This window comes from Paralichthys olivaceus, chromosome 1, assembly GCF_024713975.1.
Source record: "Paralichthys olivaceus isolate ysfri-2021 chromosome 1, ASM2471397v2, whole genome shotgun sequence".
NCBI classification, from domain to species: Eukaryota; Metazoa; Chordata; class Actinopteri; order Pleuronectiformes; family Paralichthyidae; genus Paralichthys; species Paralichthys olivaceus.
Window position 1 is genome coordinate 1253788 of NC_091093.1, and position 106609 is coordinate 1360396.

The window sequence follows — 106609 nt, forward strand, 5'->3', positions numbered from 1 at the left end:
CTCAGAGAAGCTATAAGAATATGGTCAAGATTGTGGCATTCCCTCAAACCATGTAAACATTGAGGTTCAGCGAAAGTGGATCATTAGCCAAAGGAGACAAAGTTGTCATAACTCCACTGTGCATTGTCCAATTGGCCCCAAATGAAATCCTATGATCAGAAATTAGCCTGAACACCTCCATTTGTCAGGGTCATAGCGCCACCTACTGAACAACGTGAAAATTAAGTTGTTTTTAACTCCACTCTGCATTGTCCAATAAACACAAAAATGTCAACCTAAGATCAAAGTCCAGACCAGCGCCACCTGCTGGGGACTCACTATGAAACCATACCTGCCTTCACATTTCTGTGGATGACCCCTAGAAAGACCCCTGATGTGAGACCCCAACCATATGCCAAGAGATACCATAAAGTTAAGGCTGCAAGAGACCATAGAGTTAAAGTCTCTGAGCAATAATCGTAAAGTGAAGTTACCCATTTAGATAAACAATTTGGTCAGTCTTCCACATACTTGCTCAAGTCAAAGTCAATTCTGCTATGTACAGGACATAGATGGAACTGAAATGCCATTTCTCTCTGATCCCCAGTGTAAACAAATATGTTGACAGAACATATAAGAATGCAACATATTAAGTTATTAGACATACAACATTGTATGCAGTCAAAAGACACACGGTGAAAAACTGATTTAGTCTGATAAAATCAGAGATAACAGAGATAACAGAGAGATGGCGTTAGCAGGATGCATATGTTTTTGCCATTTGCTGACAGCTGCGAAGAGGTGTACGGGATATTAAGAGGAAGAGGAGGAACGAGAGGAAAAAGATCTGTCCGGGCAAGACGGGGGAGAGCTATTAGAGCAGCAGCTGAAAAGGAAGAAGATGGGAGTGAAATAACTACAGGTTTGTATCTATAAAACAAATTTATATTATATTTCTATGTGATCTGCAAGTGAATAACTGCCTTTAAAAATGTAGCAACACCTCTGATAACTATATACATAATATGTAGGGATGAGGGCTGCAATGATTCTCAAACTGAGACCAAAGTTGCAGTCCAAACGTCCACTGTTTCACCGCTCCCTGCCTAACCCCTTATGATGCCAAAGTTGCAGGTGGAGTCTTGTGAGCTCTCATTATGTTATGCCTAGGCCACACTGGTGGTGGCTGTGCCTCGGTTCCACTGCATGTCGCAGCTGTCTGTTGTTTTCACTGGCAGCATAACCAATAGACAAAATAGTATAGTACCATACAATATTTTGTTATTGTTCTAGAAATGTAAAAAATTATGAAGCTTACAACCTGTAATCACTGTCATTATCACATAGCCAACAAATGTCAATCATCTTTTTTTGTACTTTTTCCTGCCTCTTGTTGAGGAAAATTTGTCTCAACATCTGCACAGACCATGACTACTACATATTCATTTATTGAGTTCTGAAGAAACTTCTTAGATGAGACGTGAAACATCTTGACGACACATCCTTTTGTCTACGTACACTTGTACATCTTCCAAAGGTTATTGCATGGCTCAAGTAAATGTTGTCAGGGATGTCAATCTCTAGGTACCTCACAATTTGATTATTAAACTATTATTGATGCATCTCGATGTACAAAAGAATTTTATTTCTATACATCATACATTTTTTATCACTGTTTGACTATTAAAAGTGTGCTTCTTCACCAGCTTCATGATTTGTGCTTTTAAAAGGTATTTTACTGTTACTGTTATGACAGACTTACTGTACAAAATAAGGTTTTCAATTAAAAAATCACAAAACAGTCAGTCTATAAAGGTGATCAGTGCTCTCCACATTGATTTGACATACATTCAGTTTAGACCTGTGTGCTGCCTTTATTGTATCAGTGTAGACATGCCTGGCCCCTGATAACCACATGCCAGGGTTACCTAACCCTATGCTTGTTTTGCGTGTAGCAGATGAACTATGTGCACATGGTGCGTAATACATGCCTCAAACTCTGAAGCAAATCAACAAACACAAAGTAAACATAGAGTTTAAGAGTTAAAAAAAATCAGCTTGAGAAAAATATAATTATAAGCGCTTAAGAGTGGGTCCCTGAGTTATGCAGGTGCTCAAGATGGATGTGGCTGGAGCCTCGGGGCTAGTGGGGACAGCACCTGGCCACGCGTGTCCACAGTTTATCGTTCCCACCGAAAAACGCACGCAACACAGCCACTTCGACTGGTTGTTGACCGCCCTTCCTAGTGACATCAGGGTTAGGAAGTGCTTGGGCCCGCTCAGTGATGCTTTGCAGCAGTAGTTTGACTTGTATTTCATTGCAGACAGTGTGAACATTAGATATTTTATGTTTTGTCTGCTCTACTTCATTTTATCTGGACATTTTGTCCTTCAGGCCTGCAACACATTTAAAAAAAAAGGTGGGATGGGCAATTTAGGGCTATGTTAAAGGAACATTCAGCAACAAGTCCAAAAGTCAGGGTCTGTCATGTTATGGGGTAGTGTCAGTGCCCTTGGCAAAGGTAGCTTACACTTCTGTGATGGCACCATTAATGCAAAAAAGTATATCGAGATTTTGGAGCAGCATAGGTTGCCTTCAAGACGACATCTTTTCCAGAGACATCTATGCATATGTAACCCTTCTGAGAGGAAAAGAGAATAGTACTGAAAAATAGTAACTAGGTTTGTTATGAAGGTTCAGACTGGAGCCACACAAACCACCAGGACACAGAAGTTGCTTGTATTTAATCTCTGTTTATTAGTTTGTCGTTTGAATTGAGGGGGGTGGTGTCACCGAGTGCCATGGTTCTAAACAAAGAAAGAAAGAAAGGAAACAAAGTAATTCATGCCTGATAAATATGACGAAATACTATTAAATTAGAATAGGCTACAATCAATCAATCTTTTAAGTTCATCATCCATTAACACATCAAACCAAAAGATTCTCGTTAAACTTAGGCATGTTAAAATACTTGAAACTTAGACATTGACCTTAACCTTAATGCATTGAAATAAGTTTAGATTTACTTACAATGAGATGAAGTCAAACACGCATGGCAAACTCAGGTGAGCACCACCAGCACACACACAGAGTCTGGAGACAAAGGAAAAGGGGGAAGGCCTCAACTGGGCCTCTATTTGTAAAGTGGGAGGAACAGTGGGAGGTGCTCACATCTCCATCTTTAGAGTTTCCTCTTTGGAGATCTCAGCCTTGGACTTTGTGACAGCCGCCCCCGTATTTGTGCAGCAAATACGTACATTTTCTTCAATCTGTGATCCCGGGAAGTGGGATCAATCTAGCAACAGGTCGTACGTATTCTCTTCCCTGCATCCTGACCTTGGCGCTGCGAACCTTACCATCCTGTCCAGGGTACACTTCAGTTATTCTTCCTACGGGCCATGATGCTCGAGGGTATTGGGGGTCAACAATCAGTACGACCTGACCTAAATCCAGGTTGTCCTTGTCCGACTTCCATTTTTGTCTGGTCTGTAATGTAGGGAGATAGTAGTGAATGAATGTTGTCCAGAAACGATCTGCCAAGATCTGGCTGTGACGCCATGTCCTTCGGCCAAGGAGTTCACTTGAGCAGTAGATTGCCTGAGGAAGAGAGGAGTCAAGCCGCCCCATGAGCAACATATTTGGTGTTACTGGATCTGGATCGGCAAGGTCAGAGGAGACGTATCCAAGGGGCTTTGAATTAAGGATGCCTTCAACTTCAACCAGTACTGTGTGCAGGACTGTGTCTGTTGTTGTTTGCTTCCCCAATGCAACATAGAGGGCTGTTTTAACTGATCTTATTTCACGTTCCCAGCTCCCACCAAAATGTGGGGCAGATGGAGGATTGAATTGGAATCTCACCTGTGTGTGGGCTAATTTCTGCCTCAAATCCGACGCCATAGCCTGGAAAGCATTTCTTAGCTCTGACTCTCCTGCTCTGAAATTTGTTCCACAATCAGAGAGGAGTTCAAAGGGTTTTCCCCTGCGTGAGACAAATCTTCTGAAGGCCATCAGAAATGTATCTGCATCCATACTGTTAAGTAGCTCAAGATGTACACAGCGTGTTGTTAAACATTTAAAGAGTATGCCCCACCTTTTTTCTGTGCGGCGGCCGATTTTTACTGTGAAAGGCCCAAAACAGTCCATGCCTGTGGACCAGAATGGGGGCTTTGACAATCGAAGGCGGGCTGGAGGAAGATCGGCCATTTTGGGAATAACTGGTTTGGCTCTCCATTTCTGACAGTCTTGACATTGATGTTGATGCTGGCGAATGGCTTGACGACCACGCAGAATCCAGTACCTCCGTCTCATTTCTCCCAGGACGCGCTCAGGGCCTGGGTGCAGTAGTTTTTCATCATAATGCTTAATAATGAGTCTTGTGACATAATGTCTGGGATCTAAGACAATTGGGTGAATGGTGTCGTGGTCAAGGGTTTCTGCTCTTCGGAGTCGGCCTCCCACTCGGATTAGGCCGAGTTCACGGTCATATTCAGGAGACAGGGGGAGTAGTTTGCTATTCCTTGGAATAGATTTCCCACCTTTAAGGGCGTTTATCTCCTCGGGGAAACACTCTGATTGAGCTCTTTGCAGAAGGTGCTTCTCTGAGTCGATGTAACACTGGGCTATGTTTGAACTGTGATCCGCCGCCCCATAAAGCATAGTCTTTGTTTCCTCTATTAAGTCATCCCAGCTGCCATACTTCTTAAAATCAGGAAGGTTTATGCCAGTTGACATCATTGTTCCACAGAACATTGACTTCCTTATTTCCTCAACTGGTTCTGGTTCAGCTGGTACAAGTGGACTGGTTGGCCAGCAGTCAGCAGTTAAGATGAGGAATGGTGGGCCTTGACTCCATCTGTGTTGCTGAGAGAGCTCCAGGAGGGTTTTACCCCGTGTTACATCATCAGCTGGGTTATTCTTTGAGTCAACATACCTCCAGCTCCTGGTGTCAGTCAGGGTCTGAATCTCAGCTATTCTGGTCCCAACACCTTGTAACGGCAGGAGTCAGAGGTCAACCAGGACAAGACTGTTGTTGAATCAGTCCAGAGTGTCACAGACTGTTGGGGAATAGTGAGCTCAGCACTGAGAAGATGAGCCAGCTGGGCACCTGCTAGAGCTGCACACAGTTCAAGACGAGGGATGGAAAGCTGGCGTTTAGGGGCTATGCGAGACCTGGCCATGATGAAGCTGACATGAATGTTCTCAACATTGTCCTCAACCCGAAGGTAGGCAACTGCGCCATAGACGCGCTCTGAAGCGTCGCAGAACACATGCATTTGGGAATCTGATGTGGCCGAGTTGATGCAGGTGGGTAGATAACAGCGGGGGAAGTGAATGTCAGGGAGATTATTCAGTTCCAGCTCCCATGCTTGCCATTGCTTCAACAGGCTTTCTGTTTTGATGATGTTATCCCATCCTCTTTCCTGTTTCCATAGGTCTTGAACCAGGATCTTTGCTCGGGTTATGAAGGGAGTCAGATAGCCCAGAGGATCATATTGACTTGCCAGCACTCTGTATATATTCCTCATTGTAGGTTGATGGTAGGTGATTGATTTAGTTTTGTAGCTCAGCATGTCTGTCAGGCAGTTCCATTGGAGACCTAATGTCAGTTCTTTGGGGTCTCCATCTCCTGAGAGCCACAACTCGCTTGTTTTGGACTTTGCATCTGGTGGAAGATGGTGTATGACAGCTGGATCATTACTAGCCCATTGTCCGATGTCAAAGCCACCAGTTGCCAGCAGAGGGCGCATCTTTTCAATGAGCGACTTGGCTTGGTGAGAGGATGGGAAACTTTGGAGGCAGTTATCAACATAAAAACATTGTTGGACAGAGTGGAGAACCTCCTCATTTCCATTACAGTGATCTTGGACATGTCTGTTGACCGCATAGATGGCGCAGCATGGACTACAGGTTGTTCCAAAGGGCAACACTTGCCATTCATACACACTTGGCTCCTGATCCAGCTGCATCCCTCTCCATATGAAACGCAATAAAGACTTGTCTTCATTCAAAAGGCGCACCTGGTGGAACATACCTTTAATATCTCCACAGATTGCGATGGGATGTAGGCGAAATCTGAGGAGAACTCCCAGCAGAGAGGGGCCGAGTGTTGGACCAGGCAGAAGACATCTGTTCAAAGTTTGTCCCATATACTCAAAGGAGCAGTCAAATACAACCCTGTGTTTGTTGTTGTGTTCAACAATGTGATGTGGGAAATACCAGATCTCTTTAGGTTGGTCTATCTGTTCACTGGGGATTTGACAAACATAGCCAGACTGCACCAGCTTATCCAGTTCCTCTTGGTATTTCTCAGACAGTTTGGGATCCTTGGACAGGCGTCTTTCTGTGGCGCAGAGACGGGGCAGGACAGCTTCCTTTGGAGCTCTAAGGACAGGCATAGTAGGGGCTCTAAGCAATGGAGTGGCATAGCGCATTACACCATCTATGTTTACTCTCACCGTCTTAGAGTTGAGAAGATCAAGGGCCAATTTATCCTGTTTTGATCTTGTGGCTGTCTTCTCATTCACATAGGGCAAGGTGTCAATCTGCCACAACCTTTCCACATTCCTGAGTAGTTCACTTTTGAAGCAGGTAAGAGCAAAGGAAACATTTGGCTGGGTTTGTATTACATTAGCTGGCCCTTGGAGAGCCCATCCAAGCCGGGTGTGCACTGCCAGTGGACCACCAGGGGGCCCCATCCGTATCTCCTCTGTGGCCGTGATTAGATGGGCATAGTCTGAGCCAATGAGAACCAGGGGACATGCATGGTCAATGGGCTGTAATGGGATACCATCGAGATGGTGATATTGCTCTTGTAGCTGCTTCAGGGGGTATGTGTGTTGAGATAGCCCAAGGTTCTCTGCCGTGAAAGCTTGATTAATAACATGTCTTTCATTCGGCTGGTTAAGAGGGGAAATTTCGAAGGACACAGATGCCCCATCCAATTGCACTATATCATGTCTTACTGTGCATAGGGAGAGGGTTTCAGGCTGAGTGGCGAGGCCCAAATGTTGGACAGCTTGGGGGAGCAGAATGGACCTATCTGCACCATCATCAAGAACTGCGTGCGTTTTAAGGGTTTTATCCCCGTTGTGTATGAGTACATTCACAACCTTCAGCATTACTTTACAAGAGCGATTAGGTTGGTCAACATAGAAGAGCTCAGAGGGGGAAGATGCAAACATCACTGTGGCCGATTTAGATATATGGAGATCATGGAGAATGGTTAAGTGAATCTCTTTACATACATTACACGGCCTCTTCAAGGTGCATTTATCCATTTTGTGTGTTCTCCCGCATTTAGTGCATCTCCCTTTCTCACTGATCCATTTCTCAATGTCGGTCATTGTGAGTTTCTTAAACTCTGCACATGAGCCAAGGAAGTGGTCTCGAATGTTACAGTAGGGACAGTAAGGTTTAGGTTTAATAGTAGAATTGGCAGTTACCTTCTCCTTGGAGTGTGCTCTCGATGTGCCATTCTCATCAGATGTTGACAACAAGTAGACAGAGGAGACTGGTCTGGAAGGCTGACGTTTTCCAGTCTGCTGTTTTTCTTGTTTGTGAAACTCCACAGCTCTCTCTGATATGCGTTTGGCCCTTGATTTCAACTGTAGCCAGGTTGAGAGGTCAAGGAGGGAATAAGTTCTGGTTGCCTGTCCAGTGAGAATGCCTCGGTTAATACAGTGCTCAATGAATCCATCTCTGTACTGTACAGGGAGTTTACTGAGGAGTTTATCCACATGGGAGCCACATCTTAATTCAGATCCTGTAGGGCCCTCCAGTGTCAGCAACATTCCCACCAGAGCATGGATAGAGAGAGAGAAATCATCAAAGGCCTCAACATCACCAATACGAATAACAGGAGAATTCAATATTGAACCAATCTCACCCTGAACTAATAGCCTTGGTTGACCATACTTCTCCTGCAGCGCTTGAAGGGCAGTAGAATATGGTCTCATATCATGCATGCAAGATCTGGCCAATTTGTGGGCTCCTGGGTGTTTAAGATGTTCCAAGAGGACCTGGTATTTGAATTGCTCAGTAAGATGGGTGTGGTTGTCAAGGAGGTTATCTAAGGCCATTTTTAACAGAGCAAAATCACTTTCTCTACCACTCTTGAACACAGGGAGTGAGGGCTTTGGTATCCCATAGGCTGAGGCCAGGACCAGATCCATAACATTGGGGGGTTGCGAGTGCACAGAACGTGGAGGCAGAGATGATATCTGCATAGGTGGTAAACTCCCTGCGAAGGTGGTTTGCACAGGGCCAAGCATGGATGCAGATTGATTGGGGGCTTGGACTGAGCTTAAAGCTACAGGTGCATGCCTAGATGGGATTTGAATAGGGGCTTGGACTATGCCTACAGTTACAGGTACATGGTGGGTAGAGAGGGACGGTAGTATGGCGTCAGCAGGCAGAGGGGGGATATATGACTGGACAGTAGAGGTGGGAACCTGGACAGGGGATAGGATTTGCTGCGCGGGCTGAAGCATAGGATGAATCTGAGGGGCAATGGAATAGCCAATTTGTGATAGTGGGGGTGTTGAACCAGCTTGAGACTCGGCATATCTCATGTTTACAGGGGCAGGAGTAAATATTCTGGAGGGAGAGAGATCATAAAGGGAAGTGGAAGCTACATGGTCATGAAGAGATGATGATGTTGGTGCAGAAGCTGGAGCAGGGTGATCATCCAAGAGGTTTTCTCTAATAAAACTTGAAACAAGCTGGGCTGCCTCAAGCTCTTGCTCCTTAATGCGGATGCGTCGATTCGTTGCAACCTTTCTGACAATTTTCTCTCTCTTCTGTTGGGCTTCCTGTTGTCTTTGCTGAGCATCTCTGGCTTCCTTGTCTATCAATGCACATTCTGTATCAAGCTCCTCATCCTCCCTTTGTTGTCTTTTCAACTCCTCCAGCTCATCTCTCCTCTTCTTTTCCTCAAGGAGGCTGGCTTGGAGATCACTTAAGACTGAAGTACTGCTGCCTCTGGAAAACCTACTAATTCGAGAGGCTGAGGGGAGACTGGAAACTGACTTGGAGCCAGTCTTACTATAAGCACCACTGCGTGGGCCATGGGACTTTATAGATGTTTGTTGTGGCAGTACATGGACTCCGTAATAGTCAGGGGGGCGTCTATGCCTCCTGGGTCTCTCTTGGCCGCTGGGCTCTGTGAGTGGGTTCTCAGGGATTGTGTAGGATGCTGATGGCAAAGGGGGAATTGATGGTTCAGGTGGAAGGGCAGGCTCTATGTGTTGAGTGGATGAGGATGGCCGAGGTGATGTTTGAGACATTACAGGGGGAGCCTTATCCATGTTAGGCTGGGTTATGTCTTGTCCACCTTGGTGTTCATCCGTGAATTCAGGAGAAGCCTGCGCTTCATCAGTGATCAGCCCATCAACCGGGTTAATGCCAACAGCCTTTGAATCAGCTGAATCAGCCATTTGAAGTTGCTCTAGTCTGTGGACATGTGGAGTGTGGCTCAGTCTCCGGCTCGAAGGACCAAATTTTGTTATGAAGGTTCAGACTGGAGCCACACAAACCACCAGGACACAGAAGTTGCTTGTATTTAATCTCTGTTTATTAGTTTGTCGTTTGAATTGAGGGGGGTGGTGTCACCGAGTGCCATGGTTCTAAACAAAGAAAGAAAGAAAGGAAACAAAGTAATTCATGCCTGATAAATATGACGAAATACTATTAAATTAGAATAGGCTACAATCAATCAATCTTTTAAGTTCATCATCCATTAACACATCAAACCAAAAGATTCTCGTTAAACTTAGGCATGTTAAAATACTTGAAACTTAGACATTGACCTTAACCTTAATGCATTGAAATAAGTTTAGATTTACTTACAATGAGATGAAGTCAAACACGCATGGCAAACTCAGGTGAGCACCACCAGCACACACACAGAGTCTGGAGACAAAGGAAAAGGGGGAAGGCCTCAACTGGGCCTCTATTTGTAAAGTGGGAGGAACAGTGGGAGGTGCTCACATCTCCATCTTTAGAGTAACCTCTTTGGAGATCTCAGCCTTGGACTTTGTGACAAGGTTCAATAACCAATGAAATCACAAGTTCTAAGATTAACTATGGAGCCCAGGATTGATCAAACGATGACGCAGGAATGAGACAAACTCAGTATACTCTTTAAGAAACAATAACGCTTCCCTATTTATTACACGATGGGAAGGATGAATACAAATCATCATCACACAAATTATCACAACTCTTACCCGGGTAAGTATAGAAAATAAAAAAATAAAATAAAGTTTTGCAGCTGCGTTTTTTCTAAAGTTCAGTTCATCTGTTTTCAGTTACTATTCAGTCAACACCGTGAAGGTGGAAAATCAGTCCCACCGCAGTGTTGCTTGGATGGTGTGTGTGTGTATGTAAAAGGATTCAGGCTCCGTGGCGTAGTATCTCTAAATATCCTCCGGGGTCTGGCTCGCCATCAAACTTCGACTGGCTCCAACATCCAGGTAGGTCCAACTCTCAATGGGTCCATCAAAAAACCTGACCTATAATAAGTAGGTTCAGAGCATTCATCTTAATTTTCTCAAATCTCAAAAAATGAATTATAGTACATAAATCATGTTAAATCCACATAAACTCTTTATGAGTAGAGAATAACTATTTTGACTGAATTACTGTTGCAAGATGGCATCACAATGTTCAGTAATAAAATAAGCAACACTCAAAATATCAGATTATGTTATTGAAATAATCCTCACTCCAAACCAACAGTATCAAAATATTCTGTGCTCTTTACATAGTAATTAGCACATAAAACAATATTAATCACCTAGAAAGAAAAATATGTAATGTGCACAGTTAATAAAATATGGCTAAATGTGCTTAGAATGCACAAATAAGGTGCTAAACACACACACAATACAGCTCAATGTGCAACAAAGGAGCAAACAAAAGTCTCATATTGCACCTTTAAAATGTCAGATCAGCGCTTCAGCATTAATATATGTTTTGTAGTAGTGTGTCTGTCTCGCGCCAATCATATGCTAACAGGTTAACTCGTTGCATTAGCTATTAGCATTTAGCACATCAAGGCGGTCGCTAACCAATGTGTTTCTCTTCCCGAGAGGTTCTTACGACTGTGCTCACACAGGTCCTGGTCGTCCTGGGAGATTTTGTTGGTAGTTTATCTGAGTTTTATCCACTATTATTGTTTTATCTTTCTATGAGTGTCGTGTTCAATGCAGCTTGCTCTCTCTCTTCCCGGCAACTTCAGAGGAAGTGAACCTGCCCCGAACAGGTCAATGGGCGGGGCTTCTTTTCTGATTGGGTGAAAGACCGTCTCCAACCAGTCTCCTTCAAACTAAAACTCTCTATAAATTATTTTAATACAGTTCTATCTCTCCTTTTAGATAAACATCTGTTTTTAATTATTAACCAAAACATAGTATTTAATGAACTGATTTTTCCACCATGAATTTCACTTTTCTTAATTAAACATCTTTGTTTTCAACATACAATGAACTAATTTACTGTTTTTACTACAGATTTTTAACCTGGGTTACACCCTCCCCTCCTGAACTTATGCATGCCTCTGTCCCTGAAACTGCTGTCCGGTAACAGGTTTGAAGGATGAGTTCAGATTAGTCCGTGCTCAGGCCTTGCAACAGAGATTGAGCAACAGATACCAGAGGGCTCTCTCACCAACACCCTGTCACCAGCCTCCAATTTAGAGGCTGTGACATGCCTGTCGAATCTTGACTTTTCTTTGCGGCGTTTTGGGTGTAACTCTCTTCCAGATGAGACATGAGTCTTTGAACGTACTGTGAGTGAAGCTTATACTCACCATCCTTCAAGGGTAACCCAAATTCCAGATGGACAGGTAGTCTCGGTTGACGACCGAACATGAGTTCATAGGGTGTGAACCCTGTTACATCACTCTTCGTACAGTTGTACTACCTTGTGTACTAAGGGTTTTACAAAGTTCCGCCACTGTGACTTGTCTTTATTGTCAAGCATTTCCAACATGCTCAGCAATGTTGTGTTGAAACGTTCGACTAGATTCCCTCTGGGATGATACGGAGTCATACAGATTTTATGGATTCTAGCGAATTTGCAGAGCTCTTTGATTGTCCATGATTCAAAGTCATGTCCTTGGTCGCTATGTAACCACTCAGGGATTCCCTAATGGACCATGGGGCACCTGGCGACGGTCTGAGCTTTCTTATTTGGCGTCGGGATGGCAACTGCATACTTCGTAAAATGATCCGTGATCACCAAAATATCCTTTGTGTTGATTCTGTCAGGCTCTACCTACAAAAAGTCCATACAAACAAGCTCTAAGGGCCTGGTGGATCTTATGTTGACCAGCGGTGCTGCCCTTTCTGGCTGCGCTTTTCTGCGGATGCACCGATCACAGGTCTTAATTTTTCTTTCCACATCAGCCGACATCTTTGGCCTGAAAAATCTGGTCTGCACCAAGTCCAACGTACGTTTGATGCCTAGTCGGCCCATATTCCTAGTCGGCGACTCTATTCTAAGGAACGTGAAGTTAGCGACACCAGCGACCACAGTTAAATGTATTCCCGGGGCCAGAGCGGGCGACGTAGAGTCCTATTTAAAACTGCTGGCTAAGGGTAAGCGTAAGTACAGTAAGATTATTATTCACGTCGGCAGTAATGACCTCCGACTATGTCAGTCGGAGATCACAAAAATCAATATTGATTCGGTGTGTACATATGCAAAGACAATGTCGGACTCCGTAATTTTCTCTGGACCCCTGCCTCATGTTTCCAGTGATGACACGTTTAGCCGCACGTCATCCTTTCACCGCTGGCTGTCGAGGTGGTGTCCAGATAACAACGTGGGCTTCGTTAACAATTGGAGAACTTTTTGGGGGAAACCTGGTCTGATTAGGAGAGACTGTATTCATCCCACTTGGGATGGAGCAGCTCTCATATCTAGAAACATGACAACGTTTGTTAGAAAGTCCACACCGTGACAATCCAGAGCTGAGACCAGGAGGCAGAGTCGCAGTCCTACACGCTTCTCTGCGCTTCTATTCAAACAGTCACCATCACAATGTCCTATAGAAACTGTGTCTGCCACCCGACCACCTAATTTCTTTAAATCAAAAGTACACAGGAGAGGGGTGATACATTCAAACCTAGTCAAAATTAACACAGCCAAAACATTAGCTAAAAACATAACTATAAAATGTGCTTTATTAAATATCAGGTCACTAAATTCAAAATCTTTACTTATAAATGATCTCATTACTGATCATCAAATAGATTTATTATGCTTAACCGAAACTTGGCTACAAGACGGAGAATATGTAGGTTTAAATGAAGCGACGCCCCCAACCCACTCTAATACTCACATTCCTCGGAACACAGGCAGAGGTGGAGGGGTTGCAGCAATCTTTAAATCTGATCTATCTATCAACCCCCGACCAAAAGAGAGTTATAACTCTTTCGAAAATCTTAGAACCAGCCTCATCCACCCAAGCCTGACGTCACATAAACCAATTAATATAGTCATCATATATCGTCCACCCGCCCCTTACTCTGAATTCCTATCTGAATTCTCTGAATTTTTATCAGAACTAGTTCTTAAAACAGATCAGATCATTATAGCCGGTGATTTCAATATTCATGTAGATGTTGCCAATGACAGCCTTAGTTCAGCATTTAAATCAATAATAGACTCGATTGGTTTCACTCAACATGTGAATCAACCGACCCACTGCCTGAATCACACTCTTGATCTTGTCCTGACATATGGCGTTCACATAGAAAATATAAGAATATTCCAACAGAACCCTCTTCTGTCTGACCATTTTTTACTTACATTTGAATTCAGAATTGTTAATTACGTCAATTCTGGACGGAAATTCTATTACAGTCGATGTTTATCCGACAAAACTGTTCACAAATTTAAAGAACTGCTCCCCTCCTCACTTCCCTCTCAGCCATGTCTCAGTACAATACAAGAAGATTATCAAAACCTTACTCCCACACTAATTGATAACTTTGTAAATAGTACTGCAGCCTCACTAAAAACAGCACTTGAAGCTGTCGCCCCATTAAAAAAGAAGAAAGTAAGTCAGAGGAGATTAGCTCCGTGGTATAATTCCCAAACGCGCGCTCTAAAACAGACATCGCAGAAGCTAGAAAGGAAGTGGCGTTCCACCAATCGCCAAGACTTCCACCTAGCCTGGAAGAATAGCCTTATAAATTACAAAAAAGCACTTAGAAATGCCCAAACCTCTTATTATTCATTACTAATAGAAGAAAATAGGAACAACCCCAGGTTCCTCTTCAGCACTGTAGCCAGGCTGACAGAAAGTCACACCTCTACTGACCCATCTATTCCTCTAGATCTGAGAAGCAATGACTTCATGAGCTTCTTCACTAATAAAATTAAAACCATCAGGGATAAAATACACCACCTCCTCCCAGTGAATAACACTGATACATTGTCTGGTCCTGAAACCATAGCACCAGATTTATGTCTAAACAAATTTTACTCTATTGATCTTCCTGAACTGACCTCGTTAGTTTCATCATCTAAACCAACTACTTGTCAGCTGGACTCTGTTCCAACTAGACTTTTTAAAGAAGTCCTCCCCCTAATTGACAGTTCCATTTTAAATCAGATTAATATGTCTTTGCTAACCGGCTACGTACCACAGGCTTTTAAGGTAGTCGTTATTAAACCTCTGCTTAAAAAGCCTACTATTGATCCAGAGGTTTTAGCTAATTATAGACCCATTTCCAAAATCCTAGAAAAAGCTGTTGTTAACCAGCTGTGTGATTACTTAGATAGTAATAGTTTGCTGGAAAAATTTCAGTCAGGATTCAGAATCCATCACAGCACAGAAACAGCACTGTTAAAAGTCACTAATGACCTTTTCATGGCATCATAGGATGAACTTGTCTCTATACTCTTCCTGTTGGATCTGTGCAGCACTACAGATCATAGGATTCTGTTACAGCGACTGGAACATGTAGGGATTAAAGGAACTGCACTAGACTGGTTTAAATCATAATCTTTATCAGATGGATTTCAATTTGTTAATGTTAACAATGCACATGCAAGTTAGTCATGGTGTTCCAGAAGGTTCTGTCCTTGGACTGATACTCTTGACCTTATATATGCTCTCCTTAGGCAACATCATCAGAAAGTAAACATACACTTCCATTGTTACACAGACCCAGCTGTTCATATGAAGCCAGATGAATCTAATCACGTAGTTCAACTTCAGAAATGTCTCAAGAACATCAAGGCCTGATTGACCCAATACTTCTTACTTATAAATTCAGACAAAACTGAGGTCATTGTAATTGGCCCTAAACATCTCAGAGAAACACTGTCTGACCAGATAGTCACCTTGGGTGGTGTTATTTTGTCTCCTAGCTCCACTGTGAGGAACCTTGGAGTTATGTTTGACCAAATTATCCTGTCTCAGAAGGATGCTGAGAAACTAGTCCACACATTTGTTACCTCTAGGTTGGATTACTGTAACTCTTTATTATCAGGATACCACAGTCAATCTGTGAAAAACCTCCAGTTTGTCCAAATACTTCCAGCGCTGGCGCGAGCAGGACGCCTATCCATTAGCTCTGTATGTGTTGTGTCGTCTTTAGCGTTTAAAGTGTGTTTTTTTCAACTTTGATTTTATTTTAACTACACTTGCTGTGTAGAACTTTATATATCCTATGGATACAATGTCTTTTTATCGTCAACATAGGACAACTCGTTTATTCAAAGGAGAAGCTGCTTGCACTACAAACAATGTGATGAGCCGGCATTGTTCACCCCATACCTGAGGAGCTGAGGAGGAGGCGACGAAGCCGCAGAGCCGGGGCGAAGGTGAAGGCTAGGCTAGCGGTTAAGCAGTGGAAGTACAAGCCCTCAGTTCCTTATCATGGGGAATGTTAACTGTCTGACCAACAAGACGGACGAGCTGGCTGCCCTTGTGAGGACCGACAGGACATTCAGGGAGTGCAGTTTACTGTGCTTATATGAACTTGGCTCACCCAGAACACACCGGACACTAATGTGGATGTACCTGGATTCACGATGGTGAAAGCGGACAGGGACTGCAGACTCAGTGGCAAACGCAAAGGTGGACTCAGACCGTATTAGAGAGTTTTCCCATGCCATTGTTGTTTGTGTTTACATCCCTCCACGTGCACATGCCGAGACCACATGTGAAGTCATCCACTTCACCGTATCAAGGCTGCAAACACAGCACCCAGACGCCTTCATCGCAATCTCTGGGGATTTTAACCACATCACACTGGACTCCAAACTACCAGACTTTCACCAGTTTGTAAGCTGCCCCACTAGGAAGAACAGGACTTTAGACCTCCTGTACGCCAACGTGAAGGAAGCTTACACTGCCACTCCTCTGCCCCCACTGGGAAAGTCTGACCATAACCTGGTCCTGCTCACACCACACTACAAGGCAAAGATCCAGAGACAGTTCACAACCACACGCTCCTTCAGGAAAGGGTCTCCTGAGGCAGCTGAGGCTCTGAGGGACTGCTTTGAATCTACTGACTGGAACATCCTGCAGGACCCACATGAGGACATCGAGGGGGGTCACCCACTGTACTACGGACTACCTGAACTTCTCTATGGATGTTACATGCTGTGACTGTGACTTTCATTCATTCATTCATTTCATTCATCTGTTTGCAGCCTAATTTAATTGCACGCAGTCCTTCATCCCCATTTCTCCCAATCTTCTACGGTCACTTTATATTTTTAATATAGTTTCTAGTTGTAAAAAACATTTTTATTTCTATAGTTACCTTCTAGTTTTTATATAGACAATTAGCACGGGTTAACTAAATTTATTTTCTATGCACATTTTCTGCACATATTTAATATTCCTGCATATTTTTAATTCCTCTGTATATATTGAAATCCTATGCAAATGTTTAATTTCTCTGTAAAAGTTTAATTTTGCTTCAATTGTTTAATTTAATTTAATTTAATTTAATTTCCTTAATTCCTCTGTACAAATTTAAATTTACTTTCATCTCAGGCCAATTTTTACGTATAGTTAGTGTGTTATAAGTTAACTCTAATGCATAAGTCAAGTCTAATGTATGTTAAATGAATGTTACTGCCACTGGATGCTGCATGAGTGCTGACAGGAAACATCTATTTGTTTTAAAAGATTTAATACAGCAGCCCCTTCCCTTCCTAACTCTTCTGAGGTCTGTCTTCGAGAACCTCTCCTCCCCCTCTCCATTCCTCAAATTGCTGTGAGGGTTCCCCCGTCCCCCTCCTCCTTACACCTCTTCTGGCTCACAAGCTGACTGTCTTCTTCCTGATGACTCCATCCTTCCTCCTCCCCAGCCTGCATCCTCTACAGCAGTGGTCTCCAACCTTTTAAAGCACAAGATTAATTTTTAATTCAAAACATAAGCCGAGATCTACCACCCCAATATCTTGCTTAAAACCCACTTAGGAGGGTCATATTTATTATTTCAGTATGAATTCATGCATCTTCAGCTCCTGCAAATATTTCACAATAAAAATAAAATTTTAATTAAAAGAATGGATTTGGGCAACAGGAACGCTGCAGTGCTTTTGTTTTGTGTTTGTGACATAAATTCCACAGAAAAACCTTCAAACCCAGGTGAAAGATCATTTTATTCTGCAGTGAAACACAAAGTTGATCTGTCTATGTCTATTTATTTATTTACGTATTTACAACACTTCTTGAACCCGTTTCAAAGTAAAAGCACTCCAGCGTTTCACTTCTGAATCCATCATTTGTTCTAACAGGGCTTTGATTGTTGTCAACAGACCAGAAGATGCAGGACTTCATACAGTAGAGTCCTGATATTTAGTTCAGTGCATAATCCGATTTGTATTGAAGGAAATACAGGTGCTAAACCTGCTGCTCCACCGCCAGTAGCGGACACACAGCTGGTGTTAACAACAGACAACCGACCCACAGCTGATCTGCCGCGCAACCGCAGACTGTCAGTCCAGAGAGTTACAGCGATCGACGGGTTGGCGACCACTGCTCTACAGTGTCCTTCACACCTCACCATGTTAGAAGACAGCTGAAGAAACTCCACTTGAGCAAGGCTGCGGGCCCCAATGGTGTCAGCTCCAAGATGTTCAAAGCCTGTGCCCCCCAGTTCTGTGGAGTGCTTTACCATATCTTCAACATGAGCCTGAGTCTTCAGAGGGTCCCTGTGATGTGGTAGACATCCTGCCTCATTCCTGTGCCAAGGACGCAGCTTCCCAGATGCTGCAAAGGCTGCAGAACAGTGGCACAGACCTCCCAAATCATGAGAACCCTGGAGAGACTCATCCTGGAGCAGCTCAGGCCCATGGTCAGTACACACTTGGATCCCCTCCAGTTCACCGAGGAGTTGACCCGCTGAATCGAGTCTACGCTCACCTGGACAAGCTGGCAAGCACTGTGAGCGTCATGTTTTTTGACTTCTCCTGTGCGTTCAATACCATCAGGCCAGCTCTACTGGGTGAGAAACTGATGATGATGCAGGTGGACGCCCCAGTCGTTTCCTAGATTGTGAACTACCTGACTGGCAGACCACAATATGTGCGCTTGTAGCACTATTTGTCTGACAGAGTGGTCAGTAACACTGGGGCACCACAGTCCTCTTTCCCTTCCTCTTCACCCTCTACACCACAGACTTCAGCTACCAGACAGAGTCCTGCCATCTCCAGAAGTTGTCTGATGACTCTGCAATAGTTAGATGTATCAGCAAGGGTGAGAATGCTGAATACAGGGCTGTGGTGAGTAACTTTGTCACATTGAGTGAGCGGAACTAGTTGCAGCTCAATGTGACAAAGACAAAGGAGCTGGTTGTGGATCTGAGGAGGGTCAGGACACTGTGGTGACCCCTGTTTCCATCCAGGGGTCACCACAGAGCGCCACAGGAAGTAATTCCTGCCTGTGGCCATTCAACTATACAACTTCTCCCAAGTCAACAGACTGGAGTCATTACAATGCATATCCATTTGCATTAAATATTCAATGTACAGTACTCACATATTGTATATATTTCATATTTTATTTTACTTAACATTTAATTTGAAATCTTATATGCTTACATTTCTACAATTATAACAAACAAAAAAATTCCCCCTGGGATAAACAAAGTATTTCTGATTCTTATTCTGATAGATCACTTCTCTCCCAAAAAACAGGCTCTCTTGTGGTTCCAAGAGACTGTAAGAGTTGAACAGGATGTAGAACCTTCAGCTACCAGGCTCCTCTCCTGTGGAACCAGCTCCCACTCTGGGTTTGGGAGGCAGACACCATCTCTGCATTTAAGGTTTAACTTAAAACATTCCTTTTTGATAAAGCCTATAGTTAGCGCTGGATCAGGTGAGTCCTGAACCATCCCTTAGTTATGCAGCTTTAGGTCTAGACTGCTGGAGGAACTCCCATCATACACTGAGCACTTCTGCCCTTCTCTCTGCCCCCCCCCATAACAATAATACTTATAAGTCATTAATTATTATATGAATTGTTGCTACTATCATTAATAATCAATAACAAATTTACACTGTTATTGTTTTCATTATAACTAGTTTAATCAGACAACTCGTCGTTTATTTTAATTTCTCTCTGCTTAAATAGGTTGCCTAATAAGGTGGGTGTGTATAATGGATGATTGTGGAGAATGAGGTATGTCACATGATGTGTGTCACATGATCGGAGCAACGCAGCTCGAGTTGGCTGCCTTAACTAGCTCACAGGTTTCACTCCATTCAGCAATGATACCTGATGGTGCACAAGTGTTCATTCCTCTCGCCTCTCTATCCCCCTCTCCTCCCCCTCCCCACTTTCTCTCTCTCTCTTCTCTCCCCTCTTTTCCCCTCTCCTACCCATTATTCTGCTAGAGATTTCTTCCTGTTAATGAGAGAGTTTTTCCTCTCCACAGTCGCCAAAGTGCTGCTCACTGGGGGCACTGTTTTGTTCCTCTATATTAATAATAGATATAATACAAAAGTTGCAATGCAGAAAATGATATTATTACCCTTGAGATTCAACAAATTAACAACAACATATATAGACTAGTAATAAGCAAAAGTACAAAACAAAAAAGCATCATCATCACCATCATCATACATCTTGTTACACCCTCAGATTTTGAGGTCCCATGGAGGACCATCATGCAACACGTGTCATCAGCTCCTCGAGGGCTCGTTCTCTGTGGTTCTCGTGGACCAGCAGTACCTCTTTGATGGTGTTCTGCTGGAAGCCCATCTCATTAAACTGACTCAGCAAATGAAGGAACTCCTCCGCCTCAAGAAGAAGAGATTATATAATTATTATAAATGTGCAATGTCTTGTTGTCTCTAGATGATTAAAGAAGAGGCTGTGGCTCTTTGAATGTCCCACCTTTGTTTCACAGTTTTGGAACATCTCCAGAGCCTCTTGTACCTGAGCCATGTCATAACCCAGCTGACAAAGGTGGTCACATGCTACCAGATAACTTAAAATCTGCAGACACAAACACAGAAAAGTTTATTCATACAGGACACATCAAGACCTTGTGGGTCAAAAACAAAAGGCTCAAAGTTAAAGGAGAAGTTCGTTTTTTTTCAACCTGGTCCTTATTTCCAGCATACGGTATGTAGATCTACTCACCCATAAAGGTTTGGAGTAACTTGGAGTCCTTCAGACACTTTTCGATCCACACGTGATCAGTGTATATCCATACAACGCAAGGGATTGGGGCATCCACAATACAGCCTCTAAATAACGCATTATCTGCTGCGAAACTCTTTATTTACTATGAATCGCCAGCACTAGTCCCCTGTGAGTCCAAGTTGCTTTGTTTACATCCCAGGCTTTCACTGGGGTGACGTCACCGAGGCGTGCAGCTGCAGGACAGCTGTGTCCTTGAGCTCAGGCGTATTCACCCGGTTTGTTGATTAAACAGGAAGACAACTTGCTCTCGGTTCGCTAAGCTAATGCTAGCTCCGAGGCTGCTCGTTAGCCCGCTGAAGTTAGCTAGCCTTTACCCGGGTGATTACGCCCAAGCACCAGGACACAGCTGCTTTAAAAAAATAGTGTACTGTAAAGCACCTGATAAGTATTCTGCCATGTTGCGCAAAACTAGCAGCAGCAAACTCTATATAAAAAAACACAGCTGATCAATCATCTGCGTAAACAAAGCAACTTGGACTCACAGGGGACTAGTGCTGGCAATTCATAGTAAATAAAGAGTTTCGCAGCAGATAATGCGTTATTTAGAGGCTGTATTGTGGATGCCCCAGTCACTTGCGTTGTATGGATATACGCAGCTCGCCTGTTGATCTAAAAGCATCGGAAGGACCCCAAGTTACTCCAAACCTTTATGGGTGAGTAGATCTACATACCCTATGCTGGAAATAAGGACCAAGTATTTTGATTTAATTTATTTCAAAATTCCTAGTACATTGATGATGATAATTAAATGTATTTACTCCTAATTACTCAGCTTGTGATTTATAAATCAAATCAAAATGAAAAAATAATTTCCCTCTGAAATGTAGTAGCACAGAAGAATAAGATAGCATGGAATTAAAACACTCAGATAAAGTACAAGTTCCTCAAATTTGTATCAAAATTGATATCACAGTACTTAAGTATGTTTTTAATTACTTTCCAAAACAAATCATTTTGGAAATCAAGATGTGTGTTATATTTTAGGTGTCTAATGAAAGCTTAAAGCTGGGCATCTTATCTTATACCTTCTATGTAAAGTGCCTTGCGATAATGGATATTATGATTTGGCTCAATACAAATAAAATTTTATTGAATTGATTTTAATTTCACACCAAATCATTCTCTCATCAGTGTGCACTGTGATGTGCTTGTCTCTAGCTTTTCTGTCTAGTGAAACACAATCTGTGTGAAAACCGAATTACCTTAAGTGTCCTGATCAACACTGAATAACACTTGTCATGACATCATGACATCGTCCAGGTGATGGAGCAGCTTTTAAAGACCAGAATGGAAGGAGGAACACAGGCATTCCTAATTATTGCCAGTTTATTTTAAAACCAGATAACTTGCTTTATTGCTCAATATTTACAATATATGAGGAGAGCATTGCTCTGATTTGCTAATATTTGGCTTTACAATATGGTAAAGACAAATATAACTGGTAGGAAAAAAAAACTTCGAGTCTGGATAATGTGTGTTGAGAATATGCTTCTCCATGCCCTTTTTGGTTGTTTTTAGTAAGTAACATGCAATTTAAGGTGAATGACTTTGAATTTATGTACTTTATTGTAACTTTGATGTAAACATAATAGTTAAGTATGATGTTACTAAGTGTGAATATATACTGTTCCTCAATCATTATATAAACTAAACTGTAGGATTGTTACTTTAATCACTATCTTGAGATCCTAAGTTAATTTTAATGACTTTGTTTGCTTTGAGATTCAAGTAAATGTTAAAATCAGTTCTTTAGATATACTTTAAGGGAAAGTGTTTATTGGTGTTTATTGGAGTTTATTGATGACTAATGCATGTTTTTTCTGTTTATCTATAAGGTTATCAACCTATTCCATTATTCTGTTTATGTTCTTTGAAACCATCAAACCAAAACCATCTTCAAGAAAATAAAATCAAAGAATCAGAAGAATTGAGTTGTCCTTTGCATCCTTCGACAATTGATCAAGCAGTTTTCAAGTTTGGGCAGAGTTGTGGTCACAGAAAGCACACAGAACTTGACAACAACAGAGGATCAATCAGCTCAGGTGAGAGTTGTTAGCTGATTGATCCTCAGGGTTAAAAGGCAGCAGCTGCATCAGGAAGAAGACTCAGGACAGTGACGGACAGAGACTGTGCGGGAAGCGAGACGTCCAACTGAAACAGCTGGGCACTTTAAGTTATATTGTGGAGAGTTTTTGTTTAAGGTTAAATAAAGATGCTAAAAACAGAATGGTTCATCTCTGGCTGCTGTGGTGGGAACCCTGTGGCATGCCCAACTGCCACAGTCAGAAAAATAAGAGGATTTATAGCATTAGTTAGATTTATAGCATTGGTTAGAGTTTGTAGCATGTTGGAAGGTAAATGAACTGAGGAATTGTTGTCAATATTGGAAGAATATCTGAGTAGACACATTGTATGTCAAGCAGTCGTGTTTAAAATAATAGTGCATGATCAGCTGCCAACATGATACAGGATCCGCCAATACAACCACGATAACAAGCCACCACGATCAGGATATACCATCATGATTAGATGCCATCATAGTCCATAATCAATCGTCATGATCCACTCCCGCTATCAGGATCCACCCTCAGCTGCCACCTCGATTATGGTGCACCACTATGATCAGATGCCAGTACAATACAGGATCTGCCATTACTATCACAATCAGGCAGCACAATACAGCATCTGCCATTACAATCCTTATCAGCCAGTACGATAAAGGATCTGCCATAACGATCACAATCTCTGATTCGTGATCCATCATCACAATCTATGATGTGGCCGCAGCTGCGGCCCTGGATCTGGGAACAATAAGGCATAGGGACTCTGGGGAAAAAGTCAAGTCAGTAACATGTTTTAATGAGACATTCATTTATTTGATATGATGGGTCACATATGATGATAAGTAGGGAGAAGAGGAAAGAGAAGCCCCCCCCCCCCAACATTCTAGACCTATAGCAGCATAACTAAGAGCAGGTCGAAGACAAGCCTGGACCAGCTCTTGTCATGCCCTCCTCCTCACCTGCCTACTAGGCTCTCTCTCTCCCTCTCACTATCTCTCTATTGGTGTGTAGGTGCGTGGCTGATTACTCATGTGAACCTGGTGTGCTGGAGTTGGGGCCTTGATTGACCAGCTGCCTATATAAGCTCCACTACTGCTCTCAGTCTGCGCCGGACTATAGACTCAGTTTAAGTTAGTCATAGCTGCTGCTATTCATAACTATTAGATTCTGTAGACGTCCTGTCGATCCCGCATTCTAAACTTTCCTGTCTTCCTGCTCAGGACCCGCAGCTGGATTACAGCCCCGACTCGAGTTCCAGAGTCCTGCCTGCCTGCCTGCCTGTCTGCCTGCCTGCCTGCCTGCCTGCTTAAGCTATTGGACTTTTCTAATAAACCTCAGCGACTTTAAACCTGTCTCAGCCTCTGCCTCTGTGTCCAAGGCCGGTCCTTAACAGTATAGTCCGGCCACAATGGACTTGGCAGAGCAAGCTGAGTCTCTCAGAGAGGCAATGACTCACCAAGAAGCACATCTGGGTCACCACGACAAAGCTCTGAAGGATATCAGAGACAGGTTGGATCAGATCACCACCGCCCTGTCTGCTCTCATCGTTTGGCTGGACACGGATCCTGCCCCCGCTGCTCAGGTCTCTGCTCCAGTTCAACAAGCCCCTCCAGCCGCACAACCTGCCTCTGCTGCCCTGGAACCCCGGATTCCTCCACCAGCTAAGTACTCTGGTGATCCCAACACCTGTCGCCAGTTTCTCACCCAATGCCAGTTAGCCTTCAATGCACAACCCATTAGATATGCTAGTGATAATGCTAAGATCGCTTACCTGGTTAACTTATTAGAGGGCCGTCCGCTCAGCTTATATAATGCCCTCTTCGAGCAAAACTCTCCGCTGGCCGTGTCTGCCGATGCCTTCGCTACTGAGCTCAAGTGGATGTTTGATCACCCGATACGGGGTCAGCAAGCCGGGCAGCAGCTCTCAAGGATCCGCCAGGGAGGTCTGACAGTCCGGGAGTTGGTGATTCACTTCCAAGGTTTGGCGGTGGAGTCGGGCTGGAACGAGGCCGCAGTGATCACGGCGTTCCAGAATGGCTTAAACTGGGACATTGGGAGGGAGATTGCACTCCGGGGAGAGTTCAAAACGTTGAATGAGGCAATTCAACTCGCCATTAAAACCAGCGATCAACTCCTGCTGTGGCGTGCGGACTCCGCTGTTTCCCCGGATTAGTGTCGCTCTGAACAGCTGACTTCCCTCGGGTTCCACCGAGAAATGCCGGAGATTTCCGAACCAGAGCCCATGCAAATAGACGGCCTCCGTCTGTCCTCCGGTGAGAAGAACCGCAGAATGAAGACCCAGTCCTGCCTGTACTGTGGCCGAGCTGGTCATTTCATTGCTAACTGCCCCATCCGCCCGGTAAAAGGTCCGGCTCGGCTGTAATGGGAGAGTTACTGTCGAGTCGTGTTGTGAGTTCCTCTCCCCCTGAACGTCCGCAGCTCGATGCCTCCCTCTTGTGGCGAGGGAGGGCATTCCCATTCACGGCTCTAATTGATTCAGGGGCTGATGAGAGTTTCATTGATAGTAGGGTTTGTCAGCAGTTGGGCATCGAAACGGAGCTCCTCGATGTTCCACTGGATACCAAGGCCCTAAATGGTATGTTACTGGCCAGGGTTGACCGTAGAACCGTCCCCATACCCTTACATCTATCTGGAAATCACCAGGAGAAGATCCGTTTTCATATTATTGACTCTCCTCACGTTCCCCTACTCCTTCGATTTCCCTGGTTGAAACTCCACAACCCACATTTTGATTGGACTACAGGAAAGATCAGTTCCTGGAGTCCATATTGCCACTCTCACTGTCTCCGTTCTGCCCAAAGTCCCACATCTGAGCCACCGCCTGTAGCGGTGCCCCCGGACCTGTCCTCGGTTCCCCAAGTTTACCATGACCTCGCCCCAGTCTTCAGCAAGGAGCAGGCTCTCTCTCTTCCTCCTCATCGGCCGTATGACTGTGCCATTGAGCTTCTGCCTGGGGCCCCTCATCCCAGCAGCCGACTGTACAAACGTAATCGTCCAGAGCAACTGGTCATGGAGAAGTACATTCAGGAGTCCCTGACGGCTGGGATCGTCCGTCCATCATCCTCTCCAGTGGGTGCTGGATTTTTCTTTGTCGGGAAGAAGGACGGCACCTTAAGACCTTGTGTTGACTATAGAGGGCTCAACAACATCACAGTAAAAAACAAGTATCCTCTGCCTCTCATTGACTCTGCCTTTGTCCCTCTTCAAGGAGCCTCCATCTTCACCACCCTGGACCTGCGCAACGCCTACCATCTGGTGCGCATCAGGAAGGGGGATGAATGGAAGACCGCTTTCAATACCCCGTTAGGTCATTTCGAATACCTAGTTATGCCTTTTGGTCTCTCAAATGCCCCAGCAGTCTTCCAAGCCCTAGTGAATGATGTGCTCCGTGACATGCTAGGTCGTTTTGTTTTTGTTTACTCGGATGATATTCTTATCTACTCCCGCTCTCTTCAGGATCATCAGGAGCATGTTCGCACAGTGTTGCAGCAACTCCTGGAGAACAAGCTATTTGTCAAGACCGAGAAATGTGAGTTTCATGCCATCACTACTTCCTTTCTTGGTTTCGTCATCTCTCAGGGGGAGCTCCGGATGGATCCTGCCGAGGTCTCTGCTGTCGCGGACTGGCCAACTCCTACCAATCGCAAGCAGCTGCAGCGCTTCAACGGCTTTGCCAACTTCTATAGGAGGTTTGTGATGAACTACAGCACCATGGCAGCTCCTCTGACAGCACTCACCTCTTCCTCAGTTCCATTCCGCTGGACTCCTGAGGCCGAGGCAGCCTTCTCCAACCTCAAGCGCCTGTTCATCTCCTCTCCCATCCTTGTCTACCCTGACCGATCACTTCAGTTTGTTGTGGAGACGGATGCGTCTGAGACTGGGGTAGGTGCTATACTATCCCAACGCTCTCCCCTAGATAACAAGATGCATCCTTGTGCTTTCTTCTTCCACAAGCTTGATCCCCCAGAGAGAGGAACTATGATGTTGGCAATCGAGAGCTACTTGCTGTGGTGTTGGCATTAGAGGAGTGGCGACACTGGCTCGAGGGTGCAGAGCACCCCTTCATTGTCTGGACGGACCACAGGAACCTGCCTATATCCAGACAGCCAAGCGGCTTAACTCTCGTCAGGCAAGGTGGGCCCTGTTCCTGGGTAGATTCAATTTCACATTGACATATCATCCAGGGTCCAGGAATGTGAAGCCGGACGCCCTGTCCCGCCAGTTCACGGTGGAGGAGCTCCACGCGGAACCAGAGACTATCGTCCCTCAGTCCTGCATCATCGCTGCTCTTACCTGGGAGGTCGAAGCCATGGTCCGTCAGGCTCAGACCACCCAGCCCGATCCAGGTACTGGACCTCCTAACTGTCTCTTTGTCCCAGACTCTGTCCGCTCTCAGGTACTGCAGTGGGCACACTCCTCCCGCCTTACCTGTCATCCGGGGATCCATCGTACCATCTCATTCCTCAAGCGACGCTTCTCGTGGTTGACCATGGACACGGATACTCGCTCATTCATAGCAGCCTGCACCGTCTGTTGCCGGAATCAGACCTCCACCAAGCGCAGTTCTGGTTTGCTCCGCCCTCTACCGATCCCTGGTCGTCCGTGGTCCCACATTGCCCTGGACTTCGTAACCGGTCTTCCCCCGTCTGGAGGTAATACTGTGGTCCTCACTGTCATTGATCGTTTCTCTAAGGCTGCCCATTTCATTGCCCTGCCCAAACTACCCTCTGCTCGGGAGACTGCTGACCTATTGGTGCAGAATGTATTCCGCATCCACGGGCTGCCATCAGACATCGTCTCCGACAGAGGGCCGCAATTTACATCTCAGGTGTGGAAGGCTTTCTGCACAGCCCTTGGAGCGACCGCCAGCCTGATGTTGGGATATCACCCCCAATCCAACGGCCAGTCTGAGCGGGCCAATCAGGAGATGGAGGCGGCACTCCGTTGCGTCTCTGCTGCGGAGCCATCGTCATGGAGTGCTCGGCTGCCCTGGGTGGAGTACGCCCACAACACACTCCCTAACGCCTCCTCAGGTATGTCTCCCTTCCTCTGTTCTCTGGGCTATGAACCCCCACTGTTTCCAGATCAGGAGGCCGAGATCACCGTCCCTTCGGTCCAGGACAATATGCGTCGCTGCCGTAGCACTTGGAGGCGCGCTCGTGCTGCCCTGCTCCGTGCTTCCTCCAGGACTCAGGTCCAGGCCAACCGTCGCCGCACCCCAGCGCCCGCTTATGCTCCAGGGGACAGAGTATGGCTACACTCCAGGGATCTTCCTCTTCAAGTGGACTCTAGGAAGCTTGCCCCTCGGTATGTTGGTCCATTTGAGGTGGAGGCTATTGTGAACCCCTGTGCTGTCCGGCTGAAGCTCCCTGCCTCCTTTCGTCGGGTTCACCCCACTTTTCATGTGTCACAGTTAAAACCTGTTCAGTCCAGTCCCCTATCTCCTCCTGTTGTTGCCCCCCCTCTCCCCGGATGTTGGACGGTGGTCCAGTTTACACAGTGCGTCGCATCCTGGACATGCGGCGTATGGGGCGTGGCTTTCACTATTTGGTGGACTGGGTGGGTTATGGTCCAGAGGAACGCTGTTGGGTTCCCCGGCGGAGCATCTTGGACCCCTCCCTCATCACTGACTTTCGCCGGGATCACCCTGACCGCTTCCTGAGGGCGCCAGGTGGCGCCCGTAGAGGGGGAGGTACTGTCATGCCCTCCTCCTCACCTGCCTACTAGGCTCTCTCTCTCCCTCTCTCTATCTCTCTATTGGTGTGTAGGTGCGTGGCTGATTACTCATGTGAACCTGGTGTGCTGGAGTTGGGGCCTTGATTGACCAGCTGCCTATATAAGCTCCACTACTGCTCTCAGTCTGCGCCGGACTATAGACTCAGTTTAAGTTAGTCATAGCTGCTGCTATTCGTAACTATTAGATTCTGTAGACGTCCTGTCGATCCCACATCCTAACCTTTCCTGTCTTCCTGCTCAGGACCCGCAGCTGGATTACAGCCCCAACTCCAGTTCCAGAGTCCTGCCTGCCTGCCTGCCTGCCTGCCTGCCTGCTTAAGCTATTGGACTTTTCTAATAAACCTCAGCGACTTTAAACCTGTCTCAGCCTCTGCCTCTGTGTCCAAGCCCGGTCCTTAACAGCTCTAACTATAAGCTTTATCATAAAGGAAGGTTTTAAGCCTACTCTTAAATGTAGAGAGGATGTCTGCCTCCTGAACTGAAACTGGGAGATGATTCCACTGGAGAGGAGCTTGATAGCTGAAGGCTCTGGCTCCTACTCTACCTTTAGAGCAGCCTTTCTCAAAGTGTTGTCTGCGGACCACTGGTGGTTCGTGAGTGACCCCTGGTGGTCTGTGAGGTGACAAGTAATATATCATGTTTTAAAATTTAAAATGTCACTGTTTTAATTTCAGTGTTTCTCAAACTGTCTGCGACATATATGTGTTGTTTACAATATCAAATCAACCTGTATGTAAATCTAAAAATATTTGTTTTGTGGCATTGTCTGACTTGAGCAATGCAGTGGACCGGTTTGCGACACCGCAACCATTTTACGTCAAAATAAGTGTGACCTTGCTGTAACTTCGGGAATATGCCTGTGCAAAGCATGGATGTATGGTGCAAAGCTTCAAATTAAAAATGGATCAGGACCGGATCACGTAAAAGAAAAGCAGATGAAAATTCTGACATGACTGGAAACGTCGAGTACCCGGATGATGGTTTAACACCAGCCACGTCGTCAAAGCAGACCCCGCCGCAAACTCGACATGAACATGAAAAATCCACCGCTAAGGTGAAACGAAAAATACCACATGGACTACATACTGTAGCGTTCTGGTATGATGGACGAGAGGAGACGTCAGTTTTCTTTATCTCCACTTTATTTTCTATAACTTATACAGATTACTGTCGGCCGTAACCACGCCAAAAGAACATTCCGAACCTCTCCTTTCCTCTTGCTCCAGTCACACACACCTTGCCCCCAACACTTCATCATTCACGCCCCAACCTGCTGACAACCAGCCAATGGGGAACCAGCCATTCCATCCCACCCCCATCATTGGTCCAAACTGCCACGTGCCCTCCCGTGACACGTCAAATGATGTGGGAAAACACAGAGCTTGAGCAACAACGACACGAAACAGCTGAACACAACAGAATCACAGATAACAGTGCCAACAGTGAACAACATGAAACTATCAGTCCGTTACAATACATTTTGGTGCTATTTTGAGTTAGATGGTCCGTGAGTCTTTTTTTATGGGTTAAGTGGTCCTTGGTCTGAAAAAGTTTGAGAAACACTGCTTTAGAGACTTTAGGGACAAGTAAGCCGGAATTCTGGGAGAGCAGTGCTCTGGTAGGGTGATATGGTACTTTGAGATCTCTAGGTATGATGGTGCCATATTATTAAGGGCCTAGTAGGTGAGGAGGATAATTTTATTTTCTATTCTCATATTCGCATTTTGGACAAGTTGCAGAGTCATTAACGACTTATTGCCGGAGTAATTACAATAATCCAGTCTGGATGAAACAGAGTTTCGTTTTTCTGCATACTTTTGAGACAGGACCTTTCAGATTTTTGATTTTTGATTCAAGATTCAAGATGTTTATTTGTCATATACACAATAACAGACACAGTGGTTTATTATTGGGTAATGAAATTCTTACTTTGCAACTGCCCGACCAAAGAACTGTGCTTACTAATATAAAAGAAAAACAGAAGAAATATATATAAAATATGAAATATAAAATATAAAGTGCATATGCAATGCAAAATATATAAGTAGAATGAAAAATAAACATAATTAAAATAAAGAATAAGATAACAGATGACCGATCAGTGTGAGATATGACGGCAATTCAAACAATGTGCATAGGAAAAAGATGTAATGTGCAATGTCTTGTGCAAAAATTGGAAATAATGAGGTAGATGGTGGTCTGTGGTTCAAAAGCCTGATGGCCTGGGGATAAAAACTGTTTGTCAGTCTAGTTGTCCCTGATCTGTGTGATCTCTGTGCCCTTTTTGTAACCCGGGAGTTGTTCAGTGTCCTGTAGTGGGGGGAGGGCAGCTCCACAGATGAACTGTGGCATTTTAATGACATGCTGGAGAGCCTTTCTGTCCTGGGTTGTGCAGTTGCCGTACCACACAATAATGGAATTTGTCAGGACGCTCTCCACTGTGCACCTGTAGAAGTTACTGAGGAGTTTGGTGGACAGTCCAAATTTCCTCAGCTTCCTCAGGAAGAAGAGTCTCTGTTGAGCCTTCTTGATGGTCTGCTGTGTGTTGTGTGTCCAGGTTAGATCCTCACTGATGTGAGTTCCAAGGAATTTAAATGTTTTCACCCTCTCCACCTGTGTCCCGTCGATGTGCAGCGGGGCATGCTGGTCTCTCCTCCTATTCCTCGGGTCCATAATCATCTCCTTGGTCTTCTCAGCATTCAAGGAGAGATTGTTTTCCCGGCACCAGGAAACCAGCTGAGCCACCTCCTCCCTGTAGGCTGTCTCTTCTACGCCGGTGATCAGCCCAATGACGGTGGTGATTCGTCACCAGCGTCATTGGTTCGTCAGCGAACTTGACGATGGTGGTGTTGCTCTGGGAGGGGGTGCAGTCGTAGGTGAATAGGGTGTACAGGAGTGGACTGAGTACACAGCCTTGGGGGGTCCCTGTGCTCACGTTCTTGGTGCTGGATGTTCTTTTACCGACTCTGACAGCCTGTGGTCTGTTTGTGAGAAAGTCCAGGACCCAGCAGCAGAGGGAGGTTGTCAGTCCAAGAGTGGAGAGCTTCTCAGTCAGTCTGCTGGGGATGACGGTGTTGAAGGCTGAACTGTAATCCACAAACAGCATTCGAACATAGGTGTCCTTGTGTTCCAGGTGTGACTTGACTATCCTCTAAAACCCTTCATTACAACTGAAGTGAGTGCAATTGGGCGATAGTCATTCAGGCATGTTATATTGTTTTTCTTTGGGAGGGGCACTATGGTGGTGGTCTTAGAATATGTGGGCACAGATGACATGGAGACGGGGATGTTGTCAGGGCCGGCTGCCTTTCGGGGGTTAGTCCTCCTGAAGACCTTGCTCACCTTGTTTATGGTCACAGTGGGTGAAGAGCTCTGTGCTGCCTCTGCTGGTAGAATCCCTCTATGTTGGTTGGTGTTGAGGGTGTCGAAGCGTGCATAGAACTCATTCAGCTCATCTGGTGATGTGTTGTGGTTGGCTGTGACCCTGCTGTTCTTCTGCTGGAAATTGGTGATGTGTTGCAGGCCCTGCCACATGCGTCTGGAGTCTGAGGTGTTGTAGTAGCCTTCCAGCTTCAGTCTGTACTTCCTCTTGGCTTCCCTGATGGATCTGCGTAGGTCATATCTGGCCTTTTTGTATCCATTTGCATCACCAGAGGCAAATGCAGTGGAGCGTGCATGAAGCATGGAGCGTACTTCACTGTTAATCCAGGGTTTTTGATTTGGATATATTTTGCAGCACTTGGTGGGGACAATGTCATCAATGCTCGTGCTGATGTAGCAGATGCATATTCCTCTAAAATCCACAGAACAGTCCTCTTTCAAAGCAGCAGTCTTAAACACATCCCAGTTTGTAGAACTGAAGCAGTCCCGGAGCACCAGATCAGTTTCTTCATTCCAAACTTTAACAGTTTTACTCACCGGGGGGGGGCTTGATTGAGAAGGGCCCTGTAGGCTGGGTAGAGGAACACAGAGATGTGATCAGACTGTCCAAAGTGGGGGTGGGGTACCGCCTTGTAGCCATTCCTCATGTTGCTGTAGACATGGTCCAGGATGTTATTGTCCCTTGTCGGAAAGCTCACGTGTTGGTGGTACTTTGGTAGCACAGTCCTGAGGTTGCAGTGGTTGAAGTCCCCGGCCACAACGAACACGGCATCTGGGTGTGCGGTCTCGTGTTTGCCGATGATGTTGTGTAGTAGTCCTAGCGCTGTAGTCCGGTCGGCCCGCGGCGGGATGTAAACAGCCAGCATAAACACAGCACTGAACTCCCTTAGTAGATAAAAGGGTCTACACTTCACCATCAGCACTTCAATGTCCGCACAACAGTGTTTTTCGCCCACCTGCACGTCCGTAAACCATCTGTTGTTAACATAAACACACACACAGCCACCTTTGTTTTTACCGGAAGCAGATGTGCGGTCTCCGCGGTGCGGAGTGGGTCTGTAGTTGGATGGCCGGGTCTGGCAGGCTTGCAGTAATCCAGGTTTCCGTAAAAATCAGGGCACAGCACTCTCTGATCTCACGTTGGGATGTTATCCTGGTTCTCAGCTCATCCATCTTATTCTCGAGAGAGTGGATGTTGGATAGCAGAAGGCTAGGTAGCGGTGGTCTTGTAGCTCTAACCTTTAGCCTAGCATGTAGCCTGCCTCTCTTTCCGTGCCTCCGTCTTGGGTGCGTGGATCGTCGGCCGTTTCGCTTACTCGAGTCTGGTGATGATGCGGCCTGCCGGATGGTGTCGGTGTGGACTGGGCCCGTGGTGAATTTTGGCAATGTCCAGAAGTGTGTCCTTGCTGTATGTGATTGTAGTGTACAAGCACTGAGCATTTGTTACTGTCAGAAGTACTAAAATAAACAGTTAAACACGGTCGGAGTCGGGAGCTTGTCGTAAACACGTTCGCCACGGGGGAACGGGGGATTGGTCTGTAGTTGGCTAAAACCTCTGTGTCCAGTTTTTTGGAGGTGTGACTCCCCGTCAGCCTGGCTACAGTGCTGAAGAGAAACCTGGGGTTGTTTTTATTTTCCTCTATTAATGTGGAGTAGTAAGCAGCTCTTGCTTTGTGGCGGGCCTTCTTATATGCTCTAATACTATCTTTCCAGGCTAGGTGATTTTCAACACAGCTGTTGGAGCGCCACTTCCTTTCTAGTTTTCTTGATGCTTGTTTTAATTGATGTGTATTGGAATTATACCAGGGAGCTAATTTACTTTGTTTTACATGCTTCTTTTTTTAGAGGCACTATGGCGTCTAATGTTAGTCGTAATGAGTTTACAGAGCTATCTAGGTCCATCTAGGTGGAACTATGGTTTTTAAAAAATGTGTTGGTTATATCGACGTATGATACTAAAACACTGAGACCTGGCTGCATCCTGATGAAATATGTCAGTCTAAATTAAACTTTCTTGAGACTCTGGCCGAGGAGGTGGAGTTCTTGCTATTTTTTTTTTTTACATATTAATGACTCCTAAACCTAAAGTAAACTACAGCTCATTTGAAAGTCTTAGTCTGCCACAACCATCCAAGAAATCACAACAGCCCATCATATTTGCTGTAGTTTACCATGCTCCTGAAAATTATTCTGAATTTGTAACAGGATTTTTTTATCAAGTTTAGTCCTAAAAACAGATAACATTATTATTGTCTGTGACTTTAATATTCATGTTGACAATAATAATGATAGCCTTAGTGTTGCATTCATTTCAATGTAAAACTCAATTGGTTTCAGTCATTGTATTCACAAACCCACTCATTGTTGTAACCACACACTTGAGCTTGTACTATCATATGGTGTCAAAATTGAACATCTAATAGAACTTCTACATAATCCAATTCTATCAGACCATAATTGAATAACCTTTTATTTCTCATTATCAGACTACATGCCATCAATGACAAACTCATTTTCTAGATTTCTACCTGATAGTGCTAAATGTAAAGAAATACTTTCAATCATATTTAACTGAGTTTCATGTTCGATCACTGACTCCATAGCGCCCCTAAAAAAGAAGTGTGTAAAACACAGTATATAATCTCCATGGTACAATTCCAACACGTGAATTAAAACAAGCATCAAGAAAATTAGAAAGGAAGTGGCGCTCCAACATCTGTGTTGAAAATCACCTAGCCTGGAAAGATAGTGTAAGAGGATATAAGGAGGCCCTCCACAAAGCAAGAGATGCTTACTACTCCACATTAATAGAAACCCCCCCCCCCCAAAAAAAAACAGGTTTCTTTTCAGCACTGTAGCCAGGCTGACAGAGCGTCACACCTCCATTGAACCAAGTATTCCTTCATCCCTGAATAGCAATGTCTTTATTAACTTCATTGACAATAGAATTCAAACTACTAGAAATGAAATCTTCCATCTCCTGCCTCCAGTTGATTTTATTTTTTGCACTAGTTAATGACATTGTACGTTCTTGTTTATTTGCACTAGTGTATTGGTATTTTGTATTTTTAGTTACTCTTATTTTATTATCTTCTGACACTATTACATGTTGAGCTGCTTGAGGTGCCTGGGATTTAAGATTTTCATTGCCAACATGTACGCTGTATCTGTTGTGCAGATGACAAATAAAACCTTTGAACCTTTGAACTTGATCAGCTGACCACTATAATCTCATTGTCTAAACCCATAATTATTTTCTTACATCCCATTCCTACAAAGTAACTTAAAGAAAATATGTCCCCTAATTATTAGTACTGAATACGATCAATCTATCATTATCATCAGGACATGTACCACAGTCCTTTAAGCTAGCTGTAATAAAACCCCTTCTCAAAAAACCCACCCTGGACCCAGAGGTTTTAGCCAACTACAGACCAATATCCAACATCCCCTTCCTGTCTAAAATCCATGAGAATGCGGTAGCCCATCAGCTGTGTGAGTTTCTCCAGGAATGTAATGCATATGAAGACTTTCAGTCGGGGTTTAGAGCTCATCACAGCACAGAGACAGCCTTGGCAAAAGTCACAAATGACCTTCTAATAGTTCCAGATCAAGGGTTTGTGTCTGTCCTTGTCCTGTTAGACCTGTGCAGCGTTACAGAGACTAGAACAGTTAATTGGAATTTAAGGAACCACCCTAAACTGGCAAGTCCTATCTCAGAAAAGATGCAGAAAACTAGTCCATTCCTTTGATACATCCAGACTTGATTATTTTAATTACTTATTATTAGGATCCAGCAGTAAGCTGTTAAAGACTGTGCAGCTTGTCCAAAATGCTGCAGCACAAGAACCAAGAAGAGAGATTACATTTCTACTGTATTCGCTTCAATACACTTCCGGTTAAATTCAGAAAATAATTTAAAATTCTCCTCCTCATCTACAAGGCTCTTAATTATATGTCACCATCATACCTTAAATAGCTCATAGTACCATATCACCCCACTAGAGCACTGCGCTCCCAGAATTGAGGCTAACTTGTTGTCCCTAAAGTCTCTAAAAGTAGTGTAGGAGCCAGAGCTTTCAGCTATCAAGCTCCTCTCCTGTGGAATCATCTCCCAGTTTCAGTTTGGGGGGCAGACACCCTCTCTACATTTAAGAGTAGGCTTAAAACCTTCATTTATGATAAAGCTTATAGCTGGTCCAGGCCTGTCTTAGACCTGCTCTTAGTTATGCTGCTATAGATCTTGAATGTTGAGGGACACGTGGCACACTCTTTCCTCTTCTTCCTCTTTTTCACATTAATGTCTCATCAATGCATGTTACTGAATTGACTTCTTCTCCTGAGTCCTTTTGCTTTATCGTTTGCAGCTGCGGCCACAATGAGGATCATGATGCTGGACACCAATCAAAGATCGTGGTCGTATTGGTGGAAAGTGTTGGCTGATTGTGATTGTATTGGCAGATCCTATATCATGTTGGCAGCTGATCATGCACTATTATTTTTAACAAGTCTGTTTGATATACAACAGGCCTACTCACATACTCAACCATTGTCTACCAATGACTCTTAGTTTACTTTCCATTATGTTACAAACTGTTTATTCCAATAAATGTTGTAAATAATGATGTTCTCCATGAAACATAGCATCTATTGCACTTCTGTTCGTCCTCGGATAGGGATCTGTGGAGGTGAGGGGGCTGGGACAGCACCTTCACCTGCACCACAGAGGATCAATCAGCGCAGGTGAGAGCTGCCTCATGACAGAAACACACACTAAGACACCCACGGAGGACTGAGAATACTGGACAGACCAGCAGTCACGTAGCTGAAAAGCTAGGTATCCAGCTGAAACAGCAGGACACTTTAAACCAGACAACCCTTCTCTGCAGACTGCGGAGGCATAATATGGATTCCAGGATTCTCTGCAACTTCTACAGGTGCACCATAGAGAGTATCCTGACTGACTGCATCACTGCCTGGTATGGCAGCTGCACGGCCCTGAACCGTAAGGCTCTACAGAGGGTGGTCAAGTCTGGAGGACCACCAGCCATGGAGGACCTCTACTTCCAGTGGTGTAGGAAGAAGGCCAACCAGATCATTAAAGTAGCGGTGTGTAAAATGTCTGAGGTTTTCTAAGGCTCTCTTTGGGATATAATCCTCATATCTAAGTTGTATTAACTCTGCAGTGCGCCTAAAATAAAAACCGTAGTGTTTGTATTTCAATTGAATAAGCCTTATAAATTCGTAATATCTCCATGGCGCGGGTCGAACACAGAAGCGGCATCGCCATGCTAGATCCTCATGTTGCTAACAGATAGCGTAAAGGCAACTGAGGCAACGTTTGCGCATGTTTACTCTTCTTCTGGCTTTTTGGTGGGAGGCTAAAAACGGTTTGGTGCATTGCCATTGCCACCAGCTGGTCTGGACACATAGACTGTGAGCTTGTGTTTGTTTACTGAAGAAGCGTCCTGAAGAACCGTAGAAAAAAATGTAGAAGAAGAATTGGGACCAGGAGGTTGTTATGATAGGTCTGTAGGAAGTTTGTGAGCAGAAAAGACCTAGAATGGAGGAAAATACTTATAAATTGACCATGGACAAACCAAAGGAATGGCACAGACTTCATCTGAGAAGTGAAAGTGAAAGTTAACATGAGGGTCCGTAAAATGGGACCAGAGACAGAGCCGGGGATTAACACTGCGTTGTCTCCAGGATGACAAACTACTGAGAGACAAAGACTTTCTGACGCTGAAGTCTTCGGTTTTCTGTTGAACAGGTAATCTACCACATCAATACAAATTCTATCAGTTGTTGGATAGATTTGTTTTTTTTGTATATTCGAACTGATGCTGTTATCGTAACATTTACAATTATTACTCCTGCCTTAGATCATTGTAGTAGTTTTTGAGTCATCCTAGATGTATTTATTTGGTTTAGAGAACTTCCCACCACCTCAGGATGTAAAAGCATTTATTTCAGGAGAAGAGCACTGTCATGTATCACTTTTGTGATACATGACAGTGTAGCACATTTTCTTACTGTTCTTTTTGATTTTCTGTTTCTGATTTTCTCTCTCTTTTCTGGCTGCCATTTTACTATATCCATTAAAACAAAGTTTTAAATGCTTTTGTTTGTTTTCACAGCTTGCATCTGAAATTGATCACTCACATGCACAGTCAATGTTCAAAGTTGTTTACATTTACCCTGTAAGTCATACTTATATTAGCATTGCTTTTGTAAAACTAGATATAAATGTCAAATATTATAGTTTAGTACAGTATAACTGTTGTCAACAGGGCTGATCCAGACGGGGGGTCACTAGTCGTCCTTGAAAAGCAAAGCTGAATCATGGTAACTTTCAGGCACACAAACCTGTGTAAAAAATCAGTTTATGTATATAATATATATTCAAAATAAATACAGCAAATCTGTTGAATGTCCCTTTTATTATTGCACTTTTCATCATAGTGTAAACTCAATTGAACAAATATTTATAGTGGGAAATATAAGTATATTCATTAAAAACAGTTTCAAAGCAAATGTGTGAAGATAGTCATAGAAAAACAATTAAATTAAAAAGGTACAACAGAAGTTATAATAATAACCAAAATTAAATCCTTATACACCTATATGCAGGTGTGTGCATACTTGTGGTAGTGTATGAAGCCTTCAGAGGGATAAATACAGCAGCTGGGGATGACAAGACGGGTTCCCTGGCCTAAAAAGCCATGTTGCCAACAAATAAAAGGTTAATATGCTGCGGTAACAGTGTTGTCATCCCCACACTCTCTAATGTGGTCTAACACCGTAACATCCTCCTGGTACTGCCTGTGAATATGTAAAAAACCTCTAGACAGTACTGGGAGAAGTACTGTGGTAGACTCACAGTTTTCAGGATCCTGACCACAGCATTTCCTCTGGCTGTCTGAAAGGTCTGTCCCTACAGTTCAGAAGAACACCATGACACTCCAGCAGGAGGTGGGTCACCATGTCTGCAGCTGTCAGCTCCTGTGCTGCTCCACACTCATCTCTTCAATAAGTGTCTGAAAACATAAGGACAAAGGAGAAACAAAGGAGAAACTCAGATAAGGCTTTATTATTAGCTCTATATTATGTTGGTTATATGATGATGCCAGTTATTAGGGGTTGTAGGTCCTAATGTTTTTTATCCCACATATGCAAAACAATAACAAAATATTCCTGTAACTTACAGTATTCATATTATAATTGTTCAGTGGTGTCTCTGAAGTTTTACAGTCAGTGACTGACGTGCACTGCACCGCTAATGTTACAGTAACATTAGTCAGTAAGATCTGAACACAGAGCTGTGGTATAGAAACACTTTGTGTTGTTCTTGTTGATATCAAGCAGACCATGTAGTGATATAATAAAAACACAAACCTGTAGGTTCAATCTGCTCCCAGTGGTTGAGTCTCTCCTCTTCAGTGCTGCAGCTCCAGGATCTCCCCCTCTTTTCTTGCTCACCTCAGTACAGCTCTCAGCTGTTTCAGTGTGTAAATGGAGAAGACACGTGTCTCTTGCTAATGCCATCGAGTCTGTGTGCTAACGTTAGCCCACATTAGCATTGTTAGCCCACATTAACATTCAACTAATTCAGCTACCTAACGTCAGTAATAAAGCACTACCAAAGTGTGGTAACATATTTTCTTCATTTAAACTATTTACTACTGTTTACATACGAAATACACAGGTAACATTAGTAAATACATATCGATCTATAGACTCCTCATCCCTGCAGAGAAGTCAGCTCAGTGAGGTCATCCGGGGTCTTGACTCATGAGGGCCACCGTAGCTCTCCTCACGCTCAGGAAGGGAGGGGGGAGTGAGGATCACCGAGGTTGATACAATGTTACCAGCTTTTACACACTGGGCCTTTAAAAGGTATATAGCCCACCTGTATGGGGGAAATTTGGGGGTTGTTTCAGGCTACCATAGAGGCTTTTGTAAATTCCCTTTAGTGTTTAGTGATTCGAAAACTTCACCCACTCCTTCATCGGCATAGTGGTGAGTAGATAATGCGTGAATTTTCATTTTTTGGTGAACTATGCCCTTAAGGTGTACAAGAGTTTCAATGGACTTTATCTGCCTGGCCTCCTCGTATAATGTCCAGGAGAGGTTGATGTGAGAACAGGATCCCCTGCTGGATTTACTGTGAGCAAGTAGTCGGGTTGATGATGCCTCTAACATGCAAAAAAACAAAAAGAAAATAAATATCTCCTGGTGAAAGTGCAGTGTCACACACTTAAAAGACACTGACCAAGATGTCAAGAGAGTTTGTGGTGATAAAAGCTGACGACTGTGCCAGGGTGCTGAAAACATGATCATGTGGTCTTCGCAGTGGTCAATATGTCACTTCCTGCCTCTGCCTGTTATACCCAGCTCGACCTCTCGCCTGGATAATGCAGAGGATTTATTGGTGTTGTGAATTCGTCTGTGCAGAGAACCTCCTGACTCTGGGTACTCTCAGCCAATTCTCCAGATTTTACCCGGAGGTCATGTCTGAAAACAACTATACTGTAGTGTCACAGCTGCAGAAATGACATGCCTGGATACTGACAGTTTAACACACTGATTTTATAAACGTATGTGTAGAGAACACTGTGCCCACCTGGAGGGAAATGGTGTTTCTACAACAACAAATCCTGGATGACCGTGCTACTGAGCCCTGCTGAATGAAAAGAATCTGATTATTAGAGCAGGTGAAAGAGGAAATGAAGAGGGTAAAGGTAGGTCTAAGGAGGGGCAAGGATGGCTACAGGAGAAAGTTGGAGGAATGGCTCCAAAAGAACAACACAAGAGAGGTGTGAAGAGGCTTGAATACAATCTCTGGCCACAAAAAGAAAGGCCACAATCTCTTTCCCCCACCATCCCCATAAGAGCAGATCAGGTGAAGAGGGAGGTAAACAGGATCAAGGCAAGGAAGGCTATAGGCCCTGATGGGATCAGCTCCAGACTACTTGGGGATTGTGCAGAGCAGCTCTCTAAGGTGGTTCTGCATATCTTCAACCTGAGCCTCAGTCTGGAGACTGAGCCCCAGTACCAAAGACTGCGCACCCCAAGGATTGTATATCAAGCAGTCTTGTTGAAATGATAGTCCACGATCAGCAGCCGCCACGATCAGGATACACCATCACAATCAGATATCCTCAGACTGCTGCACCCACAGTGTAAGATAGAACACTTCCTTCATGCCCACTAACACTGCTGCACTGTTTTCTCATCTATCACAAAAACTTTTCTTTATGAAAATGTAATTTTTCACATTTGTTTCAAATGTACATTATCTGTATAATGTATACCAACTATAGTGTATTATATTATTCCACATGTATGGCTCTATTGAAAAATTCCCCCCATATATATACCTGCATACTGTAGTGGAAAAATAACTAAGAGTGGTGGGAAACTATTTTGTAGTTGAAAAGTAACTTATATATACCTGTAGATATATACCATAGACTTTTATGACCTGAACTGTTTGTGACCTGAAATCTTTATGATCTTTCTAATACCTTTATGACTTTCCCCAGCACTCTGTGATCCCTGTGACTCTATTGATCCCTTCTGTAGAAAGCCCCTAATAAATATACAAATACACTTTTGGTATTCCAGCCTCTTGTATTTTCAGATTTCCATCACCTTTTTGTATTCATATTATGTTGTACTATTGTGAATGTATACCTACTGTATATATTTATATAAACTTTTCATAGGTTCACAACATAAAATATACAGCAATTTACTATACTATGGTGAATGTATATTTATATATATACACTGCTATAACAAGAGAATTTCCCTGGTGTGAGATTAATGGAGTTTTATCTTGTTGTATCTCAACTCTTTGAAGCCATTTTCAAACATGATCTCTGGAGGAACTCGTGGGTCCAGACTTTTTCTACAGGTTCATAACAGGCTTCACACATATTCCTCAGACATGTTCATAACATCAACAAATCCAGATGTTGCAGCAGACAGAGGCAGGACGTAACGTAAAATTTCACATATTTTTGTTTACAGCACATTGACACCTGTGTCTGACTTTATCACCACAAACTCTCTTGACATCGTTGTCTTTTCCTTCTACATGTATGGCACTGCTTTTTTTTTAAATCAATAGATAATTGTTGTTGATAAATGTTTTTTGAGTTCAATGTGGGTCTGTGGTGTGTTAGAAATATCATAAACACCCTTGATTGACACTTGAGACCCCTGAAAGCCTCAACAGCAAAATTCTGGGGGGTCTCTGAAAAAAATATTTCAAAAATATTTGTCACATTTATTCTGTTTTCAGGAATCGGACCCGACAAACATATCGTATCCTTGCAGCATGCTGTATTACTCTGCTGCATGTCCTCCCTCCTCATTCCCCCACTGACCTGTGCTCACTTTACACGTTAGCAATAAAAAACAACACTTTTTAGTAATTATTAGGACCTGAACCATCTAAATCAAAAACCACTGTTTGATTCACTCAGTTTATGAGACATGAATTTAAAGACATTGAAAATGTCCAACATTGTCTGACAAACCTAAAAGCATAACCATCCCATCCAGCTTACTGAGCTGGTTACATATACCCAGTGCCAAATTCTTTTACAGAGCCAAAGAGATATTTTTAATATATTGTTTTAGTTGTCTGGTATTCTATTTATGTTTTATTTATTCAGGATATTTAAAAATAGTCAATTGTAATTCCAATTCAGATATACTGATATACAGTACATAATCATTATGCCGGTGGTACAAAATGGTCTCAAAATGATGACAATAATATCGTTTATCACAATCATTTCTCGGACAATATATCGTCCAACAGTTCTTTTTTACCATGATAGGCATTAGAGTGAAACGTAAAATTTTTACTTTTGGACCCCACAGATATTATGTTATACTGTGGTGTGTGTGTGTGTGTGTGTGTGTGTGTGTGTGTGTGTGTGTGTGTGTGTGTGCATACGAGCACTCACATTGGCCAGTATACTATATTCTCACTAAAGAGATCAGTATCAACGTGCAGACAGCAAAGAAAAGTTCATTCTGTGTGAATGACTCACCTGATCTAGGCTCTGCTGACCTGTCCTCTGCAGGGCAATGATGGCAGTATGGACGGGGTAGCCCTGGGCTGTGATGGTCCCCAGTAGCTCTCTCTCCTCTGTGCTCAGAGCTGACAGTAGCTCTGCTGACAAGTCTGAACCAGATGAGGGGAGACCTCGGAGGTTCAAGGTCACAGGGAGGTTTACACCGGATTCTGGATTGGAAGATTTCTTGGAAACAACACAGTGAAGTTAGTGTTTGCATTTCTAGAGTAGAAAAAACCTGTGACAATAGAAAATGCAGTCCTTGGACCAATATCTTTCACTCTACATATGCTTTATTTAGTCATTCATCAGAAAGCATGACATACTGTCATGGTTTTCTGTTTTAGTTGTGTGTTTCCTGTTTTATTTTGGAATTCTGTTCTATTCAAACCTGCCTCTGTATATGTTTCCCTCCAGTTTAGATTTTTACCTTGATTTTTTTCACCTGTTTGTTTCGTGCCACCTATCCCTGGTTTGTCATTGTGGAGGTGGCTCATTACATTTCATTTACATTACATTACATTACATTTACATTACATTACATTACATTTACATTACATTACATTTCATTTAGATGACGCTTTTATCCAAAGTGACTTACAATAAGTGCATCAACCATGAGGGATCAAACCCAGAACCAGAATCAAGTCAGTACAATTTGCTTGAACAAAGCGAAACTATAAAGTGCTAAATATATGGCATGTAAGGGCCATACAATATATATATTTATTTATTCATTTACTATTTTTTAAGTTGGTTATTAGACATCATCTTCATCACCAAGGTGTAGTTGTAAGAGATGTGTCTTTAGTCTGCGGCGGAAGATGTGAAGACTTTCTGCTGTCCTGGTGTCAATTGGGAGCTCCTTCCACCATTTAGGAGCCAGGACAGCAAACAGTCCTGATTTTGGTTGGTGGTTTGCTCACAGTGAGGGAGCAGCAAGCCGATTGGCAGATGGAGTGGACGCAAGTACTAGTGTTTTGAAGCGGATGCAGGCAGCCACTGGTAACCAGTGAAGGGCGGAGGAGCAGAGTGGTCTTCATGACCACTCAAAGCACAGTACAGTTTTACATTCACACATTCATGCAGTGCATCTATTATTGACTGATGCATCTTGCAGATGGGGACAACTGGGGATCGAACTGCCAACCTTCTGGTTGGTTGCTTAGCCACAGCCAGCCATAGTAGAGTAGTGAGAGTTAATTTAGGTAAATTAAAGACCAGTCAAGCTGCTTCATTCTGGATGAGCTGCAGCGGTCGGATAGGTCGGATAGCACTAGTGGGTAGACCAGCCATGAGGGACTTTGGCTCAGTGAGAACCTGGATTTAAAAGGCAGCAGCAGAGCTGCCAGAGAGAGAGACAGAGGCGCACACAGACACATAGAGAGCCTGGAAGAGGCTGAGCCGAGAAACCTGAAAAGGTTGTGTGGCACAATTTCTGTTCATTTCATTTATGTTTGCTAATGTGCGTGGTGACAATTAAAAAGATGCTGCAGTTTGGTGAAAATGTATGTATTCTAATGTGCTTGAGAACATGCATTTAAAAGAGGTTTAATAGCACCCCCTACTAATTTTAAATGATGGTCTTCTGACTAATTTGTCTTTGAAGAATGAAATTTGGCACACTTGTGTATCATGCCAATACATACAAACAAATCCTCTTGCCACTCTTCACCAAACCCAACAGAAAGACGGCCATTTTGGATTAAACATGCACATTTGGCGTGATTTTTGGTGTTTTCACACATGCTTTGTGGCTGTGCCGTGGAAGCAAATTTCAACGATAAGCCAGAAAATAGGAAGTGCTTACTACATCCATGTATATGATCTAATCTGCCTCAAATTTCACATTTGCCCTGAACCGATTCATATGAAAATATCACGTCATGTTTTACATTTTTGTGTCCTGTAGCCAGCCCATCAAGAGGTCAGGAGATCCTAAAGGAGTTGCCAGACAATAAAACCTGAGTTTTCATCAGGGGGTGTGTCCATGGAGTGGTGGCGAATTCTGATGACTCACCATGACATTTAGAGTATCCGTAAGTAGGGGTGAGCTATATATCAAAATATACTCGAAAACCAGTACACATGTGTATCATGACCAGACGAACAAAAAAGTCTCAAGAAGCATTATGAAAAATGCAACAGGAAGTCAGCCATTTTGGATTTAGTGGCCATTTTGGCCATTTTACAGGTATTATATTTTAACAAACTCCTCCTAGAGCTTTCATCGAATCAACTTGAACTTCAATTAATGTGATCTTAATAAGATGGAAATTAAAACTACATTGACTTTTGAGTTTTCATCACATGGTGTGACCGTGGGGAACAAACTCCTCCTAGAGCTTTCATCAGACCAACTTTAAAATCGGTAAAGAATCATCTCAACAACATGGAAAATAAAACTACCTCAATTTTTTAGTGTGTGTCACACGGTCTGACTGTTGCTAAAAAAGAGGGATTTATTATGTCAATATCGACTCATCGTCACAGCGCCATCTGCTGGCGACAGGAAGTTATATGTTTTATACTGCAGCAGTGCATCGATGCTTTGCAACATACAGATCAAATGAGCTCAGAGAAGCCATTAGATCATGGTCAGGATTGTGACATCACCTCAAATCATATAAACATTGAGGTGCAGCGAAGGTTAATCCTTCATCACAGGAGACAATGTTTTATAACTCCACTGTGCATTGTCCAATAGGTACCAAAATTTAGACCAATGATCACAGTGCCGGCCTGAACAGCTCCATATATATATATGTCAAAACTAATACAGGGTCATAGCCCCACCTACTGATACACTGTGAAACAGGACTTTTTTAAAACTCTACTGTGCATTGCACAATAAGCCCCCAAAATTCTATTACATGATCAGAGACGTGGCCTGAACAGCTCCATATGTCAAAATTAATTCAGGGTCATATCGCCACCTATTGATTTACCATGACACAGGAAGTTGTATTAAACTCCATTGTGCATTGTCAAATCATCACCAAAAATCCTAAGATCAGAGTCCAGGCCTGAACTGCTACATTTGTCAAAACAAAGACAGGGTCATAGTGCCACCTAGTGATTCACTGTGAAACAGGACATTTTTTAAAATTCCACTATAAAACCTATGATTAGAGAAGTGGCCTTAAGAGCTTAAAGGTACAGTGTGTAGAATTTTGTGACATCTAGTGTTTAAATTGCATGTTGCAGCTGAACACCCCTCACTTCACCCTCTCCTTCCAAACATGAAAAAGAACCTGTGGTAGCCTTCAGTTGTCATAAAAACTCAAAAGGTGTTTAGTTTGTCCAATCTGGACTACTGTAAAAAACATGGCGGCCTCTGTAGAGAGGACCCCCTCAATGAAAATATAAAGTATTAAAATATAAAGGGCCTTTTCTGGGGTAAAGAAAACTACAATTCATACAATTTAGATGAAATGAACTAGTGAAAACATCATGAGAGTTATTCTACATTAAATTTCTGCCAATAGATCCCTTTCACCTAAATCTTACACACTGGACCTTTAATGAACTGCTTGAAAATGAAGTTGTTTTTAACTCCACTCTGTGTTGTCCAATCTGCACCAATATTAAAACCTATGATCAGAGATGGGACCTGAACAGTTCCATCTGTCAAAATTAAGTCAGGGTCATAGCGCCATGAAACAGGAAGTTGTATTTAACTCCACTGTACATTGTCCTCAAATTGGTCACGCTTCATCAGAGCCCCAACCTGAACAGATCTATTAGTCTTTATGTAATGATACTGATAGCCCCACCTACTGGCAACAGGAAGTAAACCTTGTTTTACAACTTTAATTTGATTTACATAAAATAACGCATTGCGTTAGTTCATGCAGGACAGGGAGTCATGTGCTCAGCTGTCAGCTACGCTGCTTGGCTAATCCAGGGAACATCCAAAGAATGGAGTCTTCAGTGCCAATCATAACTGTATCCCCATTTGCAACAAATGGGTTAATCATGACAAAGCTTTCCTGACTGAAATGTTCACCTTGTGGTCTGCACTTGATGGCACTGACCGTGATTGGTGGGCATGCGCAAAAAAACACCCAAACCAAATGTTAATTAATGTTAAATTTAGGGCTGATTTCTGTCTGCAAAGAGGCAAGGATCATATCATTCATTTCATTGGTTGACCAGTGGTCAACACGACACCTGGCATTCTATTCGTTGGGAATTTTGACAGGGTTGTAAACACAAAAAAATCCAAGAGCAGTGGATTCACGAGCGCACAGAAAGCAGCCTGAGTGCAGAGAGGGGCTGCAGCTGGAGCGCAGATAATCCATGCGATCAACAATATATATGAGTGCAAGCACACAGTTTGAGCAGAAGCAGAGCAAATTTAAGTGCAAACAAGGGCTATTTGAGTACATGATGAAAAGAAATACACAATCTGATCATAAAGTCATGTGCTCGAACTGAAAGGCCACACTCTTGAATAAAGAAAAAAACTCCATAGTAAAGTAGCACAGGTTCATTGAACAAGCAAGCAATAATCAGTTTCTGGTTATTTGATTTATTGACTGATATGAAAAAAATAATCATGATAAGATTTGTTTTCATATCGCCCAGCCCGATGTATCGCACATGCGTTCTTCTTCTAGCCCTCTCAACATCCACCCCCCCTGATTATTTTAAGAAACCCACCATTCAGCCATTACTGAAAAAGATACATCTTGACCAATTACTCCCGCAGAATTATATGCCCATTTTAAAACCCCCCTTCATATCCAAAATTCTTGAGAAGGTGGTTCTAACGCGAACCCTGGTTCAAGATCATCAACCTGTAAGTCAACAAATGAATTGTATGTCACAAAGAAGGAAGCAGGGGACAATACACTCTTTACCTTTTTTAATGCTACTGCTAATGCTAGCGCATTGCTAGAGCAGTCTCACACGTAATGTTCTGTACTGTCACGTTGTTGTTCCTCACTGTGGTTCTTTCATAACGTTGTACTTTACTACTGTTTGTACGACTACTGTCATCTCCAGCTTTGTTTACATGGTGTAACACAGTTCACAAGGATCACGTTTGTGTTGTGACTGCACAGCGTTCACATTGATTCTGACTTAAATCACACATCTGATCTCTTGTGAACCACCTCCAAGATTTCCACATGCATGAAGAACATCCACTGAAACCAACAGTGGTTGCAGCCAGATGTGTACTGTAAATGTTTCTCAGTGCTCCAACTATACATAATGTGTGTCATCAGTTCTCTGTAACAGGCTAATAATAGATATTAAGGAAATCATTTTCTGTTCTTTTTTTGTCTGAAAAATCAGGTTCAACATCACTTCAAAGTAGAGAAGTGGAGCCTGGCATTCCACAGTGTTGTCCTATGTTTGCCTCAAAGATATGGGATGCCGTTTGTAAAGCAGCTCACGCTGAAAATAACAGCAACATTTTGTCACATTTAGCTTCATGTTTAAAAAACCGGTGTGAATTTTTTAGAGTCACTTTTTTGCACATTTACAACAATATTTGTCAACTTAGAGATATTCAAATATTTAAATCCAAATGTTAAATGTTACACTTGTTGGGACCTGGTATCTGTGAACCATAGTTGGGCCTACATGTGAAGTCAAAAGCCTGACCACATGTCATCTTTGTTCTGGAGACAAAGGACAGCTTCCAGAACTCAGTCTCCCAGGGTGCTTCATCTTCACACATAGGTGGTAAAACTGCTCCTGGAGACAACTCTCAACCACTATTGGTCACTGTGTGCCCCATGACCCATGAGGTCACCAGGCCAATATAAGCCGAGTTTCCCCTCTGCTAGTTCTCTTTCCCTCTTCACTCTTTCCTCTTCACTCTTCGCCCTTCGGCCTCTTCCCCTGCCGACCTCTCCTGGAGGAGTAGGGTCTGGCCCTGCTTTCCCAGCTAGGGACACTTCCTCCATCCACAAGCTCCTCAACTTCTAGCGGGCCTGCCTGGAGCGGACTGCTAAAAAAACCTTCCAAAGGCAGCGACGCGAGAGCCTGCCTAAGAACTTCAGCACAACTGGCCACGACACAAGGTCTGACCAGCAGATGCACAACAGGATCCACAAATCAACAAGACCACTTCACTTCGACTTCGAACAGCACATCCAAAAAGGACCTTTCCCTCTTTTTCATGGACGGGTAACACAACTGGGCTTTATTATTACGCTAGGCTAAGCAAAGGACTGTTTAATCCTATTTCTATTTCATGTGATGTTTACAAGTTTGACTTGTGTTGCTGTGATATTTGGTAATATGTTATCTGAAAGTTAATGTTAGTTCTGTTATGCTGATGACTTCTTTGCATGCATCTAACTACTTTCTTTAACCTGGCACCAACACCTCACACACTCATCTCCACAAACTTAACACCTACATGTGATCTCAGCCACATGGTCTCACCACTCCAGGGGGCCTTTTGTCTTCATAGTGTCCAGCCGCCATTTTGAATCTCAGTCACTCACTCACACACACACACACACACATACATGCATACTCGCATACACACCTGTATATAGTAAGTACACCTTTTGTTAGTTTTTGTGTTAATACTTTTATTATTCTCATAATAAATGTTTTTCTCCAAAACACGTCTTAGTTAATGTTGCATAAGTGTGAATTTTGCCAACCTCTACACTGTCAAGAACTCCATATCCTTCAACTTTGCTAGCTATTGATGTGGTACATTTGGTTATAGTTTTAACTATTTAATTATTAATCAGATTTAATTTCATGAGACTTATTCAATAAATTGGCTATCTTTTCCCTTCCTTTGAAGGGTGGTGCCCCGATTTATCTTTTATTAGTTTAATTATTATTTAATATTAATATTTTTAATATTAATATTTAATATTTCAGTGATAGCCACATTTATTGAATGCCTAAAAGCACACCATTTAATGGTGCCCCGCGTGAAGGAAAGTACATAATCGTACCCCGCGCGAGGGAAAGTACATAATAACAACATTAATACCAACATTTTTGGTGCTCTGTGTAAGGCAAAGTCATTAATAATAACATTATTTTGATGCCACGTGGAGCAGTGCACAACACACTTAAATGTTAAATGTCAAATCTAAATGCTAAATCTAAATCTAAATGTTAAATTTAAATCTAAATCTAAATGTTAAATCTGAACCTAAATCGAAATGTTAAATCGAAATGTTAAATCGAAATGTTAAATCTAAATTTAAATGTTAAATCGAAATGTTAAATCTAAATTTAAATGTTAAATCTAAATTTAAATGTTAAATCTAAATGTTAAATCTGAATCTAAACCTAAATGTTAAATCTAAATCTAAATGTTTCAGGTGAAACCAAATATTTAACCAATATGCAAATTCAAATGCCGGTAACAGGAAGTACCAAAATAAAAGCTTGTGGCTGGCTATATTGGCTACAGGTCATAAGTTCCGCATTTTTCATAAAAGTGACACTAAAAACTCAAAGTACTCTTCAAATAAAGTTTCTCCAAACATGTTTGTTATTTTATGTAGTTATTATCACGATATTCCATGTCCAAGAGTCCATTTCCCCGGATAAGATGGGTTTTATTCGAAATTTGCCACTATAAACACACTCTGACCTCCTCGAGCTTTTATTTTGGTACTTTCTGTTACCGGCATTTGAATTTGCATATTAGTTAAATATTTAGTTTCACCCGAAACATTTAGATTTAGATTTAACATTTAGATTTTAACATTTAGATTTAGATTCAGATTTAACATTTAGTTTTAGATTTAACATTTAGATTTAACATTTAGATTTAGATTTAACATTTAGATTTAGCATTTAGATTTAACATTTAGATTTAGCATTTAGATTTAACATTTAAGTGTAACATTTAACATTTGGATTTAAATATTTAAAAAATCTCTAAATTGACAAATATTGTTGTAAATGTGCAAAAAAGTGACTCTCAAAAATTCACACCTGTTTTTTAAACATGGTTTGAAGCTAAATGTGACAAGATGTTGCTGTTATTTTCAGCGTGAGCTGCTTTACAAACGGCACCCCATACAAAGAATGTCATCTTGCAAGATCCTTTTCTGTTTGTCATGAGTTGACTTGCTCTGCATGTGCCCTGTGTTTGGTTGAACTGGTGTTCAAAGTCTCAGTTCAGTAATTTACACAGATTTTGTTATTCAGGTTGTACTTGCCTGCAATGCACTTCAATGAAAATGCTAATCACCCTAAAGCAACCAGCTCATCAGGGAAGCCGATCTATAAAATAAAATATCGGAAGGCAAAGACGGGGTACTGCAAAGCTAATCAGTGAAAACAGGGCCAACATATGGCAAGATACACAAAATGTTTTGATTACAAAATGTATTTTTATCACAAAGTAAATACAATTTACATAAATAAAATATTTTACAAACATCACTGTACAAATGTTTTACAGGTAACATCCAAGAACTGGAGGTCCTGTTTGACCAAGTCTTTAAAGACCCTGCACCATACAATGATGAGGTTCAGAAGATCTCTGTCTCTCAGTACGAGAGGCTGTGTCAGGCATTTCAGTTGAGGGGCAGCCTGAAGTCATCATCAGGGAACTCCTTGCGTATGGGAAGGACTTCACATAAGGGAATTACAGACCTCACCATTCTCCCAAGATGGACCCAGCAGCAGCGGATGAAGGTCTTGTACGCCTGAAAAACCAGGAGGGGAGGGGGGTTGTTGCACTTTACTGACTGAAAATCAGGACGTCACAGACATGTCTCTTTATTTTTACTTAATGCTTTTAACAATATATATTTTTTTAATTCTTTTAATTATCTACATTTAGATCATAGTCTCACACAACACCACAATGTGAGACTGTTGCAAGGTGCCCTGTTTTGGTTTATTTTCTGTAATAAAGACATTTTCTACTGAAGACGAGTGCCTCAAATGTTTAATTTCATAAATTGAAGCCAACATATCTACAGTGAAGATTATTTGATAATCTACCTTGTGTGTCTCCCTGCAACACATTCTCTGTTGTCATCATGGCACCACAGCTACACCTGTAGAGGAAAAAGCAACAGTACTAGTGAAATAACGGAATGAAAACTTACTGGCATGTGTATGCGATGACGACAATAGGGAAAAGCAAATTACATAACCAAACAATTATACACAATTAAATTTGCCTTATGTTTTCAACCTCATTAAGCAATTGGTATCATATCAAATACAGTGTTTTCTAAACAAGTCTTTTGTTACATGAACTGATCTTTAAAACCAAAATTTTTTAGAAACTGAGTAAACAATTTCTACCAGCAGCAATACTGTAACGTTACCCCGTACTCGGGACTCTACCTGTACTGTAACTTGGACTGTAACCTAGAAGTTACTCCTACATTGGCTGACTGTCCTGCTAAATTTTGAGCAAACAAGAGACAGTGTAACTTACCATTCAAAAACATCTTGTTGTAATCAACTGTGAATGTGTGGTTGGTCATCTACAGCTGTGTCCACACATAACAACGTGACTCTCAGCTGTGGCCTTCACCATTCTTGATTACCGGAGAGTTTGTCAATGCGCCAGAATGAGACCGGTGATAGGCCTGGTCGCATTTCACCTAGAGTACAGTCAGCCAATCAGTAAGCTCTACTGCTCTACCATATGGCTCCAACAGGCTTCAAGTGATAGGCCTAGTTGCTTGTCACTCAGAGTGCAGTCAGCCAATCAGATGAGGGGCTCTTAAATAATTTAAGAGGCAGGCGAAAACAGCCTGTTGTGCCTGCAGTGCCAGAGAGAGGCAGAAGAGAGGACATGGAAATACACATTTCAGCAGTTTTTTCGACTTTAAACCACTGATATATCATCTTAGGGGTACCAATACCTCAAATTAAATCCCAGAAAGGTGTACAATATGGGCCCTTTAGCCCTAGTTTCCTCCTCATTGTTCCAATTCACATCCATCCATCACGCAGCAGTATGCACGAGTGTCAGCACAGTATATATATATTTAGAGCAATCTGACTGATTACTTCATATATCAGTGGATCCTAACCTCCACTCTGGGATATTATTTGAAAATAGAAGTTTGAAAGTAAATAGTTTTTCTTTATTTTTGTGAGTGATCTCCAGTGCGTTCTGTGCGCCTGATGGCACAGTCACGTTCACTGCAGGGATTTTACACACACTCGTCCTTGATGATACAAACACAGTGTTAGAAGATATTATTAAAATGTCTTGGCTCTGCAACTCTGCTGTTTAATGGTATCTGAACATAATTTGCTGTAAGTGGTTTTATATCTTTTGCAGTTAAAGCTTCATATGCAACAGTTGGTTTAAATGTAAATGATGAAGTGGATCAATAATCTGGTTCAGTTCACCTCCTCACATCTGCATCGCCACTTTCCTGTCTCCAAAATATTTGTATGCATGGGTGAAACTTTGCGTGGAAATGCGTACATTTTTCTGTCAAGTTTGTTTTTATAAATCCCAACGTTCAGGCCCTGTTTTGTGCATATGCAACGATTATAAATGAGACCCCTGGTCAGTGGAGGAGGCCCTTTCTTTCCAACTTCCCCTCCCTTCTCTGGCAGTTAATAAGAAACTATTATTTCTCTCCACACACACCGAAGCGGGGAACTGTTGGGTTTCTCTACAATTTTTAATATCTTGTTTTAAGTGCCTCAAGATAATGTTTATATACGCTACATGAATTTAATTGCTAAGTCAGCCCCATTTTACAGCAGGCTGGAGTTGAGTAACCATTGGATGCAGCTTTGCCAGGATCCTGATCCTGTTAATCCTGATGAACCTCTTATAACTTAAAAGGATTCAGGGGGCAGACTTTAGAGTCTATTTTCAGGGTTAAGAACCTTGAAAACATTCTCGGAATGTGTGCTGAAGAAACTTATAAGATGAGGATGAATTTCCTATTCCACTCCTCCCTCTGAGGTTTCTTTGGTAGTTTTTCCTTACTGAGGGTTAGGGACAGTTGATCTTGCACCTTGTTTAGCCCTATGAGACAAATTGTAATGTGTGAATATGGGTTATACAAGTATAATTGTATTGGTTGTGTTCATGTCAATGTGTTCCTGGTTTAAGTAAGTATATTTAAACCATGCTCCAGGACAAATTAACACCCTGAGCTTTAGGCTACATTCATAGTCAGACTGATCTTTAATGCAGTGTGCAGAGCATTAACTGCCTAAGCCACTCTATAATCTTTAGCACTGGCCACGTGGATGAAACAGCATTGTCAAAGCATGGTGACAAAATGTGATTGACAAATTAAAATTCAATTTGTTGATTACCAAACCTTTCATCAAATTATTATTCTGTGTTGTGGGTGATATAGTTAGAAATTTCAAAAGAGAGAGCATGTCAAATGGAAAGTAGATAACATAAATCATTACAAATGTTAAATTCCAAATAGTGAATTACACAAGCAATTAGCATGGAATTTTTTCGATTTAACTGTTTATTTTTTAACTTAAAGTATTTCCCATTATCCTTGCCTTTTTGAGTGTCATGTTTGATATAATGATTTTCTATTCTAATCTGTACAACATCAGTTTGAGCATTTCCATCTAAAATTTCACCTTTGACATTTCATTGTCACTATACATTTTCACATTAAAATTTTACATTTGGAATTGGCTCTTCTATTTCCTTTTTCCTTTAACTTTTATTGTGGCCTGATTAATCCTTCTAGGGTAATAAAATATAGTCTTTTTAATTTGAAAATAATTTTTAATTATGACCAAAACATTGCCCATACACAACTGCCTACAGATATAAAAATATTAATATCTTACCATTGTACTGTAGTTAGTGATGCTGGGCAGCCTTTGGACTGTATTGGCTCTGTTGTAGGGAACTCTGATGGGAATTGCAGAATTGAAAACTCTGGTGTTGGGAGTCTTGGTGTTAAGGATTCTGTGTGAGGACAGACTCTGCTCGTGGTTGTCTTCATTTGGATCAAGTTCTGAGGACATCTCCAACACAGAGAGGGAGCACTGTCGTAGATTCTTCCTGCGCTGGTGTGGCAGGCTGCTCAAACAGGATGGAGGGTTCAGCAGGTCTGCAATAAATGCTTTCTGCTGACCACGCTGGTGTGAAGCAGCTCCATTTGAGTGGACTTTCATTGTCACACATGTTTTTGCATTCTGTGCCATGCTATCCCCTTCATTTTCCGAATCTGAGATGTTAAACCTGGTGCGCATTATATCGGCATTGAGGCTGTGGGAGCGCTGTCGAGGGTTGGGCTCCCAGAAGTCAGAGCTGTGTCGGTTTGCCATGCAGCTCTGCTGAGTGCTGCTAAACATCATCCAGTATGGTGGACAGGATGGCAGCAGTCCTGATGAGGAGGAAGAGAGCTGAGGCTGATGCTGACTGGGGACACCACTCTGCAGCCCTGTTAGCACCCAGTTCTCCAGGCAGAACTCATACTGTTAAATAGAGACACAAAATATTAGTGATAGAGTCACTTAAGTTCCAGGTTTCTGAGGTCCACTATGAAGCTCTCTCTTTATATGTCTATCATTTTTTCTCAACTGTGACACTTTAGCTACATTAACATGAAATTGGTTTGTTTATCTGTTGGTAAAGTACTGGTCTAAAGTCAAATATATTAAAACACATGTTGCAGGGATTACTATGAAACTTCATGTTGTAACCATATTTATATGATAATCATGTAGTTATTTTCTGTGTATGGGTAAATTATTTAATTTATTGTTAACATGCCGACAATTAACGTTGTTGGAATTGGTGCTCTATTTTATGAGCTAGACAGGCATCTACCTGCTGAGAAAATGTTATAATTTTCATCCCACTCTAAACTAACTTGCATCTTCAACCAGCAAAGTGTCCCTAAAAGCAGTGCAGAATTCAATTCTTCTGTCAATGTGCTCCCTGATTTCTACCACACCAATGACTCCTCAATGTTAGACCTCATTGCTCCTCTAAAAATAGATATAACACTAATACAATTAAACAGCCTTGGTTAAATGACAGTATTCAAATATGTAACAGGAGATGCAGAAAAGCAGAGCAAACATGGAAAAAAATCAGGTGTTCAGGTCCCCTTTGTGTCTAGGAAGTTTTTAATCATCTATCATCTGAAGTCACACAATTCCAGATTCCTATGCCAGTGCTGACTGAGATGCAGACTGTGAATAATTTTTACTGCCCTTTGTCAAAGGATTGAAATAATAAGGTCTGGCATTACCAAAAATCTACCAGGATTCACTGTTCTATTCTCCAGCCATCTTTAAATTATTCCAACTATCCTAAGAAATGGATCTTATAGGACCCCATCATAAACTGCTCCACGTCAACTGCCTATGTCCTTGACTATTATAAATGTGCCTGTATCCAGCCGGTCCTGAAACATAAATAAATCCTACCCCCTGATCATTTTCAGCCAAATTTTATTTCTAAGATTATGAAAAAATTGTTTCTATGCAGCACCCTATAAAGTGCAATTCAATACACACCTGAATTGGCCCGAATTACTTGCGATGAACGCCAAGGCCTAATTCAACAAGTTTCCAATTTGAAATCATTTCATTCTGAAAGCATGTACATTCCAACTGCCAGTTTCTTAACAGCCACAAAATGCTCATCCTGGTCAGTCTGTCCAGGAGCTCGTTCCCTTCCCGGATCCCACATATTCGGGAGAAAAGTAATGAATTTCTGACCTCTCTGCTCCCCATTCTGGTCCCTTCGCAACATGAATAGTCTCATTCCACCAGAGTCTCTCTCTCTAATTACTCCCCTGTCAATAATGCAAATAATGATGCGATACGCATCATCCCTCATGACGCTCCTTCATTTCCCATCTATTGGACACAGCATCTTGTGCTCAATATAGGTGCCGATCCCATCTTCACGATCACTGGAGTGATGCCACTTTCTTCTGATGCGCTCCATCTTTGAGTTTTTCTGGCCACTGGCCCCCCCTCCTTCCCAAGTTGCAATTGACTCTGTCCGATATCATTGTGGCAGTAGACCATGCCACGGGGTTCCCACCACGACAGCCAGAGACGAACCAGTCCAACCATTGGGTGTTCAGGAACATCTTTTTATTTAATACAAACAGAACTGACAAAACACTTAACTTAAAGGGTCCAGCACTTTCTGCTGGACCTTTAGCTTTGCCCAGTCTCATCCCCAGTGTGTGTTCCACAAGGCAGCTCTGCTGCTGCCTTTTCAAGCATGAGGATCAATCAGCTAACAGCTCTCACCTGTGCTGACTGATCCTCTGTGGTGCAGGTGAAGGTGCTCTCGCAGCCCCTTCACCTCCAAAATCATCACTTAGCGTGTCATGCTATGTCTGGGGCCAGCACTGGAAATGCGAATGCTCTCTGTTTCTTGGATGTTCCCTGGATTGGCCGAGCTGCATGCTAAAATAAAACATGGAACATGTGCAGAACCCGGTGGGCGTAAGGTGGAGACTGAGATGAATGCCGTATATTTACTGAGACCATGTTTGGACTCGGTGCTCAAAAGGTGGAGGCTGGGGTGGAGGAGGCGTTTGCTAGCGGCAGTGCATGCATGGCAGTGTAGCTTAGCAGGGATCAGTGAGGAGGAGGTTGTATTTAAGGCCTGCTTAATGAGAGGACCGGCTGTGATTGGTAAGTGACTTACCAGCACCCATGCACCTATTGGGAGCTGACATTTATGATAGCTGAGCCCATGACTCAGCAACACAACACAATGCTTAATTTAAATCGCGAATCAAGTCTCTCCTGATTGAACTGCAAATCTTTGTATGTGGGCTTAGACATCCATAAAATGCTGCTGCTTGCCTCATGACAGGAAAGAAGAAGAGGGACCATAATACACCTGTGTTCTGCTCCTTCCACTGGCTTCCTGTGTGTTACAGGATTGATTAAAAGTTACTTTTAAATCTCTGAATGAATGAATTCCTTCATGTTCACACTCCAGTTAGAGAGATGTAGTCAGTCACTCAGCTGCTCCTGGATTTGCCTAAAATGAGGCTCATCACCAGAGGCGATCGAGCCTCTACAGTAGCTGCCCTAAACTTGTGGAACAGCTTACCACTCAATATAGGTATTTTGATATGTTATGTATTGGTGTTTTTTTATTTTACCTTTTACTTTTTAAAGCACTTTGGTCAACCACATTGTTTTAAATGTGCTATATAAATAAACTTAACATTGACATTATTAACACAAAAGTATTATCATTTAAAATAAAAGGTTGGTTGAAACATTTGTAAAACAAACATATACATTGATACATGAGGAAAAAATAGATAGCCATTTCATAAAGAATGATAAAGCTGCATTTTTGATTAACTATATCCTTATGTGGACAGCCAGGCAAAAATGTAAGCACAATTGGGGGGAAAAGAAGGTGAAGTATGTACTTTAGTGAGCAGTGTGTACTAATGTGCTATGTTTACAGATGAGGTAACACAAATATTGTACAGCTGTGTTAATCACACTCACCTCTGTGTCCTGCAGTATGTTGAGATAATCAGTGAAAATGACTTTGACATCTTCTTTGACTTCCTGTGAGACAGCCTGTGGCATTTTTAGAGGGACCCCATCCATTCTGCTCAGTTTACAAAGAGACACAAACACAGAGTTTGATTTTAGATATATAAATCTATACCATTTAAGTAATTTATTCATGATATGCTGCTTATCCTTAGAGGTGACAGTGAGCGAGACGTGGGGTGCAGACTGTTGTGCATGTGTGAAACTGACCAAGTGTGCCCTATCATACGATATGATAGAGAACAACTTCTGCACATCAGGTCGACGGTGGAAAACACTTTTTCACCGCCACCAGCAAACAAAGGGGAATACCACTGGCGGTGTTTGGACTGGTGTTTGGACACGGACTGATGCCTACAACTCAGGTGATCTGGAGGAGTAAAGAAAGCCCAGGTACACGCTCCGGAGTGCTATCAGTAGTGCCAAGAGAGTGTACAGGGACAAAGTGGAGTCTTACTACCAGGGCTCCAACACGAGGAACATGTGGGCTGCACTTAAAACCATCACAGACTACAAGAGAAAGACCAGCGGTGCTGAGGTTATGTCTGTATCTCTCCCAGATGAACTGAATGACTTTCCCCGGCTATGGAGGTACAAGAGTTCCAGGAGGACTGCTGCCCATCTGTAATATCCAGGGCATATGTGTGGAGATCACTCATGTGGATCAACACATGCAAGGCACCTGGACCTGATGGCATCCCTGGCCAAGCTCTCAAGGTGTGTTCAGATCATCATTATCTGTCCCCACATGTTTCAAGGAAACCATCATTGTCCCTGTTCGGAAGTAAAACAAAACCCTCTGCCTGAACGACTACTGTCCAGTAGCACTCTCCTCCACCATCATGAAGTGCTTTGAGCAGTTAGTCAAATCTTTCATCACCTCCTCCCTCCCTGACTCACTGGACCCACTGCGGTTTGCCTAGAGGCCAAAGAGGTCAACTGCGGATGCAGATCTCCCTCACCCTTCATATTCCCCTAGCCCACTTGGACCAGAGGGACGTATATGTGGGAATGCTCTGTTCATTGATTACAGTTCAGCGTTCAATACCAGCGTACCCCTGAAGCTCTTCACCAAAATCAGAGACCTTGGATAGATTGGATACTCAACTTCCTGATGGGCAGACCCCCGGCTGTGCGGATAGGCAGCAACACAGCCTCCACCCTGACTCTCCACACCGGCAACCCCCAGGGCTGCATGCTCAGCCCTCTCCTGTACTCCCTATTCAGGCATGACTGCGAGGCCACCCACAGCTCCAACACCGTCATTCAATTTGCTGATGACACAACCATCATAGGCCTGATCATCCGCGACAATGAGATGGCCTACAGAGAGGAGGTCAGAGCCCTGACATCTTGGTGCCAGGACAACAACCTTTATCTCAACATCAGCAAAACAAAGGAGCTGATCATGGACTACAGGAAGAGACAGGGAGTAAAATACACCTCCCTCTCCATCAACGGGACTATGGTGGAGAGAGTCAGCAGCTTCAGGTTCCTCAGGGTTCACATCAGTAATGACCTGACATGGACTCGCCACACAGACTCCCTCACAAAGACAGCCAGACAGCGGCTAATCTTCCTCCGCAGGTTGCGGAGGGTCAACATGGACCCTGGTATTCTGTGCAACTTTTACAGGTGCACCATTGAGAGAATCCTGACTGGCTGCACCACCGCCTGGTATGGCAGCTGCACTGCCCTGAACCGCAAGGCTCCGCAGAGGGTGGTGAAGTCTGCTCAGTGCATTACCAGGATGGAGCTGCCATCCATGGAGGACCTCTACACTCAGCTGTGCAGGAAGAAGACACCGATCACCCAAACCATAAACTGTTCTGCCTACTGCCATCTGGCCGACGGTACCACGGCATCTGGGCTCGCACCACCAGGCTCAGAGACAGTTTCATCCCCCAGGCCATATGACTTTTAAACTCCTCCCATCTGCCATAATTTGTCTTCTCTGCACCTTATATTTGCACTACTTTTTTTAGGTGTATATTTATTATTTAATTTATTTGAATACTTTAGGTTTATTGTTATTTTAGATATTCTATTTCATTTTTTGTATTCTATTTTCATTTTTTTCCTTGTGTAATATCTGAACATGGCTAGAGGGCAGTCTGGGATTCAAGCATTTCATTGCCAGCAACTGCTAAATGTAATTGTTGTGCATATGACCGTAAAGCCTTGAATCTTGAATCTTGAATGGAAGGCAGACTCTGGGTAAAGTCTTTAGCCAATTCTCTGAATTTTACCTGGTGATCATGTCTGAAAATGACTTAAGTGGTAAGAGCATGACATCAGCACCACCCTCTAGTGTGAATAAAGGTGTGAGAACCCTCAACCCTTGCAGCTTTAATTAACCTAATGATTGCCCTATTTGTGCTTCCTGTAATAATACACACAATGACATTTAATGTTGCCTTTATCCTGTAATTACCACCTGAAACCACAAGGGGCTGCAGCAAGGTTACAATGTAAAACATACTTAAAAGTCCAGTGTGTAAGATTTAGGTGAAAAGGATCTTTTGTCAGAAATTTAATGTAGAATAATCCTCATGATGTTTTCACCAGTTCACTTCATCTAAATTGTATGAATTGTAGTTTTCTTTGCCCCAGAAAAGGCCCTTTATATTTAAATACTTTATATTTACATCAAGGGGGTCCTCTCTATGGAGGCCACCATGTTTTTTACATTAGTCCAGACTGGACAAACTAAACACCTTTTGACTTTTATGACAATTAAAGGCTGCCACAGGTTCTTTTTCATGTTTGGAAGGAGAGGCTGAGGTGAGGGGTGTTCAGCTGCAACATGCAACTTCAACACTAGATATGACAAAATTCTACACACTGTACCTTTAATGATTTTATTTAAACTCCTAGTTGCAATATATAGTTCTGAATTTTTCATTAATCATATTGTTATAATCAGCACAAGATTCTTTCGCTAATTCCATTTCTGCAAAATTCTATGACACTCTTACACTTCAATAATAAACAGGTGATTTCACTAACTGTGTCCAGTTATGGTCATGGTCTACAGGTCAAACTCTTACAGACATAACATTAAAACAGGTAAATGGTTTTGATGTTGATGTATCTTTCTACATGCTACTTGTTTTACCATAAAAAAATAAAATTTACATTATTAGACCAGTTCCAGGCGAAAGATTTGACCTCAGAAAAGCCACAATTTTAGCATTACTTTTTTATTTCATTTTTATTGTAAGGCCTTTAACTAAATTTCTGTAAATCAGGGCAAAAACAACAAATGACTGTTAACTTCGAAACTTTGAAAATAGTGACTACCCTTAATGATTTGACTATCTGTGGCTGCAAAGTCACTGACATGTTTTGTAATTTTCTTACAACTACACCAACGTTTAATGAATTCATTAGCACTATTCTATTTGTTTTTTTTTATATATCTTTTTTTTTTTAAATTTCAATGTATTCACTATACTTTTGTTTCATATTTAAAATTGGTGTTGTTTTGGTTTCATTTCATTTTCCAGTCAAAATCTTTTAACAACTTTCAAAGTTTATTGTTAAATGTTCCACCTGACATTACAAGTGTGAGAAGATTTAAACATCTTCTCACACTTGTAATTACAGATGCTGCTTCAGCTGGAAACATTGAACACTTTATAGGCTAAGCGTCTCCTACATTAAGCTTTAATAAGTAATTCGTAAGATGTTTAAGATTTATTAACGTGATATTTTACACTATTCATATTGCTATTTGTTTGTGAAAAACAACAAACTCAAATGTAAAGTTCACTCTTATTATTAAAAACATAAGTAAATGGTTACATTAGTTTTCCTATTCAAATTCTACATTTTGATATTATAGTATAGAAATGTTGATCTACCTTTGTTTCGTCCAAGCTGTAATGAGACTGCGAATTCTCTCAGATGTTTGTGGGTGTGTGTGAGAAAAGCTTTAGCGAACTGCTGATTAAATTAGAGGAGGTGCTTTATGGAGAACCACCTGGAAAACTAATCTGTTGACCTACAGTAAACCCCATCAGTTTATTTGCACACAGATACGCACACGCAGACAATCATTCTCACGCTTCCTGTTTCAGTGCCTAGTTTATCGCTATTTACCCATCATTTACTCCGTTTAACCGTGGTGCGAGCGAGGGTGCACACTCGTCAGCTCCGCATTTGGTTACACACACACACACACACACACACTTACCAGCCGTTTGGGGACGCTGTTCGTTCATCTAGCTGTCGGTGCACGAAATTCAGGGGATCAAACGGGGCATAAATTCCTGTCCGTTTAAATAGTTTCCTGTTGTGTTTTTTTCCAATGATAATTAGTTAGAGTTGTACTATTTTTGGTAATGCCTCTTTTTCGCAAAAGTCATTTTATATGTTTAAAGAGGAGATATTTTGTTACATATAAAGAAGTCATTGTAACCTGTAATTTTTGTTGTTGCCCATAATAGCATTTAATTGGGTAATTAAGCCCAGTGGGAGGGGCAAAATGTAGCTTCAAGGGGCAAAAGGGAAGCTTCAAGCCCTTGCCAGGGTTCTCTGAGTCTGAGTCGTAGTCTGGTTACAGAGGAGGTAACATCAGAGCTTATGTCTGAGTTGGGGAAGACGTTCTCCTGTGTTCTGTTTTGATTTAAAATTATTTGTATCTTGCAAATATGTCCACTTGCATCTTGAGAGGCTGGCTGTAAATAAATTGAATTTTTCCCACTACGCCTGTGTTTTCACATCTTTTTCAGGGTTTTGTAAAAGAGCCCTGCCACAGTATCCATAAGATGATATATCAGTGGTTTTAAGTTAAAAGACAATATGTATTTCCATGTCCTCTCTTCTGCCTCTCTCTTGAGCACCAGACAGAACAGGCTGTTTTTGTCTGCCTCATTAATTATTTATGATATAATCTTAAATATCTCTGATTGGCTGACTGCACTCTGAGTGACACGCGACCAGGCCTATCACCGGTCTCATTCTGGAGCATTGATGACAAATGGCAATAACCACAGCTGAGGGTCATGTTATTGTGTTTGGATACAGCTGTAGAAGACCAGGTGTAGCTGTGGTAAGGGTGCCACGATGACAACAGAGAATCGATAGATGAACTTCATTGATCCCAGTTAGGAAATTGTCGTGACACAGCAGCAGGTCAGGGACATTCACAAAGAGTAAGAACAAAAAGCTAAATACAAGTGTGGTGTCTGAAATGCTATGTGTAGTCCTCCCCATAAAAGAAATTTATCTTTAGGTTTGAGGTTCACAGGTCTTGAGGAATTTGGAGAAAGCCTGAACGTATGGTAGGGCATTAGGTCACAGTTCTAAGGGGTACACTAAATTTGAGCTAGTGCCTTCTCTTTTCCTGTCACCGGACAAATGAGAAGAGCTGGATGAAAACCAGATGTGTTTCTTTAAATTAATGAAAACAACACTCCTATATAAACGAGGAGTTGAAGTTGCCCCCTTAGAAGAGATTCACATTGGCTCCGAATCTCTCTCCAGGCAGGAGAGATTCACATTGACTTCGGATCTCTCCGTAGGCAGATTGCATTGCTTGTATTGATGCAGAACTTTTTTGTAATAAACATTTTATACAATTAAGACGGTGTCATCGGAGATTCCTTCATCATCTTCACATCATCGCAACCCCAATATACGACACAAGCTTTCCCCACTTGGCTGCTCTGATCACAACCTGGTCTACCTGCACACAGTGTACATACCCATGGTGAATAAACATCCCCCAACCAAGAAGTATGTCAGACAGTGGACTGAGGAGGCCAGCATGGCACTTCAACACTGCTTGGAGTGCACGGACCAGGATGTGTTGTGCAGACCACATGGGACGACATAAATGGCCTCACCCACTGTATAACCGACTACAAAAACTTTTGTATAGAGAACACTGTGCCAACTAGGAGGGTACAGTGTTTCTCTAAAAATAAACCCTGGATGACTCCTGCTTTGAAAGCACTGCTTAACAAGAAGAAGCTGGCTTTTGGATACAAGGAAAAGCTGAAGAGGCTCCTGAAGGAGCTGAAAGTGGAGATCAGGAGGGGAAAGGTCAGCTACAGGAAGAAGTTGGAGGCACGTCTCCAATAAAACAACACCAGAGAGGTGTGGAGAGGCCTTAAAACATAAAACCCGAACAGTAGCAAAGCCGGGTAACTCTGTGCCATGGTCCGGGAAATCCGGGTGCAGCAATGTCTCTGTGAAACACAACAAGCTGCACTCACGGTATTCCCTCTGGGTCTTAATAAGCCCTCTGAGCTCGTCTATCTTATTCCCAAAGGACCTCACGTTTACCATAATGGCCGCTGGAACTGAAGGATTATGTTTCCTCCTCAGTCTGCGCTTAGTTCCAGCTCTGTATCCCTGGCATCTCCTCTGCAGCCCCTACGGGATTTCAGATCTCTTGCTGGGCAGCAACACAGGTTCACTCAGCGCAATCAGCTGGTAGCGTGAGTAAACAATGCTCTCACTACTTTCTGCAGTGCCCATCGTAACAAAAAGTGTGGAAAGAAGCAGAAAAACAACAGAAGAAGTTGCAAACCAACATGTAGCCACTAAATCCACAGGACAATTACTGAGAAAGATTAAAAGAATGAAGTGACAAAAAGATGCAATTCAAGAAAAAATAACAGGGCTGCTGTAACAGGCTGCCACCTAGCACGGCGCCTCAAACTGATCACTCTCTCCTCTTTATTTGCAGTAGCGTCATCTGTGCTCCAGTGTCTGTGGTGAGTAAAGTACTGTATTTTATGTGTGTGTAGTGATGAGCAGGTATTATTGTCTCTGTATCTGGCTGGTTGGCTTAGCTCCGCTAACCTCCATGCAAGATACCAGCAGTAATGGCGATGCTAACGGGAGCAACGTGAGTTATTAAACTGACATGAACCGGTCCACACGGCAGAGAGAGAAGCCTTAGAGTTCATGGTGATAAATCTTTTAAACTGAAGGCGACTGTGTGTTTAGTGAATGAGCTCCACAAAGTAAGATATTTAACGCTATGTAAAGTAAATAAGTTGTTCAGCTCGCCAACTTATTTGGCTTGACTACGTTACTGTGAGTAACTTCAGTAATAATGTTTTATTCATGTACAGTCTATGGTTTTATTATTGTTTCAGAAATAACGTTACTGCAGTGTGAAACTTGTTGAGCTGGACTTTATTTATTACCACATTCATTAATATTACCACAAACCTAGATAATCATACTGCAGGAACAGATTTACTTTGATCAACTGAAACGTGAACTTGTGACTCAGATATCCTGCACTCATGGATGTCCAACATGAGGAGACAGAACTGGACTCCAACAAGACTGAACACTGAGTCATCACTTCAGCACTGACTCCAGGTATAGACCTGTTTTCATAACTTACTAACAATTGAAGCAAAGTATTGCACATGATGCATTACATTATATATGTGTGGCGGTGGGGAATGTTTAGGGCGCCAACTGCTGGACAACAGGGAGGAGTGGCTCAGCCGGTGATCCGACAGCTGGGCAGAATCAGGTAATCAGGGCAATCAATAAAAGCATGCTTGTAACCTGGTTCTGCCTCTTGTAGTAGGCTGGCGTCCTGAGACCTGGAGAGCGGCGGACGTGTGCGTGCGTGAGTGGGTTTAAAGACCCACCAAGATAAAGAGAGATATCGATAGACATATATATGTGTGTGTGGGTTGCCAAGGAAGGCAACATAAATAAAAGACTTTACGCAAGCCATTCTCTCCTCCCGTCATTCCCCGGAGTGGGCCGAGTTTCCCACAAGTGGCGCCTGAACAGGGACACGGAGAGAGGAGAGCATGGGGGGGAGAAGCAGCCTGGAACGCGCCATACAGGGCCTGGCGGCGAGGCAGCAGAGCACCGCGGCGCTCCACCGGCAGCAAACCCAGGCACTTGCCAACATCGCGGCAGAACGGAGGGAGGACCGGGCTCTCCTGCGGGAGCTGCTCCAGCGTCCAGCCACCCCGCCGCCCGAGCCGGGGACTAGCTCCCGGCAGCCGTCGGCGGAGACCTGCGGGTGGCCGGAGGAGGAGAGGAATGAGCTGAGACTCAACAGCGCCCGTCTTGTGAGCCGGATCACAGCGCTGTCGTCAGAGCTGGCGGATGAGCGGAACACCGGGGAGTCTGCCTCCCAGCTGCTGGAGACTGAAACTTCAGAGAGACTGCGTCTGGAGAGGGACATGAAGGACCTGCAGACCAAGTATGAGCGAGCCATCAGAGAGATTGAGTTCACCAAGAAGAGACTGCAGCAGGAGTTTCGACGACAAGCTGGAGGTGGAGCAGCAGACCAAGCGGCAGCTGGAGAGGAGGATCAGCGACCTGCAGGCTGAGAACGAGGAGTCCCAGCGAAACATCCAGCAGCTGAAGGAACAGACCCAGCGACTGACGGCCGAACTGCGGGACACCAAACTTCACCTGGAGGGCCAGCAGAGCCGCAACCACGACCTGGAGAAGCGGAGAAAGTCCGACAGCGAGCCGAGTGGAGCCCGGCAGCAGTGCATCCCGGCGGGTCGCCCCATACCTGCTCCAAGACAGCGAGTTCCCCCAGCACCACCAGGCGGGACAGCCCCGCCCACGGGACCCATGAACAAGAGAGCAGAGGCTGCTCCTCGGGGCCCAGCCTACGCGTCGGGTCGACCGGCACCATGGGGGGCTCCTCAAACGCCGGGGCAGGAGTGCTGGCGGTGCGGCCAGTCGGGCCACTTCCGACGGGAGTGCCCGCTGATGGAGGTGGGGCAGCGGGTCGGGGTGGCCGTGCCGCCAGCCTCTTCCCACGGCCCGGGAGAGACGTACCATATACCGGTATGTATGGGGGGGGGTACACACCAAGCTCTGCTGGACACGGGCTGTAATCAGACGATGATCCACCAGCGCTTGGTTCGAACGGGGGCATTGATGGAGGCATCGTGGGTGAAGGTGAGGTGTGTGCATGGGGATATTCACGAATACCCAGTGGTGACTCTGCTAATTTCATATAAGGGAAAAAAACATAGGGTCGAGGCAGGGGTTAGTCCCCGTCTCACGCACCCCCTGATTTTGGGCACCGATTGGCCGGGGTTCCGGGGACAGGCGAGAGCGGCGGGGGGGGTGCGTTCACGTGCGGTAGGGAAATGTGAGTTGTGTGCGGTGCTCACTGGGGAAACGGAGCCCGAGACTGTCGGGGGGGCGGCGGGAGTAGCGGAGCCTCGCCCGGAGGCTCCTCTAATCCCACCGGTGAGCCCCATGGACGATTTTCCACTCCAACAGTCTCGGGACGAGACCCTCCGCCACGCTTTCGACCAGGTGGTGAGTATTGACGGCTCCGCTGTTTCTCCGAACGCAGCACACTCTCACCCACACTTTTCGATCATTAGGGACAGGTTGTATCGTGTGAGCCGTGACACACAGACAGGAGAAGAAATCACCCAGTTGTTGGTGCCGAAAAGCCGTCGGGAAATGGTTTTCCAGGCGGCTCACTATAACCCCATGTCCGGGCACCTAGGGTGTGAGAAGTCACTGAACCGGATAATGGCCCGCTTTTATTGGCCGGGCATTCGCGCGGACGTGAGTCGGTGGTGCGCGTCTTGTCGCGAATGTCAGCTGGTTAACCCGCCGGCCACACCAAAAGCGCCGTTGCACCCTCTTCCACTGATTGAGGTACCTTTCGAGAGAATTGGCATGGACCTCATCGGGCCATTAGACCGGAGTGCACGGGGACATCGCTTTGTGTTGGTTCTAGTGGATTACGCAATGCGATATCCCGAGGCAGTGCCGCTGCGGACCATCTCCGCGAAGAGCGTGGCGCAGGCACTGTTTCAGGTTATCTCCCGTGTCGGGATTCCGAAAGAAATCCTGACGGATCAGGGCACCTCCTTTATGTCACGTACACTACGCGAGCTGTATGAATTGCTGGGCGTCCATTCAATCCGGACTAGTGTTTACCACCCACAGACCGACGGGCTGGTGGAGCGGTTTAACAAGACACTAAAGAACATGATTCGTAAGTTCGTGCACGAGGATAGCCGCAATTGGGATAAATGGTTAGACCCTCTGTTATTTGCAGTGCGGGAGGTTCCCCAGTCCTCCACAGGATTTTCTCTATTTGAACTGTTGTTTGGCCGGAAACCTCGGGGCGTCTTGGACCTGGTAAAAGAAGACTGGGAGACGGGTCTGAGCGCTTCCAAAAACGAGATTCAGTACGTGCTGGACCTGCGAGCAAAACTCCATTCACTTGGGGTATTATCACGGGAGAATTTGCTCCAGGCCCAGCAACGTCAGCAGCGCCTGTATAACAGAGGGACGAAACTAAGAACATTTGATCCGGGAGATAAAGTCCTTGTATTGCTCCCCTCCTCTACCTCCAAATTACTCGCCAAGTGGCAAGGGCCCTTTGTGGTCACACGACGAGTGGGGGAGGTAGACTATGAAGTAGTGCGGTCTGACAGGGGTGGGGCAACACAGATCTACCACCTCAACCTCCTTAAAAAGTGGAGAGAGGTGGCCTCTGTTTCTCTGGCTACCACGGTGATCGAGAGAGATGAGTTGGGACCGGAGGTATCAAAACCGGATTATTCTGCCCCGGTCAGTTATGACGACCATCTCTCGCCAAGCCAGAGAGCAGAGGTTGCGAGAGTGCAGCGGCGGTTTGCCGATGTGTTCTCCCCCTTGCCAGGACGCACTACGCTCATACACCACCACATAGAGACCCCCCCGGGCATGACGGTGCGTTCACGGTCCTATCGTTTGCCGGAGCACAAGCGGAAAATTGTGCAGACGGAGCTTCAGGCCATGCTGGAGATGGGGGTAATAGAAGAATCCCACAGTGACTGGTGTTGCCCCGTGGTGCTTGCGCGCAAGACCGATGGGTCAATACGGTTCTGTGTGGATTATCGGAGGGTGAATGCGGTGTCCAAGTTTGATGCCTATCCAATGCCCTGGGTCGACGAACTCCTGGACCGGCTAGGCACGGCTCGCTTTTTCACGACACTGGATTTGACCAAGGGCTACTGGCAGATCCCCTTGTCTCCAGAGTCCAAGGAAAAAACGGCCTTCTCCACTCCGTACAGTTTGTACCAGTTTGTCACACTTCCGTTCGGGTTGTTTGGGGCCCCAGCCACATTTCAACGCCTCATGGACCGGGTTCTGCGGCCACACTTCGCATATGCTGCAGCCTACTTGGATGATGTGATCATTTATAGTGAGACCTGGGAGCAGCATATGCGGCAGGTGGGGGTGGTGCTCGAGTCCCTGAGGTGGGCGGGCTCACGGCCAACCCGAAGAAGTGTGCGGTGGGACGGAGGGAGGTACGGTATCTGGGGTACCGCTTGGGGGGCGGACAGGTGCGGCCGCAGGTAGAGAAGACCGCAGCGGTTGCGGCCTGCCCGGCGCCCAAGACGAAAAAAGAGGTCAGGAGGTTTTTGGGTCTGGCCGGTTACTACAGACGCTTTATTCCAGCCTTTTCAGAGCTGGCCAGCCCCCTGACCGACCTGACCCGAAAGGGTGCCTCAGATCCGGTCCAGTGGACGGAGCAGTGTCAGCTGGCGTTTGAGAGGGTTAAGCTAGCCCTCTGTGGTAAGCCACTGCTGTATACTCCTAACTTTTCTCTCCCTTTTGTCCTGCAGACGGACGCCTCGAAAAGTGGGCTGGGGGCCGTTTTGTCCCAGGAGGTGGAGGGGACCGACCGCCCCGTACTGTATATTAGCAGAAAGCTGGTTCAGCGGGAGAAGAGTTACAGTACGGTGGAAAAGGAGTGCCTCGCCATTCGGTGGGCGGTCGGGGCCCTCCGCTATTATCTCCTGGGGCGCCCTTTCACCCTCTGGTCGGACCATGCCCCGCTCCAGTGGCTCCACCGCATGAAGGATGCCAACGCGCGGATCACTCGCTGGTATCTGGCTTTGCAGCCGTTCAACTTCAAGGTGATCCACAGGCCGGGTACCCGGATGGTCGTGGCCGACTTCCTCTTCCTCTCGGCGGAGGGGGGGGGTGGGCTTGCGGCCGGCGGGATCCCGGCCTGAGTCGGGCGGTGGGGGTATGTGGCGGTGGGGTATGGTTAGGGCGCCAACTGCTGGACAACAGGGAGGAGTGGCTCAGCCGGTGATCCGACAGCTGGGCAGAATCAGGTAATCAGGGCAATCAATAAAAGCATGCTTGTAACCTGGTTCTGCCTCTTGTAGTAGGCTGGCGTCCTGAGACCTGGAGAGCGGCGGACGTGTGCGTGCGTGAGTGGGTTTAAAGACCCACCAAGATAAAGAGAGATATCGATAGACATATATATGTGTGTGTGGGTTGCCAAGGAAGGCAACATAAATAAAAGACTTTACGCAAGCCATTCTCTCCTCCCGTCATTCCCCGGAGTGGGCCGAGTTTCCCACAATATGCAATACCTTTAATGTGAAATAACTCCATACTGCACATTCATTGTCTTGGTAGTACACTGTTTAATCCCAAACCATATTCATATACATAATTGAATATCCACAGAATATAAGGACACACTTTGTTTGAAAGTAACACTTATCTCTGCAATAATGCCATACTTTTATGTTTCCTGTCATTTTATTAGGGACGGACGAACCTGAGGGACACAGCTGTGCTGACCGTGTTCTGTCTCTTATGGCAAAAAAGAAAAGAAAACACTGTTTTTATCTAAAGTTTATCAAATCAGAAAGTAAAAGATGAACATTGTTGTGATAACAGTGTTAATTTTACCAACCATAATGGATATAGAAATTGACTCAATATTAATATCATGTTGACCAGCCTGAAGCTGCCGATCTCCACCATGTTGCTGCTGCCACAGTGGGTCTGGGGACAATATGTGTTGGGGTGCTTCATGAAAAAGTCATGTTAAAGGATATTTTATGCTGAAATCATTGTCACATCTGGAGAAATTAAGGAACAGAGGAGAAACACGATTATTTACAGATACTGTACAATACAATAATTACCATACTTTTGACACATGTAATATCAGCTGTGTGAGGCAGCTAAGACTGGTACTTAGTTTATTCTGTGTTCATCTGGTGGACGCACCACAGATTTCAGCCATTGTACAAATAAAATATATATGTACATATAAAATGTCTTTCTACCATATCTGTAATATTCAAGGTGATAACCTCCCACAGTGCTGTTGATAACAGTCCACATCAAGTTCCTCAATTTCTCTCAGTGTGAAAACAGATAAATATATAATAAATATGAGCACTGTTTACAACAGTGGTGTGTGGAGATTATAATCACATCTAAACTATCATATAATTACATATCTGCACTGAGTCTAATTCACTGTGAATTCCATAACAGACTAAAAAAATAGGTTGTGATAGTAATGGTGGTTATACGAGCCTGTATCAGAACATTTGTGAAACATAGTCATCACATGCAACTTACACATGCAGCTTATTAATATTAACTCATTAAAATTAAAATCAAATGACAAAACACAACCCTTTACTAAAGATAGTTAACTTGCTTCAAACTGTTCATTAGACGTGTTAAATAAATGGTAAATTACCACAATAACATTAAAAACCACTTGAGGCATATAAGTATATGTAGTATGATTATGATAATAGATGAATCAATCTGTTTTGTTGTTGTATAATTTCAGGGTAACTTACCTCTGTTCGGTTCACTCAGCCCACCTAGCGTCCACTCGCGCGCCTCCTCTTTGCCCATTTATGGGTTAGCCAGGAACTAGGAGGAGTCAGGCCCGGCAAGATGGCGCTGAGTCAAACCCACTACGGGCCTCATTTTCACTCTTCAGAAACCAACGGGTGACATCACAGACACTACATCCATCTTTATATACAGTCTATGGCTGCAACACATAAGATTTCACATTATGTTTTGAGTTTGTCATTATTTGTCTGCAAGTATAACCAGAGATCTTTTTTCTTCTCAATGGAATAGTAAAAACAAAACAGCCAGAAGAAACATTGTATCTTTAATATGATAAAAACCAACAAAGCAAAATGAAAATCTGTCACATAACTTCTACAGCACACCATGATTTATTCAGTAAATGTTTTCAGTTATCCTTTCTTTATCAACTTGTTTACTTTTAGTCTATACAATACATTGATTGGCCATGTAATCAATCAATTAATCAATAAAATGTTATTAGTATAACCCATATTAACAAATCACAATGTCATAGGGCTTAACAAGGTGTGACATAGCAATAAAACGTAGCCAGAGGACATGCTGATGGTGGCAGAGAGGAGCTGGCAAAACTCCTTCCAGAAACATGAGACAAACTGTGGTCCTCTGTCTGAAACGCTATCACTGGGGAAACCATGGATCCTGAAAACATGATTCATCATGACCTCTGCTGTCTCTTTAGCAGAGGTAAACTTGTGAAACGAACCAGTGAAATGAAATGTGCCATTTTTGAGAAGCGGTCAACCACTGTCAGGATGCTCGTGTTACCTCGGGAAGGTGACAGTCATACAAAATCCACAGAGGTGTGGGACCATGGTCCTTGTGGAACAGGCAGCGGGTGAAGGAGCCCCATAGGGGCCCGAGGCGAGGTCTTATTTCGAGAACATACTGGACAGGCCGCCACAAATTCAGCGACAGCCTTTTCCATGGCAGAACCACTGCTTGATCACATTCATAGTCCGCTTGACACCTGGATGTCATGTGAGCATGGATGTGTGAGCCCAGTGGATTACCTTTGACCGTAATGACACAGGTGACGGACTAACAGCATTAGCCTGCTTCACATCCAATTTTATCTGCCAAGAAACCACTCCAGCCACACAGTTCAGTGGGAGGATTGTTTCAGGTTCTTTTGCAATAGGTTCAGAGTCATATAAGCCGGACAGAGCATCAGGTTTAGTATTCTGTGAGCCTGGTCTAGGGATGTAACGGTATGGGATTTTACAGTACGGTACGGTGACGATGTTAGTACAGTATACCACAGTATTTCACGGTGACGGTATTTTATTTTTTTAAAGATATTTTTGGTACTAGGGGCCATGAAATAACCAACAAAACAGACAAGTATCATTCTTAGAAGAAAAACAGTGCTTTATTTAAGCAAAATGTATGTGTGTGTCTGTCTGTAAACCACCATAATCTCTCTCTAACCATCCGGTTGTTTTGGGTAGCTAAAAAACTCCCAAACAAATTAACGGAGTCCCTTAGCCGGAGGATAAAGAGGTGGTGAAGTAGGGGACACTGGGTCAACTGGGCCCGCGGGTAAATCTTCCTCTGGTTCGGAGTCTGCCATCATCAAGCCACGCTTTTTTCTAGCTTCCTAGATCATGTGGGTCTTGTGTGTGTTTACCAAAACTACCTTTTTGATTGGACTGTCACTAAATCAACTAAAAGACGCTGACCATGCAGCCTGCCCTGAACTAAATGGAATATACATTTGAGCAGCACACAGGTAGGAAACGCTTTTTCAATCTACTGCTGCAGCTGTAAAATTAGATTATAATGTGACTGAGTGACGACTGACCACCACTGATCTTAATGTGAAATGTTTTATTTGTGAGTTCCCTACTCGTGTAAGTGGAGTTGCGCTTGCAGCGCCGCATAACATTAAAATAATTAATTAATTACCGTCACTGTGAGCTTGGAAATCTCACAGAGTCCATCTGGCCTGACAAGAAATTAAGTCTTTTAGATTTCTTGATGAACTCCAGGTTCTTGTGGTCTGTCCACACTAAAAAGCAGCTTGTAATTGTTAAATGTGCTGCTCACACTAACAAAACTGATTCTGTTTCACAAGGAAATACAATGGCTGACGCTGCAGCCAAACAGGCCGCGGTTTCCTCTTCCTCTATGGTAGACCAATGTGCCTCAACATGACCCAACAATCCGATTCCAGCACCTTCCACTAATGATGTCGTGAAAATGCAAAATCACACTGATGACGGAGTGAAATATTAAAGGTTGTGCAGTTAATGCAGAGCCTGGTTTGTGGCTCCACCCTGATGGTCGACCTGTTTGCCCTAGAGCTCTCCTACATGTGCTGGCACACGTTGCTCATGGACTAGAACATGTCGGAAGAGGGGTAATAAATGACGTTATTCGCTCGCAATGGTTTGTGCCTGGCATTACAAAAGTCTCCCAAACACTTGTGGATAGTTGTATGATATACCAACGGACCAGAAAGAAGAATAGCACAGTCAAAAATGTGCATTTAGAACCTCTATCAGGGCCTTTTGTAAATTTGCAAATAGACTTTGTACAAATGCCAAAGTTGTCAAGGCTACAAATATTTGTTAGTCATAACAGATCACTTCTCGAAATGGGTGGAAGTTTTTGCAACATGAAAAGAAGATGCAAGAACAGTTGTGAAATGTCTGCGAAAAGATCTGATCCCTAGGTACGGAGTACCATAGGAAATAGATAGTGACAGAGGTCCAGCTTTTGTGTCAAAAATCACTCAAGGTCTGTTAGCTATCTTAGGATTTAAATGGCAGTTACATGTTTCTTATCACCCACAGAGTTCAGGTCAAGTTGAAAGAATGAACTTAACTATCAAAGAGATATTGACCAATACTGTGATGGTGACGGGTCCAAAATGGCCTGACGCACTGCCTATTGTGCTGTACTCTATTCGAAGTGCACCAAGTGCGACAACAGGACTAAGTCCTCATGAGGTGTTAATGGGGAGACCAATGTCCCCCTCTGAAACCAAACAAAACTACCCTGCTTTGGACAGATGAGTTCATGATTGACTATGTAAATAAGTTAACTGAGATTTTGAGAAAATTTCACTTACAGGTGGCTGATAGGCTCCCCAAACCGGGAGTGGAACCAATGCATCTTTTTAAAGAAGGTGACCAATATCTGCCGAGCTGATTTAATTACACCACACTGCTCCACATCACTCATATGCAAATGTACGTTGAGCTAGGCTTCAATTATAGAGTCCAAATAATACTGGCTCAGACAAATTATTCAAAACCTTCTGAACACCAGGTGTGTGTTCCCCAGCCATATTCTTCCAGTATTCTGGTTGAGGCTTTAGTCTATGTGCAACCATGGTTTGGCACTAACTCAAATTTCAAATTCAAATTCAATTCAATTCCTGTTGGCAGCACAAGGGGAACCTGTACATGTATAGGTACTGAATGTTGCTCCTACATCTCTGACGCAACAGCTGAAGTACTAGACATGGTACATGACACAGCACGAGGCATCAAAGAATTACATGATAATCATGGTTTCACTTTTTGGAACTTTTCAGGTGTCTTTGGGTCATTGGGGTCTGGGCTGGTCAAATTCTTAACTACCCTTGTTGTCACACTTCTCCTGCTCATCCTCCTCTGTTCATGTTTGGTTTCAATTATCAAGATGATAGTTAAGAAAACTACAAGGTCTGTTATTCAAGCACCCCGGACATGAGTAAGAGCAGACATTGCTGCAGCTGTGCGGTTACAAGGTACTATGATTATCAAGGTCTTGATGAGTGGGTAAAGAGTCCCCAGGGGTGGACTGGCCATCTGGCATACCGGGCATTGTCTGTTGACCCAATGTGGGCCGGTCTGGTCCGCTATGTTTTTTTTTTTTTTTTTCTCTTCTTCCTCTCTAAATTCCCTCCAATTGGGCCGGCCAATTGCAGTGTGTTGCCAGCATCGACACATATTATTGGCCTATTTTTTTGTCATTGTCAATCAATCATGGGCTGACAGGCTCAGAAAGCCCTGACAGTGCTGTCAATCACAACACAAACCAGGGTGGGGCGGGACCTCATGACATTGGCAGGGGGAGTCGCGGGACCGGCTGCTGCTGAGACAGAAACTTAAATTGGATAATAAGAGTAAAAAATGCCCGGGTGGCGCTGAGAAGCATCGGGAAAAAAAGCTGAAGTCTCTGGAGGTGGAGGCTGCTAAATGTGCCAAACTGATGGACCTATTTGGTGCCAGGTTCACCAGCACGAGCGAGGAGGACTCGACAATGATGAGTGAGTGGAGGCAGACATGGTAAGTAACGTTAGCCTGGGGCTGGCTCGGCTACATTTTTGAGACATGTCCAAAACAAAGTAGAAAACGCTGCATAAGCTAGCCAGGCCACTCAGGCTGTGTGACGAGCAGTAAGCACAACAGTTCATTCATACGGATCGGTCTCTCATTCATTTGTCACGTGACAGGCAGCTCAGGCTGAACAGTACGTTTGTTTGTTTGTTTGTTCGTTCATTCGTCATTCGGATCGTTCATTTGTCACGTGCCCTGAGCTGCCTGTCACTACTTTGTGAAAAGTCAATGCACTGTTAATGTTGTGAAGCAAAGAAAAAAAAAATATGAATGTGGTGTACTTATTTTTTGTGAGAATTTCTTGTACATGATTCTGTGGTTTTGAGTTTCCCCATCCAATGATAAAGTGTGTCAGCCCAAAGACAGGATCACCTGAGAGGGAAACAGCTGTAGAGAGTGAGGAGTGTGTCAGCCCAAAGACAGAATAACATGAGAGGGAAACAGCTGTAGAGAGTGAGGAGTGTGTCAGCCAAATAACTGATTTTTTTTCACAACCTGATCAGAAAAATCTCCAGTCATTTTTAAACTATCACCCTCAGCAAAAAAGTAGTAATCCTGTGGTGCAGAAAGTATTCTGTAGCAGAGACGGCACCAGTAGAAAGTGGCTGACGTACTGTCCAGAGCGTCACATGCTGTATTGTTTCATTTGCATGGCATTGGAGGCATATACACCAGCGCACAGAGGAGCTCGAGAGAAGCAGTGCACACAGAAACTGTGCTGAAGCTTACCTCTTGAAATCCACCAGTGCTGATATCAGCAGTGTGTTTGGTGGCAGTCAGATGTCGGCGCACAGAGAGCAGGTCAGAAAGAGGTGGCAGGTTTTAGAGCGCATCATAGATGTCATCAAGGTTCTTGGGAAGAGGGGGCTTGCATACAGGAGGTCAGAAAATGAGGCAGCATATACCCTGGAAGACCACACAGTTGATCATGGTAATTTTTTGGAACTCATACTTCTACTGGGGAAGTATGATTTCTGTTTAAAAGAGCACCTGAACAGCTGCATTGAGAACAGCAAAAAGTTGCATTTGTCTGGTGGCACAAGAGGCAGAGGCTCCCTTGTAACTTTACTCTCCAAAACCACAGTCAACTCAGTGATGGATGCAATTCACCATCTGATTCAAGAAAACATCTCCAGTGATATCAAGAAAGCAGGAATGCTTTCAGTTCAACTGGACACCACACAGGACATAACCTCTCAGGATCAATGCTCTATAATTGTGAGGTATGTTAGTGATGTTGTTCATGAGAGGCTTGTTGCAGTGCTGAAGTGCAGTTCATCCACTGGACAGGCCTTTGTTGACATGCTGTCAGAAGTACTGGACAAAATGGGCCTCAGCAAGACCATGTGCATTGGAAATGCGACTGATGGGGCATCAAACATGCAAGGCCAATACAAAGGATTCTCCTCACTGCTGTCTGCACAATCTCCAAACCAGGTGCATGTATGGTGTTACGCACATGTACTAAATCTGGTGCTTGCAAACACAATCCAGATTGTTATTGAGAGTGGGTCCCTGTTTGCGCTCCTCAATGGCATTGCGGTATTCATCAAAGAGTCATATCAAAGAATGAATGTGCGGGAAGAGTCAGGCAGAAACAAAAGACGTAAATGCCTTGCTCCTATTGGCGAGACACGCTGGTGTGCCAAGCATGAGGCACTGAAGAAGGTGTTTGGCTCCTTTGGAAAGCCGGAAGATGGGCTGTATGTTGATGTGCTGTTGACATTATCAGCTATACAGAAACAGGCAACAGTGAAACCATGTGTCCATGTCATGGAGGATATGCAGAGTCATTGTTCAAGTGTGAGACGATCTTGACGGCTCAAATCTTCCTCCATATTTGAACATACCTTTCCATTGTCTAAATACCTTCAGACGGCAGGATTGGACATCCTCTCTGCTCACAGAATGGTGGCATCGACACAGGATACGCTGATTTGGAGTTAAATAAATTGACTTTTGGCTTGAGAGGTTTGTGTGTGGCCTCCCTTCTTGGTGCCATCTTTGAGCTAGGTGGTAACAGTAGTATGCATGAGAGAAGACGCCGCGAGATTTGTGGACTTCTGTGTGGTGTCCGCTGATAATGTAGTGGGCTGGTCTGGACAGAAAATGCCAGGGCTGAATTTTTGTCCCAGTCCACCCCTGAGAGTCCCCCTATGGATGACATTGCTTAAGAGCAGGGGTATTCAACAAAAATTTTAAAAGGTCCAGTTAGAGAAAATTTCCTCAAGCCAGAACATCATAATACATATATATCTATATATATATATATATATAGATATATATATATATATTGAAGTAGCCTCATAGTTGTATCAACATCTGCATCTGACTGTTAAATTAAACAAAGTACAATTCAAAAATATTTATTGTCACTTTTGAATTATACATTGAAGTATACATGTGTACATTGAACTACACATATAATAATAATAATAATGTTTTTCTCTTATTAGATTAAAGAAGGACTGCAATTAAAAATAAAATAGAGAAATAAAAAAATAAAGTGATTAATTTAGGAAATGTTTACAATAAATGAATATAAACACATCTTAACAATTGAACAGTTTTACAGTTTCTCTTTCTTCCCCTCTTATATCTTAAGCCCCAACTTTCTGTTGTTCAGTGAGAGAACTGAGCTCTAACCTCTCCTGCCAGGACTTTAAATCTGGGCTGAAATGGTGTCAGGGCCATTCACACAGCCTATAACGATATTTAGTTTTAATTATGTTAATTGTGGAGAAAGCTGCCTCACAGCTGTATGTGGACCCAAACATGGTCAACATGAACAGGGCTACTTTCCTCAAACCTGGAAAAGCTGTCTCAGAGACCATTTGGAGCCAGAAAGTGGCAGGGTCAGTTCTGCTAAACTGCTCTTTCAGGGCCATATCTGCTTGCAGATCAATCAATTGCAGCTGGAGAGGCCCAGCATTTACCCACCTGAAGTGCTGTGTGACTTCTTTTGATAACCCCTGACATCTGTGATGAGAAATGGGTTCTGAATGAACATGGTGAGCTGCTGTCCAAAGCTGAAGCTGTCAAAACATTTGCTGAAATTTACAATTAGCTTATCAACAAAGTCAACAAAATGAGACATATCTCTCTGTCCCTGAACCTGTCTCTGCACTACTGGGAAGTGTGCACAGTCTCCCTGCAGGTCTTCCTTGAACACCTCAAGTTTCCTCTGAAAGGAGCGGACAGCTGTCATCAGTTCACAAACTGAATTATCCTTGCCCTCTAGCTTCATATTCACTTCATTCAGATGTGATGTGATATCAACCAAAAAGGCCACATTATCCATCTTTTTCTCATCTTTTAAAAAGAGAGAAAACTGTGTTGCCCTCTGACTACTCAGCTCTGCTAAGAAAGTTGCTACTTCCCTTCTGATGGACCAAAAGCGCTCCAACACCCTGCCTTTGCTGAGCCATCTCACATTGTTGTGAAGTAAAAGATCATCAGCGTTTGCCTCAACTTCTCTCAGGAATTCCCCGAGCAAGCGATGCTGATAGGAAGAGGATGCCATGAGAAAATTTATCATTTTCATCACTGTGTTCATCACCTCAGCGTGCTCATCAGACAGGGTGGAGCACAGGACAGATTGATGAGGTCGGGATTGTCTTCTTTCATCCTTGCTAAAGCTCCTTTCTCTCTTCCTATCATGGCAGGGGCTCCATCTGTGGTTATTGAAACTACTTGTTTTGGCTGTATTCCTTGCTTTGTTAACATCTTAATTGCCATGTAGATGTCCTCTCCTCTTGTTCTAGTCTGAAGTGGAGTAACACCTAACAGGTCTTCACAGAACACATTCTTGTCTTTGCTGAAGAACCTTACATAAATTAATAGCTGAGCATTGTCAGACACATCAGTGGACTCATCTACAGCTAAGCCTACACATGATGCCTTAGGGATAGCTTCATCCAGCTGGGTTAGCACATCCTGGGCTAAGATTTCTGCTTTCTTTGTGGTTGATGATGACGACATAGGTATTTGCCTAATTTTGTCACAGAGCTCTTCTTTTTGTTTTCCCTCAAGTAAGGTCTCTGCTACTGCACTCATGCACTCTTTGACAACCCCTCCATCAGTAAATGGCTTTTTGTGTTGACCCAAAATCCAAGCAACTCTGAGGGAACATTCATTAGCGCGTTGTTGGGCAGTGAATGAATGGGTCAGGATCCTGGTTGATTGCTCATATTGGGATCTGAGAATGGTTATTTTCTGTGACCTCAGTTCAGACTTGAGTGGATATGTTTGATGAAGAACTTTGTGTTTTGTCTCATAGTGGCGTTTCACATTGGCACTTTTAATGAGAGCCACGGTCTCTGAACATATGAGACACACTGGTTTTGTGCTCCCAGTGGGAAGAATGAACATGGATGAATCTGTCCATTCCGGGTTGAAAGCTCTATTTTCACTATCCACTTTTCTCTTCTTAGAGAGCGCCATTACTTTTCTCTGTCTCCCGCTCACTCGTCTCTCCATGTCCTCTCCCTGTCTCCTGCTCACTCGTCTCTCCGTCTACTCTCCCGGTCTCTGGCTCACTTGTCTCTCCGTGTCATCTCCCTCTATCGCTAACTTCCCTTTCCACCTGTCACTCGCCTCTCATCTCTGTATTCAGAGTCACGCTGTTGTTTACACAGATTTGATTGGCTCAGCAGCATCATGTGGGATGGCTTAACTCGCATGCAATTGGTCTGTAAGGTCTGCTAAACAAATGCCTTAAAGACTAGGAAAGCTGTGCTGGTTAAAATAGAAGTTCCCCGTCAAAATGTAGAATCCCTCAGTAATTTATTGATTATAGGTCTGGGTCCGCATAGGACGGCGTCTGGGTCCGGACCCGGACCGCGGTCCGCCTGTTAGTGACCTCTGCTTTAGAGGATGACAGTGAAAAAGAGACTTATTATTTGTTAAAAAAAAACATTTCTTAAGGGATCAACCAGAGGGCCAGATGGAGAAATGGTATGTTATTTCCTAAAAATAAAGTTTAGGAGGAACATATTATTTAAACTCCAGTGTTGATTCTAGTCTTATGCATATATTTATGATTTCAGCTGTGCATTGTATGTTAAAAAAAGAAATAATAGATATATATATATTGTGGATAAGAAGCCACTGCATGCATTGTATGTTCTAGCAACTTTATAGTCGAACACAACTCACTCATCTGTGCTACATACACAATAGGCCGAATAATTCCTTTGGTCTATTTCACAGAATGTCCACATGAAACATGAATTTGAAGGGCTCCAGGATTGCTTCCTTTTCAAATTCATCCACTTCTTCTGTCCACACCCTCCCATATTGTAAAGCAGCCTCAAGCTGTTCCTCCTCCCTCATGCATAGAACATCAGGCAGGTCCACTTTGGCAGAGAACAGTTGTTGGTTGGCCTGAACCCACTCTGCTGCATGCCTGCAATCATGAAGAATCCGATCTTCAACCGAGTCCTATGGAAAAGACAGAAAGAAAGATGTCTGTACCATAGCTGCTGCACCAACAGTATGTGACCAATAAATACTGTGAAAAAGCTTACCCCTTCCACTGGTGTGTCCACATCCGCAGGTCTGACTGAGACCTCTGCCTGCTGCTCTTCTTCCTGAAAATATATAGATAAGCAAAATGATCAGTTGTAATATTCAAAACACAAGCTCCAAAAAGAAGAAAAAGAAAAGATCCCATCAGTACCCTCCTCTAATATGTCTACCTAGACATATTAGAGAGCTCAACAAATGTAAATTTTCCAATCCAATCATGCATTATTTAGACACTTCATTTTTTAAATTGCAGATAGCAGGTCTGACCTTATCTTGTGAATGACATATTCTTTAAAGTGACCCCACAATTGCAGTACAAAAAAGAAAAAAGAGGCAAATGGAAATGCTGGCCTGAAACAAAAGAAAAAGTCAATTGGAACTCAAACAAAATTAAAATCTGACCTCAGTTATGTCATCAACCTTCCTTTTCATCAGCCTAAACACTGGTGGCACCTCACCTCGCAGGAGGGCTTTTGATGCATCTGTCCAGTGAGCGATCAGCTTTCCATGGCTCAAAAAATGATTAAACATTAGAAATAAATAAACATTTCTTGTAACAACTTCAAGTCAAATATCAAAATCTTTGCGGTCTCACCTTCCAAGGTCAAAATTTTCCAGAAGGATGATACACCACCACTGCGCCAAAAGTGGCATGTCCATCTGCAAAATGAAGATCAACAACAACAAAAAACCTCACACTGTCATAATAAATGTTTTGTTGTTGTAATTTTTAGCTTACTTTGATTGCATGAATCAATTTACAATAGAAAAGTCATAGGGAGCATCCAGTGTGGTGTAAAGGGCATTCTAGGAATAAAACATAGTCATTTTAATTTAATGCTGATATCTTTAACGCACACAGAATTACACAAATAATTAACATATAACAAATGATGTCTACTACCATCAACATGAAGATGCCACAGTCAATCCCGTATGGTTGTCGTGGAAAACCCTAGATATCAGAGAGAAGTCAGTTATGTAATTATTATTTTACAGTATTAAAGTATTCAACTATTAATATATACATATATTATACATACTTTATACTCTTACCTGAATTTGTAATCCAGTTTTCTCTGTCCAGTTGACAGGATTTAGTGACTGGGAAAGGTTTCTAAAAGACAGTTGCATTAAAGATAAATAATAGTCATTAAAATTATCAATATGGGCTCTTTTCATGAACATGCATCACTGGTTACGATTCGGTACAAACCATCCATGCATCCCTTTCCATGCATCCCTTTCCATGCAGTCACACTCCACACATCATTTCAACAGGCTTTTTATGGTGCCAGTTTCTTGACTCAGTTGTATGAAATGCTAATGTTGGTAGGTCATCATGTTAGATCTGTAAAACTAATATAAAATGTCTAACCATGATATGATACACAAAACTACAATTACACTTATATTGCACTATAAAAAGGCTGTCAAACAGATCTGAATATGATCTGGTTAAAAAACAAAAGACTGAACTCTTTAGAACAGCTTTGGAACATGAACTCTAAAAAGCACACACAAAAAAAAGTGTTTGTTAGTGACCTCAGCAGTCCCCTCATCTCCTTATCACCAAATCTTAAAGGTGCTTGAGTACATTTTGAGTCAAGAAAGACTATTTCTCTCTTTGTTGGTTTCAAAACCTGTAATTGCAGTTAGTGATATTTGAACTCAACAATGTGTGAAAGGACAGCACAACACAACACAACACAATACAACACAATACAACACAACAACAGTACTGTTATAGAAAATGAAGATACTTTTGTTAACATTTGATATAAGTTTTCTGTGACATGCAAACCACCAGTTATAATAAGCATCAGTACTTACAGAGAGCAGGAAATGCCCAGGTTTCCACACAGGAATGACAATGGCATCTCTGATTCAAGCATCATTCTAATACAAAGGAAAGGTTTAAAAGCAAACTGGTAAAATACATATGAAATATAATTTGAATAAAAATCAGTAGCACAAGTTGCACTTACAGGTAAGCTTGCAAGTGGATCACACAATGTTGGTTTTCGCCAGGTTGGTACAACATAGAGGTCAGCCATAAAAATGGTTTTCCATTTTTATAGAATACATTTCAAATGTGAGCAAATACCCATATTATATAAAAATGAAGAGCATATTCCGAAAATAATATTTATGTCTTATACCTATGATTGAGCAATTTTCTCAATAACTTCAAAGCACCCATTTCCTATCTGCAAACCAAACAAAAAACAAAGAGTAGCAATGATATACAAACATAATTAGCTCACAATTAAATAGGTTCAAATGTTAACTCATGGTTGATTCCATTTCCTTCTTCAATCCAAGCCCCCAGAAGTCAGTTCGGGTCAGGCAACCTTTTCTTGTTTTTACAATGAGCTCGCCTGCTGGGTTTTCAGTGTCCAATATGTATTTAAGCTGATGATTGTTGAAGAAAAAAACAATATCATAACAAGCATAATATTTAAAATTATAATATAGGAACATGGGTGGTAGGGCTTCAAGATGAGAAGCACATATCTATCTAATATATCACACAGCTCTTTCTTTCCTCAAGAATACATACCAGCTGCTCTTGGGCAGGATGAAGCTTGAAGGTCCATGATGCTCTGCATGGTCTCACATTCTCACATTTTGTGATCATTTCACAATGTGGTCCATAGGCATTAGTGTCTATTAAAGGGAATTAAAACCTAAAATCTTGGCAGTACTACTTTGTGTTTTTTTTAAACCTACTACGTACCTGTGTTTGGGTCAGTGAGGAGCCCATGTAGCTGCTGAGGTGGTCCAGAGACTGCAGGATGATGCCCTGCAGGCATATCAGGTGCTGGGGGTCCTGAGGTTTAAGAAATCATTATCAGGCAACATAAGCATTATATTTCAAATTACTACTACAAAACAAAACATATCTCTTTAAATTAGTTTTTACCAAACACTGCTTGTCCAAATTTGTCCAGTGTGATGTCTTGCAAACGATGTGACTCGCGTCCTCTCTGTAGTTGCTTTTCCAAAAGCTGTGCATTCGTTTTGTTGTTTCTGTGATGTATTAGGTTTCTCATCAAAAAAACGTGTGTTGAAGGTGCCATGTTATTGAGGAAGTAGTTGTTTTTGCGCATACATGAAAAAAGTTGCTTGGCCACCTGGCTATTCAATGAACCCTGAAGTTCTGGAACCAGGTTGATCCTCCTTAACACTTCCTGTGGGTCTTTGGTATTGGCCTCATGGAATCTGTCATACAAGACATAGTCGTCTGGGGAACCAGTGCATGGATGCCCATCTTTATCAGGATTCTGCAACATTTCAGTCAGCCATGGTAGGGAGATCTTGAGTTTGTTCTGCTGAGCTGCTGTGATGTTCTGTGGTGTCGATGTAGCCAATCTCCCTTCATGTGGCTTGAAAGGTATCACAGTTGGCCAACGTAGGTTGACATGAGTTGCCAGACCCCGAGCAAAGTCATAAACAGTGACATTTGGCAGGTGTTTCCAGGATAGAAGGAGGTCAGCAAAATCTCTTGGAGACTCTGCACGCAGGTTAAACTTCAAGCTGTACACCACACCATGTGGGCAGAGAATCACTGACCACCCACCTTCAATGATAAATTGAAAAAAAAAGTTTAATAGTAAACATGCAAGTAGCTAATCTTAGGTAGTTATCATGCAGTTAAATCTAACCTTGCCAGATAATACCCAGATTTTCTTGAATATCTTGTCGTATGAGTGTTGTGTCTTCATCTCCTGCCTGAGTCTAAGAATCAGATCCATCCGCGATCCCTTCACATCCAAATTACAGGCCTTGCACAGCTTATGCACAGTTGAAACCTTTTGAAATACAGACAAGAAAGATGTTACTGCACAATGCAACTCAAACAAACAGTACAGTTGTTGTCTATACATATAGACAACAACTGTACCTTCTGCTTCATGAGCTCATCCACCAGGTGGTCCTCTGACACCATGCTGACTTCAGCTTCAGTGGAGGACTTAGCAGAGGATGCTTTTTCAAATTCTGTGTTTAACGCCATCTCAGATTGACGTGTATTCTTTCCAATCCATGGGCCCTAGTACTCAAAACTAGGTCTTACACTGAAGCTGTTCTTAGCACGACCTGTGAAAAGTACACAAGACATACTTAATATGCTAAAGTGCATAGCATCATTTAGTGAGGGTAATTACTAATTTACGGAAAAGTGAATATGTACATACTCTGGACAAAGCCACGAGAAATCATCTCCAGCTGTACAGAGTCCCAGAACTCTTCAATGTTAACTTCACCAGTGAAGTTCTCTGGGGCATCTTTAATGTCACTCACTGAACAAAGTAATTAATTTAACAAGTTTGGAATATACAATGATATAACTCTTTCCCAACACACAAGACACTAACTTACCAGGGAAGTTGAATACTCCTTTTTTGTGTAGGTCCATGACAACTACTGGAGGATAGTAGCCACAGCAAACACAAGAAAAAGAGTAATCATGGCTTGTCAATGCCTCAAAGTGGCAGTAGGCGGGCAGAACTGTATCTCTGGCAGGAATTTTCGCCTTCCTTAAGCCTTCAAGTGCATTTAATACCTTAGATACTGAGACGTTGTTCTACAGAAGTGGCAAAAACAAAACAAAAAAACATGTTATGCAAGATTAATGCAGACAAATATACCCACACACATATTTAAGTATTTGTCATAAAAAATATAGTGTACATACCTGTAGGTTAAGTCTCAGGTATATACACAGCTCAAGGGTCAATACAGTATGGTCATGGAAGTTATGTAGACCGTCCTGCCATTCCTGGTATCTATAGGTCATGTGACACACTGGACATCGCCGGAAATAGGTTGATACATCTGGTGTAACTAAATCATGAATATATCATCAGGACTGCGCTACATTCTCTACAAACTTCCATAATAGCAGACAAAACACAAATTACTTACTTTCAATTACCCCATTCATGGTGATTATTCTGGCTCTTCTGGAGATCCTTGCTGACTTCTCAAGATTTACAGGTCCTGGACAGAGTGCACAAACTGTCTCTGCTGGATGCAATTCTGTGACATAGTCTGTGAGTGCTCTTGGTTTTACAACATCATCTGGCAGGTCAGCTGGAAGATTTTTATGTCTGTATATATACTCTACCAGTCCTTTAAAGACTTCTGCTGATGGTGGATAGACAGTATCTTGATGCTTTTTTGGTGTACTGGTGCTGGTTTGTTCTGTTCTGAAAAAATCCTGGTTCTTTTGAAATAAATGCCATTTGCTTATATTTTTGTGGACACATGACATCCTTGGTTTGGCACAAGGGCAATGCCATGTGTTTGCTGATGAATTGTAAGTGACAAATATCCTCCTGAGGTGACTGTAGTAGTGTATACTGGGCTCATAGACTGAAAAACAAAATTGCATTGAGCTTTCCTCAAAGGACACCTCAACACAGAGAGGGACATGTGCTACCTGTGCATATTTTTGCCTTCTGACACAGGTTGACTTTTTGGAATCACCCAAAAACTTTAAGTGCACCATTTCTGCCAGTACTTCTTCTCTGAGGCAATCTTCTGTTGCTATGTCTACACAATATTGTAAAGAGCGGATGTGTTCACAATGTCTAAAAAATCAATCCACTTCTTAATGCCATTTTGGAGTACTCCTTGGAGTCCTCCAACTCACACTGAACCTTCTGTACTCGGCCCCAGGTTTTATTTTGTACGTGCATGGGGACTGAAAAACCATGCTCTCCTTTCTGAACTGCACAAATCCCATTTTTTGCATCCACACAGACACTCTTCAAATGATCCGTTTCTGTTACATCCTTTGATTTATTGGGGTGCTTCCCAGATGTGTGTAGCCAAGTTTTTCTTCAAGCAAGTTATTGAACAGAGGGGACATTCAACCTTTTTCAGTTTTGATTTTTGATCTTGAGTCTCTTGAGCACTATGGACCACAGAAGAGGAATCCAAAGGAGAAGACGATGTTGTATGAGTGTCTGCTGAGGAGTGGATGGTAGATGATTGGGCAGAGGGAATAGTCGATGTGGTTGTACGTTGTTGCACATGAAGGTCTGGAGATGGGGATATTGTGGTTGCGGGGAGCAGAGGAATGGATGCAGCAGATGAACTTTGCAGGGAGGGCAAGGATGAATCCTGACTCTGTTTTGTCTGGGCAGCAGCTGAGGTGGAAGTTTGTTGTATGAAACAAGACTTCAAGTGTGCTTCCATGTCTGTCCTTCTAATGATGCTTTTGTCACAGATAGGACAATGACAATGGCCCCCACTCCTGCAGTTCAAATTGCAGCGACAGATCTTCTTATCTAAGAGCAAGTCAAGAAAATGTTTATATTAGACAATGAAAAACAAGTCACATGAAAACACGCACACAAATCTATGTGTGTGCACATGTCTATCTTTAATCTAGAATGCAATGGCATTACCTTCAAATTCAATGGCATTCTTAATGTGGACCTCCAAATGCCGCTGAAGTCTGGCTGGATGGCTTGGTTTAAAGATGTCTTTGGGACAAATGGGGCAGTGGAACTGACTGCAGCATGTTGTGCAGCGTTCCACAGCAGGTATTCCACCCGATTGAAAAACTGAATGATGCATCTAAAAAGCACATAAAATGTATCATGTGTTTGAATTATAGTACTTCAACTTCAATTCAATTTAATGTATACAGCCTGCAAACTTAGGAGAAGAGAAACTTTATTAATCCCTCAAGGAGAAATTGTTTTTTCACTCATTTTTTATACATGCATTTTAACCCCGAACACAGACACAAAGGGCTCATAGACATGCAATGTGGAGAGATGGTGGAGTGATGGTCAGCCCTGGAGGAGCGCCCTGCGAGCAATTGGTGGGGTTCGGTGCCTTGCTCAAGGGCACCTCGGCAGTGCCCAGGAAGTGAACTGGCACCTCTCCAGCTACCATTCCACCTTCCATACTTTGGTCAATGCTGGACTTGAACCAGCCACCCTCTGGTTCCCAAGCCATTCTCTATGGACTGAGCTACTGCCTCCCCAAAAAGTGAACTCTCCGACCGGGACTCGAACCCGTGTTGAGAACGCCGAACCCTAACCACTAGACCACCAGAGAAGTAACCTTCTGGGTATCACTTATTTAAGGGAAGTAATAATGACTACGAAAGTACTTATCTATTGAAAGTAAGTATTTTCATTTAGTACGTTATGTTCAAAGCAAAATATACTCAAGTATCAAAAATAAAAGTACTGATGTTGCAGTAACATTTCAGTTACTACTGGTTTTGTTTTATTACACTGTAGTATACAACAGAGGTGGAAAACTGAAAAAGTACAAATGTGCCATGTCGTTCTGCCACATTTTGATTCCACTTGTGCACTTAAACAGGTGATATCATTAGCTGGTCGACCTCTGGCAGAACATCATAGAGTGTTGCATCGTGTTGGTAGCTTGGTTGTCTCACATATCACGTTCATGAGTTCAGAAAGACAAGTTTTCAACGTTGTGACTATGCGCAACTAATGCAAGGAGAGTTTGCAAAAATGTTTTATAATGTTATATACAAACAAATGCGAACAGTTACTTTACGTTATGCCGTAGAAAGTTAAGAGTCCTTTGGTGTTGATGCTAACAGTTAAAGTTAAAGTTAACTATGAAGTCATCTAACTTAGATTCGGTAATTTGCATCATTAATGACTTCTATAGCGCTACTATTTTACGGCACCTATATCAACGAAGGAACACAAGAAACCATGCCATTTTCTTTCTGTAGATAATAAAAATCTCCAACTCACCGCTACTCTGGGCACACGCTCCCTCACTGGTCTCTCTGGAATTAAAAGGCTAGTAAATGTCCCTCTCAAAATGTCCTCCCCACCTCACCACCCCAAAAAAACGTCCTCACTTCCCGTCCTGACAGTGGAGGTGTCCTGACAGTGGAACCTGCACCGGAAGCGACCTCACAGTGGAGGTCTGCAGCCAGGACCCTCTCGTGTTTCCTGCCTTCTGTGTAGATAGTTTTTATACCTCTTTTGTATTTTGTCACTTGTCTTTGTCTGAACTTGCACTATTAGCGTCAACCGAGATCTTTAGCTCACGTTTTGCCTTGACCTTTACACATCCTCTCTTTCTTAAAATATGACTCATCCTGGTCTAGCCCATCCAGCAGGATTTTATTACTTGGATTTGCAGGGGCATTAATAATCCAGTTAAATGTAATAAGGTGCTCCATGACCTCCATCAATTGAAAGCTAACATAATTTTTCTCCAAGAAACTCATCTCAAGGTATCAGATGGGTGTGGCAGTTGTTCCATTCCTCACTTTATAGTAAGGCAAGAGTAGTGGCTAGCTTACTTCATAGATCAGTACCCTTTACATGTTCTAATATGATCACCAATCCCAATGGTAGATTTGTGATTGTCAGTGGCAGGTTTTTCAATACGAATGTTCTTCTTGTTGATATGTATGCTCCTTACTGGGTGGGACAATGGTGATTTTTTCTCTGCACGCCCTGATATGTCCCCCTATATGTTGATCTTAGGTTTGTGGTGGCAATTTCTGTAAAAACAAGCACAAAGTCAAACACTTCTTTCTGTAAGTTTAATTCAGCATCTGCAGATGGACTCACAGTACACATCACCTGAATGACATACACAAATGAGCAAAGTACATGGGAGAATCTGTGTTCTTATAACACAAGGCCAAATAAGTCTCTTAATCCATCATAAACCCTAAAGTTGCCCTTTAACATAAACCATTTAGGCAGTCCTCTACATACACATCTGCTCATGCAATTATTCATACAAAAATTTAAAATTTCCATGACAGGTTCATGTTCATATAATACAATACAATAATATAACAAAACATCAGGAAAGCTGAGTCTGTGGTTGGCTCTAAGCTTGTCACCCTGGAGGAGGTGGTGGAGGACAGGATGCTGGCTAAACTGCTGGCAATCATGGACAATCCCTCTCACCCCCTCCACAAAGTACTGGACAAACTAAAGAGCAGCTTCAGCCACAGGCTCATTCAACCTCGCTGCTATAAGCAACGATACAGGAAATCGTTCCTCCCAACCGCAATAAGACTCTATAACTCATCTACCTCTGTCAGAGCCATCATCAAAGAACAACCAATAACTGTTGATGAATTGTCTAACGCTGTTAAATCCCTTCAATTTGGCAGAAGCCCAGGGCCGGACGGCTATTCAGCAGAGTTTAATAAAAAGATTTTTTCCAAAATTGCCTCTTTTATGGATGCAGAGATAGCGTTTGACAGGGTGGAATGGAAATACCTCTAAATAAATTTGGCTTTGACTCTGTTAGGACTAACAACACTCAATCAGGTTATTTTTCTCTGCAACGGTCAACACGTCAATGCTGCCCTTTAAGTCCCTTGTTGTTCGCCCTCACTCTAGAACCCCTTGCAATCACCCTTTGCTCTAACCGTCAAAGGTATAGTCTTCAAAGGTATAGTCAGATATGGACAGGAACACAAATTGGCTTTATATGCAGATGATCCGTTTCAGCTGCTCTTGCCACTATCAAATTATTCGGTCATCTATCAGGATACCAACTGAATCTCAGCAAAAGTGAATTGATGCCTTTTTTAGACGCATTGTATCTCAAGCGGGTGCAGAAAAAATAGTCCACGCATTTGTTACTTCTAGGTTGGACTATTGTAACTCTTTGTTATCAGGTTGCTCCAATAAGTGTCTTAGGACTTTGCCGCTAATTCAGAATGCTGCTGCACGTGTTCTAACAGGAACCAAGATCAGAGATCACATCTCTCCTATTTTGGCTTCTTTACATTGACTACCTGTCAAATCTAGAATAGAATTTAAAATTCTTCTCCTTACATACAAAGCTCTTCAGGGGCAGGCACCATCATATCTAAAAGAGCTCATAGTACCTTACTTCCCCTCCAGAACACTGTGCTCTCAGAATGCTGGGTTCCTTGTGGTTCCTATAGTCTCCAAAAGTAGATTGGGAGCCAGGGCTCTCAGCTATCAAGCTTCTCTTCTGTCAAACAAACTACCATTTTGGCTTCAGGAGGCAGACACGGTCAACACTTTTAAGAATAGACTTTAGACTTTCCTTTTTGATAGAACTTATAGTTAGTGCTGGCTCAGGTTATCCCTTAGTCATGCTGCTATAGGACTAGACGGCCAGCCCCCCCCCCCTCTCTTTCTCGCTCTATTATCATCATCATCTGTAAACATACATGTCTCATTAATGCATGTTACTAATTAAACCTCTTCCCCGGAGTTTCTGTGCTCTCTCGTCCAGCAGGTTCTCATGGATCATGGCTGCTCCCAGGTCATGGATCGTGGTTGCCACTACTGCCATGGCCCTGCCTGACACCCACCACTACTTTTATTATTATTATTATTAGTCATAATTCTATGACAATAATATTAACTTGTATATTATTGTAGCATTGTTATAACCCACCACTGCTAACCACTGCTACTGTAATCATTGCCATTCATTGTAATTGTACAATATGTTTCTGTTGCTCTGTTCTGTACACGTGGCATCTATATATATCTATATTAAAGCCCTCTGAGGCAAAATCTGTTTTGTGAATTTGGGCTACACAAATAAAATTTGATATGATTTGATTTGATATAGCACGTCTGTCCGTCCTGGAAGAGGGATCCCTCCTCTGTGGCTCTTCCTGAGGTTTCTTCCACCTTTTTTCCCTGTTAAAAGGGTTTTTTTGTGGGTTGAAGTTTTTCCTCACTCGAACCAAGGGTCTAAGGACAGAGGGTGTCACTCCATGTACAGATTTTAAAGCCCTCTGAGGCAAAATGTGTTTTGTGAATTTGGGCTATACAAATAAAATTTGATTTGATTTGATTTGATGTCACTCAATGTGGCTGCAGAAAATTCCCCTTTACTTGACTTATTTAAATTTCTTAAAGTAGTTTCGTCTATCTCGGTGTGCATGTTACAAATCAATTCAAAAACCTCTTCAAGGCCAACTTTACCTCTCTGTTAACCCGTACTAAGGACGATTTTGAAGGCTGGTCTTTGCTGCATCTCTCCATAGTTGTGAGAATTAACTCTATTAAAATGACTACCCTCCCTAAATTTTTATATCTCTTTCAATGTCTACCAATATTTCTTCCCGATGCATTCTTTAAAAAGATGTGGAATAAAAAGACTCACATGATACAAAAACAACTTTTGCAGAGGCCCGAATCAGATGGAGGACTAGCGCTACAAGATTTCAGGTTCTATTATTTGGCCTCTAATCTTAGACAATTTGGGTAGAGATGGAGGCCGCCTTATCTTTACCGGCAACATTGTTTTCTCTTGCTTACTCCTCCATCACAGGCCCTTACTCCTCTTTCACCAAAAATATGTATCAATACAACATTGAAGATCTGGAACCAATTTACAAATATGTCACTTCCTGTGTCCCTAATGCAAAGCTACACCATACTCACGAATCATGCTTTGCAGTGACATTGAGATCGTCACACTAACCTGCCCTTCATTTCCAAAATCCTAGAAAAAGCTGTGTGACTACTAATGGTTTGCTGGAAAACTTTCAGTCAGGATTTAGAATCCATCACAGCACAGAAACAGCACTATTAAAAGTCACTAATGATCTTTTTATGGCATCAGATGATGGACTTGTCTCTATACTCGTCCTGTTGGATCTTAGTGCAGCATTTGACACCATAGATCATAAGATTCTGCTACAGAGACTGGAACAACATGCAGGGATCAGAGGAACTGCACTAGACTGGTTTAAATCATATTTATCAGATAGATTTCAATTTGTTAACGTCTACAATGACCCCTCCATGCACATGCAAGTTAGTCATGGAGTTGCGTAAGGTTCTGTCCTTGGACCGATACTCTTCTTTTTATTATAATGTTTTATTTTATTTTTTTGCACCTTATAATGTCTAAAAAAAAAATTGCACTAGTACTGACATTTGTACTTATTGTTTCATTTGCACTAGTGTAAGTTATTTGTATTTTATTTACTCTTATCTTATTTTATGACACTTGCATGTTGAGTTGCTTGAGGTGCCTGGGATTTAAGATTTTCATTGCCAACATGTACGCTGTATCTGTTGTGCAGATGACAAATAAAACCTTTGAACCTTTGAACCTTATATATGCTCCCCTTAGGCAACATCATGAGAAAGCACCACATACACTACCATTGTTGCACAGACAACACCCAGCTGTACATATCTATGAAGCATGATGAACCTAATCACTTAGTTCAACTTCAGGAATGTCTGAAGAACATCGTTTTCTTCCACCTACACAATTATGAAAATTAGAAACATCCTGTCTCTGCTGAGAAATATGTCTAAGCATTTGTTACCTCTAGACTAGTGAGGGAGGACAGGAAGAGAAAGGTGAGGGTCAGTAGGTGAGTGATATTGACATGGAGAGAGAGGAGGAGGTGCTTAAAGTTCCTTGTCTAAAAAGAAAATCCAGGAGCAACAGTGGAAGCTCACAAAAAAGGGACAGTGAAGGAAGGAGGGAAAGGAGCAGCAGAGACTGAAGTAACACATGGAGACAGAGTCTGCTGACAGCGAATCCTCTGACTTCAGGGCCAGCAGCCGTAGGAGCACAAGAGGCTTCCCCTGTGGGGAAAATCTAAATTTTTCTCCAAACTAAAAACATGAAGGGTTTAAAAATAGATAAGAGAGAGATAAATAAGATATATGTAATAATGATGATAATGACAATGAATAAAGTGTCACAGCCTAAAAATCTTTATAAAAGATCAGAAAGATGCAGACAGGTTAGGAAACATTGTTAAAAATAAAATTAAATCTCAGCAACTAAGGTGAACTGGGGAAAAAGCAGTTGGGAGTTGGTCTGCTGATCTCCCTCAGCTGCCAGGAGGGCTAAGATGAAAGAGGGGGGGCCTAAAGTACCTGGGTTTTTTTTTAGGGGACAATGAACTGGGAGGGAGTGGTGGAGAAGGTGGAGGGGAGATTGGCTAAGTGGAAGTGGCTACTTCCACAAATGTCATATAGAGGGAGAGTCCTATTAATAAATAACCTGGTAGCATCAACTTTATGGCACAAGTTAAAATGCGCAGAACCCCCTGCTGGACTGCTACAAAAATTGCAGTCCATTACTTTAAAATTCTTCTGGGGCAAATTGCACTGGGTACAACAGAGTGTACAATACCTGCCAAAGGAAGAGGGAGGCGGGGTTAGTGCACCTGGGGAGCAGAAAAGCAGCTTTCAGGCTACAGTTTCATACAAAGGTACCTCACGTGGAATGATGACGTGGTCTGGAAACCAGCCACAAGCACCATTTTAAGGGGAGTAGCAGATCTTGGTTTAGATGCAACTTTGTTTTTAATGAACTGTGATTTTATCAGTTTATGTGACCTGCCTCCATTTTATCAGGGGCTGTTCAGAGCATGGACTTTTCTTAAGTGGAACAGACTGGAACCTGCAGCTTCATTGTTTGTTAATAATAATAATTCACTATTCACTGTTTTACAAACCTCCATTAAATAAGAGGTCAGGTGATCTGAAATGGAGAATCTTGCAGGGCGCGCTGGCTGTAAATAGTTTTGTCTCTAAAATCAATCCCACGTGTCTCCTGATTGTCCCTTCTGCCATAAAACAGAGACTGTTTTTCACAGTTTCTTGGACTGCAAAAGACTCGAGTCTCTTTTTAAAAACTTGAAAACCGTGTTTTTAAACTGCAATGAGTGTTGGTCAGGAATGACTTTTAATTTTGGTGCAGGTTATAAAAAAGAAGATGCCAAAAAGTGGCAGATGTTACATTTTATTGTGGGACAAGCTAAATTATCAATCTACAAAAGCAGGAAAAACCAGGTGGAAAATGTTTCTGGTGTAGAGCTGATTGGTAAAAGCCAGAGTCACAACAGATTTTAGTTTTTATTCTCCAATAAAAAATGTGGAAAAGTTTCTGTCTATGTGGTATTTCACTAAAGCAGTTTGCACTGTTGTCGAGGGGAAGCTGGTTTTTAACTCAGTGTTCCTGTGAATCTTTTAAAAAAAATGTTTTTTTTATCTCTGTTTGATTTAAAAAAATGTTGTATTAAGATTGTATTTATTTAGTAAGAGAATAAATGTGGTTGTAAAAATAAAAATAAAATCTCTCATTGCAGATATCTCCGATTCCATAACTGGAGGATAACAACTATTATTATTATTATTATTATTATTATTAACATTAATACTTAAATTAATTAATTACTATATTATTTGTTGCTGTTATCAATAATAATCACTAACTGCTTTACACTGTTATTGTTTACATTTTAACTAGTCAGAGCTGATACCTGATGCTCAAGTGTTCCAGGTCTCTCTCGCCTCTCTTCTCTCCCCTCTTTTTCACCCATCTCCTCTCTCCTCCTGCATTTTGTTTTGCAATAACAATACAGATCTGATGTACATTTTGGGCACCGTCTTTAGTTACAAAAAGTTCCATTTCACTGCAAATCAGTAGGTGGCGCTATGACCCTGAGTTAACTTTTGACACATGTATCTGTTCAGACTGAGACTCTTATGTGAAAATATTGGTGCTGATCTGGACAATTAATCTCGGCAGGCACCACACTTTTGTCAACACAAAATAAAAATCTTTCATGGCTCATTTTACTCTTAAACATGAACTAAGTTGTCCCTCAACATTAATTGACAAACATCAGTAAATATGAGTTTTCAACACATTATCAACATACAGGATAGAAAGAATTCTCTACAGCTCTGAGGGCAAACCATGGTCTTACACTGCCCTCTAGTGACCAACGATTGCAGATACAGCTCAATCATCTTGATTCGAAAGCATTAAGCATCAACCTTTTGCCCCAGCCCAGTGGAAAAATGTTTGAGGAAAAGTCACAATTCTGACAATGTCAAAGTATGATGAAGGTGTTATGTTTATTCTGAGTACATTTCAGATGAATATTGTAAACCAGCCAGTAGCTGTGCTTCAAAGTATAAAACATGTCATTTCTTGTTGCCAGCAGGTGGTGCTGTGATCATGAGTCAATATTGACATATGGATCTGTTTAGGGTGAGACTGTGATCGTGTGAAATAGGTTTGAGGCTGATTGGACCATACACAGGGTAGTTATAATAAATCCCTCTTCTTTGGGGTCACACCATGTGACGTACACTAAAACCTTTGACCACTTTTAATCTCCATGAAGTTGAGATGACAATCACTGAATTTACATGATCTGATGACAGCTCTAGGAGGAGTTTGTTGAAAACGTGTAAATTGTAAAAAATGGCCACTTAAATGAAAATAACCAACTTCCTGTTTGGCATATCAAAACTCTCCATGAGGCTTTTTTGTTTGTAATGATATGACATGCGGGGGGAGAGTTGTTACGCACATAACATTTGAGGGAGATTGAACAATGAACACTGAATTCATAGCAATTTCGTGTGTCATGGCAAAAGGTGAAATTTTTACGCCACGTCATTCACACAGTGACAAAAACTCACAATCTCCATATGACTGCATCTTTAATGTCCTAAGGCCCTTTTGACAAAGTTTGACATGGTTGTGATCAATGGACAAGGAGGGAAACATCAAAGTGTAAGACGTGCAAAAAAAAAGACATTTACTGTTGCCACCAGGGGGTGCTGTGATTTTAAGTCATGATTTCTGTGAAGATGTCATCAGGCCAGGACTGTTGTCATGCATGTCCAGTTTGGAGTAGATTGGACCATGTACATATATGTCTGAGATATAACAACGTTGTTTTGTTTTTGGATGGCGAGTCAACAGAATGTGACACCACACCACCTTCTCACCGTTTGACAAAAACTCAAACTTTTAACAACTTCTAATCTCCATGTTGTTGAGATGAAACACCGATTTTGAAGTTGATCTATTGAAAGCCTTAGGAGGAGTACAATTTTGTAGCAGGTGTCAAAACACCAAAAATTTAATTTCAAACCACAATGGCTGACTTTCTGTTTGGACAAGAGGCTTTTATGTGTGTCTGGCAATGATACACGTGCCAATTTCATAACTGTAGGTGAAAATAAAAGGGTAGGAAGACCCACATTAAAAGTTTGTAGGCGGCGCTATCGAGCCATTTTGGATGCATGTCCCTGAGCACATTCAAATATGAAAATGTTTACCAGACCTGATGTGCTGGCAAATTTTGTGTGAATTTCTCAAAAAAGCAAAATATGCCAATCAATTTGGAAATTTAGGATTTAGTTCTTAGTTGCCCCTAGCAGTCATACCAAATTTGGTGTTATTTGGTTCAGTGGTTAATGCGCTGTAGATTTTGGGAGATTTTGCCGTTCGCTATGGGTAAAAATGAAAACGCTTCACTCTCCCTATTTCCAACACGATACAAACATATCTACAAAGATTGATGATGACTGGAACAAATGTTGATGAGCTCATTTGTAATAGAAATGTATATCTCAATCTCACAATCCTGTGTAACAACGTTGGTTTTGATTGCTTGAAAAAAAAAGTAGATGTGTGATGACATTACTGACAGATAATTTACATAACCATAGTATGACCCCTTGCAGAACACATTTCTGCATTCCTTAGGTAATTTTAGAGGTCAATAGCATGCGTGCTGCTACTATCATGTCACATACTAGTAGTATGGATGCAGGATGCATGCTTGCATTCCTTGGCCAACAATTTCATGTCTGCAGCATGCTTGCTGCTACATATACACACCTCTCACTACAGCAGTATGACCTTAAGCAAGATGCATGCTTGTATTCTTCAGTCAATAATTTAGAGGTCTGCAGTATGCTTACTGTTACATATACATATCATTATTCTAGCCTGGTGTTACATTTCCATTGTTTTGGGGGTTCTGAACGTTTCCTGTTTTATCTAAGTATGCTGCTTGGCTATTCCAGGGAACATCCAAAGAATGAATCCTTCAGCGCCAAGCACATCTGTATTCCCATCATGCAATAAATCATGTCAAAGTGAGACAAAGTGTTCCTGATTTAATTATTATTATTACATGAACTGTTGCTGCTATTATTAATAACATCTTTACACCCTCAACTATCACTCTCCTTGTTTTCATTAAAGCAACTAGTCAGAGTTGAAATCTGACAGTGCAGAACTCTTCCTGGTTCCTCTCTCCTCTATCAAAAATACATATCTCATCCTATTTGGAGAGAAACAGCAGATAAAGGATCTACATTTCTTCTTAGAATAAAGATGTTACATCATGTTTCAGAGTAAGTTGCCAGGTTCTGCAGCTGAAGAAAATGGTTGTGAACGGTCATGATGATGAGTGCAGCTTTCAAATGTGATATAAAAACAAGTAAGAGACGCCCTACTCATACTTGAGCAATTTTACTGAACCTGTAAGTCTAGTCATGTCAAATTCCAATAAAAGGGGAAAGAATATATAAAAAAGATGGAGGCAGAGGTAGTCACAAGTGCACCCACAGCACTTTTAAATAACTGACAAATCTACACCGTAACCAAGATGTATTCTAAGCTAGAACTGCACCACTCACCTCGCTGTACCATTCCGCGTAACATAGTAAATCAGTGGCCCAATACAGGTGCCCTTGAGCAAGGCACCGCCCCCCCCCCCAACATCTGCTCCCCGGGCGCTGGCAACAGCAGCCCACCGCTCCAGTATATGTGTTTACATGGCATCTGTCAATGTGTGTTTCATCCAGGTGCCAACTGGATGGGTTAAATGCGGAGAACAATTTCATGTATGCATGTAAAAGTGTTAAACGTGACAATAAAAGTCCCCAAACCTGATTTTTTAACTCGATTCTGCAATGACTTTGGAAAGCTAAATGAGACATCAGAGTTTGAGGCCTACCCAATGCCCCTGGTAGATTAATTAACACATGAGCTGCACAGAGCCCCTGCCACCTTCCAACAGCTCATGGACGTACGACCCCACAGCATGCAGCAGCCTACTTAGATGACATAGTGATGCATAGCACAGATTGGGAAAATCATCTGCCCCAGGTCAGAAGGTGCTGGATGTTCTCCTTGAGGCAGGTCTCACACCAAGTGCAGGGTAGCAAATAGTCAAACCAAGTACCTTGGATATACAATAGACTGGGGTCTTGTCAAACCGCAAAATGCCAAACTGAGGGCCATCCAAGACTGGCCATGTCCTGTATCAAAGAGACAATTGAAATCTTTTGTAGAGACTTGCAAACTACTACAGGTGCTTTGTTCTTAACTTTTCTGATCTTATTGCTCCTCTAACAGACTTAACAGCAAAGACACAGCCCCAAATATTGAAGTGGTCCCAGAAGACAGAGGAGGCCATCACCTGCTTCAAGAAGGCCTTGTGTTCGCCTCAGAGGTGGGTCCAGTACTCTCCCAGGTACACCCCATCCTCTACAGTTACAGAAAGCTATTGCCCCATGAGAAAATATACTCTACACTGGAGAAAGGATGTCTGGCAGTTAAGATGGCCCTCGAAACTGCTATTACCTCATCAGGTATAAATTCACACTGATCACGGACCATGCGCTTTTGCAGTGGATGTCAAGAAATAAACAAACAAACAGTCAAGTGACACGGTGGTTTCTCGGCCTCCAAGCCTTTAACTTCTGTGTTGTTCACAGGGCAGGGAGGAAACATGGGAATGCAGATGCTCTCTCAAGAAGAGATGTTCTATGGGCCGCCTTCTATCCCTTGGAGGCCTCAAGCTAGGGGAGGGGGATATGTGATGTCATGACCGGAAGTGTCATCGAGGGGACATACATCCCCTCCCAGTGGTTATAGCAGAGTCTTCAACCCATCATGAAGTGACTATATTTCCCATAGTCAGCAGGGCAGCCAGGGCCAAGGCTGCTGCCCGTCTGAAAGAGATCTCTCTGATTTCCCGGCAGGCAGGGAGAGGAGCTGAACTGAAGAATACCTATGTTTTTTTTGTTTAGCAAATGTCTGCTGGATTTAAGTTAACCGTTTGCTGAAAAATCTGAATACATTATTTGAGTTAGAAACAATTGCTTGTTGTCTTCCTTTGTGCATCCACGCCTCACAAGCCGGTCCCAACCTCTCAAGACATCAAAGTAGTCTGAAATATGTTTTATTGTGTAACTACAACATTGATTGGATTCATGTCCATGTCTGTTCTGAGCTGGTGTAGAAATATTGCGGTACAGCATGGTAATGTCCATGAACCTCTTCTAATTTCAACAAAACACATACATTCATATAGTGCATGTACAGCACTTGTCTATCATTCATCATTGCCAAGGACAATTTAGGGTTCAGTATCTTGCCCAAGGACACTTCGGCAGCACATCCAAGGATTAGACAGCATGGAGAATTTTTCATACATGTTGGATTAAGTTCTGCTGTTTTGTCACTACTATAGCAGACAGTATCCACAAACATCTACAATGACTGGATGACATGTACAGTACCTGCAATCATTGCAGTAATATGGTTTTCATGTTAGATTGTTTGCCCAACAGGTCACTTGAAGAGTTATTAATGAATAAACATTAGTTCTGTAAAGCTAAACCGTGATTACATTGAAATACTGTGTTATCTCATTCAATTGCAATTACTGCCTGATTAACATCTCTGACTGATATTACAGTTAGGCAGTGCACTGAAAGCAGCTGTCAGGCTTGGAGGTGCGTGGGGAGGAGAACGAACGTGGTAGAAAAAGGGGAAGGGAAGGACCAAAACGCAGAAACTAAACATTTTTTAACAAAAAGTGTCTTATATTTAAAAGGTAAAAGTAACAAAAGAAATCTTCAAGAAACATAAGACGCACTCAAAAAACACGAGTGGAACAAGTAAGGACAGGAAACTACTTACGGGCAAACGTGACGAGAGGTGACGGGACACATGAACATGACTAGAATAGATGACGAACAGGACATGACACGAATTGATGACGTACCAACAATCACATGGGGGGAACACAAAGACTTAAATACACACTTGAACTAATGAGTAACTGGGGACAGGTGGCACAAGACAAACAGGTGAACATGATGAGGGCAGGAAGTCAAAGGAGGAAAACACACCAGTAGCAAGGACTACAAAATAAAACAGGAAACACTGAACAAACTTAACAACGAGAACAAAATACAATAACCAAGACAGGGATGAACACGGGAGAGGCACGGGGTGAAACATAGCGAGGGGCAAGGAGGGGAACACAGGAGAGAACATGAGAGGAGCGTAGAAAAATACATAACCGGGACAATATACACCATAACGTGACAGAATACACCATAACCATGACCCAATAAAACCATAACCGTGACAGCAGCTGTCTACTTGGTGTAGCTGTGGACTGTGGACTTAAGCTGGAATGACGGTTACAGAGTTACACCTTCCAGCTAAAAACACAACTTCCCTAAATGCAAATGGACCTGTCTTTGTGTGTGTGTAACATGATCCCACTAACTTCCATTGTTCAAATGGAGAACTGCAAGTTCATTAAAGAAGTAGGTTGAAAAAATGTTCAGCTTGTGACAGTGGTGATATGATGGTAATATTAGTGATTCTGTCTGCTCACTAATCAAACAATTCAATTCAATTAATTTATTTGTATATCTCCAAATCATAATATACATTATCTCAAGGCACTTTAAATAGACCTTAAAAATCCCAACAGCAACCACAATGAGCAAGCAATGGCAACTGTGGAGAGGAAAATAACCTCTAGCAGAGCCAGACTCAATGTGGGCAGCCATCTGCCTTGACCAGTTGGGGTGAACATGGAAAAATTGGAAGGAGAGGAGAGATGGGTGGAAAAGAGGAGAGAAAAGAGAGGGATAGGGGGAGGAGAGGTGGGAGAGAGGAGAGAGAGACAAGGAACAGCATTAGGTCTCAGCTCTGACTAGTTATAATGAAAACATTTAGAGTGATAATTATGGTGGTATATATGTTATTAATGATAGCAGCAACAATTCATATAATAGTTATATAAATAATTTTAAAAAAAAGGCTAGACTGTGTGGGTTTACATGAATAATACAAAGATTTGGCTGAAAAAAAAAAACTTGCTTCAAACAGCCAATAAGTCCAGACAACAGAGAGAGGAGGTTGAGCAACAGGGCAGCAGGGCACTGCTCTCAGTTATCAGACCCAGGAGATGGAGGACCGAAGAATTCACAGTTCAGAGGCTGAGTGTCAGATAAGGTGGTTTCAATGAAGTCCAGGTTGGTAAACGTGTAGTCAAGGCACAAGGCAACAGTATCAAAAGGAGCAGGCAAAAAGGAGTCACGGCAGGAAAAACCATTGGAGGTCATTGTGGTGTTTCCTCCTGAACGCTAGAGGCGCTATGAGACAGTAGACAGTGCAGGAGTAGAGTAGAGAAGAAGAAGTGAAGGGAATTGCCTGAAGCAAGATGCTACCTGTGTATGCTACCTGACCTGACGTCCTCCCGGTTTATTGTTTTGTATAAATAAAGTAAGTGAAGTAAAGTACGTCGACGCTTCTCATTACAATATCACATATTGGCGACGAGGATGGCGGCCCTGAACCTGAGCCAGCCGCCGCCTTTTCTACAAAACGTCGGGGAACCACCGGTCCCGTTCAAGGCATGGATCCGGACTTTCGAGAACTATCGGCTCGCCATGTCAGAGTCGGAACTGCCGGAGGCACGTAAGAGAGCGCTGCTTATTCATTGTTTGGGCGCAGAAGGGCAAAGACTATTTTACACGTTGACGGTCGCTGACGACAAGTACGCCACCGCGCTGGAGGCTCTTACGGACTTTTTCACACCGAAAGTGAACGTCGTCGCGGAACGCTACCGGTTCAGACAACGGAGTCAACGCCCAGGTGAGACGACGGACCAGTTCGTTGCTGCGTTGAAGGAACTAGTGACAACATGTCAGTTCGGGAATATGGAGGAGGAGATGATAAGGGACCAAGTTGTTGAAAAGACTAATTCAGCACGCATCAGGGAGCGTTTACTGCTGGAGATACCCCTCACACTCTCCAAAGTGTTGGTCATAGCGCGCCAGATTGAGACTGCTGTGTCGGAGGCGAAAGCTATCTGCAAGGGAGCGACAGACAGCGCTGTGCACGCTGTTCACCAAGCACCACAACAACACAGGAAGTTCAAGAAAGACAAAAATAAAACCTACTCACCTTCACAGACTGCACAAAGGAAAACATGTTACAGGTGTGGTTCAACTCAACATACTGCTAACTTCCAAGGCTGTCCTGCAAAAGAGGCGCACTGCAACGCCTGCAAGAAAAAAGGACACTTTGCAAAGGTCTGTAGAGGGAGCAAAAATGTAAGTGAGGTGGAAGCTGTCCCAGAAGTGACTATTTTGAATGTGAACACTTGTGGCTCTGGTAGTATAATGTGTACAGTGAAAGTCAGTAGTCATGGGTCAGTAACTCAGGATATTGAGCTAATGCTAGACACAGGTTCAGCAGTGTCCATCCTGCCAGAACAAATGGTCACTGAGTTTTTCCCTGAGACTTCCCTTATGGAACCAAAACTCAAGCTGAGGGATTATGGTGGGAATTCTATAGCTGTGAATGGTTGCTTACAAGCTAATGTAGCATTTGGGGACCTCAGTACTACTACAGTGTTTTACATTGTAAAGAACGGTTCAGCAGTCCTAGGTAGGGACTTATTCTACTCACTACAGATGCAGCTGAAAGACGGTAAAGTCACTGCCAGAACTGGTAATCAGTCAAAAGCTTCAGTAGCAAGTATTGCAGGGGACAAATTAGGCTGTGCTAGAGGATTTGTCCATAGAGTTAACGTACGCCCAGATGTCAAGCCAGTACAACAGAAACTGCGTAGATTACCCTTTTCAGTCAGAGATGCAGTGTCTAAGGAGTTAAAGAAACTCGTAGAACAAGATGTTATAGAGCCAGTTGAGTCATCTGAATGGATCTCACCCATAGTCGTCACTACAAGAAAAGACAGACCAGAACCAAGACTCTGTGTAGATCTAAGAGAGCCTAACAAGTCAGTTGTAATCGACGGCTTTCCACTGCCGCACATGGAGGAAATGTTCACAGAGTTGAGAGGAGCAACGCTGTTTTCCACATTAGACCTCCAGAGCGCCTATCACCAGATGCCGCTACATGAGGACAGCCGCAGCTTGACTACCTTCATTACACACGATGGCTTGTTTCGCTTCAAGCGGGTGCCATTCGGACTGGCATCGGCGCCCAGCTGTTTCCAGCGGATGATGTCGACGATCCTGAAAGGTTTGCCAGGGGTCCAATGTTACCTCGATGACATCATTGTTTCAGGTGCGACAGCTGAGGAACATGATAAAAGACTGACAGCTGTGCTTCGGCGTATACATGATGCAGGGCTGAAGCTGAATCACTCAAAATGCAACTTCAAACAAACAGAACTGTCTTTCTTGGGGCACACGGTGTCAGGTAAAGGACTGCAGCCTGATGCCTCACATGTGACTGCTGTTTCTCAAGCACCTCCACCTACGGACCTGCCCAAATTGAGGTCATTTCTAGGGCTCACGTCATGGTATTCCAAATTCATACCAGACTATGCTGCTGTTGTTGAGCCCCTGAGAGCACTTTTGCGTGGAGCAGAGACATTCACATGGACTCCTGAGGCTCAAAAGAGCTTTGAGACTGTTAAAAGACTTATAGTGAACAGCCCTGCTCTCTCTCTGTTCAATCCGGAGCTGCCCACTGTTGTCACGACGGACGCGTCTGACTATGGACTAGGAGCAGTCCTCACCCAGATACATCAAGATGGTTCTGAAAAAACTGTTGCTTTTGCATCGCGCACGCTCACCCAGGCGGAGAGAAAGTACTCCACGGTTGAAAAGGAGGCCCTGGGGTGTGTGTGGGCAACAGAAAGGTGGAGAACATACTTGTGGGGGAGACATTTCACATTACGCACTGACCACAGCCCGCTCACCACACTTCTAGCTTCAAAAGGTCAAGGACGAGCAGGTATGCGGATAGCCAGGTGGTCATCTAGGATGTTATCATTTAACTATGACATTCAGTACAAACCAGGTCGAGAGAATGTAACAGCGGACTGCTTGTCTCGTCTTCCACTGCCAAGCTCAGAACCTAGCTTGGTAGACGACACTGAGGTGGCACTTACCTCTACACTGACTGCCATCACTGAAACTGACTTTAAAGCTGCATGTGCTTCATGTCCTGTACAGACTCAACTACGTGAACTACTCACTTCAAGATGGCCAAAGTCAGCAAAAAGCTTGTTGCCAAGCTTACAACCATTCTTCAAACTTCGGCACGAGCTCTCCCTTCAAGATGACTTGGTGGTGCGTGGCACACACAGACTCTTAGTACCGGACAGTCTCCAACCAAAACTGATCTCCCTGGCACACGACACACACCAGGGAATTGTGAGAACAAAGCAGAGGCTCAGAGAAGCTTATTGGTGGCCAAGCATGGATGCCCAGGTCGAGGCAGCCATAAAAGCATGCATTACATGCCAATCACATGACAAGTCTGCAGTCACCCACACTACTCCACTACAGCCTGTGCCATACCCAGAAGGAGCATGGGAAAAAGTAGCTATTGATGTGGTAGGGCCCTTTGATAAGGCACCTATAGACTGTCGGTTTGCAATTACACTTATTGACTATCATAGCAAGTGGCCCGAGCTAACCTTTGTTCCACATGTCACTTCAAGTACTGTTATTCAGTTTTTGTCTGCAGTGTTCAGCAGAGAAGGAGACCCCAAGGAGCTGGTTTCAGACAACGGCTCTCAATTTGTGTCACGGGAGTTTGAAACGTTTCTC

The 106609-nt window shown here is 42.9% G+C and overlaps 3 protein-coding genes and 1 long non-coding RNA gene across 10 annotated transcripts; 1 reads left to right on the plus strand and 3 right to left on the minus strand.

The window, feature by feature from the left end:
- Positions 1-2713: 2713 nt before the first annotated feature.
- On the minus strand, positions 2714-9949 carry LOC138407263 (uncharacterized). The gene is made up of 2 exons (XM_069522649.1): positions 3839-9949; positions 2714-3577 (listed from the first exon to the last, which is right to left on the minus strand). The coding sequence occupies exon 1, from the start codon at positions 9412-9414 to the stop codon at positions 4948-4950; it is 4467 nt and encodes a 1488-aa protein (XP_069378750.1). The 5' UTR covers positions 9415-9949; the 3' UTR covers positions 2714-3577; positions 3839-4947.
- Positions 9950-10484: 535 nt separating this feature from the next.
- Positions 10485-17522, plus strand: LOC138407446 (uncharacterized). 3 transcript variants are annotated; one of them, XM_069523419.1, is made up of 2 exons: positions 10485-15131; positions 15699-17522. In XM_069523419.1, the coding sequence occupies exon 1, from the start codon at positions 12303-12305 to the stop codon at positions 12942-12944; it is 642 nt and encodes a 213-aa protein (XP_069379520.1). In that variant the 5' UTR covers positions 10485-12302; the 3' UTR covers positions 12945-15131; positions 15699-17522. The 3 variants fall into 3 exon arrangements, 1 of the variants encoding a protein (XP_069379520.1); XR_011240859.1 differs by lacking the exon at positions 10485-15131 and adding an exon at positions 15138-15602; XR_011240857.1 differs by lacking the exon at positions 10485-15131 and adding an exon at positions 15138-15572.
- Positions 17523-18998: 1476 nt separating this feature from the next.
- On the minus strand, positions 18999-62403 carry ubap1lb (ubiquitin associated protein 1-like b). Of its 4 annotated transcripts, XR_011240825.1 has the most exons (8): positions 62307-62403; positions 58390-58495; positions 54727-55359; positions 42940-43149; positions 39266-39366; positions 38751-38907; positions 20355-20456; positions 20242-20258 (listed from the first exon to the last, which is right to left on the minus strand). XR_011240825.1 is itself a non-coding variant. In XM_069523056.1 (6 exons), the coding sequence occupies exons 2-6, from the start codon at positions 58492-58494 to the stop codon at positions 20124-20126; spliced, it is 1185 nt and encodes a 394-aa protein (XP_069379157.1). In that variant the 5' UTR covers position 58495; positions 62307-62403; the 3' UTR covers positions 18999-20123. The 4 variants fall into 4 exon arrangements, 3 of the variants coding, with proteins under 3 accessions (XP_069379157.1, XP_069379295.1, XP_069379184.1); XM_069523056.1 differs by lacking the exons at positions 38751-38907; positions 39266-39366 and having other exon boundaries at positions 18999-20258; XM_069523194.1 differs by lacking the exons at positions 20242-20258; positions 20355-20456; positions 38751-38907 and having other exon boundaries at positions 38953-39366.
- Positions 62404-80274: 17871 nt separating this feature from the next.
- Positions 80275-86175, minus strand: LOC138412501 (uncharacterized). Of its 2 annotated transcripts, XR_011245796.1 has the most exons (6): positions 84868-86175; positions 83775-84774; positions 82998-83058; positions 82344-82896; positions 81941-82003; positions 80275-81854 (listed from the first exon to the last, which is right to left on the minus strand). It is a non-coding gene; the product is annotated as an uncharacterized lncRNA (long non-coding RNA). The 2 variants fall into 2 exon arrangements; XR_011245323.1 differs by having other exon boundaries at positions 82344-84774.
- Positions 86176-106609: the final 20434 nt, after the last annotated feature.

Bases quoted from the DNA above. Each gene is read 5' to 3' on its own strand.
- LOC138407263 (XM_069522649.1), bottom strand. From the start codon at position 9,414: ATGGCTGATTCAGCTGATTCAAAGGCTGTTGGCATTAACCCGGTTGAT.
- LOC138407446 (XM_069523419.1), top strand. From the start codon at position 12,303: ATGTTGACCAGCGGTGCTGCCCTTTCTGGCTGCGCTTTTCTGCGGATG.
- ubap1lb (XM_069523056.1), bottom strand. From the start codon at position 58,494: ATGGATGGGGTCCCTCTAAAAATGCCACAGGCTGTCTCACAGGAAGTC. The intron at 43,150-54,726 runs GTAAGATATTAA...GTTGTTTCCAAG, and splicing joins TCACTAACTACAGTACAATG to AAATCTTCCAATCCAGAATC. The intron at 20,457-42,939 runs GTGAGTCATTCA...TTGTGTCTGCAG, and splicing joins GTCAGCAGAGCCTAGATCAG to ATTTTAAGTTATCTGGTAGC.